This window comes from Sceloporus occidentalis, unplaced genomic scaffold, assembly GCF_023333645.1.
Source record: "Sceloporus occidentalis isolate IW3139 unplaced genomic scaffold, rSceOcc1.0.p SCAF_74, whole genome shotgun sequence".
NCBI classification, from domain to species: Eukaryota; Metazoa; Chordata; class Lepidosauria; order Squamata; family Phrynosomatidae; genus Sceloporus; species Sceloporus occidentalis.
Genome location: NW_028317054.1, coordinates 1,313,319 through 1,457,497, shown reverse-complemented (window position 1 = coordinate 1,457,497; position 144,179 = coordinate 1,313,319). Strand labels below are relative to the sequence as shown.

The following is a 144,179-nucleotide window of genomic DNA, read 5'->3' as shown; positions in this document are numbered from 1 at the left end:
GTCCCATTCAGCTAAAAGAGCATTTGTGAATAGTTATAATAGTTTAACAAATAAAGGGTGCATACAAATATTGCCCTGCACCTCCTAAAGCTTCTCAGTGCACCAGCAACAATAGAGATGATGAACACAGAGCTCCATACAGCTGAAACTAAGAAAAAGTCCTGGGACACTGAATATGGAACAATAATAATTATTTCATTACATCAAAGAAAAAGTAATGTCAACATATGTTTTGACTTAGCAAAAGAATTGGGGTCCTCAATTGAGCAGTAGAAGATAAAAGTGAAGTGTAAATACCCCAACCTCATACAAATAACCAATGTAGACCACAGAGTCCATCCACAAACACCTATTGCTCTCCGAGTCCATATTATGTGGTACATAATACTTGACAACCAATTTGATTCTGCCAGATTGCATGAAACTGGCTCAGAAATATCAGACTTTATCCATAAGATATCTATACTTCCAGTAATAAAAACTGTATTAAACTCCCCGGAACCATTTTTTCTCTGAAATTTGTCTAGTGAAGTGTGAGGGTTGAGTCCGATTAACTGGTTCAAGAAATGCAGTAAGATCAGGGAAGCTGGCGGTGCATAGAGCAAGCTCCCGAGGAAGAGCCGCAGGGTGCGTTTTACGGAGTAACTAAGCCCTTGACATATAGAGCAAGCCTAAGGACTGGGAATTTGCACCAGGAGGCTTGGAAATTGTGTGGTGACAAAAGCCAGAAGCCATAAGGGATTTAAATACGTAAAAGAAAAATATCACATCTTTACATACATTTTATTAATAGAGCGCCAGCAGATTCTGTAACACTGTTGCAACAGAGGAGGATTATAAACTACCAATTACAATAAAACTGACACTAATGCAACCATATGATAAGACATAATGGTGCAGAAGGAGAAACGGCTCCTGCTCTTGTGATTTTTGCAGTCTATCAGTTGGTGGATGGGGAACGAGACAGAAGGTGAGGGATTGCTTGGATAAGGTTGGTTTGATAGTAGTGAGGGTGATGTGTAGGCATTAAGAGTATAGATTGTATGCTTCACTGAATCGGTGAGTCTTAGTGAGTCCTTAAAGTTAGAATAAGTAGGGTAAAGCGAGGGAGGGAAAGAAAGTAATGAGAAGAGCTAATAAGACAGTAAAGAGTGAAATTGGAAATAAGAGCAGATATATATAGAGGGCTCAGTGTTGTTTAAGCTTTTATGGAGGAATTGGCACAACGGGCAACAAATGAAGAGCAATGGGGTATGAAGATTAGCTTGGGAGACGTGTTTAGGATGTATTGGAGAAGAAAAGATAGCGGGATGCCAGTCATGAGGGAAGTGCAGTGATCCTGACGGAATATCACAGGAAACTCAGGCAGTGTGGTCTGAACAGAGAGTTTATCATTTATTAACTCTCTGAACATTTTCCCCGGCCCCTGCTGGAGAAAAATGTGGCCTGTTATTAAAGTAGACTGACCCCAGAGGCCAATATTAAGAAATAAGAAACATGTGCATAAAAATAAAAACCTTTATTCTACTACCAATAGAGGACACAAACAATGTGAATCAAAACAATCATTTCTTAGAGTAGAAATGTTATTATTTTTGTAGAAGCTCATTTCATGATGAAACAGTTGTCCATTTGGGGCAATGCAGCTACCAAACCAAATGATATGTTTTGAAACCATTTTAGCTGAAATGAGCCTAAAGCAAGGTTTCCCAGACTCTGGTATATGTACCCTACACTTCTAATAGGGTCTAAAGCAGGTCCAGGGCTAGTATAGCTCCAGCAGTCACTTGTGGCCGGTAGGAAGCATTTCTTATATATTGTTGATACTGGGAACATATATTTGGTTGGCTGAAAAAAGATGTTAAGAAACATTGGTCTTTGTAACATTTACTGTACATAACATTTATTGACTGCCACACACCCCAATGTGATAATATTGAAGTGCTAACCCAATAACTTTTATATCTGATATTCAGGAACTTAATGGATCTGCATAGGTTGGAGGCTTGGGCTGGGATGTGGCAGATGAGGTTCAACACAGATAAATGTAAGGTTATGCACATGGGGAAGAAAAATCCAGGCTGGGAATATGTATTAAATGGGAAAACACTGGGGACGACTGACATGGAAAAGGACTTAGGAGTTTTAGTTAACAGTAAATTTACCTGTAGCGACCAGTGTCAGGCAGCTGCTGCTAAGGCAAATAAAATCATGGGGTGCATCAAAAGGGGCATAGATGCCCACGACAAGGAAATAATTCTACCCCTGTACAAGTCACTAGTCAGACCACACATGGAATACTGTGTACAGTACTGGGCACCAGTGTACAAGAAAGATATAGTGGAGCTGGAGAGGGTTCAAAGACGGGCAACCAGAGTAATAAGGGGAATGGGAGGACTACAGTACCCAGAAAGATTATCAGAATTGGGGTTATTTAGTTTGGAAAAAAGACGGCTTAGGGGGGACTTAATAACTATGTATAAATATATAAGGGGACAGTACAGAGATCACTCCCAGGACCTATTTATACCCAGGACTGTATCTATAACAAGGGGACATCCTCTACGGCTGGAGGAAAGAAGGTTTCTACACCAGCACAGACGGGGGTTCTTTACAGTAAGAGCGGTGAGATTATGGAACTCTCTGCCAGAGGAAGTGGTGATGGTAAACTCAATAAAAGAGTTCAAAAGGAGCCTGGACGTGTTTCTTGAAAGCAATAATATTACAAGTTATGGATATTAGATTAATAGGGACAGAACGTTGATCCAGGGATTTATTCTGATTGCCATATTTGGAGTCGGGAAGGAATTTTCCTCCTGGTATGGGGCAATTGGCATCTGCTTCATAAGGGTTTTTTGCCTTCCTCTGGATCAACACAGTAGGGACACAATATGTATATAGGTTGAACTTGATGGACTTTGGTCTTTTTTCAACCTTATGAACTATGTTACTATGTTACTATGTTACTATGATATTCAAGACCGGCCATCTGGCACACTGGATATGCCCGGCCGCACACTACTAGTGGGCTGCCATGCATGTCCGGCCATCAGCCGCTATTCATCATCAGACAGCTTCCTGCCTTTACAGTGCAGTAAAGGACTAATTACCACAAGCAAGCAAATCCCCCCTGTAGCCGAGGTACCTTTGAAAAATACATGTTGCATTTGAAAATCACTGGTATCGTATGATGTGTTTTAATACAAATTCTAGTTAAAGGGAGCACCTGGTTACTTTATAATAAGATCCACCACCAGGCTGATGAACGGCTTTCCCACTGCACGAGAAAATGCAAACAATTTAGTTGATTCCTTGCTAGACTCACGCATGCAGGGCACCGATTCACAATGCAATGCAATACAATAGGAAGAGAGGGAGTGAGAAAGACAAACGGAACAGGGAAGGAAGGATAAAAAAAGGAATAGGACATAAGAATAGGTTCTTTATTTTCATTAGTAATGATTATATACGTGACTTCCGAGATTTCCTTAAAATAGGTAAGCAATTGTCTGTATAATTGGCGCCATAACTTTTAAAACCACTGATAGTTGATCAAAACATTTTTTGTTTGATTTGGAGTAGTTTCAAATCTGTTTCTGCTTTTTGATTTTTTTTATCAGTGTTTTATCTATTATGTTCTCTAACATGTCATCACATATCCGTTTCTTTGTACATAATATATCATGTAGCACAAGAGCAATTTTCATTATTTTTTTTATATTTTTCTCTTTGTTCTTTAATCATCCTTTGTTAAAAGAAAATTCTGATTGTTTTTTTAAGGGATTTTTTCTCTGATGAAGTTAACCTCGCAGATGATAGAGGTATAATGGCTGTATGGACTAGAACATTAGCCACACATAGTTGACTTACTGTATCTTTAATTTGAAGAAGTTAATAATTATCATGAGACAGTAGGTGAACTGTACCATTACTATGTTCACTGTTTTCAAAAAAATATTTTAACACAATGTGTCACTGTGATTATTAAGCAATGATTTTTAAGGGGTAATTTCTCATTTTTTGTATTAAAGTTTAAGTGTTATAGTGTAGTAGAGTGTTTCTTTCCTTTTCCATATTTGAGATCCTTTTTACTAATTGGTGGCAGCAGTGCGATAGCCTCCTACAAAATAACAACTTTCTCTTTATTCATTATATGAATTGTCTCAGCATTACCATAGCAACAAAAGCGCCATAGTTTTAAGTTTCTATCTGTGGCTTTCAGAGATGTGGCAACTTATATCTTTGTAAATTGTGGTTTGAAGATTCAAAGTAACATTTGCTATGATATGCCAACCTCATATTATATATAGTATTTTGCATAAGTGAGTGCTCTGTTCAGCACACCCTACAGGTGCAGGATGGATTAGGAAAATAACTGTCTCGCTTACTATGCAGATAGCTGACACCACAGGCAGCAAAATAAATCAATGCAGATATACAAGCGGTGACATATTCTGGTTCAGGCCTAGGAAGACAGGATCATGGGGCAGCAGCCCCTCTGCCACATATAAGGGAGCCTGATCACAGTATTAGGCTGTCAGGCTCCCTGTAACGCCACTAATCAATGGGCCGGTTAAAATGGAGATCCATGGTTCTTCCTTAACGTCATGGAGGACTGTGCCGAGTTGTTTTTTTACCTTCCGAGTCATGCTTCTTTTAAAAACACAGCCAAGTGGAGGGGTAGCAGGCGGTGCTGCCCTTGGTTAGGCTTAGAGCAGCTCCAAAGGAAAACACACCACTGTGGCATTATAAATACATGGCAGAGCTGTCCTGTGGGGAGAACATGGCACCGATTTGTTCCTCTGTCCACACCTGATGCCACCATAACGTTCTCTCGGGGTCTCCCACACTGTGACTTCAATTTGCCAAAATATTATTTACAATCTCTAATTATATAATAAAAATTATGTGCATTTCTTCTCTGTTTTAATGATCATTAGGAATACATGTTTTTCGTACGTGTTTGTGTATTTTTTTTTTTTTTTAAAGGGTATTGTATTGTCTTTAGCTTCTGCCCAATTCTGAGACACACAGAGTTAAATATTTCTGCATTCTGCAACCACAGACTTCCTCCTTTCTGGATTTGTCTCTAGGGAGACAGGGAGGTATCATGGCTCTGATTGATATCTGATCAGCCTCCTCTACAGTATCACCTTACAAGTGAGAAAAGCCAATGATAAAAGATAAAAGCACCCCGACTGCTTACACAGTCTTTGTAGCACCATTACTGGGAAGCCTTGCCATGAAATTGTGTGTGTGGCTGTGGAAGTATATATAGTACCCAACCTTATGCCAGAAGAAAGATGAAGTTGCTGTTGCTGATTTCAGCGATGTATTTATTGTGGGTGCTGTACTAAGCTTATTGTTGGAGTACAGATATCTGTTAGCTTGCAGGCTGAATTATGGAGACCGCCTTCCACTCATCCGATTGTTCCTAGGCCTGAACATGCCAGAGATTGGCATCGAGGGAGATGGAAACGGTTGGAGCTGAGAAGACAACGCGACATGATTCATTACTATAATAATATTTGTATAGAGGCATCAGTACACATTTGAACAGAGACGGAAGCTATGGACAGCTATTTTGCTTGTTTCAGAAATTTACTTGTATCTGAGTATCAACAAACTACTGTGCAACTAGGATTCTCAAACGGCATGTCTCATTGTGAAAAAGAAACAAGGCATAGTGGACATCCAGGTCCAAGTACTTCATCTCCTTTCCTTCCTAGTAGAGGTTTCAGATTGATGGGCTCTGTCACTGTGAGATTTCCAGACATCCACCGTTCCTCCCCACCTCAGACATAGGCCAGACAAAAGAGCTGAAATATTGTCTTCACTCTGGACAGTGAGGCCATCAAAGTCTTCCCATCAGAAAAGTAATCCCATCCTTGTGTAGATATCTCCTTAAGACTTGACTCTATTGTGCCGTGTCACAAAAAACAGCACAGAAAAACATGGTGAACATGAAAGGTCAAACAAGCAGAAAAGTCTAAAAAAAAAAAAAGCCATATGTGGCATTTCGTCTGCGCTAGTATTTTTACCTTCCATCCACCCATCCAGGTCCAGGTTGATTTTGCAGTTATATAGAGGTAGTGTAACACCACCACATCACACATTTTCCTTATTGCCCAGGTCCTTTCCACATTGCATAGAGCCTGTTTTGCCATGATATGAGCTTTTTTGCATAGATGCAGGTAGACCACCAAGCCCTCAGCACATTGTTTGGGAGAACCCAACATGAATCCTAAATCATGAGATACAGTATCCATGTTTGTGGAGTTATTTCAATAATTATTATGTACAACGTGATAATACTCTTACCTTCCGGGTCTCTTTTTAACGTTGGATAAAAACCATTATCACAGGCTCACAACACTTTTGTCAATTTCACATTTAATTACATATTGCTTGGTATATTTCATCAGTTCACTTCACTCATTAACTGTGAACATCTTTGATTGTCCATGTGAGTCAGAGAGAAAATGAAATGAAAAAATAATTTCATTTAAGCAAAGGGTATCTGTGTGGTTAGTAAGTTCAACAAGGTCGTGGTCTAAAAAGCCTGATAGAAACCATCATCGTACATAATAAAATAAAAATGATCTACCATATTATTTAGAAGTGTATAAATGGTACTAAAGTGAGGTTTTTAAATGCAAATATCCTAGGCTAGGCTAACATATTGCAATCCCTTCAAAGTAGACTACCAGGTTCTAAATAGTCTACTTGCCATTTTCATGATGGGTAGTATAAACGTATTATTACCCCTTATTACATCCCTGCCCCTCACTTACAGCAGATTGTAAACTGGGGTGGGATTGTGTCCTGGACTTCTGCCTTATGTGAAAATAAATTCTGTCTGCAGTCTACATTCTCCATGTTTCCCCGGCTTAATGGGGGAATGGGGCTAGCCTAGAACATATGCACCTGCTAGTGTTATGATAATGGAATTATAAAGATCTATCCACAGAAAAGCTCTAATGACAGTTCTGCTATTTAAGGGTTTAACCCTTTCTTATTCCTTGATTCACGCACATAATATCTGAATTTCTACATCCAACCATGAATCATACTTTGGGGATATAAAAATGTAATAAATATATACATCCCTCCTTCTGAGGCTTGTTTTCTTTGTCATCTATCCGTGAAAAGGACACAACCTTCTCTCTATAAAGGTTAATGCCCACAATGTTCCCTGTGATGCAGCTCTGGGACCTGTAAAGCCGCATAGAGCTCATCTGCATTAGCCTCGTGTAAGTGTTCACACCCAGACGTGGTTGCTGGTTGCATAATGATTTAATGGGAGCACGTGCACCGACATGTGATGTCCAGAGCATGTGAACCAAAATGCATTCAGCTCAGACCTGATACAATCAGGAATCACGTGTAATGATTTGACAGCCATGCACATACACCCCAGCAGTGTGGTGTCCATTGTTGACATGGTAACCACTGCATTATCGCTAGTAGAAATTTTCTTCAAAGCATATACATTAAAAAAAATTATAAGAGAGTATTCGTAATGGCAGCAAGACTCTAAGGATCACTCTAGTAATTCGTTGTGAAGGGACCATGCATGATCAGAGGTGGACCTGAGTCTAATCCTCATCTCTGGTAGCTGGCTGACACATCTAATACCATCTCAAAACTAAGACAGGCTTCAGTGCGAGTGGTATCTTTATTCAGCTTCCATACAGGCAAAAAAACTAATAAAATATGACATTCAAGTGTACAGGATGGTAGCTTAATCATATACTGAATAGGAACTGTTTAGAAATTACTAAAGAATCAAGGAATGTTGACATCTATGAACAAAAAGGCAGTTCCAAATACTTGTATTGTGTAGAGAATATTAAAACTGGTTTGTTTGTGTTTTTTGTAGAAGGATATGTCATTCTTCTCTATGTTTTCTTCTCTATGATCTGAGAACCCTTGACACAACAAAAATAACAATGGCCACCATTTTGGAATAGTGAAAAAAACGTTTCAGCGTCTATAGTAGATAGGATTCACTTTCTCAGTTTTGTACCTTTTTGTACCAGTTTTGTTCAGCCTCTAGACTTAAGGCTGTTCACTAATATTCAACCTATTGTTAGCTAAATTGACTCTGTTCATAGTATTAAGGTGTACTTTGTATACATTTTTCTTGTTTATTGTCTGTGCCACTAATTTTTTAAACTAGGAATCTGTGCAGGTGACACAAAAAATTTCACTTATAATGTTGTATACATTTTTCTTGTTTATTGTCTGTGCCACTAATTTTTTAAACTAGGAATCTGTGCAGGTGACACAAAAAATTTCACTTATAATGTTGATCAACCAATTAATGAACATGAAATGAATATAGACCAGGTGGTGTACATTTCGTACCATTTTCTTTGGTTTCTAATGTTGTCTTACGGTGTTAAGCGTTATTTTTCCAAGGTGATTTTCTATGGTTTAAACAAGTATGTATTAATACTAGACATCTATTATGATATTGTGATACAACACACCTCTAAAACCACCATATCTCCTCCTTCTCAGACCCAAACAATCCATACTCACATTGTAACAGATAACCTGCCAGTTGGTTAACCCCTGAAATAAGAGTAACAGTCCTACAGGCATAGTCCACGTATGCAGGCAGCAAAAACATTACCATATATGCAGAAAGGAAAGAAGTGGGTCAGAGACATACAATATGTTCAAAATTCCACTGTGTTTGGGTGGAATAATAGCTTTAAAATCTGGTGAGGTTATTCTAGAAATACAAAAGAAGTTATTGATCAAAAGCATTTCATTTCTATGGAAGTAATGAATGGTTTCAGCATATGGCACATCAATAGGGAATAGCATAATCATGTGGAGTCTGGTCACACAACGAGATGAACACAGGCAGTAGAGCCAAGGTCTCAAAAGGTGCATAGAAACATAGAATTTAAAGGCAGATGAAGACCCTTTCAGTCCATATATTTATGTTTTTCCTGCTGTATGAATTTAATTGTGACCCTACATTACACCAATAATAAAAGGTTTTTGTTTCAGTAATAATTTTTCTTCCGTTACATTTTTTTCTTCTTCACTGATTTACTAATTTTCTTTATTAATTTTGACAGCCTTTCCAGGAGTGGCTCCTCCACAAAGCCACTAACACATACTGTTGCATATTCAAGGGTGAGCTCTCAAGACTTGTTAATCAAGTAGGCTTTTATTAGCATTTCTCTTTTGACCCAGAGTTTCCAGGTGAAGTCCTGCTTCCCTGGATCTCCAGGTTCGTTTCTTCTTTTCTGAGCAGTAAACTTTCATCTAGTTCCCTCCCATTAAATACTGTCTGGGGCTAACCCTTCATCTACATGTAAGTAGCCCCAGCCCTATTTCAAGCCATTCTATCTTTCATCAGTAAGCCCTTAAAGGAGGGTATGCAAGATCAATCTAAAGGAGAACAGCTGTTTAATGACCTGGCCCCGTTACTGCCTATTCAAGATACTGGTGTCCAAATCTGAAAATTCACAGATAACATTCACAAATGTTGTATTGTGATATACGTCCGTAACTCATGGATACTTCACTTTTCCCAAGAGGTTTTCTTTGGGGGGAAAAAAGTCAAAGCGCTGCAATATTTGAAAGGGTTCCTAATATATTCAGTTTATTAAGGTCTTGTGTATATATATGTATTATGCAATTGCCTACAACCTCTTTCATTCAATGGGAACTTTACTCTTACGCCACTTTGTTAACCACAATTTGCTCTCATTTGTACTTTGCACGGGATCAACGTGACCTTAATGTAAAATATCTGTATGTATAACTGCTGTCTTGGGTTCTGCCAGGAGCAATCACTCATAGCATCCGGGAGCTGAAAAACATCCAGGGCTGCTACGTCATATTCTGCAGACATGACCCTTTATAGGGATGGGAATTAGCCGGCTCTCGGTGAATGGGCTAGTTACCATACTGTGAAACAACCACTTTATCTCCTATAATACAGGTCCTTTTAGAGAAAAGTAATCAACTGTAAGGAGGAAGGGGTTTGCCAGCTCTCGGCTAATGGGGTTATTCCCATATTCACACTCTTACTCACTCTCTCTCAATGTCTCCCTACAGTTTCCACCAACCACTTCCGTGTCCCCGTTTTTGGTCTCATTTTGATCAGAATTTGCAAAAAAAAAATTGTGTCTAAGATAAAAGGAGTTGCTAACAATATGATGACTAAGGATTTTCCAAACCCCATCCATCTACAAAACTAGTAAGGATTTTCCCCAATGGTGCACCATTTATATTGTACTTCTGGTTCTGATTCACTTTTGACAAGTAATACAGCAGATCAAGTGTTAACATCCATGTCGGTAAGATTGCTCGACAACCTACTCATGTCATGCAAAACTAATTCTCTAGGTCCTTCTTCGAAAAAGAAAGAGTGTCTTCTCCATATTGTTGATGATGGTCAGAGCATTCGGGAGATTAATTGAAAAGACCTATAGAGTAAATAAAATTAGAGAGAGAGCAGAGAGATAGAGGGAAAGATAGCCAGAGAGAGAGACAGGGATGGGTAGATGGAAGGGAGAGGCAGACAAAGGCAAGAGAGACAAACAGATTAGTAGATATAACCGGCGTCAGGGATGGCACAAATGAGACAACGATAGCCAGGGATAGATATAGACAGCCATGGATTGAAAAGATAGACAGAATGAAGAATGGAGCCAGGGCTGGATGAGAGGGACACCCAGAGCCAGGGCTGGGTAGAAAAAGAGCCAGGCATGGAGAGTGAGACAGTGAAAGCAAGGGATGGAGCAAGAGAGAGAGACACAATGGTAAGGAGGGAGAGAAAGAGGGATGTGCAGACAGAGAGACAGAGATGCCCAGGGATGAACAGAGACAGAAAGGGGGTGGAAAGAGAGTGTGGCAGCTAGAGCCAAGGATGTGAAAGAGAGAGAGAGAAAGAGAGAGGAAGGAAGAGAAACAGGGATTGAGGGAGACAACCAGAGCAAGGGATAGAGAAATAGAGAGAGAAAGACACAGAGACATTAGGAGAGACAGACACAGTGAAGGCATTTTGTGCTATATATTATAAGAGATGCATATATACTGTACTCACTTTGCATTATCATATTAAGCTGGAAAGTGGCTTATTTTCCTTAAGTAAATGTAAAAGAAATGTCAAATTCTTGCTGTTTCCATTCTTTTCAATTTCCTGTTCTGTGGTGTCCGCAGCTGTTTTTTTGTATCATGTGACCACTCTAGTCACATGACCCCTGATCTCATCAGAGGTCCTTGTGCTGGATGGAAACTAGCTGCTACTCTGTGGGTGGGTTGGTGTCTGGCTGGAGCATTGATGCTGTGTGCAGCGCACCTGCTCCGTGCGCAGCATTCTCTCCCCTCCTCTCTCCTCCTCGCCCCATCCTCTATACACTGAGCTCTCACCATCCAGAAGGGACACGCCTGGCACACGGGGGACACGGAAAAAAGGGATTTCACTGGAAATCAGGAAGAGAAAGGATACTCTCCGGCACATAGCAAGAGGGAAAAGGGGGAGAAGAAGAAGAAGACAAAAGCATCACCCAGCCGTGGATTAAAATAACATCCACGTTCTGATGGACCGAAAATAGAAGAGGTTATTCCTAGATCCTGTGGGAGGTTATTGCACGACCAGAGCTAGGAGGAGAATCCTGTTTGTCTGCTCGGGTAAGTGTGAAAGGATGGATCCCTATGGCGATCTGATAACAGCAGAAAATCTCTGATAGATATCTTGTTTATTCCATATGCCCAAGCCAATTGTCTACATTGTATCACAGTACCTGATTTGACTGCTAAAGGGTTAAATTCTCAATGTCGAAGATATATATATGGATACACAATATATATATGTGTGTGTGTATAGCCTTCATATCCACATAAAAGCATATCTGTACATATATATATATATATATATATATATATATATGTGTGTGTGTGTGTGTATATATGCTATTCATGGCTGAGATGGGGCTGGGTTTGATGATAAGGTAAGGATGGTCCAGCCATTGCATGTATAGAGATGTAGTGATTATCTCGCCTTAATGAGTTAACGCATTTGGCGATGCAGGAACCAGAAATGTATTACTTGGCCAGGCAGGCCTATCCATCAGAGATAGGGGCTCATATTTGCCATTGGATTTGCATTGATTGCATGGCTTGGTCACTCCTCCCCACCCCCACTACCTTTACGCAATGTGCTGTGCTTTTTTTGCTTTCAGAATGGGTGACAGATCATTTCTGGAAACAACCAGCCTAGAGGGAAAAAAAAAAAGATGCAAAGTGATTGATTTTTTTTCCCCCAAGCGTCTCACGGCTACGTTAAACTCGTATGAATCAGATTTTGAAGGTCAGACCTTTGAATGTTTTGATCAAATATTTCTCTTTCAACACAATATGTATCAGAAATGGAAGTGTTTACATTGACCAATCGATACTTTTATTGTTATTCTTTAAAGGGTATTTGTTGTATTTTCATAATATACAAGATAAATCCTATTAACTGCACTATATCGTCCAGAAGAGATCAAACCAGAATAACAATAGACCACAGAGCTACCCTTTACCCCCCCAGGATAAACATAGGATTCGACGCTCATGCCCCGATCACTAGGATGGGATCCATTGTCTGGCTTATTGCTGATTTATAGCTAAGCCTGAGCGTCTTATTGCAAGGATCCCTGATGCTGAATCTGTACAGCACCTTTAATGAGCATTTCCAACGTACGAGATGTAGGCCTCAGATACAAAATGGTGTCAGATGATTTTTTAACCTATTCATTTCTATCTCTGTGTAACTGGAAAACAGGGGTTAAACATCTGAAACGGAAATAAATAAGATGAAAAAATACATTCCGGAGGTAGAGTGGAGTAAGGAAAATGTGTAGCCAAAATAATATGCACCCAGCAAACCAACCAGTCTTGAAGGGTGATGTAAATAACATCCCCAAAAAGTTCAGTCCAATGATATTGTGTATTTATTTATTAAATTGTTTCTTTTTATAATCATAATATAAATATAATAAGTTCCAGTGGCTGTATAGTCTGTTCTACATCACATCCATGGAATAGGTGACCTGTGGCAAAACAGTTTGATTTCTTGGGCCTCTACCCACCATGATGCTCGCCCAGGCCCTTCTCAGAATAAGCTCCATGGAGGTCAAACATCAGCCATCATAGAAGCTGTAGTCCTCAGGAGATGCGGACATTCTGTGTCCTTGCTCCCGACCAAGGTTAGATATTCCTGGCATTCTAGCTGCTTTGGACAGCTCCCCACGACCAAGAAGCTTCTTCTTTAATGGAAGTCTAGTCCAGACCAGCGGAAGATCCAGAGGTAGTAGGGTAGTTCTACTGCAGGTCAAAACTGGAAATGTTAACGCCTGGTGCTTTCTAGAAAACATACTAGGCCAAGATCTGTGTTTAAAGGACTCATTGCAAGTATCACTATTGTTCTGTGATATTCAGATTCCATAATGCTATTATTATGATAGGAAAATACAAGAGTAACAACATTAAAATGAACAATATATAACAAGAACACAGATAAGATATAGTGCTAGAGATGGAGAAGAGGGGCCTGCTCTTGCAATCTGTTAGGAGGTTGAGAGGGGGTGATACTGGAGGTAAGTAACATATTGTGGAAACATTCAAGGTCCCTAAATATAAGATGCCACTCGGGTCCCTATAATATATATGTTAAGCTTTTTTATAATATTATTTTATATGTATCTAAAAATAACAGTGAAGACAGGAACATGTTTAGGGCCCTCCTCCCCTGTGCCTCCCCTGTCCTGTTTATGCATTGTAGAGCGCTGCGGAATATGATGGCGCTATATAAAACAATAAATAATAATACTAATTTTGTGGTGTGCCCAATTGGTATCAATGGACGGGTTAAGTCATGACCTACAGCTACATGATGACGTTACTTAGAAGTTACATTCTAAAAATAACACATGAAATGCATGATCGGTTTGTAGCATCCAGAATAGAAATCCCAGCCTAGCATTCATTTGCTACGCATTTTAAAGCATGCGCTGTTGCCTTCAACAGGGCCCGAGTTGCATCTTGTTATGCCCCCGGGGCACATATTGCATTGAAATGCCAAAAAAATCCAAGATGTCTTAGTCATTATGTTTTATTTGGGCAACAAACAATGAATTGAAACAATTTTAAAATGGTAACATGCTTAAACTTTGTAGTGCCCACCTATCAATAACGTTAGACCGGTTTCTACATTCATCGCCTTATGTGGGATCTGGCCTTATTTTCTGAAGAAGATTATTAACACATCAGGTGCCGGAGGACACACCCTTTGTTGGTCCAAATATCACTGAAAATAGACAAGTGGGCTCATAATTTATTTAATCCCTTAATGTGTGTTGGTGGAGGGGTATTTAGACGTGGTCACTACTGGTGAGCCAATATGTTCCTCATCTTGGTGCCACACCTGTTCTAAAGCAGGGACTCTTTAATCTTTATTGTCTGAGAATGTTCAAATCCCTGGGTAGTAATAGGACAAATTAACGCATGCGTTTTTGTTGTTGCCGTTGTTGGGGTTTTTTTTTTAAACTAAATACACTCCAGCTGATCATTTTGTAACAATGTTTCATTCATTTCTCATTTGTTTCCCATTAGTGGGTTTTTTTTATGGATTTGAATGAATTATAACCCAGGCTTGTGGCTTGCAGATTCCCCCCCCCCCATCTTACCCCAGGGCTCCAGTGCTGTTTACATGTCATCAGAGTTAATGTGACTTTAATTGTATGTCTGTACAGAAAAAACGGGCCCTACAACCATCTCTTAGGCAAATGGGTCAGTTCTGCGTTCATACCCTTCATATTAGGTCTGTGCGGAAGAGTTAAACTGGATCTGTCATCTTGGTGAAATGATCAGTTTTCCAGGGAAATAATTCTCCACCATATTTTTTTTCCTTCTTTTATCAGATAGATCTGGGCAGAAGTATAATAAGTGAATATGGAGTATTAAAAAAAAAAAAACATCTGAAAAACAAAGTATAAGCAGTTGATATGGTTAATCTTGGCAGGTGATATACAGACTCTTTGGTTATGATTAAAGAGTAATACTGGTGCAAAGTTTTAAAAGTGTCCTACTAACCGTAGCAACCAAAAGTAGATTCCTGATGATAAGACATTTCCATTGGTTGCTATGGTGATGTGACTACTAATACTTCTGACGCTATTAAGTCTCACTGTGGGTTAAAACGGTGGATAATGATTTTTAAACATATCCATCTATGTTTTAAATCACTTTAAGATATAAACGATATGTCTAATCCCAAACTTACGACATATACACTACCATTTAAAAGTTTGGGGTCACTTAGAAATGTCCTTGGTTTTTTTTTTTGGTTTTTTTTTTTAAAGGAAAGCAGATTGTGTCCATTAAAATAAAATGAAATGGATGAGAAAACCAGCGCAGACGGTGTTAATGTTGTAAATGATTATTGTAGATGGAAACAGTTGATTTTTTATGGGATATCTTCATAGGTGTACAGAGGCCCTCTATCACTCCCATTACTCCTGTGTGGCACGTTGTGTTTGCTAATCCAAGTATAAGTTTAAAAGGATAATTGATTGTTAGAAACCCCTTTGCAATTATGGAAACAGCTAAGTGACCCCAAACTTTTGAATGGTAGTTTACACACCTCTAAGCTATGCCATTCGGTTATCATCGCATTTGGCCTGCTGCTCCAAGCCATACCAAGTTGCTGCAGCTTTCATACCTTACATTATACAGACTTATTACACACCCGCCATTCCCGTTATCATACTGCCATCTCTTTATATACTCCTAACTAGCAATTTACTATATTATATTTATTATATATTTACATATTACTCATTCATTATACACATACATGGTATGACTAGGAGTCTCTGGGTGAAGCCATGCTTTTTGGGGTCTCTGGGTCAGTTTTCTCTTTTCCTGTCAGGGGAGTGGTCTGTAATTTCCCCCTAGCCCCACCCACTAAAGGCTGCCTGCTGTTAGCCCCACCCCTACACATGGGTAGCACCACTCCTACACACAGGTAGCCACGCCCCTCCAGAAAGCCACTCCAGTCGAAGAGCTATTGAAGTCTACATTGGGAAGTTCCCAGGTATGATTATACAGTTCATGCTCTTGTTTTAGGTATGTGCCTAGCAGTGTAAATATGGTAATCTTAATATTTGAATGTAAACTCTTTAGAGACATTATTGTAAATAAGGCATTTTGAACACATTTTTGCTGTAAATATATAGATTATTGTGATTTTTAAAACATTCTGAAATCCTAGAAAAGAAAACGTAAACAACTATAAAGCTTATTTGATAATGGGTACACTGGGGGTCTTGTGTGGGAAAGGTACTTCTAGATACCTTATTTAATGAAGTATAGACGAAATACAGTATGCCTAATTCCCGTGTTCACAAGTGTAATTAAAAATTGAATAAAAAAGTGATAAAAAAGTAATAAAAATGTGATATACTTCCCAAAAGACACTCTTCCTCAGGGTGCAAATATACAGATAAGCAAATAGTTGGGGCGCCCCAACTATTTGCTTATTCAATAAAGCCCACCTAGACACGTTTAATTTGAAGGACTTTACTGCCACTGATTGACAGCATAAGCAGCTGGATAGAGTATTGATTACCTTCCTGGTCTTTTCAGTGAAGAAGGGATATCCCCTGCACAGATGTTACCTCTACATCATATACCCCGCTATTGATGAGGTTATAATAATTAATAGAGGAGTAAGAGTGCCAGGAATCTGACAGGAATCCGTTTTTTTCTGCGTATTTAGCCATAAATTCCAGCTAAACCTATTTCTTCGAACCATGGAAAATGTGATATCTATTTAGCTTTTAGTACGTATGCGCTGTACAATCAAACGCGTTACTCATCACATGCTGATGAAGATTAATATGCTTAATAAAAAGGGATGAGCGGCAGTATTTGCGTCATTGTAATTTAACACCATAAATATCAGAAAGAGCACTGTTTACATTGGCTGTTAATGTAAAATTAACTCCTTGGATGGCAGACACATAAACATCACGTTTATTATTCTAATATGTCTTCGGTGTATTATCCCTTATTGTTGCCAGGATCCTGCCTAATAGCCAAAGCTGCAGTAGGTGTATAAACACAGCATTAAGTCAATATAGATGCACCATTTTATGGCATACACTGTAATGCCCAAGGCATGCTTACTAACACCTTTACAGAACCCCTCTGTACCAGATGGAAATTATCATGGAAAGCTAAAGCAATACAAGAATATTAGGTAAATATATGTTAATTTACATACAGCTGCAGTGACATTGTTGTGCTTTTTTCAAACCAGTCTGGTAGAGATAATAGACAATATTTTGTACACGCTGCTAGATAATTTTTTGTAATGTTTGTATGTGTGTATGTATATGCGTGTGGTTATAAATAGTGTATGTGTGTGTGTGTGTGTATATATATATATATATATATATATATATATATATATAGCATTTGTTACATGTTTCAGTCCATAAAATTGGAGGAAAAAAAAGTCAGAGACAAGGTAGACAACCATGGTAATTTGATGCACTCAAGAAGTATCCAAATAAAAGAATACATGCCTCAATTTACTGAATGCAAATTGAGGCATGCATTATTTTATTTGGATACTTCTTGTATACCGCAGTATCAATTTTAGGATGGAAAGGATGGAGTGTATAAGACTTAGGAAGGTATGGAGAGCCTGGATGGACCAATTGCAACCCTTTTTCCATCTGACTTTCTTTAGAAATCTTAATGGTCCTAGCCAGGGGTGTAACTAGAAACCACACAGCCCTGCTGCGAAAATTGCCCCTCAGGCCCCCAACTTTACCAGTGCCACCTTTGCCCCAAACAGCTGTTGAGTGCCACCTTTTCCCCAAATTGCTTTTAAGTGCCTTTGCCCCAGGCAGTTTATCAGTGCAGTGCCAACCCATGAAAAGCCTGTCTGTGCTATCTTTGCCCCGGCTTGTCAGTGACCCCAAACCGCTTATGTTTGCCTTCTTTGCCCCAAACAGCTGGTCTGTGCCATCCTTGCCCTCAAGCAGCTTGTCTGTGCCCTTATTGCCCTTTGCCCACCATCTCCAACATACACTCTGGCACACATATGTAACACACAAATTACACATGCTAACACACACACACTAACACCCACGTACACATTAATTCTAACACATACTCCATCCATATTCACACACAAACACTCACACATCCATGCTCACACACAAACGCTCACACATAAACACACATCCATGCTCACACTTACACATCCATGCTCTCACACACACACTTACACATCCATGCTCACACACACACTTACACATCCATGCTCACATGCATTTATACATAGACATCCATGCTCACATGCATTTATATGTAGACATTCATGCTCATGCACACTTATACGTAGACATTCATGCTGACATACAGACAAACATACATACCCACACCTGCTTACCTCGCACCTCTCATATTTCCTGTAGCTTTCACACACTGTGCTGTAAGTCTTGGTTTCACCGCGGGGTCACGTGACGTAACCTGACCGCGATACGTTTCTGTCTCCCCATGCTGGTTCAAAATAGTTTAGAACTTTTTGAACCGGTACGAGGAGACAGGAACAAGTGTTCTCAGGGGTCACACCGGGCCCCCTAGAGACTCCTGCGACTCCTATAGTTACACCACTGGTCTTAGCAGGGATCCTCCACCCAAAGTCCTATTTTTGCAGTTTACATGAATACATTGTCTGTGTTTGCAGTTTGTATACCAACAACACAAAAAAAGACATAGTTTCATATTAATTAGGGTGAAACAGTCATGTAGTCTTTAAAGTTCAACCATCAAGTTTGAAAACCCTTAGTCCTATATAGTCATCTTGCAAATTGGCGGGTATGAAATGTCTTTACTAGAATAATTAGGCAATTCAGATTAAAAAAAAAAATAGGTTCATAGAAGAGAATGCAGAACAATGCAGTACACTTTCCTTTATGTGTTTTAGTGATCGTTTTATTCTTTAGGCAGGAACGAGTAGAGCGAAAGTACTCCTTTGCATTTCCAAAACACTCTAATGATCGATACAGATTCATTGTTGTCATTTAATTTATTAAATGTAATTAGAATTTGTCAATATTTTATGAATTTCTGTCCAAATAGCTGTTACATTAATACAATACGCAGTGAGTTGTTAGTCCAATCCACTGCTCTTATTACGTGTTCTATTTCTGTATGTTTTAATACGATTTATTTTAACGTTCTAAAGAGTCACCAAAGGCTTTTTAATGTCACAAATGTTAACTAACTTCCTGTGTCCATTAATATCTATTTATGTTAATGCCTTATTATACAGGCTGTGCATTATCTTGCATTTTATTTATTATTTTTACTTTCACTATATTAAAGGGACACTCCAGCCATCATATGCACTTTAATACCTATGATAGCTGAGTGGTCCCTTTAGGTTTACATGGTGCCCCCCTTGCAAATGCCTGGGGGATCATGTAGACTACCTCCATATGCATTTGTCCCTTGCCCCCCAAGCTGCAGCTTGCAGAGTGTTGTGAGGATCTAATAAGACCCCCTGTGCCCATGCAGCCAATCAGTGGCATGAAATGCCAGACAATGGAGAAGGCTTTGTGCTGGAGCCACAGATTCTCCCTAAGGTAAGCAGTTTTTTAAAAAAAAATTCTCCTTCAGGTTTAAATAATGCATATTAAAGTAATTACAAAGTACCTTAATATACTTTATTTAAAAGGCTGCCTGTACAATAGATTCCTTTAAGATCTCTAAGACAGCGAAGGTTATTGGTAGGCTGGATTCTGTAACAGAATGAGAAGATTTCCCCATTGAAACCCTGCCCTGATGGAGTTTTTTAAAAATATTTTTATTAAAAAGAACCCCAATTAAAGGAACCATCTGGTACCAAAAAAAAATAAATGCTACAAAGAAATCAGAAAACCATCCAAAAAGGTGGGTTCTTTCTGATGTGTGCCCGACTGAGCTTGAAGGGTTAACGCAGTTAACCACAGTAAGAGGTCATATAGTTAAATAAATATAACCTGGGGCTTTACCGAATGAAGTAAAATTTTTTTTGGGGGAAAAAATGGGCTACTTAGATTTTTTTTCTTCCCTGACATATAAGTGTTGCCAAGGAAACTACTGGTGTTCTGGGCTTATTTGTGTCTGATCACTCACCACAGCGTCATGCGTGTGCAGAGACTGCTAATTCTCTTATGGCAGTTCCCAAGTTAAAACACTGACACAGAAAAAGAGACTTGTGTGTCATGAATTAAAAAAAAATCTGATTTGTTTTAATTACTATTAATTAAACAAACCTGTGTTATTTACCAGGTGGCTGATTATTATTATTTTTTAATAAAAAAATCATGGCTATTTAAAAAAAAAAAGTAAAATAAAATGAAGCCCATCTATAAATCATTTTTCCTGTTTCCAGGAGAAACAGTACATGTATACATTTCACATGTTGCTGAACAGCCCTGCAGTCTGTGGAATGTATAAAATCATAGAGGTGAATGAGTTATACATCACTTTTCGGAGAAGAGTAGTAGCTTTTGTGATGCCCTCCCACCTTGATTATTTGAGGCTACCCCTGGCCCTATGGACAGCCAGCCTCTCCCCAAATGAGGGAGAGTTTCAAGTACCCTGAGAAGTTCCTAGGTATGAACAGGAAAACTGTAATTATTTTAAAACAGGAATATGTTTATTTAACATGTATACAATAGTGGCATATCATTGAAGGATTTAGGAAAGGGAGAAGAAAAAAAAACCATCTAGGGTAGCAGAGTATTTAAATAAAATGTAGTGACACATTTACACTTTCTGTCTGCAGCTGGACATCATTAGACTTGTGCATTCGGATTTGTACAAATTACAATTTTAACAAAATTTGTCAATTTTGTTAATTAGTACGAATGTCCGAAAACGAGGAGGGACCCCCAAAGAAGCAAACACAGACGAAGTAGAGAGCGCCGAATTTTCCTTTGCATTCCTTTATTTTTTCACCCTCGCTCACTCATCCCTACACTCTCTTATACTCTCACGCTCTCTCACACGATTTGGACCAAATTTTTAGTTTCCTTTTTGGTCCAGTCAGACATCAATTAGTTTTCCTGTCCTTTTAGTTCGGACAAAATTCGGGAGGAGCTTTTTCCATTTGGAAACAAACGTAGAAGACAGAAGAACAAGAAGAGGCAAGAGAAGAAGCCGACGCAGAAAAGAAGACAGGGATACAGAAGTAGTTGTCGAAGGAGGTAGGGAGCGATTAAGAGGGTGAGTGAGGGTGAGTGACAACAAATGTAATTTCCAAATGGAAAAAAGCCCTCTGAAATACGTTGTCTGAAGAGGAATGGACCAAAACAAAAATACAAAGTTTTGTCCAAATCGTTTTCGGTCTATTAACACAAGTCTAGACACCAGAATGAACTGACCTCCCCCTTCCTTGTTGAGTGCACTTTTGATAAATAATATTTATAAATAAGAAAACATGGAATTAGGAGGTTTAGATGAATGTCAAAAATGTCAAAAGCTCAATGAGTTTAACAGGTAGGTTAAGTACGTTCTTACAAGTATCTGGCAGTATGCTAAAAAAATGTAAAAACTCGTTTTTTTCATGCTTCCAAAGTCAGAGTACGCAGTATGTGGTCGGAAATACTTGTATTCTTGATCTGCCTGCATTATGTTTTGGAATACAGTCTTATATGTTATGTTTGGTAGTGTAAGATTCAACAAAGACTAATTACTTGCTGTCTTTCCTCGTAGTGTAATTATGCAACATGATCAAACATCTGGAATGAATAGAGCACTCTGATTGGTTAATGAAGACAGCAGCATTTGTAATTATTTCATTAAAGTAATTGTAGGGGGTCCGAACTTGTCCAATAATTATTACTTAGCAAGAAAATGTAAAACACCAAGAAGAGCCAAACTGGCAAAGCAAACCGGTGAGGGAGGATAGATCACGTAGACACGTCAACATAAAAGTGATAGGATTTTTTTATCGTGTGTTATAATACTTTTTTAGTATTTGGTTTTCACTTGATTTTTTTTCCACCTCCCCATAGTCATCTGCTGTAAATCAATTTGGGGTATTTTAGCCATAAAAAATTGAGCTTTATACTACGTTTTTTTCACTTTAGGACATTGTTGAGCATCTTGATGATGTACTACTGCTGAGAAAGTCATGCTGAATTGTTCCATTGAGTCAGTTGCTTTAAAATGCCGCTTTTATCCAAATAAAAAAATCACAGCACTTCACAATGAATTCCTCTCCAGGGTTTATTAATGGTGTTACTGATTACATTTGTCTGCTGTAGACTAAGAAAGCGTAATGGAGTAGCTAAATAAATAAATAAAAAATTCTGCACCCACAGGTTGGGTTTGTAAATAGCCAATAGAAACACGGAATGTGATGGCAAATAAGAGCTATTCCACCCAATTAGTCGGCCTAATGTAAAGAAAAAGTAAAACTTCCTTACATTACATCTAAGCCTCTGATACTCTAGTTTGACATTATGACCTCTTGTCCTAACATTTCTCCTCTTTTGAAATAAAGTTCCCTTCTGTACTTTGAAACAAATAGTAGACTGTCCCGAAGATACATTTACATATAATTTTATAATTCCGTGTTTCCAAGGGAAGCTATCACCTTCTTGGCTTTGAGCATAACTAGGTTAGTTTAGTAAAAACTACATTGGCTTGTACATGTTGTTCTTCTATTGGTAATAATTTTGGATATATTTGGTTTAATGGAATGAATAATTTACCTTAGGAAACTTGATGTCTGTAGAAAAAGCATATTAATTAGTTTCTTGTTCTGAAGTCCTACTCGTCACCTCGCCTCTATAAAGCCTCCCAGGTATAACCTAATAGGAAGGAATAATAATGAAAATTCTGAGAAGAAAACATTCAGATAGCTATTGCTAAATTCATAAGATGTATATATGTATATATATATATATATATATATATATATATATATATATAATTGTAGGGTTTGGTAAAATAACCAGATTTGTAGCGCAGGGTTATCGCGTGAATCCATCTCCATTTGGCATTCTCTATATAAAAGTGTATATAAAAGAATGACATTACTTAGTAAATAACATATTATTTGCTGAGAGAACCGACAAACTTAAAAGGGACAACCCCGGTGCATAGTGGGATGCACATAATTTACATCTCTGTTTAGGGATCACAAGGCTTCGGTTTTAGCTCATATCACATGCACGGCATTATTATTCTCCAATATGCTTTTACGACTGTGCTAATTTTGTGCTATAATCCTGTCTATTTAGGCACGGTATTCAAAGATCCCCTGCTGATCTTCTTTTTTATGATTCTTCACTCTTTAAACGACGTGGACAACAAGAGCTCCCCAAGGACTTTTTGCATAACCAAACTGCCATATTACACTTGAGAATTCTATATTGTGTTGTTGTTTTAATTAGATCTAGGTCTAATCACGTATCTTAAAGGGAAACTGTCAAATCAGAGATAAAGCCAGAACTGAACAAAGCGCTCAAAACCATCTATCACATATGAACTTATTATTTCTGTTTAATGTGCAAATTTAAGCGTATTCAGATTTATGTCTTATAACTTTTAAAACAAGTATTTTGTCCCAAGACAAATTCCCACTGAAAATATTGAATAGAGATCTGTAAGAACCACTGTCTAAGGTAAGATGAAAGCCTATTTCAGATTCAGCATATGTTTTTTCTTCAACTGGGGTTTCAGATTTATTTGTAAGGGTGTGTATATATATATATATATATATATATATATATATATATATATATATATATATATATATATATATATATTGATATATGTTGTATTTGTAATTGCTCCCCATTATGATTGACAGTGGGTTGGCTTCATAATGTAAGCACTTTTATAAGCCGGTGCTATTTCGTGCCTTATGACTCTCCAGTTCAGATGATTGTCAATTTAGACATTTCTAAAGAATAAAATATAACTTTTAAGCAGACTATGAAAAAAACTGTTTCCTCTGCAAAGTGCAAACCCTAGAAATCATGTGCTTAGTAAAACTGACTCAGTGTGGTTGGATGACTTCCAAAATCAATCTATCCTAATCACTTAATGTCTTTGCTTTCTTCAAAAGATGTCAACTTCAAATACAATTGGATTCCATCTTTTTAAAATAAAATATAGAATGGATACAATATAATAGACTTCAGCGTTTCACTAGTGGGGTTGACCCTCCAACTAGTTACTCCACAGATCACGTGATTCACCTGGTCTCAACATCTATAGCAGCCCAGAGACAGTGGGGCAAAGTCAGACAAGCGAGGTTTAGGAGTGGGGCCAAAAGTCCTTGGCTAAATGGAATACACAAAGACTTCTATAGGAATCAGATCTAGCAGAGAAAAGCACAGGGTTAGCGAATGTTGGGGAACTCCTGACCAGAAGGTCTCATGGGGCAACCAATAGGTTAAAATACAGCCAGGAGTATTACAAAGGTAAGCTGAGAAAATGTACCAGTTGGGTCCTTTTTCAATTAGAAAAGAATGGTAGTAATAAAATGTGTGCTAAATATTGCATATGGTATGTTAGTTAATTCCAATACAATATATTTTGAATGATTGTAAGCATGCAAGAGCAGGACCTTGTTCCCCTTCTGAATCAGAATGTCTTAAAGTGCGTGTTAATCGCAGAATATTATCAATTTTAAGGTTATTGTTATTTTTTACTCTTGCCCTTATTGTAATATCCGTTCTCAGGGTTAGCCCCTGAGTCTCAGGGTATTTGCCCCAATCTCAGGGTCTCAGAATGAAGGGGCATAATCTCAGGGTCACACAATATAGGGCCCACTATTTTACCTACTGTGATCATATCTAAAATCCCAATTGGTACATTTGCTTGTATGTAATGGTTGATATTACTATTTGAATAATGACAAGTCAAGTCAAAGTTTCCATGAGTACCAACATTAAAGCCATTTTATTAAAACATTTGGTGACTCAGAATCTTCACAACGGGCTTTATATAGTTTATATTTTTCAAGTGTCTGGGGGTCATTTATAATGTTCCCAGGTATGGTGAAAGCGCTCTAGAATCTGCAGATGCTCTATAAATAAATGTGTTTGGTAGGAAACTGCAGCTACAAAGTGTTTTCTGATTTCCTACTTAAGCTGAGATCAGGTTTGTTCGCCATGGATTTGAGCATTAGGGAATTAGTGAATACTCCGCTTTACCTCCTTAGCACAAACAGGGTCATACTTACATTACAGACAGCCTTCCTAGCAGAATATTTCATCCTATGCTCCTTCACATTACTAGAGAATAGAAATCCCCTTGTAACTAGTTCTGTTAACACTACAAAGATCTGTGCCAACTAGAAGTACAAAAAGGGAAGCATTTTGGGGTGCTGCTAAAATGGCCAAAAAGAGTCCTATCTAATCCCAACATGGCTGTATTGCTTACTGTGGGGCTGAATCACGGGGACTGCATTGGCAGTAATGTTTGAAAACCAAGTAGATGGAACAGCACCTTTGAGACCACCCTTGTAATTCCATTGATTCTTAGTATGGCTAAGCCATAAATAAAGCCTGGTTGGTTTATGGAAATCTTGGAATCCAGAATTATTTATTACTGTTTTCCAAAGATTTTAAGTCCATCTTTGCAAGTAAAGTTCTAGAACCACCAGGTTGGTGATACTGTGGTAAAAATAAACAAACAAACACGAAAGCAATAGTAAGTTTTATGATTGACATAATTTAGGGAGTGCTTTCTTCATCTGCTGTATTGCTATGTCCTTTAATATGATGGATGGATGGATGGATGGATGGATGGATGGATAGATAGATAGATAGATAGAAACAGACTTTGACTTCAGAACCATTCGGCCCATCTCATCTGTCCATTTCTCCTAATGTAAAGTCTTAGACCTTAATCACTCCTTGGTCTTATCTTCGATTCAATATAGTTTTATGCCTATCTCATGCATGCAGATAGATAGATAAATAGATGGATATTTCTTGAGGTATGACCCAGAAATACTAATGTTGCCTAAATGCAGCTTATGAATTAAATATTAGCCAAAAGACTAAGCACAATGTGTAATGACCCCAACATGTATGGATCTGTTTAATAGCCAGTCTCTCTGTAGTCAGTGTTTAAAATGTGTCTCCAGTAGGTTAGTATGTTTCATGTCCGCCAGCTGTGAGCTAGTTAACAATTCCCCAGGAGCAATGTCCTACTTAGATTTTTCTCCTAACAATGCACTCGCCCTCATTCTTCTCTTTCATGTAGTCTTGTCAAGAAAATAAATCATATTCTAGCGTACAGTGCCCGTTTGCAAATCAGTAAATTGGCTGCCTTAACTGTTTTAGCATCTAAAAGGAATGCGCAAAAACCTCATTTGTGGGACACTTATGGTGTTTGTTTATTGCTGGAAAGCAAACAGTTTTGAAATGTTACCAATAAAGAAGACACTAATATGCCATCGACCCACCTCCTCCATATCCGTTCTGAAAAATGCCGTTATATAGTACAGACAAGAAGTGACATAGCCTTGATGATGTCAGAGGGAAAAAAAGCAATTTAGCAAAAGCCAAGAAAAAAGTAAATGCTGTTTCTTTAACGGCTTGGAGGAACTCTAAAACATGAAGTGTTTTGCCGTTGTTCTCTTGTAATCTATACATTTTATAACTCTATGTTATTAAGCAGCGTGATTAGTCATATTGATTACTAGCAGAAAATCTTGGATAATGTGTCTGTGCATCATTCCACGATGACACATTTTTCTTTAATATAGTCCCCCTGGCATCAGCCACAAACAAAAAACAGAATTACCTTGCTTACACATTTCATTTTGCTTCAGCATTACGTGGGGCACAAGTAACATCATATATAATATATATAATATACAGGACACTCTTATATATCTTAGAAATGTAGGACTCTTATATATATAATATATATATATATATATATAATATATATATATATATATATATATATATATATATATATATATATATATATATATATATATATATATATAATGTAGTTTTGGGGGGTACTAGAAGCAGTTACTATTTTCATAAGCATTCCCTCTGAAGATGTCATATACGTTGGGCAGATTTCCCTAAGGAAATAGATAAACCATGAAACTAAATTCATTTTATGAATCATTTTAGTAGTTTTTTCCATTAGGATTTTTTTTAAAGATATTTATTGTCATGATAATATTTTAACTCACTGGGTGAAAAAAATAAGATTTTAACCCTACTATTTGTTCCAATCCACTTTAAAGGGTCGGAGCCAAGTAACGATAGGAAGGCCAGGGATATAATCATTTCCGTTAAAAGAACAGAAATTATAAAAAAGAAGGCTGGTTCTTATCTATGGGATTTAGGTCTCAATGTGAAATGACCAGCGTTATTATGTTTAATGACCTTCGCTTTAATGAAGTCTGCTCTTACAAAAATTCAGACAATAGACCTTTGAGCATCTATTCTACTTAAACTATTTGCCATGCAAATTGACATTTTATTCTGTTTTGTTAATTAGTTTGTGTAAATTTGCTCTTGTGTTGGCGGTATCCTCATCTTAACTTTCCCCTGCCCTAGGACTTTAAAAACATTTAAAAGCCTATGATTTGTGACACAGATATATGTTTAATTACGTATTTACCTTGCCATGTACGCCTTCTAATGACGGGCGACCATAGGCTTCTGAGGTCTTCTCTTGAAGTCCACTGCAGTGTAGAAACATAGAAACTCTGAATTTGACGGCAGATAAGAACCATTTGGCCCATCTTGTCTGACTTTTTCCTGCTGTAGAGGCTTGAACCTATTCCATTTATCTACCACTCTCTCTGTAGAATAAAACTCGCTTACTTCACGTCTAACGCCTTAGGTTTTAGATTATGACATTTTGTTCTGACATCCCTCCTGTATTTTGTTAAATCCATTTAATTATTTAAACGTTTCTATCACATCTACCCTCTCTTCTTTCCTTCAAGCTCCACATACTGAGCTCTCTTGGTCTTTCCCGATAATGTTGATCCTGGAAACCGTCGCACCGTTTTAGTAGCCCTTCACTGAACTCTCTCCAATATGTCGATATCGTTCTGGAGGTGAGGTCTGACCATTGATCTGTAAAGTGGCCTTTTAAAGAAACCCGATAACCTACTGCTTGAATGAGATATTTTATATCATTGTCTAGAAAATTGCTTTCATTTGTGTTTAATTAATTTAGATGGTTGAGAAATCATAACATTGCGTTTCTTCCGGCATTGTTTTCTTAATTAATTAGGAATTAGTAAAGTAGGTGAATTTAATTTTAGTGAATTTTGTAACCGGATCTCTTCAGTCTGATCTTAAATGAATCAGTGTTATGCAAAATAAATGGGTCCAGTTAAATGAAGCTAAATTGTACTGAACACAATTAGCAGTATTGTAGTAATTTTTTTATTCTAATAAAATATTCTACAATCCTGCAACCAACCAACCATGTATCATGTATTTTATAGCGATATATATCTCTATTTTAATAGTCAAAATTTGGTTGTCTTTCAAAAACAAGGACATTTCTAAGTGACCCTAAACTTTTGAATGGTAGTGTGTGTGTATATATATATATATATATATATATATATATATATATATATATATATCTTTACTGTGGGTTGGATACTAATATCTAATTATTTCAGTAATCTATGTGCTGATGATGACGCGTATCACTATCAGTACATTACATTTTGGTTTGAATATTTCTTTAAAAAATTATGTTTGATTACTGTAACCCAAATATTTAATGGCACATTTCATACGGTATTTGCTTCAAATTACGATATTACCACGTTTAGTAGAAATGTTATTTTCCTCCTTTAAAAAGACTTTTATTTCAACTCAAAAAGGTGTGGTATTCAAGAGCTTCTTCCGTACTGCATTCTGTTATTCATTATTTTACGTAACCTTTTTACATTTTCTTTGCATTTCACTAAAATTAAATCTTTAGTCCTTGACTGTAGAAAAGGCATCCTTTTTGCTATTGCATAAATTGAACTCTAATTAGTAACTATAGTGGTCTTTTGTAAAACAAAACGTACTATTATTGTTTTCAATCCTGTTTCTTTTTTCAGACGGAAGCTAATATTTCTACTAAATCCCTGTGATTTTCTGTTAGCCTCTAGTCTAACCTTTTATCAAATTGGTTGGTGAAAGTTTGGCCTTTCAATAGGCTCTTTGAACCCTTAAAGTTCTAGCACCTATAGTTAAAGATATATTGCTCCATTGTTTCTCTAAAAACAAAAAATAGAAAAAAATTAACACTTTTCAATCACAGGGAACCGGTGTGTATCTGTCCACACCTAGTTCAACCCAAGCCCATACTCAATTCCCTTACGCGTTTAATGGTGTAGCCATGATGGACATTTTTTAATCATTCTGTTACAGTATAATCTGCTGTAGATATTTTATTATGGCACAGGTAGACATAAAAACAAGGAGAGGCCATGACTCCTAGGAATGCACATTATACCAAAGGGACATTAAAAGAAAAAGTCACATCTAGGATAAAACCATAATTGAAATCAGTACTGAAAGCTACCCATCACTTGTGTTGTTGTTTTCCTTATGGTTCGACAATAAATGTAACATTATTACTATGCCACTGAAGTCTTCTGTTTCTGGTCAGATCACCTCCATGTCTATTCTACAACTGGTTATTAATGGAGAACTCTAGAACGCTGTTCTAGGATAAGACAAGAATACCTTTCGGTTCCCTCTTGCCACATAAATGCTAGAAAGTCTGTCTGCAAAAATAATGATATATATATATATCCAAAATCTGCTTAGATGACAGGTTCATGTTCAAAAGAAATTTTAAATTGTCATAAATCCTTAAAAAATGGACAATTTTGGACGATTTGTACCACAAATTATATAGCTAATCCAAGCAACATCCATATTGTGATTGCAACATATTAAGGAATATTTTCCTTTTTTAAACCTACTTATGTCACAATAGTATTTGTTTTCTTTTGATCCAATGACAGCATGGCTATGTCTCCTACTGGATGACGGAACCTGATGAGCACAGAATGCTCTGGCAACAATAAATCTGCATTCTGGATTAAAAATTAGAGTTACTGTTATAAATAAGTAATTTGCTCAGCATTGTTTTGACCCTGGCATGTGAGTTAGATGCTCCTTCTGAGATGACACCTATGGCAGTAACTATAGATAAATAGGTGGACGTGCAGAGCCTTGGTAATGGATGAAACCTGAGTGATTATATTGTGATATAGCCTGATGGTGGAAAGATTCTGGATCCATGTAATGACTTCAGACTTAGGGACAAGGGAGTAGATGTGGATATGAGAGCTTTTTGTATTGAAACAAGACAATTTTGAACAATGTCATATCAGCCAACTTCAGGCCCAGACTCGCTATTTAGCACACCAGGCCAATGTTTGATAGGCCAGTGGCCAATGGAGCTGCATACTTACTAGCTAAATACCCGTGGCTATACACTGCATGAGTATAAACGCGTAACATACAGCTGGCCTTAAAGTGCCAGGCCTGCATAGTCATCCCAGGCGCTAACTGTTAGACTTGCGCATTCGTCTTCGGGCGAACATGAAAACGAGCACGAAGAGGCCGTTTTTTTGTTCGTTCCGAAGACACGCCGAAGAGAATACAGTGCCGGCAAAACGTAGGAGAAGACGAAGACTCACAACCACGAAGAATCGAAGATTCTTCGTGATCGTCTTCGTTTTTGCCGCGCAGCCGCCAAAATTTCAAACAGGAGTGAGCTGATCTCGTCTGTCCAATCAGCTCACTCTTGTGACGTCACGCTAAGGGTCTCGTCCAATGCCTGTGCTGCTGTTTTTTGAATTCTGAAGGCGCCTTTATAAGACCAGAGCTTGCCTGAGAGATCCATTCATTTTTCGCTGTGACTGCTTTGGCAACACTGCTGTGCTGCATCCGAGCGTTACAGAGAGAGATTGTTCTGTTCTGTGTGAGACTGGTAAGCCTTAGCCTGCCATTTCTCACAGTGTACTTCATCCTCACTTCAGTGCTACTTAATATAATTAATAATAATAATTTGATTAATTTAATTTTTTTTATTTAATTTGTCATCAACTGTAGTGTAAGTGCTGTTGAGTTGACAGTGCACCCAGTGCCTCAGTGGCACTGGGGTGCCCTTGCCCTGGGCTGGCACTAGTGCCTATTGCCTGTCCTGCTTAAATAAATTAAATAGAATTTATAAATAATAATTTAATAGAATCTATAATTTAATAGTTCATTATTATATATATATATATTTGTCAGTCATATATATATATATATTCTATAGTATACTAGTGTAGAGTGTACTGTAGAAATTCATCTACTAGTGTCTAATTTAAAATCAGTAATATTAATTAATATAATTAATAATTGAATTCATTATAAAATTATATATATATTTGTCAGTTATAGTTAGTAATAGTATACTAGTGTAGAGTGTACTGTAGACATTCAAGACATCTACTAGTGTCTAATCTAAAATCAGTAATATCAATAATTCTATAATTCTTTCTTGTCTTAATAGTTAATTAAATTAGCTATAAATAAAAGTAATAATATTAAATAATTACTACTAGCGTATAGTTCAGCTAATCTTATTAGTACTGGTGCTGCAGCTCTATAGTTTGTGCTTTGTTTTAGCAACAGCAAGAGACCAAGTCAATTTTTCTTAATTAATCTTTCATTTTATTTCATTTGTTTTGCTCACCTCAGTCCATCAGTGAAGTGAACTTGTTGGGCTAGTGAGTGCAGCCGCATAAGTGCTGTGTTTTTTTTTGATCAGCAAGCAGTGACGTTAACTGTTTTGCAAAGATTTTCTCATTTATTTTACATTTTATTTCAATTTTATTAAAAGTACCCTTAGTGTTTTGCTCACCTCAGTCCATCAGTGAAGTGAACTTGTTGGGCTAGTGAGTGCAGCCAGCAGTGAAGCTAACTGTTTTGCTGTGACATTTTATTTTATTTCTAATTCTTTTCAAGAAAAATTGACTGTGACGAGCTGTACTAAGCAAAGCTTCAAGCTACTAGCTGTAGTACTAAAATAATTCTAATCTTCTTTAATCTTAATCTATAATATATTATAAATAATATATAACAATATAAATTCTAATTCATAATCTATAATATAAGTAATTCTAATTCTAAATTCTAATTCATAATCTATATTCTTCTATCTATAATACATAATATATAAGTAAATTATTTCTAATCTATTAATATTATATAACTTAATATTAATTAATAAATCATATACTGAATCTGATTTAACCTCACTTTAGCTTAGTGGGTTTGAGAGCGTCTGCCTAGAGGTAGACTTATAGTAAGGAAATATAGCTTTAGGCTAGCATAGTAGTAGGCTAAGCTCTTAGGCCCGTGTAAATTCAAATTAAAAATAAAATACTGCTAGTTATTAAATAGTTAATCTTGAGTTAATAATTTAAATAACTTTAGCACTTTGGCAGATTGCACACAGCACAGTGCAGTAGTGCATAGTTTTACTTTTTAAGCAGTAGCACTGAAGAGAACTTCCTCTAATTTTTTGTCTTTAATTCGTTTTTCCTTTTTTTTAATTTTTCTTTTTTTTTATTTTTTTTATAGTTTTTTAAACACTACACTACACTACACACACAACACAAAATTTGAAATGGATCCTCCTTTTGGGACTAAGGAGGGACAAGCTCCATCTACCACCGCCACCACCAGCACCACCACCAGCACCACCACCAGTTCTAAGATGCAGCCTTTGCGTCAGTCTAGTCGGCCAAGTAGGCCAAGCTCTCGCTTATCATTTGGGGAAGCATTGCTTGAAGGATCATCAAGTAAAGGAAAGGCACCAAAAGCAGGCAGTAGTAGTGCGGCTAGGCCCACAAGCTCTATGGTTTTTTACGGAAAGCCTAAAGCACCAGAAGCACGTTCAAAGTTAAAGGGTAGCACAAGTAGTACCAGCCCAGTGACTAAAAAGAAGTGCCTTTTGCCCCAAGCAGCATCTTCCCCATCCACCAGCAGCATGCAAGGTACCAAGCAGAGCCAAATTAGCAGCAAGACTCAGAGGGGTCCCAAACCAAAGCGATCTCATTCCTTTGTAGGGAAAACCACCACCACCCCCACCTCTACCGCCTCTACCACCACTAGTGCTGCGCCTACTGTTCCCACTGGTACCGCCACGCCATGTCCTCCTAGTACCTCTAGCAAGCCACCAAGTCCTTACAAAATTTTTGTAAAGACAGTTAGAGAGAGGGCTACACATAGTGGAACTCCACCTAGCGAGGTAGCAGAGGAGCCTGAGACTGAGAGGCCAAGTGCAGAGTCTATTCTTCCTGCTCGCACTACTACTAGTCACGAGTCTCACGACGATATCAGTCTTAGCTCCAGCCTAGCAGGAATTCCATTCGATCTGGCTAATGAAGAGCTAGACTATGAGCCAGAGGAAGTAGAGGAGATGAGTGGTCAGGAATCAGATTCCTCAGGGAGCAGTGTCCAAATGACTAGTGCACAATTTTCCCCTGAGCCTCCACCTTCTCCGCTACGATCATCACCACCACCACCACCACCAGCAGCAGCAGCAAAACCTAGCAAATCTAAAGCAATTAGCAGTCCCACTATGGCCAGTACTGTTACCACCAGTCCCACCACCACTAGTTCTGCCTCTGTTCATCCACCCCGAGCAGTAGGAGCAGCACCCAAGTCACACTCCAAGGCTATGCGCGCCCCAATTTGGGAGCACTTTGAAAATGTTGAAGAAGGGCGCTATGGAAAGTGCAAACATTGTGGGAAGCTAATAAGCAGAGGGAAAGTGTCTGGCCATTTTACCAGTGCTAGCATGAAGCATCACCTCAGCACTCAACACAACGCTGTGCTATTGGGGAAAGATGCAGAGGGAAAACTTAGTGCAGGCAGCATAGCTGGTGGCCGTGGAAAAACCCCAACAGCTTCTTCTTCTGAGCCAATAGCAGCAGCAGCAGCAGCAACTAGTGCTGGCAGCCAGAGACCAAGGCAGGTTGGAGCACTGCATGTCCAGCCCACCCTGGAACAATTTGTGGCATTCCAATCCAAAAGGTCAATGCCCAAACAGCAGGCCAATAAAGTAACGCGACTGATTGGTCAGTTCATTGCTGTTGGAGGGGCATCCTTCTCTATGATCGAAGGGGAGCCTTTCAAACAATTGATGGCGGCTGTGGCTCCACAATATACAGTTCCGTCACGTTCCACTTTCAGCAGGAACATTGTCCCCTCATTGTATCGGTCCTGTGTTGCAGCAGTGAAAGAGGAGCTTTCCAAGGCTGCTGGTCAGTCTGTTCATTTCACTACAGATTTGTGGAGTGCACCTAGCGGCCAGCATGCCTTTCTTTCTTTGACAGCACACTGGTGGCAGCCCGGTGTGTCTAAGGAAGCTTCTGCAGCAGGCTACCGATCTTTCCTTCTCCATGCAGAAGTGATGGATGAAAAGCACACTTCCCAAAACATTCTGCATGCGATGAGGAAAATGTTTAGCCTTTGGGTGGGAGCAGAGGCGGGCACCAATGTTGAAGTTGGTTTTGTGGTAACTGACGGAGGTGCCAATATGGTGAAAGCGCTGCGAGATGGTCATATTGTTGGTGTGCGCTGTGCAGCCCACATCATCCATCTTGTAGTGAAGGCAGCAATGTCAGAAGGAACTAATGTGGCAGCAGTAGTTCTGTCCCGCTGCAGAAAGATCGCTGGGCACTTTCACCATAGTGTTAAGGCTAGCCAACTTTTGAGGGAAGAGCAAGAGAGGTCAGGTCTTCCCGTACACTGCCTACGTCAGGATGTCAGTACACGGTGGAACTCCACGTTAGACATGCTCGAGAGGATTTTGGAGCAGCAGAGGGCAATCCATAATCTTGCCTCAGAGCACAATATTGGGATTACCTCTCCATTGAATAGGGAGGATTGGACAGTGATCGCCCAGCTAGTGGCAGTCCTTAAACCATTCAGGGATGCCACAGAAAATTTAAGCTCAAACACTGCCAGTCTGGCCCAGGTAATCCCAGTGTTCTCCCATCTAGGCAGCAAGATGGATGTGTTCCTTGGAAACCGTGAGGCTGTTCAAGGTGGCACTCTACATCCTGACATAGCAGCCATAGTCAGGAAGCTGAAGGATCTGCTAAAAGTACACCTTCGCAAACGAATGGAAGAGAGTCCCGAAATGATGCTAGCGTGCCTTTGCGATCCAAGAATTAAGGGAAAGCTAGCTTTGAAATTTAATGTTCTCAGTAGCTACCGGGAGCAATTGGTCAACAAGGTGCGTGACTGGCAGCGTAAAATGGGAATGCTGTCCGAGGAGGGAGAGGTGCAGGAGGAGGAAGAGATGATGTGGTCTGCTACTCCTAGCAGCAGCATCAGCAGCAGTGCCACAAGCAGCACAACACAGCTGAGTGGAGCAGCTGCGTTTTGGGAAGAGGCACTTGGGAGTATAGTTGGACCATCTGACAGAGCTAGCAGCAGAAAGGAGAGTAGTGCTGCTGAAATGGTCAAACTTTACCTCTGTGAAGTTCCTTCTGCGCCTAATGTTGATCCTCTTAGCTACTGGGATGAAAAGAAGAGTGTGTGGCCTGCACTCTCATGGGTTGCGCAGCAGCTACTATCATGTCCGCCAACCACTGTTCAAAGTGAGCGCGTGTTTTCTATGACTGGAAACATACTGAGTCCACAGCGCTCACGCATGGCACCTCATCTGATGGAGCAGATTGCCTTCCTTAAATTCAATCTGCCCAAGTTGGGTTACCCAGCTCTTAGCTTGGAAAGTTAATTTTTTTTATCTGTAATGTTTAAGGTAGTTTCTCCCCCTGGTTGCACGTGTTTGCGGTGTGGCAACGTCTGCTACCTCCGCCGGTGTAGCCAATTTACGCTAGGGCCTAGTGTCTGAGTTCTGGAAGTCCGCTCCCAAACGCCATGGACTGACAGACATTCATGCTTTGCCCTGGGGTGAAACAGGTGAGCGGGTCGTCAATTGCCCACTCATTCACCTTTTTCCTTTTCCAACGGTGCTGCTGGTGGTGGTGCCAGCATCTTTTGCCAGTTCGCTTCCTGGCTGAAATCATGCCTCAAATGTCCCTAATGGAGAGGGTAGTTTCTCCCCCTGGTTGCACTTGCTGCGGTGTGGCAATGCCTGCTACCTCCGCCGGTGTAGCCAATTTACGCTAGGGCCTAGTGTCTGAGTTCTGGAAGTCTGCTCCCAAACGCCAAGGACTGACAGTCTTTGGATGCTTTGCCCTGGGGTGAAACAGGTGAGCGGGTCGTCAATTGCCCACTCATTCGCCTTTTCCAATGCTGCTGCTGCTGGTGGTGCCAGCGTCTCTTCTCTGCCAGTTCGCTTTCTGGCTAGTGTCATGCCTTAAATGTCCCTAATGGAAAGGGTAGTTTCTCCCCCCCTGGTTGCACTTGCTGCGGTGTGGCAACGCCTGCTACCTCCGCCAATGTAGCCAGCTTACGCTATGGCCTAGTGTCTGAGCTCTGGAAGTCTGCTGCCAAACGTCTAGGACTGACAGTGTTTGGATGCGTTGCTCTGGGGTGGAACAGGTGAGCGGGTCGCCAATTGCCCACTCATTCGCCTTACCCAATTCTGCTGCTGCTGCTGGTGGTGGTGCCAGCGTCTCTTCTCTGCCAGTTCGCTTCCTGGCTAGTGTCATGCCTTAAATGTCCCTAATGGTAAGGGCAGTTTCTCCCCCCTGGCTGCGTCTGTTTGCGGTGTGGCAACGCCTGCTACCTCCGCCGGAGTGGCCAGCTTACGCTAGGGCCTAGTGTCTGAGCTCTGGAAGTCTGCTGCCAAACGTCTAGGACTGACAGTGTTTGGGTGCTTTGCCCTGGGGTGAAACAGGTGAGTGGGTCGCCAATTGCCCACTCATTCGCCTTTCCCAATTCTGCTGCTGCTGCTGCTGCTGGTGGTGGTGCCAGCGTCTCTTCGATGCCAGTTCGCTTCCTGGCTAGTGTCATGCCTCAAATGTCCCTAATGGTAAGGGCAGTTTCTCCCCCCTGGCTGCCTCTGTCTGCGGTGTGGCAACGCCTGCTACCTCCGCCGGAGTGGCCAGCTTACGCTAGGGCCTTGTGTCTGAGCTCTGGAAGTCCGCTGCCAAACGTCTAGGACTGACAGTGTTTGGGTGCTTTGCCCTGGGGTGAAACAGGTGAGTGGGTCGCCAATTGCCCACTCATTCGCCTTTCCCAATTCTGCTGCTGCTGCTGGTGGTGATGCCAGCGTCTCTTCGATGCCAGTTCGCTTCCTGGCTAGTGTCATGCCTCAAATGTCCCTAATGGTAAGGGCAGTTTCTCCCCCCTGGCTGCGTCTGTTTGCGGTGTGGCAACGCCTGCTACCTCCGCCGGAGTGGCCAGCTTACGCTAGGGCCTTGTGTCTGAGCTCTGGAAGTCCGCTGCCAAACGTCTAGGACTGACAGTGTTTGGATGCTTTGCTCTGGGGTGAAACAGGTGAGTGGGTCGCCAATTGCCCACTCATTCGCCTTTCCCATTTCCTTTTCCATTTCCATTTCATTATTTTCCTTCTGATACACAACCAACCAAACATAACACACACAATAACACAAATAACACAGTGACATAACACATAACACACATAACACATATAACACAGTGACAAGTGACAACACACATAACACACATAACACATACACGTACAATGCAAAAATCACAAGGACCTTTCCTCTTGTTATTTGTCCTGGCCTTCATTTCTACACTCACTAGCATTAACGCTATAACTCACACTTCATACTATAACATTTTTCCATCCACATACCTGCCAACAGACCCAACTTTTTCAGGGACAGTCCTGCTTTTTTCCAGTCCTGTCCCATCTAATTTAGCTAAACTAGGTATGCAAATACACGTTGGTAGTTATAGCTCGGTAGGTAGCACTAGTATAAACATTAAATAAATATAATAAAGTACTAAATAATAAATCTAACTTTAAAATACATTTAAATAAACCCCTAATTTTTTTTTAAAACCCATTAAAATTAAATTATTATTTAGACATAATACATCTTTAACCAAAGCAGTGCACTGCTACTAATCTTAAACATAACCGTACATTAACCCTAAGCTATTTTTTAGTTCTTGTCCAACATTTTTCCATCCGCATACCTGCCAACACACCCAAGATTTTGGTGGACAGTCCTGCTTTTTTCCAGTCCTGTCCAGTAAAAGTTGGGTTGTTGCAAAGTATGCCATTGTAAATAGGTAGCAAATGTTAGGCATGTATTACAAGTGGTCCAAAATCTATTTAAAAATGTAAAATAATCCCTATTCTTTTATTAAACATCTATGGATGTGTGATTGTGTATGATAAACGGAGGCCAAGTTCCTTGGAGCATTTGTCTCTAGGTCATTTTGTGTACAGTACACCTCAGTACGTGTGTGCAACTCTATTGGTCGTTTCGGCAGGGGGCTGGCCTGCCATCAACGAATGAAGTGCGTTCTGCAATTCACTAGTTGATGCCAGACCAGCCCCCTGCCGAAACGACCAATAGAGTTGCACACACGTTCCTTCACGGCAGCTGCTGCTGCTCCGATGTGTTGTTAACCCCGTATTAACCCCTGCAAGGCAACCGGGAAGGAAACGAAGATTAAACGAGCACGAAGAATGTCCGCGAATATTCGCCCGAAGAGAAGACAGGAACGGGCGAATATTCGCGGAATACGAAGGTTTTTTCCCCCCCGAAGACGAGCACGAAGACGAACACGAAGAGCCCCCTGGTGCCCAAGTCTACTAACTGTCATCGTGTCCTTGTGCCAACCAATTCCATGCGTGTGCTGAGGCCCCATAGGAATTGAAGACCATAAAGCAGTTTGCCCAGCTATGTGTGAGGTTCTCGCTGCTGAGTTCAACTTTTTGTTCACCTGCATCACCCTAATTTTTTAAATCACAAGGTTTATTGTATATATCCCATAGAGATTGTGTTACATCCCTTGACTGGGTGCAGCTGGTCACACACAGCCCGACCTGCAAAGTACTAGTCAAATGGAAATCACTCATGCTGTAATATAGCATTGGAACAGAACATGCATTTGGTTATGTTATGTCATTGTGTTTTAAATAAACTTTGTGACATTTTATTCTAAACGATTCCTAGATTTGCCCAAAAGACAGTAATTCATATGCCTTTCTGTTTTCATTACATAACAGATCAGTCAGGGAATATTCACCACTGACGAGATTATCTTTAAAGTTTTCAAAGAAATCTAGAACATGGAAGGAAAAAATAGATCTCGTTCTGTATATTTTTCTTTGTTTCCTTTACGGCAGCGATATACTGTATACAGTATAGCTACGCACAATCTTGTTTTTTTTGTATGGTGACTTTTTTCACTGCGAAATACATTGTCCTCCAATATACATAAGAAAAAAACTTTATCTGGTTTAACAACAATACATCTTGATAAACATGTAAAACATATGGGTAATGGAGGACAATAAAGACTCTTTGTTTAGGGACAGAACATTAAAAATATTCTCCGTCTTCATTGAATTTCTTGGTTGCAACTTATCGTTTCAAGCTATGGGAAGAGTACCATAGTGTGCCAGGGCACTAAATTAAAACAAATCTACTTGTATGTTTCAGGATAAGAGTAGCTGAAACATATGTGAATAATACCAAGGATATGTTTGAGTATTTATATAATGTAATATTTGTTTTTAGCATATTAATTCTCCATGGTGTTAAAGTTATGTGATCACATAACCTAGGCCTAGCTGTTGAGTGACTTTAATGGGCTTTTAATGGGTTTTTGGGTATGGTTAAGTGCCTTGCTAGGGGATGCGTCTTTAGCATTATTTGTTAGATGGCTTTGTAACCTTCTGTGCATATTATTGTGACATTTAGGGTGTAGAAGACTGTGATACATACATATCAACCAAACATCCCAAGCTTCTAGGACTAGAACTCTTATGCTGCCTCCAGAACAAGGCAAAAACCATTGAACCAGTAGTCTCCAGAGCATGCCACAATGGCAGCCAGATTCTGTAAACCACTAATCTAGGCTTAACATATGCAGAATTTTGAGGGCTTTTATCATATAGGATGGTGCCTGCTGGAATCAGATTCTAAGCCCGTGGTAATACAATGTGAACTCTCAGTGTTTATGGGCACACATATCCTTTGCCTTAATTGTTATAATAATTAATTGTAATATGACAGTAACATGATTCCAGTTAAATATCAGGTGCTAGTTGGCTATATTTTTGTCTGCTGCTTTGTTTAGACCACTACAACATCAAGATCTGATGATATAGATTGGGCTATAGGCATGTGGACATAGTAGGCTTTTTTGGATTAGTAAGAACCCTCAAAGAACGGAGATATCAGAATCCAAAGCATTTCATTTTATAATAGTAGAAAGAGCAGGCAGCAAAGGAGCTGTTAAGTGAACCATGTTTTTCAAGTATCATAACTGATCTGTCCACCTCCAGTTTATCAATCTCCTACTACCTTTCTTGGTTCGAACATTAAACATTGTGTTTGTAATGCACTCCCCTGTAATAGCAAACCGTAGTCTTCGGTAACTAATAAACCATCGCTGTTAAATTGTCATTACATGACATGTCACTATTTTATGGATCTTCTTTGAACGACACGATGAGAGTTCTGTATTATGCATTTATTACAAAGTTATTAGTCCAACATTTTTGGTTGAAGCATAGGTGTTGCTAGTCCCTTCTGTTCCATAGGCTCTTTCTTGCTGGGAGTCCACCTGAGTGTATGGCAGTGGTGAGGTAGGGTTTCTTTTTCTGTAAGGTCTGTTGGTGGCTTTATGACCACCTGTAATTTACAACTATGATGTTGTTGGTTCGTAATGTATTAGGAGACTGAGGAGGATTGAGGCTGAAATTCTTGTACAATCAGAGACGTATTTACCTTGCACGCTGCCTAGGCTTGCCACAGGGCAGTACTTCTTCCACTCCAGAATATGAATATACTATAGTGGTGCCACTGGGCAGCTGACAAGCATGGATATTATCCCATGAGATTTTTGATCAGTAAATGGGCGACTGTTGGAAACCTTTTCTAATTCCAGTAGTTTTAACAGTAATTTTAGTCTGCATTTACACCCTTACTAGATCATTTTTGTGCTCTTATTATGGTGTTTCTATGCAGTTGCTTTCGGTGAATGAGTTTTGGACTGGAATGGGTAGTGAACATTTAGTATGTTGTACTATTAATGGGTAACTTTGCTGGATGTACCCCACAGGCTTAGTGCTACCAGTCCCCTCCTGATCATGATCCATCTAACATGTCTCTAAAAAACTCCCAGGAATAAATGTAAAAAACCCCCCATTGTTTTCATTCATTTATTTATTTAGAAAAAAACATGAATGTGAAGACAAAACGGCAAAAACTATTCATGTAATGAACGCTTGTGTGCCATAACCGCTCTGTTCGGAAACAAAAATACAATAAAAACATTATTGACTTTGCAGATTCTTGCTTGTGCTGATCTAGCAGCAGGTCATGTTTGATCATATTTAGAGATGATCCACAGTTCTCATTGTTCAGTTGTCTATCTTTTTTTATTGTCATTACATGGTAGGGTGCCTTCAGAATCAGTAACACTGAGAGACGCTCTGACTCCATGTTTGTTGACAGCGAAATATATATAATTACACTCCAAAGTAATTCTAAAAATGGGAGCATTTTAATGTATTATTGGTAAGCATACCTCGCACTGTCCTGCTGTCCCGGGTAGCTGCTGCACTGTCCCACTTTGGTAGACAGTGTGGATCATGGGCCAGGTAGGGAGATGTCCCTTGACCAGCCAAAGGAGGTTAAACATCTGGCTTTACTCAGAGAGTTCCCAATAATGAGAACTAGGTTAGTATTTATTTTAAGCTTACAAAAATTATCAAAACTTTCTGGAAAACTGATGCAGTGAGCTTCTCTAGGGGCTCCAGGTTACAGTATACTAGAACACTGGAAGGTTAGTAAATCTCTGGGTTTTCAGCACTGAGTTAAACCAGACATTCAATGGTCTTTTACATTCTTATTCCTATATCTGAAACTCAACATTCAATGTGAAGAAAGCTATAATATATATATATATATATATATATATATATATATATATATATATATATATATATATATATATAAACACTGTATGGACAATGTATTGGAAGAAATGTTCAGGAATGTGTTTATAGATATAGTGACTTTGCACTAAATTCTTTTTAAATACCTCTACCTTTAAAAACTCCCAAGATAGAGACATAAATGGCCACTAAAGTAGATATATTTTTGTTGTCTATATAGGGGTTAAGTTAATTAAATAAATAATATATTACACAGATCTATCAGCCCCTAGATCAAAGCTATTATGTAATGCATCCAGGGTCTGTTAAAAGGTTTCGTCACTATCTTTCTAATGAGTGGGTGATGTTACTTTAAAAAGAAACAGCGGAGATAAAAAAAAAAAAGTGCTCTGAGTGTGTGGGATGTTTTTCTTTGTAAGTCCCAAATCAATTTAAAGCCTTCTTACATTATGGCTGAGTCATTTATTACTTAGAGCATGACTTCTTCAAGCATGTAAACTTCATAGAGCCTCAATAGTTAACTATTGCAATAAACAAAACCTACTTTTTTTTTTTTTTACTATTTGTTGTTCCTACTACTCTATGGTGGGAACCCATTATACATCATTTTAAAGTTCCCTTTCTACAGCAGGTCATCAATGAGATTTTTTTAGCTCGAGGATCAGGGATGGAATTCCCTTGTATTTTGACTCTTCATTTGTAAAAAAGAAGTCAGCCCTGCTAAGCCTGAAGGAAGAAAAGCGCTGACGATTATATATATATATATATGTAGAATCTGCTTCTTGTGACTATTACTATGGCTTATCTACACTTACCATTTCTGACAGTGTGCTGGATCTTCTTGCATCACGGAGTACTTCTTTTTTCTAAATAAGTTCATATTGGTGAATGAGGCCAAAGTCAGGAAATCTCAAGCGTGGCCTGTTTTATATGGTACATACCAAGAAACTCCATGGGACTGAGAGTTGGAATGTTCGTCAAAGTAACTATCCAAAAACAAGTTCTCATCTTCTGTAAGTCGAGTTTTCATGGGTTTTACAACTTGCTTAAAAAGTATCTTGAGGTGGAAAGACAAGACTTTAAATGGCAGAGATCCTGGACTACATCAAGTAATCTCCAGTGCCCCTATAATTAATGGTAATTGTGAAGTCACCAGGACTTATCTACTTAAGTTTCAATCATGACCAATGATTGACACCATAATAAGGATGCTTCATGTATATATTATTCTGTTTTGTACACAGATAAATATTGGCTTGTATTTACATATTTAAAGAAATCAAATCTGTTGTTTACAAAAAAAATTGGTGGATTTCTTAGATCCTCGAACACCTCCCTTAATCACACGTTTCAAAGCACCCTCATAGGACTTTTTATCTTTAATTTCTAAAATACAGTATTGTCTCTGCTAATTTTCCTAAAATATTTATGACAGTTGTTTTGAATTGTTAACACTGATGTAAAAAGCAACGTCATGTAAACCTTGCTGCCGGGGCAAATTTTTCATTATCAAAATATGTTTTTTTAACTCTATTTTAAGTAAATACATATAAAGCCAGCAAAGCATTATTTATTTGTAAGTCTCCCCTACATATAATTTCATGTAAAAACAGATTAAGAGGAAATCCTACTGCTGTAATTAGCACATGCACTATGCCAACAGAGCAAGATCAATTTAAGAATTAGTTAAGCTCGTAAAAGCCATCGTTTCGGGAAAAAAAGGTTAAAGTGAAGAACACTTTTCAATTGTAAATGGAGAGCCTAGTACTTTAAAAATAGATTCTATGTATTGGAAATATCCATATTACATTACATGGCACTGCATGACTTCAATATGCTTAAAACAGCCGCCCATTCTCCGTGTCTCTGTTATAATTGCAAATACAGCCAACCAGATATCAATTTCTCAGAATTAAATTATTTTGTTTTTCAACAAAAATGCAAAGCTTTTGCTATGTTTTATGGCTTTCAGGAAATATTACAGTGACCAAATGCATTTATTGAAATAGTGAAAACAATGTATCACAAGAGCTGTTACATTTTACAGATGAGCTTGCAAAATCGTGATGGCGTGATGAGTTAAAAAGGTTGACTAATCCCATCGTTCGGGGGGGCCATAGTAACGGTTCTAAAAACATGGGAGGATCTTGGGTGTATTTTGAGTACAGTCGCTAGTGCTCAGCTTCATTAATTTAAAGTGCTCATTGGATTTACATTCTTGCAAAGATCCCACTGGCGTAGAGCGTTAAGAGAAGACTAAGTCCGGGTGGAAATTCATGTAAAAGGTTAGCTTGTTTGCCTCCTTCCACAGTAAGTCCCTTTAAAGTAACAATGACCTTGAAAGCAGGCCCAGCCCTGCCTCTTGCCCCACCCTTTCCTGCCTCTTGCCCCAAAAAGAGGTGTCCTGCTTTGGAGACCTGAAATGTCAAGACAACACAATTTGAACAGCCTTTCTTGTAAACTAAAGCTCCATCATCTATAAACATTGTCACTCATCACTTAATATTTTTGTTTTCCAGTATTATAGGTTTTTTGCAAAATGAAATTAACAATATACCTGTAGTGGGGTTTTACCAAACACATATAAGGTAACATTCCTCCGGACATTGGCTGCTATTACACTGGTTCACATGTTTAAATTGTACTATACTTTATTCGAGTCATTATTTTAATAACCGCACAATTAAGACTCGTTTACTGAAACCTGTGGTCAGTCATCAAACTGGGAAAATGTTTGTATCAATAGCTAATAGTCTAATGGCAGGGACAAAACAGGCATTTGAGACGAGTATTTGGGCAGATTTTTTTAATGAATGGTTTCATCAAAAGAGTGTGAATTATGACAAGTTTAGCTCCTAGTCACCCTAGGGCTAGCCAAAAAAACTGCCAAAAAACTAAAGGGGCAGAAATCTCTGCTCAATGAGCTGGCTACAAGGGAGATCTCTAATGTCCCCTAGGTGGCCCATTAACACTATGAATGACTATGCTGACCAGACACAGCCTCCATAAATGCATTAAAAGGGGCTGCATGCCTTAAAGTCACAGAGCTCCAGGATATGACATTGTAGCCCAGAGCTCCACAAAAATGACACCGGCCGCGGAAGGAGCAACTGGGGGTGCGGACCTGGATACATAAACAATTAATAACATCCCAAATCAGGCTCAGAACTTTACAGTTTCCAAGTATCATGTTCACACCAGTGAAAAATATGAAGGAGAAAATACGTTGAACATATAGAAAAAGTAATCTTTCTATTCATCACTCTATAGGTTTAGGTTCCCCACTGCTCACTGATGAGCACAAGGATCGCGTGCATGCTGCTGTAGCCCAGTTATGGTCAAATCCTTCATCTGCATCCCTTGCCAGGTTGTCCTTATAAGAACCCCACTTAAATTCTGATTTTCTAAATCTTTTAAAGTATATTTTTATGACCCTAAATGCCTTTTTGTTTGTCTATTGTGTACCAAATTATTTCCATTAACATAATACAGATTTTTATTTTTCACTAATGCATTCCATATTTACCATATGAATTTAATATCTATAAAGAGAATGTGTAAAAACTGTTCTAAGGCACCTTATATGGGGATATTGCTTATACACCAATAATAACTTTGGACATAAATGACATTCGTTCTTCAACTACATTGGTTATTTATTTATTAATTTCTAAAGTGTCTTGGCCGGAATAGCCCGGGGAATGATCCGATTCATCCAAGCATGTTGCCAGAGCTGGTTTTCTATTAAATTTTTCTCTCTGCATCTTACAGCCATGCTGACAGTCATTTGCATGGGAAAATTGCATCTTTATCATTAAATCATGCAAAAACATTTACCCAAGAGTGTTCTTTAAAAAACATATAGGCTATTAGTAGGAGAATGAAAATGTATATCAGCGGGTATCAGCGGTTTAGGTTGCATGGTAAAGGCCTTGCTAGGGGTGTTTACCAGACATTTAGCGTGACTGTGGTCTATTTGTAACCAATTACAACAATTAAAAAATAAAAAAAACAGCTTTTATTTACATAAATTCAATTAGAAAACACGTTTTTCTAATTATATATATATATATATATATATATTCTCCTTTCAAATGCGTTACTCAATAATATAAATATTTATCACAAAATTGTATGAAATGCGTCACTTACATCCTGCCACATAGCAATTCCCACTAAAACAAGACTGCCCTTCTTTCCCATTTGAATCAACACAAGGGTAATGTTGAGCGTAGGAATGGGAAACAAAACATGAAAGCGTCTCTCAGAAATGTCAGCATTCAATACAAACGTATGAATTTCAGGCAGAAAATATTTGCTGTACAGATGCAAAAAACTATAACGGGCAAACTAGATGGTTGGAATGGTTCTTATCTGTAGTCAAAGTTTAAGTAGGAAGGGTGAGGCGAGAGAGGCACTCGTCTCGGGTGCAGCTGCGAGGAGACGCACAGCCGCCCGATCAGCAGCCTGCAGGGCCGATTGGGGAGATCACAATCCCCCTCTAACCATCCCAGCATTACCGGCCTCAGCTTCCGGGGCTCCCTAATCAATACGTGATGGCAAATGATCCCGAGCGCCAGGATATGACATCATCTCGCGCACTGCATCAAAAGCTGACGCAAAGTGATTAGGGAGCACTAAAGCAGAGGTCTGAAATGACAGACCTCGTGCTCCCATGACAGGATGGAAGATGGAAGATGAGAAAGGTAAGAGATGGGGAGAAAGGGGTGTAAGGGGAGTGTATGTGTATATATATATGTACAGAATATGTGTGTTTGTGAGCTTGTGTGTGTGTGTGTATGGGCAGGTGTGTATAAGAGCAGCACTTTGAGCACATTTCTATTATGTTAACACTTCAGAGCTGCAGCATGGTTCCCCGTGTAATTTTCTTTCCAGCTTTGCAGGACAATGATACACATGTAGCCAGACTCCACACAGTTCCATTCCACATCTCAGACCTTCTTTAAAAAAAGTGTATTTGTGTGTTTGTAAGCTGGTGTGTGTATGTATTTGCATATGTGTGTGTAATGGCAATGTATGTGTATATGCATGTTAATGGGCAGATGTGTGTAAGGGCAGTGTATGTGTATATGTGTGTTTATGGGCAGGTGTGTGTAAGGGCAGTGTGTATGGCCAGGTGTGTGTAAGAGGTATATGTGTGTTTTGTAAGCTGGTGTGTGTATCTGTATGTGCATATGCGTGTGTATAGGTAGCGGTGTGTAAGGGCAGTGTATGTGTGTTTATGGGCAGGTGTGTATAAAGGCAGCATGTATGGGAAACGTGTGTAAGGGCAGTGTATGTGTATATGTATGTTTGTGGGCAGGTATGTGTAAAGGCAGTGTCAATAAAATAAGCTCTGTAAAAAAAAAATAAAAAAAAGAGGTGGGGACACAATTTTCTGTTCTTGCCTCAGGTGCAAAAGGAGCTAGCCACAGCTCTGGTTCTATCCCTTGCATCAACCTTGTTTGCGAAACAGCATGTTTGAGAATCACTGTAGGTACTGGGTATACCCCACAACATCAGTACCTGTGTTCTGTGGGGTGTTTGATGGTTACATGCCAAAATTACTTGCATCCAATAATCTTCTTCAACAGCTATGAAGAACCATCTTAGAAAACGATGCCATACCTTTCCCAGTCATTATCTGTGCACCCTAGATACATATCATCCAAGGTTGTCAGGCACACTGAATAAGGACTCATGCTGGAAAACAGTGTTGATTATTTATAGTAGCAAGATGAAATTTTTAGCAGCAGCTAATATACCGGGACTAATACAATGTTTCTGGGTTATTCCTACAGTTTTAGATTATTTCCACTTCTTTCATTTAATACATTGACTAATCCTCATGACTGATGTAACAATATTCTGTTGCTGAACTGTTTACTGGGTAAACTCTCAGATCTGCCTTTTTAGTTCAGCTGGATTTAATGACCCTCGGGCTTTTTACTCTTTACTGTGGGTGATCAGTGAATCTGAAACAAAAATCTGTATTTCTAATTCTCACTGACTGTCCTTAAAAAATGGTAAGCACAAAATCTTTGATAGAGTATATCAAGCCATTCTTTTTAGGCATAGTTACCCAAACCCATAGTTGTATATTTTACCCATATAATCTGGGTCAGATTTACAGAATTGACAGGTTGCAATGTATTTTATGAGAAGTGTTCAAATCTAGGACAGAGACCCCCAGCTGCTCCTCTGCAAAGGGCTCCTCTAGTATGTATTCCTTGCATTGCCCATCCTCTTTGTGCAGAGTCATATAAATGGGACAGTTACAAGGATTGAGCTGTGGCCTACCAGGGAGCCCAATGGTCCAATAGGGTGACCTATTTCTGATAATGCATGACAGAGACTGCTGCCCCCCAACCTACCACTCAAGAGAAAATATACTACTGCTGATGACCTCATATTTTCCATAAAAGTACTCAAAGCGTGGAAAGGGCACATATAGAGAGTGAGTGTGGACTATGAAGACTATGGAAGAGTATGAGCTAGCCGCAGATGGAGCCACCATTTGTTTGTATTTCTTTTAATTTGATGTGAACGCATAATATAAGTTATTCTAGCAAAAAAAGGACTAAGCTTTGGCTTACAAGATTTGCATAATTAAGTTTTCAAATAAAGAAAGTCATACGTTGATGTTTTTGCCAACAAATAATGCACTCAATTAATAAGTAATAAGTTAAATTTTGCAGTCCATAGGCACAAAGAATCTAAGATAGAGGAACATTCAATAAATGTTAAAAAAAAGTTTTGAAAATGTAAAATGCCAGGTTTGTTGAAACAAACATCAAGAGTTTCCTTGTATTGCTTTACGTGAAAAGCGTAAACATTTAGAAATGTGTTGTTACAGGATTGTTTTGTGGGCAGTTTGTCTATGCCGCCATTGGCCCTTTTCAAGTTCCTGGTGTCTTTACTGCACAGAGATATGCTATTCAGTCATGACTTATGAAAGGGTTGCATCTCCAACACCTTCCTTTGCCAAATGGAAACTATACCAGGTGTGGACAGTGGAGGGCTCGTAATGGGGGCAATTGACCCCTGGCATCAGGGCTGGCCCGACAGTGGAGCCGAGTGGGGCAACCCCCTTTTTTTTTTTAAAGCCGAGAAGAGAGAGAGAGAGAGGGCGCCGAGTGGTTTTATCTTACCAAGTTGTCAGTACCCGCTCGGCGCCCCTCTCTCTCTCTCTCTCCTCTGCGAGTCCTCTAGCTCGGTCTCAGTGCCGGCTTGTAATTTTGACCGCCGGAAGATGACGTCATTTCCGGCGCTCAGCATTACAAGCCGGCACCAAGACCGAGCAGGGAGACTCACCTCAGAACTACTGAAAGGTAAGTACGGGGGGGGAGAGGAAGGGTAGATAATGGGGGGGCGGCAGGGATAGAGGAAGGGTAGATAATGGGGGGGGGCATTTTAAACTTCGCCCCAGGCGGCATTTTGTCTTGGGCCGGCCCTGCCTAGCATGCTCTGATTTAAACATTTGGGGATTTTACCCTACACATCTTTATATGTTTCCCTTGAGTTACACATGCAGTCACCAAGGTCTCTAGAGTAACAAGCACTTCATTTCCAACCTGTGTGTATAATTTATGTGTGTGTGTCTGGACTACATAGATATTTGGCCAAGGTCCACTACTTAATAGACACTCCTTACTTCCATTGGCCAATATTCACCTTGTGAAGTGTGAACTACCCACTCCACCTACTCATTGTATACATCAAGGCAGTTTGGAGGTATCCTTAAAAAACATGCTTTGGGATTGAAGTTCAAAAGTATGGTCAGCTTAGTCTACAGAAGTAGAAATATAGCATGATTATCTTTTGAAGTATAGCAGTATGAGCAGTATGAGCACAAGGAGAAGAAAATAATTCTCATTTATCCTGCATACAGTCAGTACTGGCCTTATGGTAAACTCTGTTTACTTTCTAGCATTGTTATAATGCAAAGGCATCTATTTGCATACATGCCCAAGTGACTTTTTAATGCTGATTATGTGCTGCAATGATTTAGAAAAAGTCCTGTAATAGCGAACAAATTCAAGCCTTGGGCCAAATGTTTATAAACTGCTACTATGCAACAGCCTGTGAAATCCCCTTTTCCTTTTGCAGAGAATTTATCGCACAAAATCATCGGGGCAGTTTGCTTTAATGTATGTAATGTACATGCAGTAAACAAATACTATTCTATTCTAATGTTAATGCAATGCTACCAACTTGTGCTGTATAGATCAGTGTTCTTCAATGTTCTCCAAGGTTCTTCAATCGATACCATTTAACATGCATGATCCATTGTTATTATTTTCCCATAATGCATAACTTAAAACCTTGGTCCAGTTTGAGAATTTTCCACAACTCTTTTCATTCCATCTTTTAGCCATATATCCTGCAAAATTATTATAGGTATATACCTAATGCATGCATGTTGCAGGGCATGCATGATATCACTACCAAGGAGTATGATTATATGCACGGCAAGGGGCAGACGTTACCAACAGTATTATATGACATGGGGACCTCGGGATGACTATTTAGAAAATAAACAAATTTACACAACTTTATCATTATCAGACAACAGTATCAGACAAATTTACACAACTCGCTGTTTATATGCACGTTGTTGTAGTTAGGGCTGTAGAACAATGTGATACACTCATACCCAGCAAATAGTCCGAGATTCCAGAAATAGAATAACGGGTGCACCACTGCTCCCATCACTGTCAGCCAGACATTTACTAGCTGATGGCGCATGGAGCCATAGCCTGGCAACAGCTGGAATTCCACAATACGCCTGAGCAATAAGGTGCATTAACATATGCATGATAGGAAGCGCTGCAGGCCCCAGCAACCTGTGAATCCGTGTAGGAGCGGTGAGCCTGCTGTATGAAGCACGCGTTCTGCTTCTCAGAGAACATTTAAGGTCTCGGTTCTAATAGAATACAATGCTGCAGAAAATGGGGCATAGATATTTATGCGAAAAGGGCTTTCATTTGTTATATATGTGCAGGCTATAATAATATACTGTAGAAAACCGATTGAAGGACATCTAAAATAATATAGATTTCTTAAGGTGATGGTATTTGAATCAGTCTCGGAAGAAAACAATAAAAGATATTTTGGCTATACAGCATTTATATGAAATCCTATAGTGTGTTCCCGTGAAATTAATGTAGTGTCCCTTTTGCAAATGCATGAAGAGATTCTTCGGAATGCCCCATATGCATTTGTTTTTTCCTGCCCCCCCCCCCCCCCATTTTCCATGTAGGAGATGCATCACAAGGGGAGGCCGTTTATAATGAGATCCTCATGTACATTCATGGAAAGCACTTCTATTGATTTAAATGGGAGTGCTTTCCTGACACTGATTGGCTGCTTCAATTAGCCAATCATTGTTGCAAATCATCAGCCGAGTCTTACTGCAGCTGTGTGGTTGAAGGATTTCATGGGGCCTCTATCCTTGATGATGAGCGATATTGTTTAAGCCTTCCTATGCGTGTTATTATGCCCATTGCAAGTTACACTCTGCTTTATTGTCTTTTGCAGGTTTCCATTATGAAAGGGCCTGAATAGTGAAATAAAAGGTGCAGGATGAAAATATGGCACAGGCACGACTTGTACCACCAGGACCTGACAGCTTCCACTATTTCACCAGGGAATCTCTTGAGGCTATTGAAAAACGGATTGCAGAGGAAAAAGCTAAGAAACCCAAACAAGAACACAGAGATGACGACGATGACAGTGGCCCGAAGCCAAGCAGTGACTTGGAAGCAGGCAAAAGTCTGCCATTTATATATGGCGACATCCCACCAGGAATGGTGTCAACACCACTGGAGGACCTAGATCCCTATTATATGAATCAGAAAGTAAGTTTCAGTAAATAACTATGCCTATTTCTAAACCAGAAGAAGACATGCAAGAAATCACACTTTGCCACAGGATTGGTTATCAAATATGGTTTAGTAATCCTTAATTTTTTGTATAACTGATTATGTGACCGCATCAACAGCACCTAGTATTGGAGGAACTTTCTCACTGCCCTCTTGTTTCACAGAGATGAGTATGTGTGTATGTGATGGCAAATACAGAAGTGTAGCAAAGAACATTGCATATTCCACCCTAGACCTAAATATTTAGGAGCTCAATGACCCCCAGGGTCTCGGAATATTTCCGGCATATATATATATATCTTGCATATATTGTTATATTACGTCAAAAAGTATCAACAACAGTAACCAATACCTAAATGAGAGCCTTAGTGTTACAACCCATCCCCTCCTTACATCAAGCATTGTAGTTTGATATCAAAGCGATCTGCTGTTAATATCAGAAGAGACGGTGAGAATTCCCTTTGAGAAACGTTGAGCTGTTTGTCTCTGCGTTGTGCAGACAGAAATTTAAATAACGTTCCCCAGGGGAATTCTCCAGAACAGTAATTATAGATTCTGCCTCTTTAAACGCTCCTTGGGGTCCCCTAGCAAAGTAGGAAATAAGCCTATACCAATTTGGACACAGGTGGTTTAATCAAATGGCTAAGTCTCTTGATGAATGAGAAATATGCCCCTTAAAATCATGTGTGGTGGAGACCCCCAAATATTAATTGGGAAAATGACTTACGTGGAGATAGAATGTACTGGTAATTTAATGAAGTAAATTACCCAAAATTACCTTCTGACAGTAGATATGCAGCTTCTCAATATAAAACCTCCTCCTGACAACACAGGGCCCCAAGTTACTTGAGGGGAGACTGGCAAAGAGGGCAGGGGGGAATTGCCACCCGACCTACACTTATTTGAAGATCTTGGGCCACTGCCTGAAGTATCTTTGTGTGGTTTACTTGTAGTTCCACATAAAGCCACTAGGGGTTTCTAGTATAATAACTACTTTGGACAGAATGTATACCCTGACTGGATACTTACTAGCATCTTTATGAGTTTTCAATTAAGTTCTTTCAGGCGAATGTGAGTTGGACTGTCCAGGGAAGTGCATATTATACTGTCACTAAATGTCTTTTAGTATTGGGGTACTTAGTAGGACTTGCCCCTGATTGTTGGCAGCCTTCCACTGGTCAGTGTGGTAAACATTGATGGTTGAAGTCCTGGACCTGCTAGGACATTGTATCCTCCATTCCCTATAACACATGTTCGTCAGTGGGATGTGGGCCCTCGCTGTGGTTAGTCGAAGAGATGGAGGAGATCTATGTTTTTGGTGGTGTAGCTCCTTCTTCTCCTGTTTGCATTTATAGACCCTCATAAAACTGCATGAGGGGGTTCTTATTTGTTATTTGCTTAAAGGACTAGCTCTGTCCATTGACTTAACAGAAATATAAAGACTGCCGTTGAGATAACAGGCAGGGAGATAACAGGCAAGTACCCATGAGGGAAATGTCAGCTGCAGTTCCTTAAACACTAGCCAAAAACTCTTAACGGCTTTATCCCTATCTGTCATTTATGTTGTTAACCCTGATTTGTATCTTCATTTAATCTTACAGAAGCGTTATTATGTTTATCTTATGTGTGTCTCCTGAGTTATATAAAGATATATTTCATTGAGAATATCTCTCCTAAATAAGCCCTAGTGCTACAATGTGATATGAGAAAGAATGACATAGATGTTTTTACACTGTAACAGTTTTTGACTTCTTGATATACCCGTCTCATAACAGGTTGGGGTGCTCCTCACACCATATGGGCAGAACCCAGTAAAACACTGAACTTATAAAATATTATTGTTCACCCCAGCAAACATATAGGGTTAATGAATACTAAATACTATAGCTAAAGGTTGCCATGTTGTGCTTTCAGTTTTGGCTTTCTGTTTCTCATTGCATGTTTTTGCTAACGATTTTCTTTTTTTTTCTTTTTCAGACTTTTATAGTATTGAATAGAGGGAAGGCAATCTTCCGTTTCAGTGCCACATCTGCCTTGTACATTTTAACTCCTTTCAATCCTCTTAGAAGAATAGCTATTAAAATTTTGGTACATTCATATCCTTTGCAAACCTGTTCAAAATATAAAGTTTGACATCTAATTTGCTTAATTTCTGGTTTCTAATATGGTTTTCTATTTGATGCATTATGATACTAATGGTCTATGTCGCTTTGACAAAATTATCTTGAGTAGCCTTAAGAGAAACGGGTCTGCAGCCTATACTGTATATGGCAGGTCTAGACAAATGCGTGTACAAGTTAGGAGCCAACTGGACAAATGTGAGAGCCAGCTTGATATTTCTCTTACGAAATAAGTACACCCGTAGAGATCAATATAAAATAGTACAAATAACTTACAAAGAACCAGCACTGTCTTAATACTACCCATTCTTAGGTACCATTGCATTTATCATTGGCATCTCATTGATTGACATATTTGATGAAGACATGAGACATCTGTAACATCAGATATGATTTTGTTATTCTCACCTAGTTAGAACATTTAATCAAAGTATGACACTGTGCTATTGAACAGTTGTAATTGTCCTTCTTCTAGAATGGGTTCTTTTTATTTCGATAACATAGCTATATACTTCTGAGTCCATGCAACCCCCCCAAAAAAGCCTTAAAGCCAGTTCATCCTGTCCTCAACACCTTGCAGGTTAGAAATGAACTGTATAATCACTAGTGTGAATTTTTGGGAGAGTTTAGCTCTATGACAGATGCAGAAGAGAAGCTGTCACAACTAGTTAAGAAGGCTCCAATTTACCCTTTTTCGTGAGACCTGCAATGCATTAAAACATGGATAGGTTTTCAAGTCCTATCAATTAGAATGGAGAAGCTTGATAGACAGTGCTTTTGACATAAACAGCCAGGGATCTCATCTGACATGCACAGGTGGTGCTATCTTACCAAGGGACCAACTTACGCCTAACTCTGCATCGGCACAAGTGACTCATTAACAATAATTAACTCATGTGTGCTCCAGTACGAATATCTTTAAATCCCACTCTGCATTGAAGATCTGACTCATGCTATCTCAAACAATCTTTTTTCAGGTCCTACTTATGGAGAATCCAAATTCTATATATTTGTATTTTCCACATAGGAGTTAGGAGTTGTTAGCATGTGACCTTCTAGCTGTTATTGAACTGCGACTACCCCTGATAATGTCCTGGCAACCACAAAAGACATAACACTCGATTCTGCAATGTCTGTTCAAAAAATATTACATTATATTAAAAAATATATATATTATTACAATATTATTTTAAATTGAGGGATCATTGCACCCCAATCAGAATGTCTGTGTTATGGCTGTACTTTGTAAATGTACTTTAATCGTACCTTACCTTTTTTATACTGTAAACTGTAATAAGGCACTAAGTATATATGTGCTAGCGCTATATATATATATATATATATATATATATATATATATATATATATATATATATATAATTTCTGTATCTACTTTTTCCTTAACAACAATATACATTATTCAGCATGCTCATTATGTTCACTATTTTGACCAACTGTGTGTTCATGACAATGAGCAGCCCTCCCGAATGGACAAAGAATGTAGAGTAAGTATGCTTTACTTTATCCTGTACATTATTTTGCATTGAAGAAGGTTGATATTCTTATCAGCATTGTCTAGTGCCTTCAGCTCTGTACATTTCTAAGTAATTGCCCCGGTTGCTTAGTGATACATGAAGAGTAGATTCCCTGGAGAATTCTAAGTGCTGTTGGCCATTTAATTTCATTGGCTCTCCGCACGTTTTCATCTTGGAGAAGAAACTGTGAAGAAAAGTGTAGGATGTGATTCAATAAAGTCCATTGCCCTTCAAAGCCACCTCAATGGCATATGCCAATTTTGTAAAAAAAAAACATAGTACATTAAGAGATTAGTTAAAGGGGTTGAGTTTTATGTCTGATGTGTTCTGCATACAGAGATTTATTGTAGAAATGGGGCTTAGGAAAAAGGCATCCCCACTGCTTTGCTGCCCTATGACACGCTTGGGGAGATCAGGGGTCTTCCTTGTCATTGGCAAAGCCTCCATAATAATCTTACTGGCACCGCGAGTCCTTAATAAGGGGCATACCAAGATATAATATCATATCCCAGTACTTAGCATAGAGGACGTATCTTCAGATGTAAGCTTTGGGGGGCTAGAGTGCTACCATTGGTAAGGCCTACGGCAATACTCTGCCAGAATACACCACTGCGAGATGTGTATTATTTTTATGGTTGATAAGCCACAGATTCCTTGGGCTATGCAGAGTGGGTTGGTGAGAAAAGCACTGCTGAGCATGTAAGGTTGAACTTTAAGGTTGAACAAAGTAGCCGATGATCGCTTGGGATGGTACTCCAAATGTTGTACACGTGCAGTATCTCTTTCCTTGCCAGTCCAGTGCAAGTGGTAATAATTTTAAAAGTTAATTAAGTTAGCAAAAGTCAAAATCACATCCAGGTACTTCTTATCGGTACTTCTTCAATCCAGTAGAATTAAAAAACAATAAATAAACTAATTCACATTTGACCATATAAAACAAGGTTGAGATTAATTTAACGAGGCTGGACAGCTGCTTAATAGCCTGTACCATGGTGCATCCCCGCTCGGAAAAATCTCCACCAACACACCAGTCTGATTCTGCCACAAGGGCAGTTCAAAACTGAAATGTACAAGAGAGCAAGGAGGTCCACATACAAAACATGTTTGAAATGAACTCACAGAGTAATAATACACAGGATGATATATGAAATGTATGTGGTTGTGATTCTCTAGCTTGGATCTAGTAGTGTGTAATATTTTTTATCATCATACATACTTAAAAGTGTCATGAAACAGTTAACATTTTAGAATAAATGTATTGAATAAAATGTATAACAAATTTAGAAATCATCAAATACACAAACCATGAAAGTCCTACTTTTTTTTATAAACAAAATTAAATATTTATATATTTGGTTGTATTGTTTAAAAATCACAAATTTCTTTTACTTCAGCTTACTTACAATAAAATAAGATGGTTGATTGTGATTTTTATAAAGCTTTTGACTAATTTAATTTAAAGCACATTTTTTAAATCTAATTTACCTTTAGACTGGTTTCAGGGAAGAACACTGTCAGACAATCGATTTTATTGAACACTACCCTTAATGAAAATGAAAGATTGTTTCTTTTTCTAAATTCTACCTTCTTCTCCATTAATATATGCGTTCAGCGACTCCCTTCAAATAATCCCATTTCTTTGGGATTCCAATTCATGATTTTTAGGCTGCCAAGCATTCCAAGTGCATTATTTTCTATTTATCGACATAAAAATAATTATATTAATCTTATTTTTGGTCTAGAATTTCCTTTACATAAGTACTCACTCAACTAAGGCTGAGTGTTTTTAAAAACAAATATGCTGCCCTTCTTTTTTCCCCAGGTACACATTCACCGGAATTTATACATTTGAATCTCTCATAAAAATTCTTGCAAGAGGCTTTTGTTTAGAAAGCTTTACCTTTCTTCGGGACCCATGGAACTGGCTCGATTTCAGTGTCATTGTTATGGCGTAAGTATCGTACTGTAATTTTTTTTATATAGATAATAAACATAATCAATTTAACTTGGCCCTCAACACCCTTTGTTTAAACCAGAGCATTTTATTTCAGTTTACTTCATTTATTTGAATGGAGTGCATGGTGTCTGTTCAGGTCATGGACTCGCATTCCTTGTCAAACTGATTTGACATTTGCATGTGGTGGATACCACTACTTTAATATTAACTCAACAATTTAACAAAGTCATTTTTCCATACCATGTTCAGTGTTAAAGTAATGTTAAGATGGTTAGGAAGGTTAGGTAGAAGGGTTGAACTTGATGGACTTAAGTCTTTTTTCAACCTTATTTTATTAGGTTTGGCTAAACTATGCAACAACCTTGTGTTCTGTGGACAGTTCTGGTCAACTGAGTCTTTGGACAACTAATAGGAACAAGGGAATGTTGAGTTAACAAATTCAAACATCATCTAGCTACATCAAATTTTAGCTTCTAAATCTTACAGCTAAACCTTAGCCCTAATGAAAGTGCCCATTATATTATACCCAGCTCTGCTGCAGTTTAAATCACAGATCACAGCCTAAGAGTCTCAACAAGGGTTCTTCATATTTACAAAGATGATGTCCAGTATGTAAATAAATCTTACCCATTTTCTGAAATTCTTCTTTACCTTTCTTTGCATGTCACGCAAGCCTGGAACACTCTAGCATTGAAGCGCTTTTATTTTAGAAATGTGTCTTTACTGTGGTTTAGGTGTCCTGAAGTGTATAACCACTTTATTTAACTATTATTGACTAAGGTTAATATTCCTTATATTCATATGAAGTTTCACTAACCATACCCTGTATGTAAAAAGAATAGGAATATGCCACAGATCATAAGATTTAAGACATATTATATAATTACTTATAATTTCCATTGTATGGGGAAAAAATTCCAGAAATTTTAGTAAAATATGTTAAATAAAGTATATGGTAGAAGCCAGAAATATCTTCAGCTTTTACTTCATATTCTATACCCTGGTGCATGTAAGGATGTATATTTATATAGCTTTATCGAAGAAGAAAAAAATCCAAGATGGCCATCTTACTTTAGTTATGCAGGCTAGAATCTACATTTATAGCTCAAAAAAAAGTTTATTAAAATACTTCATTATGTTTCCAGGAAAACACACATTGTAGAGCGAACAAACAGTGGAATTTTGATAGACCTGAAGCGTGCGAAAATTTCTACAACTATTAGTGTAACTTGGATTTAAAATAGGCCTGTCACAAGAACGCAAAGCTGATTTTCTGTTAATGGGATAAATATGCCAAGTCCTCAAAGAAAAAAAATCAGCTGGTTTTGAGAGAAATGTGATGTTTAACAATGTCAAGACAGACTGGGGGGTCGTTCATCAGATTAGTGGGTACTGCTGATTAGTGGGCACTGCTTCAGCCTCATATAATATGAGGATGAAGTAGAACATATTTGTCTGTAGTTTATGGGTTAGGCCAGTTTGAAATTATTCAGATATGACCAAAAACATGTTGGAGATTAATGGTGTGCTGTGGTTGTTGTGGACCAGGGACAGGCAACAAGCATTGTAATGAATATTGGACTAAAGGCCTTTATATCCCGTGGACTTCCACAGGCCATGTCACGGACACTTTGCCCACCATAATGGGACACAGAGTAACAGAAGTCAGTTTAGTTGTCAGCTGGTACCAGTGATCCCTGAAGTGGTTAACTAGTAATAAAGTAAAATAAATTAGATGGGTACACTAAATTAAATGGCTGTGGTCAATCGTGCTGCAAAATAGTATATTTTCTGTTGCCTTGTCTTGTTGCGCTGTTCATAGATAAGAATGAGCCACCTTTCATCCTTTTGTTGTTGTTGGACATCAGAGGTCCCGTCTGTCCCAATACTACAGGTTATATCATATAAATCAGTAGTACTGTGTACAGTATACAAGCTGTGCATTCCGGAGCTTTACAATCCTCACTGAGTAAATTGTCTTCCACTGTTTAAGATGGTGTGGTGGCTATCTTTATAGGTAGACACTTTTGATTTAAAGTCTATATGAAAGGATGAGCTTAACTGAAATGGCTTTTTTCCAACCTTGAATTATATTACATTTATTACAAATGAGGGTTGTAATAAAGTGTGCATCCTTATGGGGCATCCTGTATTTTAGTGACTTTTTTCCGTTTGGTAAGAGTGACTTTTTTTTGCTAGAACTTTTCGCACGGCTTCCTTCTACACCGTAGGGTTACATGTAAGCTAATTGATCAAAGCAAAATTGTCCGAAAAGGGTCTTTTATAGAAGACCAAACAGAGATAGAACATTCCAAAAACCTGAATAACTCTGATTTAATTCTACAGGTATGTAACAGAATTTGTAAACCTAGGCAATGTTTCAGCTCTTCGAACTTTCAGAGTATTGAGAGCTTTGAAAACTATTTCTGTAATTCCAGGTAAGAAGTAATTGATGTGAGGTGCTAGGTCCCTTGTACATCCAACTATTTCTTTGTGTCTGTCATTGTGTTTGTGTGTGAACTCCCCTATTACAGATATGTGACAGAGTTTGTGGACCTGGGCAATGTCTCAGCATTGAGAACATTCAGAGTTCTCCGAGCATTGAAAACAATATCAGTCATTCCAGGTGAGAGCCAGGTTAAACACGTAGGCTGGATTTTCTGCTCCATTGAAGTCTAATTCACATCTTTTGAGCATAAAGCCTTGTTGTTTGCCACTCATGCTGCTACAACTAAATAAAAATAGAAAAAAAAGCAGGAATCGGGAGCAGTTCATAAAGATTCCTGTCTTTTTTTAGCATTTAGCATTTTATTTACTTCGGTTTTTTTGGACTTCAAAACACTTTCTTGCATGGGTATCCGCTATTTTCAGTCTGTGTAATTTGCATTCTAAGACATGATATTTTCCACGTTAAAAAATGAATAAGGATTACCTTTATTCTTGATGTGATTAGAGTGCTCTGGTAGGCACCATGTATGGTTTTGAAATGAAAATTAATGAATTCTGTGACATTTTACACAGTGCCAATTCATTTTTCTAGATGCAAAATCAAGATACCAGACAAATGCATGGTAGCTGCATGTGATGTCTATTTGGAAATTAATTTCCTTTCCAAAATAGATACTATTTATTTATTTATTTAAGTAGAGAACTTTAACAGCATAGTTTGGGCTCCCATATCTGGATGAGTTAAAGGATAATAACGCAGACGTTGATAATTTCCTTTAGATAATGTATAATGGGGTTTTTATAATAATCTTTTTGTAATTAACTGCAATCGTTGTGCATACAAAAAAGTAAAGATGCAATGTAAATAACACTGGGTACAGACATCTTGTTTTTTAATTTACGGTTTGGCTAAAGTGTCAAGTGAGTCGAGAAACAAATATATGTTTCTGGTTTTAGGATAGCATTGCTTTTAAAGCTAAACATGTAGAGGTGTTCTAATGTTACCAGCTACCTTACTAGGGCATGCTTGAAATCATAATGGCTTCCCTCCATGGCCTAATTTCGGCATTTTTGCTAAAATAAAATAATAGATATATCAGGAAAAATGACACCTAACTGACTAATTTTGGTTCCAGAAGCTACATGTGAAACAGAAAATATCAGAAACGCTTTGGCAATCAGAAGTGTCCTTTTATGGGAGCCCAAGGTCTTGTGTGAACATATCTACACAAAGTTATTAAACCCATGTGATATGTGATAAGAGACTGCAAGGGAATTCCACAGCAGGTGGCATTGACGTGAAACCAATCTCTTCACCGCCACACGGGAGACTCGAAGGGCAGTTTGAAGGAGCTTCCCCAACCTTCTAATAGACAGCCATTTTATTAAGTGCATCACTAGTTGTGACGCACAAGAACACAGTCACAAAATTGTCCACGTCTCTTCAACTCATTTCACTGTTCTTCACCAGCTTCAGGCTGTCCATTGTGTTAATTTCTTTGTGTCAATCTTAATGTGTTTGTCTGAGCTTTTGCATGCACACAATCCATCACTGTAATTTGATGCATATAATTACTTTTTGTTTCTGCATTTTATAATGAGTTACTAACACAAATGAGAATGTGCGTATTTGTCTCATAGGCCTGAAGACCATTGTGGGAGCCCTGATACAGTCGGTTAAGAAGCTTTCAGACGTCATGATTCTCACAGTGTTCTGCCTGAGTGTATTTGCACTTATTGGGCTGCAGCTTTTCATGGGACACTTAAGAAACAAATGTCTGCTGTGGCCACCAGACCCTCGATCGTATGAAATAAATATCACTTCCTACTTCAACAGCACATTGGAAGCAAACAGCACATTTTTTAACAGGACTATCAGCACGTTTAATTGGCAGGAATATGTTGACGATGAAAGTAAGAGCTTTTCTAGCATTTTTCTATCAGAGAAACAGCAGTTATACTGTGAGACATAATTAGAGGATATGCTGATTTCTAAAGAGCTCCATAATTAGCGTTTGCCCCTTTTAGCTGCTCCTCATCTATTTTCCATGTGGTAGATGTGTGTGGTTGAAGGCATCTCCTGGCGCATTATATACTCGCAGTCAGAGAGCTCCAGAGATGGCTCAGTGAACACCATGGGGAGGAGAGACGTATGTGTGACACTTTCCTGGCCTAAGCATATTCCTCCTTTATAAGCCTTATCATTGGGGTACAGGTCTACACCTGTTACACTTGGGGAGAACCCAAGAGCTCTCCAAGGAGAGCAAACATGCACAAATAAACATGAGTTCAGCGGGAAGGAGACAGCGTCCTAGTTTCTTGCTCCACTGTGCATCTCCATGAACTTTGGATTGATTATAACATGAAATAGTTTTTGTTTTGGGCTTGTGTTACATTGTATAAGTATAAATATGTATATGTATTTTATATATATATTTTTTTTTTCACAGATCATATGTATAGACTGGAAGGTCAGAGAGATTTTTTGCTGTGTGGCAACTCTTCAGATTCTGGGTAAAGAACACTTAGTGTTTTCAAAGATTACAAATGAGAACAATTGATACAAAGTAGATAACCAAGTGATGTAATCTGATGCAACATATTGTAATTAAAGCAATGCTTTTGCCCCTAGAGTAAATTTAGCAGGCCATTATGCGTTGACCTCTTCCCAATTATTTCTGTAAGAGTGATTGCTAGAAACAGTTAGCGGCAGATTTGCAAACAGGACCATGTTTGCTGCAATGCGAGGTTCTTTGACTTTATACTATTGATATTAAAAGTATCAATTAAAATATACAGTACTGTCTTTTATTATCTTTTTTTAATTATTTTTTTTAGAATACTATGTTTTTACAATTCTCTAAATAACCATATAAGTTTCGATCAACTCAAAAGGCAGTCAATTTAAGGGTTAACTCAGCTAAAGTCACTTAAGTCACATGAACAGGTGTGCTAGGTACCTACTTTTTTTTTTTTTTTTTAATAAAGCCCCTATTTATTTAACCTCTCCATCCAACTACATAAGTGATAGAAGGGAACGTGATGTGGCCTCTGTAAATGGTTCATTTTACTTTTAACCATGCCACTGGTTAGAGGATTGGGGGCATGGGTAGGTTCCATGCCTTTTCTTAGAGCAGATTATTAGCTCCCTCTGCCGCAAACTCACCTTGAATACCAACTCGTGTTGACTCTTGTGAATAGTTGCAATAATTTACTTTTGCTAAATAGAGGCCATGTTTTCAGTTGTAGTGATTTTTAACATTATTAATATTAATTGGTTCTATATCGCCATCATATTCTGTAGCGCTGTACATAGCTCATCTTGCATGGCTGAATGTATAGACATGTAATACTTTTTTATTGGTTTTAATCAGTCAGTGTCCCGAGGGATACATGTGCGTGAAGACCGGAAAAAATCCTAACTACGGTTATACAAGTTTCGATACATTCAGCTGGGCATTCTTATCCCTGTTTCGACTTATGACCCAAGATTACTGGGAAAATTTATACCAACTGGTGAGAATTTAACATTTTACACTTTTTTATTCTCTTTTACATTTTCGCTTAAAGACGTGGGATCTCTGATGTCTGGAAGATTATCACTCTGTCATATTCACTCCCTTTCAGAGTCACACTGTGACATATACATGACATACTTTGTGTAAATAAGCCTTTTTTATTCCTGATATCAGCCAATATTGAAGGAAGTTAATGGAGTTAAAGTAAGTGGAGGTAAAGTGAAGGAAGCTGGCTGTGAAGTTTCCATTGTAGGCACACAATGGGCAGAACTATGAGTTTGACAATATTGCCTGGAGTTTAATGCATCCATCCATCCATCAAAAGATACTATAGATTTTATTATGCAGAGGCCACTTGTTTTCATGCTTGAATCATACGTGTTTTCTTGCAGACCCTACGAGCTGCCGGTAAAACCTACATGATCTTTTTCGTGTTGGTGATTTTCTTGGGCTCCTTCTACTTGGTCAACTTGATTCTGGCTGTGGTTGCCATGGCTTATGAAGAACAAAACCAGGCAACACTGGAGGAAGCTGAACAGAAGGAAGCAGAATTCCAGCAGATGCTGGAACAGTTAAAGAAACAACAGGAGGAAGCCCAGGTACATAATAACGTAAAAGGACCTTATCATGAAGACTAAACCTATTGATAGACAGACAGACAGACAGACAGATGGATAGATATAAACCCAGATTTTTTTCTTGATCATCTAGATCATCCAATATATGGATATAAGTCAAATGGCTTCTTTTTTCTCACATTTGAACTTTTTGAGCAGTTAGGTCTTATTATGACCAAATCGAGAAGTTACACAGTTGACGTACCTTATATGAGAGTGCTGTTTGGATTATTTTTGGTTACATTTCTACATCATATTCAATGTTTTGTGCATATTAATTTTTGGCAGGCGGCAGCTGCAGCAGCACTAAACTTATCAAGAGAATATAGCTGTGAAGGTGGGTTTGGCCTACTTTCAGAAAGTTCTTCGGAGGCTTCAAAACTGAGTTCAAAAAGCGCCAAAGACAGAAGGAACAGGAAAAAGAAAAGGAAACAAAAAGAGCTGGGAGAAGGGGATGAAAAGGGAGACGATGAGAAATTCCCTAAATCTGAATCAGAAACAAGTATAAAAAGGAAAGGATTCCGTTTCTCCATAGAAGGAAACAGACTGACCTATGAAAACAAGTTCTCTTCCCCACACCAGGTAATGTGTAGACTACAATAACATTCAATAAGCGTTGTGTTAAATCTGGGTTGGATAATCAGTGGTTCTCAAGCTGTTGCTGGATTTCATTTCATCACCCACAGACAATACAGCAGATGGTGATGGAACCTGCTGAACATGTTACCACCTTACAGTCAGCATCTTCTAAATGGATACAATCATCCTTCTCACCCTCTCAAATAAATAATCCCTCAATCGTATATCTAATTATCTTTCCGTATCTCTTTTCCATCACAAACTATCTGCCTTTTCATTATCACTGAAAATCATTTTCCATCTAAGTATACCAAGTATTTTCTTAGTGACCATATGATTTTGTTTCCCCAAAAAGCATAATTTCCTCCAAATTCAAGCTCCGTTACAGAACATAACTTTCACTTATACACTTGAAAGCCAATTGGCTAGTACCATGTGTAGGTGAAACTTGATCCCCTACAATGTGAAGTGTGTACTATAAGCATCTGCGATATGAAATATGTTCATGCCTATCTCATTAAAGTCCATAATTTACAGAGAGATGACCATACATAGTTTGCTTATATGTATTTACTTGCCCTGTGTTGTGTAATTAGTAAATGTCTAATAGGAAGAGAAACTATTGTGACCGTTCTTTCTTTTGCTTTCAGTCTTTGCTGAGCATTCGCGGATCTCTGTTTTCTCCGAGGCGCAATAGTAGAGCCAGCCTATTTAGTTTCAGAAACCGCGCAAAAGACGTGGGATCGGAGAATGACTTTGCAGACGATGAACACAGCACGTTTGAGGAAAACGAAAGCAGAAGGGGTTCCTTGTTTGTACCACACAGACATGTTGAACGGAGGAACAGTAATATTAGTCAAGCCAGTAAAGCGTCAAAGACCCAACTTCCGGCAAATGGGAAGATGCACAGCACGGTGGATTGCAATGGAGTGGTCTCCCTGCTTGGTGGTCCATCTGGTCCGACTTCGCCTACTGGACTACTTCTGCCAGAGGTGATAATAGATAAACCAGCTTCTGATGACAATGTAAGGAAGTTTCAAACAGTCTAGACATGGTGGTGCCTCATCACCACGCCATATCTTCTTTCTTCAGAACTGGATTCAGACATCATGTGACCTGCTGGTCTACATATCAACATTCTCAGATATTTAGGAGACATTTCCCACCTTCTTTAAAATGTGACATATTCCTAAAGTAATAATGACATATAGGTTTGAATTAGTAAATCTGAATTAGCATTATTTAAAAAGTGTATTAGCAACTAACTTAATAGCAGTCCTTAATCTGATGCCTTAGATCTCAGGATAGAACATGCACTTTATTTAATTGCCTTGAAATACATTATAGATTTGCTTAATGAACTGTTACCTTTAGATCTTTTGCTTGGAGATCATTGCTAACAGCTACATTAACATTCATTGTATAGAGCGCTGTCATTATACTCTCCAGCATTACGTACCTTATACCATTTTGTCTATTTCTGCATCTATTTATGCTTCTTTTAGTATGTTTTTTTTAAATTAACTATACATAACATGCATGCGAAAGTGAACAGACCATGTAAAAACTGGTGCGCTTTTTAATCATAATGAAACAAACTGATTTGGTGTAACATATATATATATATATATATATATATATATATATATATATATAATATCCATGTGTCTTATATTCTTCATGTATATGTTCATGTACAAATGCAAACATAGAATAATATAATATCAGCCACAATGTCTTTTTTTGTCTTTATTTTGCTGCATGATGCATGTATGTGATTTTTAGTGTACCTTGTATCATAAATCATGCCGATTGCTTATACTACTCATTTTGCGCTTTTGCTCAGCGCAGCCATATACCATAAGAGGTACAATCTGCACAAATTACATCAGCATTTTATTAATCTGTAGGGTACTACTACTGAGACCGAGGTGAGAAAAAGACGCTCCAGCTGTTACCAGATGTCTATGGATCTTCTGGAAGATCCAACAGTTACAAGACAGAGAGCTCTAAGCGTTGCCAGCATCTTGACAAACACGATGGAAGGTACGCTACTCCCAATGTTCCGACATATTGACCAATGATGTTTCATTGACTGCTTTTTAAATATCATTAACCAAAGTAATTGTAAGAATACTTAGTTTTTTCTTCTATTGATTTTCAGAACTCGAGGAATCCAGGCAGAAATGTCCACCTTGTTGGTACAAATTTGCAAACACCTTTCTTATTTGGGACTGTTGTGAGAACTGGTTAAGAATAAAACATGTTGTGAAATTGATCGTGATGGATCCATTTGTAGATCTCGCCATTACCATCTGCATTGTATTAAACACCTTGTTCATGGCCATGGAACACTACCCAATGACTAATGAGTTTGCCTATGTCCTCTCTGTTGGAAACCTGGTAAGTTGAAATTCCTTTCAATAAAATATGCCATGTTGTTTCTATGTAAAGAATTATGTATAGTGATTTTTCCATTGTAATGTTGCAGTAACAATGTGGTTGTGCTACATACATGGAACTCAAAATATGTTATTAATTAGCACCATAGATATATATGAAAATCTGAAATAATATTTTATTAACAAAAAGCAAAAAAATATATTTTCTATGGCTGTGCCAAAATATGCGTACCATGTTCTCAGTACAGATGTTATTGTTCTTATCTATAAATCATTTAAAAAGAATATTTATCTCTCTGCCGAGATGCTTAGGGTGGGGAGACTGCAAATGCAGAAAGAGGTTCCTGAGGAGTCCTTACACCCATTTGTAAAGGGAAAATGTTAATTTAATGGGGACAATTAGCTAGTATATGCATTACAGTGCCTATGATGTCTCTAAAGTGCCTTTAATAATAATAATAATATTATATATATATATATATATATATATATATATATATATATATATATATATATATATATATATATATATATAAAACTACAGCTACATGGGGCAGGGACCTCCTTTTCTGATGTTCGTATATTGTACCCCATCCCAGTGTATTTTTGAGTTCTGTACTTCTTATCTGACTCACTTATTGTACCTCTTTTTATTTGATGGTAGCACTATATATTTAAAATACATACATCTACATAGAATTTTGGCTTAAACTGAAAGCTACAAAATAAGATATTGCAATGAACTAGAACCATTGAGACCAGTTCAGATTTTGAATGCACAAGGGGTTATTCATCTGATGGGTACCGGATTGCAGAGTAGAAGTGGAAATTATTAGGCAGAAATCAAGTTAACGAGATATATATTCCTTTCTTACTACAGGTTTTTACTGGAATCTTCACAGCAGAAATGGTGTTTAAGCTGATTGCGCTGGATCCATACTATTATTTTCAAGAAGGCTGGAATATTTTTGATGGCATCATTGTTAGTCTGAGTTTGATGGAATTGGGGCTGGCTAATGTAGAAGGTTTATCAGTTCTAAGGTCTTTCAGATTGGTAAGAACATTTTGTACATTGTATTATGACTCAAACATAGCTATACTCCAAAAGCCATTGTAATATGTCATATATTGCTTGATCATAAAGGTCTCATTGGTTTGGAAGTATCCCCTCCAACTCATAATCAGCTTGATGTCTTTACTCTTATTGTCAAAATTGAGTTAGTTATATCTATTCCATAAATAAAATTCCATAAAACATAAAATTTGGCTGTATTGTTAGGCATGTTAAATAAATAGAACATTCAGTAGCTTTTCATTGAATCCCAATCTTCTATAAGTACTACATTGATAATGTTCTATTAGTTGTGTACATTTCAACTTAATTTCCATAAATACATTTTGTTTAACATCTTTTTCCAGCTCCGTGTATTCAAGTTGGCCAAATCCTGGCCTACTTTGAACATGCTGATCAAGATCATCGGTAACTCCGTGGGAGCTTTGGGAAACTTGACCTTAGTGTTGGCAATCATTGTTTTTATTTTTGCCGTGGTCGGGATGCAGCTGTTCGGTAAAAGCTACAAGGAATGTGTCTGTAAAATAGCAGATGATTGTAAACTTCCACGCTGGCACATGAATGACTTCTTCCACTCCTTCCTCATTGTGTTCCGGGTGCTATGCGGAGAATGGATCGAGACCATGTGGGACTGCATGGAGGTTGCAGGACAATCTATGTGCCTCCTCGTCTTCATGCTAGTGATGGTCATTGGAAACTTAGTGGTAAGTGCAGAGCAACAGGTTTATAAATGTATCTGTAAAGTTCCTTTTATCCCATAGATGTAAATTTTAAAACTGGCGATAGATACACAACCAAGATCCTCAAGACCCTCTCTTGGGTTGTATTGTAATAATGCTTTTGCGACTCAACAAAACATAAACCAAATGTTGTTAAGCAAATAATAATAAGCAGATCTTTCACTGTATTATTCTTACAAGCATTATTAATACATCAAACATTACAGTAGTTTGGTGTGTTATATGGCTGTAATTAAGCAGCCCCTGAGAAAAGGTCAATAGGACAAAGCATGTCAAAAATCCTCACGGGGGTATCATTAATTTATGGCCTGAAAAGTTTGAGGGTTAATGAGGGTCTATGTTAATTATGCAACCCTTCTCCTAGCTATTTATAATACTGTACAAACAACTGATCAGTTAAAGTACATTTAGCCCTAGATTAGAAAAAACATTCTACTGTGTATTGAGAGACTTCTGATCATGTGCTTGGCATAATAAGGTCAGTTTTCATACATACCCCGATGAAGACCCCCCCTCCATGTATCTCTGTAATTAATTAGAGTGTTCTGAATTAAGTTCATTATTGGATGTAGGATCATCTTTTTGGCATGGATTCTGTGATTCCAATAGGAATGTTTCCCTTATAAAGAAGATAAATATTACCTGTCTTGGTTCAGAAGAACATGTATAATAAAGTGTAAATAACTCGTGTTTTTATCTATTTAGGTTTTGAATCTGTTCCTGGCTTTGTTACTCAGCTCATTCAGTTCGGACAACCTCACGGCTACAGATGACGACAATGAAATGAACAATCTTCAGATTGCAGTGGGAAGAATACAGAGGGGAATAGATTTTGTTAAAAAAACAGTGCGTGAATGCATCCAAAAAGCCTTTGTTAAAAAGCAAAAGGCTCTAGATGAAATCAAACCGCTCGAGGACCTGCATAACAGAAAAGAAAGCTGTCTATTTAATCATAATGCAGTGGAAATACATAGAGACCTCGATTATCACAAAGGTGGGAATGGAACAACTAGTGGTGTAGGCAGCAGCATGGAAAAATACATTATGGATGAGCATGACTATATGTCCTTTATACATAACCCAAGCCTCACTGTAACGGTACCTATTGCTGTCGGGGAATCTGATTTTGAAAATCTAAACACTGAAGATTTTAGCAGTGAGTCCGATCTGGAAGAATGTAAAGAGGTAAGTTTTAATTAACTTTATCTCTATTGTTGTTGATATATGTGTATATGTATGTGTGTGTATATATATATATGTATACATATATATATATATATATATATATATATATATGTGTGTTTATATATATATATATAATTATTCATTTTCTTAAGTTTACAGAAAATATAAACCATAAGTAATGTTGTTCTGAACCTTATGATTTGTCAGAAATTAAACACTTGATAATTTTCTTTCCTTGGTTTGGGTAACATTTTGGTTCCACCTGTCATAACCTATTCAGTTGATTTGTGGATTTGAACTTCATACGAACTTCAATTTTAACAAAATGTGAGAATTTCTTTAATTTGTACGAATCTCCAAAAACAAGGAGGAACCCCCAACAAAACAAATGAAAAGAAAAGGAATCATTTGGATTTTGTTTTTAACATCATTCATGTTCTCTCACACTCTCATTCATTCGCCATCACTCTCTGTCCCTGTCCCCTTGAAGCACAGTACTTCTTCCCTTGCATCTTCTGGTTCTCTTGTCTCATGTCTTCTTTCTTTGTCCGCTTCTCTGTGGACAAATGGACATGGTCTCCCCTGAACTTCCGCAATAGAGCGGAGTCTGCGGGCACACACTCTCCCCCGACTGACGGAGAGAGGGAGAGGCTGTTCGAGTGGCTCCGTCCTTTTGCAGAAGTTCACAGAGAGGCCAGAATAATGCAGGTAGATTCGCAGAGAAAGAGAGGTGCAAAAACACTTCTCTTTCCCAGCAAGCCCTTTAAAGTTAATTTATTCAAGAAGCTTCAAAATTTTATGTTTGCAAAATCATTTTTTAAGATAATATAATGACATCCAACACCTGATTCTCATTCTACAAGACAAAAAATATTAATAGTTTATGATGTACATAAGATACCCTGTATATTCCACATAACTATACTGTAGTAATGTTTGAAGAACTTTATTCATCCAGTATTTTGAGTTCTAGTTTAGTGTACACAATAAAACATATTTCAAGGATATTTATTTATGATACATGTCTTATACAAGAAACAAAACCCATCAAAACTAAACAGTATACGCAATGCCAGGTATCACCTATTGATTGATATTATTGTGACTAGGAATGCGTACATCATTGGGTAGGTATTTTGCGCTTTTATATTATGACACATGGGGTTGTTGTTTTTTTAAATATGATAATTATTTTAGATTTGATGGTTCTTCCGTAGACACAGGATGCGCGTGCTGCTAATTAGCTTCAGTACTGGCCAAAGTACACTTTCCTTGTGTTATCATGTAATTCATGCAGCTGAATCCCTCTCCCCATAATAATTAACTCCCAAGGATAGCGCTTTCATCCCTAACGAAGCAGTTGTGACCTGCAGCGATGCTTCATGAGAGCATCAAAACATCCAACTTAGTAAATTAGCTAATGTATTGTTTTTCTTTTTTCACTGCTTTTTTTTTAAACTATGCACCGTCCCATTTAAGCACACAGCTCACTGGAACCATGACAAATACAGTTGTTATGGATATTATATTTAACATTACTATCTACTAAGGATGCACCGAAATGAAAATTCTAGACCGAAAGCGAAAATTCAGGATTCGCTTGGCTGAAACCGAACCGAAAATGACCCTCCACCTTTAAAAATAAAATAACCACACTTTTAATAAAGTAAGTAACACACCAAAATTGTAAAAAAAAATCTAATAACAATATTTTTTTTGTCCAATTTGGATGTGTTACTTGCTTTTGATAAAAAATTAAACAACAATATATTGATTGTTAACAGCAATCACACTCCTATCATGCCCAGGCATACCCAGGTTCCAGCATGTACTGGCTGACTTAGCATGATAGGAGTGTTCATGGCAATTAATGCCCAGGCAACTAGTACATGCTGGAACCTGGCTAGCTGCCCCCCTTGTGTATTGATGCTGCCAGCAGTATGGGGTCTGCACATCCCTTACAGCCTCCCTGTGCCATGCCTCAACCATATAACCCTCCCCCACCCCCTTCCCTGAACTGCAGATCTCTCACTCGCAGACTTCCGCAGGGGCCCTGCTGCTTCCCTCTGCGTTGCTCGCTCTCTGTGCGAACAACTCCCCACCCAGGGGGGGCAGGTTCCTGCTTCCCCTGGCCGGTACACGAGATGCTGCTCACACACTGCATTAAAGCACTAAAATGGACATTATACATAGATAACTTTAAATTCTTGTTTCCCTGTTCCCCTCATTCTTCCCTTTTTACCCCTCTTTTCTGAGGGATCGGAATGTTTTTTGAGTATCAGTGTTTTACGTTGTTCTATAGCCGAAAAGTTTTCATAATGTATGAAGACACAACATTGAGATTGTGTATTGATTTTGCCGGGTGTCCAAATAATATATCTGCAATGAAGAGATAAACCCCAGTCTTACAATGCCAGGACAGATAAATGTCTGGTGAAAAACCATGAAATAATTATCATAATTAGCCTTTGTCTGTTCCAATAAAACCACATCCCTCTCTGTGTTATAGAGATTGCATTGTACCTCCTTTACCCTCCGCTATTCTGCTTATCTCCATCACACTGTGTGGCTTTCCCAAGTGGACGCGTCACGTAAAACTCTTTCAGTTGACCCAATAGGCCCAGTTGTGTTACCAGTAAACTGGAAACATGTCTCCTCTGAACATATTTACACTTGGTGCCTTCTTCCTGATTGGTTTCCAATTGTATAACTTCTGAAAACTCTGCACGTTGTGTTATAACATAATTGGGAGCTTAGTAGTTTTTATGTTACTACTGAATTTTCAAACCCTTCCTAGAAATAATTTGCAGGGAACACATAATTGTCATGTGGCATAAAGCAGGCTTTGTATCCAATGGGAATAAACCTTTAATTAAAATTACAGATTTGCTAAGGTTTTATTATATTTTCTTAACAGAAAGAGCAGTTAATGTTTATTCCAAAAAGAGAAACCACATTATTACAAACTGTTATTTCTTGCATTTTGACTTCCCCCTATGGAAGTCAAAAGGGGACTCTAAAAACCCTCCACATGTGAAACTCCAGGCAGAAATACATGGACATATATACGTGGCAGTCTTGTGTACAGCAATGCTAAATTTTATTTTAATGTTAAACAAAAAAATACTTATTTATTCATAGTACATCCCCTTTAAGTCAGATAAGATCAGAGTTGGTGATCGCTATATAAAATATTACGTAAAATATGTAAACCCATTAGGCAGATGGAGTGATAAAGAAGTAGATCCCAATAAAACAAAAACATTCAAAGGCTGAAAATATATATAAAAAAAAGAAAAAACAAAAATAGTGGAATCTTTTAAGAAAATCATATTGGCAATTACAAATTTTTTTTCTTAAATATTTGATTCCCACAGTTTTGTTTTTTTTTAAATGACCCATCTGACTCGAGGTTAGTGCAGCAGTTACGTGGCCATCAATTTATATAATTATAAAGAAGCAGAGTAATGTCTGGAAATTATAAGGATGCAATATGTGTGTGTATATATATATATATATAATGGAAGGATGGGTCATACATTTCTCCAATCAAGTTTGAAGAAAGCCTGTATAACATCAATATATCAAGTATATAATATCATTATTTCATTGGAGGTTAAGTGGCATTACATCATGAAATATATTGTGTACTCATTATATGCATTATGGGAAAATTGATCTTAACTTTCTTTTTTCACGACTATCTTTCCCCATTTAACTGATTGCTCCTGTAAGTTGTTGATTGTGGTTGATTGGTTCGAACAGTCTGTTTAAGGATAGTCTATTTAAGGGTGATAACGTTAGCATATTAAATAACTCAGATGTTGCTCTGCCAAACTACAGGTTTTTTTCAGTAAATTATTTGAAGTTACATATAGTTTGTCGCAGGATGTAATTATTATAATTTTTATATTAAAGACACATCACACTGGTCGCTGGGCTCACAGTGAAATGCCATTGGTGGGTCACATTAATGACCATAGTCATGTAGGAATTCCCTGGCGTGGGGTGACAACTTGGGGTTCTATAAGTAATCGCTCATAAAATATACTTTTATGGTGAAATACATTGCTGGTTTCTCTAGTGCTTAAACTATTGCCATTACATATTAGTAGTGTTTAGGAATAGATTGTACCAAATGCACAATTCAAAGTTAAGAGAAATATCTTATCATATTCGCACATAAAGCTAAAAGGAAGGTTCAGAGTGGCTCAATAAGTGTTTTGTTGATCAAATTGTGTCCATGTTGATGTAACACTTGTCCTATTAGAACCACATATATTTGGAGACCTGTACGTGTTGATGAAACATGTCTGTGGATATGTGTATATTGTTTACTGTCCAGAAGCGGACAAACTTGAACCTTGCAATGGCCAGGTTACCTGGACCACAAGGGTCGGTGTGGATACAAGGCACCATGTGATTATGTCCTGTATTCTTATGAGTTAAGTACATGTTTGAGAATCTGTGTTTTTTGTGATCAATCTCAAATCAGAGCATTAGGGATATTGTTAATTTGATCTTTTTTTTTTTTGCTTGCCCTTTTTTTTTTACTTCTCACAGGGGTAAAATCAAGCAGGAGCAATCAAGAAAGCAGCTGTGGTGCTTTTAAACAAAGCACAGCAACGTTTCACCCGATTTCTTAAGGTTAACCAAAATAATCTGATTATAGTAATTTTTTTGATTGGCTTGCATGCACCTAAGCTGTGTCCCCTGCTTGTCCATTGCAATCCAGTACAAAACATCCACAGCCATTAGGCTTAGGCTGAGTCGTAGGACTCGCATCACAGCATGGTCTTTACGAGATTGGCAATGGCAACTCTAACAAAGTTTGGTTTTTGTGACCCAGATTAATATTATACTTTGATATGTATATGTTTTCTTTTTTTGTATCTTCCTTGGCATTTAATGCATGCTCTAACCCTCTGCTTAAATGGCCACACTATAAAGAAAGATGCAGAAGAGCATGTATCATTTTGACTGTAAATGAAAGCATATGTTTTAAAGATTTACAGTTGGGTTATCATGTAATATGATTTTTTTTATTCTTTATTTCAGAACGCTGTGTTTAGGTTCCTACTTACTTATGTCTGTTATCTCTATGTTAGTTTTGTTAAAGGTTTTGTTAAGGCATTTTTGTGAAATGTATTCCATATTGAAAGGATGATATATTCATTTTTGGGCTTCAATTCAGGTAAAGGTCTTCAAAGAGCATATTCTGTATGAGGAATTTCCAAAGTACCTATGGTGCCAGGGTTTGTGATCATAATGCTGGGTCAAATAAGTGCCTATAGGAGGCCAATCAATTCAGATTCCAAAACTATAAACATGAATGATATGTAGATGAATGATGAACTGTGAAAAGATTTCTCTGCCATTTGGGGTAAAAAGCATCCTATACTTTCTACAGGGAATTTTATTATAAAAAAAGAAGCAGTTTAGGGTTTATATATTTTGTTCATGCCTCAAAGTATTTTATTTAAATGTCAGTTTTTAAGCAATGCTTTGCACAGCCATCTGGCACTCAGGTGGTTAACCGTAACCCCATGCAAATCTGTTGGAGAAGCTTTTTTTTATTTTTCTTTATTTTTTTCTCACGTGAAAAGTATGTTAATAATATGTTAACCTGTTAAAGGTACAATAATGGCTCGAGTTTAGATTTTATAGAATTTACAAGCCATATAAGGAGATGGATTTTGCATATCAATACTTTTTGGTTTTATTTTAAACATAAATACATATAAATGCTAGTATTATTCCGCAGGTGTGATATTCGGCATTGCTTCCGATATGCATTTCTGCTACACTTTCAAAGTCTTTTATGGGAACTTCCACCAGTTTGCTACTTTTCATGGAATCAATCTAGAATTTGTACTCCGCTCTTTAAATCCAAAGGACACAAACTGTTAGCAATGTCAGTGATTTGGGATTTAGGTTGTTTTTGTCTGTAGCCACGCGGTGACCCAGTAACCAAAAATACTAAAGCCACTGGAGAAAAGATTAAACACCAAAACTGGTCAATACTTTTTAATATGAAGTATAGGGAGCTGACTTGTAGTCGTTGGTTCTGCCAAAAGGTTGTCCAGCAGTGGATGCCTTTTGTGGCTTCACAAGCCTGGTGATTCCTAATACCTCCATCTCTGTCTACAGAAACAACTCAGTGTAACATTTATCATAGGAGGAATTGGCTATGCATTGCTTATCCCACGTGTTCTTAGTCCGGAAGGCTTTTGATAATGGGGCACTATCCAATAAACTGATTCATGTATCCCACATTAAAAATTATGTTAGTGTTCCTTTGACTGTTAGGATTTGTTAAATGAGCGTTAAAAGATTTTTGGCCTGAGACAATAAGATCCTACTTTTTCAAATTAAAGGATAAACGATATGGGATGTACATGTCCAAGAGCTTTTAAAATCAGTATTTGCTGGAATTCTAGGTGAAATAGATAAATAAATAAAGGTAATAATAATACCCAAATGTAAAGCAGCAGCCAAACAACACTCTTCCTTCAAGTGTTCAAACAAATAGGCGATAGATCATGGCGCGCATAAACATATGGGAGAAAGAAAACAAAACAACAATAGTGTAATATGTACACCCAAAATGACTTGAAATATAGTAGCGTATCAACTCACAAACGAACTGAATAAGCCAGGCCCATCAAAGAATCAGTAGAAAAGGATCTTTAATATCTTCTAAAAGTCTTCTAAAATTCACTAAAATATAAATAGACCGGCAATAGTGCAGTATATCCGTAATGTAGATGGTTCAGATAGGCAAAAGAATGCACTCACAATTTGATGGGGCACTGCTAAACCAATAGAGTGCATACAAATGTCAAGGTGGTAGAACAGGATCAGCCTTTATTCCGGTATAACGTTCTGCTGCCACTTCTCAACGCGTTTCGCCGATGGTACGTCGGCTTCCTCAGGAGAAAGAAATCACTTTGGTAGCAGAAAAGTAAAGGTTTAGCAGTGCCCCATCAAATTGTGAGTGCATTCTTTTGCCTATCTGAACCATCTACATTACGGATATACTGCACTATTGCCGGTCTATTTATATTTTAGTGAATTTTAGAAGACTTTTAGAAGATATTAAAGATCCTTTTCTACTGACTCTTTGATGGGCCTGGCTTATTCAGTTCGTTTGTGAGTTGATACGCTACTATATTTCAAGTCATTTTGGGTGTACATATTACACTATTGTTGTTTTGCATATCTGCACAATGGCAGATATAATTATGGGTAATAGCTATTTATGTGTGAAAATATCAGGTCTTCCTTAACCGTACCTATGCAGTCCATCAAACACAAGTTCTCTACCAATTCTTTGTGCCCTTATTCTTGTGTGATAGGATCTGTGCCCTTTCATGGATCCCAGGAATGACTGAAATACAGCTGCCACCTGGGGAGATACTGGCGACCTGGCTGGTTGGGATAAATGAGACTGAATTAGGGGGTTCCAATGGCGTGTTCTTCCTATGGCTGAAGTGGTGGCAGCGTGTGAAATAATTTAGCAGGAACATAGAATTCTTATTAGTCCTTGTCCCTCTTTCCTTCCTTATTGTGTCTTTCTTCTTTGAGCTCAGAATGTTTGGTTCATACATGTTTATGGCAGTGAGTCTCAGTAACGTTTACAAAAAAGCAAGACAAAGCCGAAAATGTGTCGGTAAACTCAACTGTATAAATACACAGTAACTGTATTAAAACATAATGCTATCAAAATTATAAATGGTCGGGGTAGGGCAAAAAGTATTCTTGCCTGGGGTGCCATTTGGTCTAGGGACAGCCTTGAACTGGGCCATAATGAAAGTTGCAGGGCCCTACACAGCCTTCTGTGGGTTACTATATTAATCATTAATGTCAACCTGTGTGTTTTATAATTGTAATATATTTTTTGTATCCCCTAATACTTTGTTTCCTATTTATTTAGGACCATGGAGTAACGTTCCCTTTATTTTTTATTTTTGCCTTTGATATTTTGTTTTTTTTATAAAACTTGCTATTGCTGAAGCATTTTGCTACAATTTGTAATCATATGGCTATGATGGAAGTATCTACTGTGTAGCAGATAACAGGACTTGCGCTAAAATATACATTTTATATCATTTAAATATGATATTATTTTACTCCAAAATGTAGTTAAGGTCAGGGAGGTGAACTTAGACTTAGTTTGCTTTGGGATCAGTTAAATGGGATGGATTTTCATAGATTTCAGGAGACGCGGTCTCCGTGCAAGAACACTGGTGTTTGTGGCAAAAGTCGGTGAAACCCAGAATTTGATGGCAGATAAGATGTAAAAACTCAAACCTTAATCAGTCCTTGGTCTCGTGTTGGAATCGGGAAAGCCTTATGTTTATCCCTTGCATGTTTAAATTCCCTTGCTGTCTTAGCTACCACCCTCTCGGTAAAATAAAGTTATTGGTACATAAAGTACAATTTGGTGAAATATCTGCCACAAAGACTATTGCGGACTCAGGAAAATACTATTATAGGATTGTAAATTACATAAGTGAAGGATTTGGGACGGGAATGTCCTTTTCCCGACATGGTGTCGTTTTATAATCCTTATATGCTTCCATCATTTCCTATGTACATTTGCTGTTTCTCAGTGCAACCATTGATGATGTAATACATTACACAATAATAACATTACGCCCGATCAGAGAATGCGGACTGTGAATGCAAAACGGGAAAACTACTGCAATGTAGATTGATACTCATACTTCTTCCACAATAAGCCATTCTTACGAGCAGTTGGAAACATCAATCGAAATTTGTATCTGTACAAAAAAAATTATTACAAACAATACAAAAAGCTCCTAGTTACAAAATGCTGTTGCATCCATGTGAAGGAGTATGAGTAGCAGAACAACAAGTAGTTTGGAAATGCACAGAAACACTCTGGGGTGCATTGAAAAAGACGAATGCAATTGCTTGAAAAAAAGTGATAAACTGCATTTTCTGTATGATATCAAAGTAGCAAAAATTCACTTTTTTAACTCCCGTATGTGTACTGAAGAATAGGGCATGTTTTTTTTACTGGTACAGATGGATTATGACATGGTTGACAACTTGGGCTTTTAAATATCGCGATCAATTGTTTCTTTTGGCTCTTTGTGCCGCCTGACATTGGAGGATCCCTTACCTTCGCAAGCTGGAGTACATTAAATATTAATAAAGTAGTATGTTAAAGTTGTATTTTAGTTGCTGGAGTCTAAGAAAAGTAACTGTTTAAGTGCAAGAGGTAGGTAGCACATTATTTTTCCAATGTGTTACCCTTCTTATCTTGCAAAAAAAATAATAATAAGGATTGCAGATTTTTTTTTAACTTAAAACTTACATATCGATCCAGACAGAGGCATAATTTCTTAATAAAATGCTTATTTAATTTTGGGGTTTATTTTCAGAAGCTTAATATGACAAGCTCGTCGGAAGGGAGTACCGTGGACATCAGGCCCCCCGGAGTGGTAGTAGAAGGAGATGGAGACATTGTAGAAGTGGACCCTAGCGAGGAAGCTCTGGAACCAGATGCTTGTTTTACAGAAGGTGAGTGGGAGAGAAAACTGCTCATTAGAGCCTTTGTACTTGCCTCTCGTTTGGCAGCAATCCCATAGAACAGGATTATGTAATACTATGAACTTTAAATGTCCCTGTTAATCATAAAAGCACACATGTTGTGCAAGGATTGTATTGGCTTTACAAAATTGCAGGGAAAGACCACTGATTTTTTTCTTCCATTTTTTCAGTTATTTTTATAAACTATAATGGTTGCAATCTGTATCACCCTCCAGGTATATTTTCTTGTTTTAGCTATATTTATATATACTCATAAAATGTAAAATGGATTGCTTTCCTTGATGCTCAAAGGGTATGCTGTGATCTTTATAACATTCTTGTTCATCAGCACGTTTTTTAAAGAATAAAGAAATGAAGCTGTAAATATGTTTTGTGATTGAATATAGATTTTTTTTTTAACTATTTATGCATATAATATTATATTTGGTATCCATAACATTATAAAGAGGCCAAAAAAGAGAAATTGTAAGGTTTTTCAAATTGTCCATAAATCAAGGTTCTTGATAAAATTTAAAAGGCTCTTCATTAAATTAAAGGAGTTAAAGGAGTCATTAAAAGGACATCAAAGAAAAAGGAATGCAAACCAAATGCCCATGGGTGAAAGGGAAGTCCGACGATTTAAAATTAACAAAGTTATGTTTTGCAGGCTGTGTGAAGACCTGCCCTCTTTGCTATGTGAATATTGATGAAAACAAAGGAAAGGTGTGGTGGACATTTAGGAAGACCTGCTACACTATCGTGGAACACAACTGGTTTGAAACGTTCATTATCTTTATGATTCTCCTTAGCAGTGGTGCTCTGGTAAGTGCATAAGGAATGAGCTTTTGAGGAAACCATGTTTTGTTGCGTGCTTGGTATGGGACAGGAATGTTCTTTAGCAGTTCTTGAGCCGTTCTTGATGCCCAGGCAGGACCTGGGAGCCATCAGAAGCTTTACTGTGGTTTTACCTGCATACAAAGACACAGTATGATTAAATTAGAGTACCAAAGAAGGATGCACCATTTGTTTTAATCAACACTATTCGCTCCACTAGCACAATTCTGCCACTGATCCAGGGGCCCTAAAGAATAGTTTAGGATGACTTGTTTTCCATGTCTGCAATGTGTACAAAGGCTATCAGGATTTCAGAAGAACAATATGACAAAGCAATGTTTTGGGACTCCCAGTAGCCCTAAGATTCCATTTTATTGTCTTGTTTTTGAAACTTATTACATTACAATTACATAGTGCTGTTACCAAAAGGAAGTGACAACTAACAACAACTTTACAATTGACGGTATGAAATGCTTAATAGCATTAAGACACTTGTATTATACTAGTGTCTCATTTATTAGCACCTACTATAGACTGCTTTTAGGTATGAGCTGGGCATAGAAAATTCTTTTGTTAGTGGGGAGAGAAGTGGTGTATTTAATAGGAGTGCTGTCCAAAGCCTGACTCTAAGCCGTGACCTCAGCTGTTGGACCTCATGCTCTTCTTCCCCATGCTGCTTGTCCTATTCACTGTAGTGTAAATGCGCTGGTTGAAAGAAAGATTGAAGATCTTCCCAACTGTCCCTTTTAAGCTGTGGCGCACCAGTAGGACAATCTGATAACGCATCATGCGGCCTGAGGTTCGGATGACCGCCCCTCACCCAAAAAAATAACCACAGCTTCCTAAACACACTGTTTAGATGGATAAAACCTGTTTTACAATCTCTTTGCCTCACAGGCGTTTGAAGACATTTACATTGAGCAACGTAAAACCATAAAGACCATGTTGGAATATGCCGATAAAGTCTTCACGTATATCTTCATTCTGGAAATGCTTCTGAAATGGGTGGCTTATGGATTTGTGAAATACTTCACCAATGCCTGGTGCTGGCTGGACTTCCTAATTGTAGATGTAGGTATTTTACTTTTATCCTGCATGCAGAACCTTACTAAGAACATTAAGCTATATAATATACGTATAACCCAGGTTAAAGTAAAGATAAACTAAAAACAGCACGAAATATCTAGCAGGGGTTTTAAGAGGTAAAAATCATTGTTTTATCATTTAAACTAGCATGTTCTTATTCAGGGATTTAATAATCTTAAACTGTGTAGATCGGACTTTTAAACAAGTTTGTCTACCAAGTGCATTACCTAGTTATGTGTGTGGTTATGTGGTGCTGGGAATCCTGTTTTATATTTATTCTTTTAGCCTACAAAGATTCTTGGAGAATGTAAACTTTGATGTATATAATGTGAAAATGAATAATATTCGTTAAGACATTTAAAAATCCAAATAAGTTTATTGTTGCGGTAAATGTACTTAGGATTCTAGTGCATTTGCAGCCAAAAAAAAAAGGTAAAATATAAGAAAAAAAATGCATATGAAGGCTAAAGCGTACCTCGAAATAAGTAAAAGCTTCAAATGCCTGTTATCTTCTTCAGCGTGTTTTTGTAAAATATCTTTAATTCTATGGACTATTGGTAAGACTGTTTTTCCTTTTTCATCTCTGTGGCATTCTTAAACGTGACTATTTGATATGTGATTGGATGAGTTTTGGCCAATCAAATTATAATGCTTTGTACAGGTGAATTCCCAGTAACCTCTGTGTAAAAGGAAGCTTCCGATGGTAAAGTAAACTCCGCTAGAAACACATTTAATTACAAACTCACCTCCTTCATCAATATTAACACTAATTCCACTAATGGATATTAACGTTAACACTGTTAACTAAATAAGAATTATCTAACTGGTATAACTCATTAAAACAAATATTATAACAAAAACCAAGAAAAAAAACATTAAAATATACATAATTTCCAAATTAATTATGTATTACTAGACCATTATGTGAGAGGTAATTATCCTCCTGAACTATACTAAGAATAATTTCTCATTTTCATAAACAATTTATTATATTTCAAAGTATTCTGGTTTTTCCTTGAACTTCATCTTTTTCGTCATACATTATTTGTATATAGTATATATTATTTACATTATTATAGTTTTTGGTATGTTTTCTTCCCTTTTAATATGTTTAATATGTAGTTTGTGGATTTCTTGATCGTCCCATAGTAAAATGTATGTTTGACTTTCTAGGTTTCTGCTACAATGTAGAAGTATCTTGATTTGTTTTTTTGTATGGAACCATTGTGTGGTTCTGGAATATGTCCAATCTATTTTACATCGGATTAGTACTAAATAGAATGAAGTCTTCATGACTTTGATGCTGTTATCTTCACATATAAGGATATAAGTAATGAAGTCATTGTGAAAGACAAGAAACGGAAAAAAACGTAATTAAATCAGTATCCAGTAATGGTGGTTTATAGATACACAAGAACACAGTATGTATATAAATTTCAACATAGAATATATATAATTTTTTAAACCGCTCTGAAGTTTGCATTCAGAGTTAAAGTAACTAAAACATTAATATGTATCGAACCAATATAAAAAAAACAGTAGTATATAAAAATATTAAAATAAAAAGGAAAAATAAATGGTAAGTTAAATACTGAATATGTATGTGTATATATATATATATATATATTGCCTTAACTAAATTAAGAAAGGCAATGCAAAGAGTCTTGTTGATGTTTTGACTTTTATTTCTGCCTTCTTATGTACTTAGCTTGGTCATAGCGCCTTGTCAGTAGACTTAAAACAAAAGACAAGGTTAGTTCAATCAAGGACATACAGCGCCCTATGATAAAACCCACATTTTAGCTCCTAGACCTGGAAGCTCGTAACTATTTTCCTGGCCTCAATTTCGTTTAAGTTATGGTTAATGTATGAGCGGATATAGATATATATATATATACCACCTCCGTTTCTGCATAGGAAATTACAAGTTTAAAGGTGAGTTAATAATATGAAAGAAAAAAAAAATGGGTGGGTAAAATGTAACTTTTTACTTGAAGGCAAATAAGATGTATATGTCTTGAAATTCAATTACATTTTTTAGAAAAGATAAAGGCTGTTCTATCCTGCACATAATTTATAAAAACAAACAAGAAAACCAAAGACCATTAGCACTGCATCCAGTTTTTGAATTATCCATTAAACATACTATTGGTTCTAAACAGATTTCAATCATATCCCTTTTGGCGGTGGCTCTGGGGTATGACCAGCTAGTTGCTATTAAATCTCTAAGGACCTTGAGAGCACTGAGACCTCTACGAGCATTATCAAGATTTGAAGGAATAAGGGTAAGATTTAGACAACAGGGTGTTACACAGCACAGCACCTGGTTTTTTTTTTGTTATTTTAGGTTCATTTTTATCATCAGGCTTAGTTTTTCTCTTTTAATCCAACTGGACCCTTAAGAAAATAAGAGAGCCGGTAAGACCACTTCAATGTCTCACAGGCAATGTTCCATCTAATTTTTCTTAGGTGGCGTGCGCAGAAAATTTCTCTTGTGCAGAGCCAAAATTTTGTGCGCACAATATCCGCGCCACATAAAGTATCAAAAAAAATATATATATATATTTTTTATTGGGAAAAACTGTTGTGCGCACAATTTTTGGACGTGTGCGCTCTCTAAAAATGCTATGTGCGCGCGCACAAGCGCACAGCTTAGAGGGAACACTGCTCACAGGTCTCAATAATCAGGTGGATTTATTATGCTTTTTTTCCCCAGGCTTAACACAATTTGATTTTACTGTGATACAAGGAAGGAACGGCTTCAGCTTCCCTATAACCAAAGGAGTCCTTAATTTATGTACAGTGTCAAGTTGAAGACCAATTATTGTTTTTGTGTTTTTGTATAGGTGTCTCTTGTTAGCTTAGTAGCTAATGCCTTGGGATACTCTGAATTAGGGGCTATTAAGTCCCTTAGGACACTAAGGGCATTGAGACCACTGAGAGCCCTCTCACGGTTTGAAGGAATGAGGGTAAGAAATCACATAGGAGTCACTCTTAATGCATGTGTAGATACATGCATGCCATAAGGAATGATGAAGCATTGCTGAAAGATTGTCTGACGTATGTATCACCACGGACTGAGAACAAAATCACTGAACACTTTCACCCAAATCCTGCAATTCAGTTTACCTTGACTTTTGGTTTACATTAATTGAAAATAGGGGATATAGATTCTATTCATAGATCCTTGATTCTCTATCACTAAATTACATTTCTAGTGTGTTCGTTTATCGAAGTTTATGAGATTAAGCATTAATGGCTTTCGTTTGTGATAACCATACCAAAGATGTGATAGCTGACCAGCAAAGATAAACTACATGACATATTGTAAAGTTCCTGGTGTACCATACTGATATCAGTAGAGGGTCAGCAGCTCCCCCTGGACTGGTGTGAGTTTGAAGGTTTGGGGTCACAACCAGAATGGTCTTATTTGTGGGTTTCAAAACAGCCACTGTGGTTGTCTACAGTAACAGGAAACATTTATCATCTGGCTGAATACTTTCTTTACCTAATCTATGCAGTCCTTGGTGAGTTTATATTAATCTGGGATGGGTATTGAATGAGTTTGGCCCACTGTATTAGAGTTATTCGGCTTGCCACCATAAAGTTGCCAGCCTTCTCCTGATCAATAGGAATTTATTACACCAAACCTTTCCTACGCATTTTTATAACATTTTGTGACATCCTCATTTTTGAAATGTAACAAAATTCAGAAACGTGCAGAGATTATGGTCATAGTTTCTCTTTGTATACAGTATACACATCTTTGGTAACATAACTTATCATAATTAACCACAGAGGAAGCCAAGTTTATAGTCCCTGCTGGTACATGGTCATGTATATCAGCAGGTCACTCTGCATTAACATATAGAATGATCGTTGAAGGCGCAGCGTGTATTTATAGGGGAAAAAACAATATTCCATCAATGGAGGTAACTTGGCTTCATCTGACTTATGAACGTTGCTTTAAAATCCATCTTCTCAACAAGACTGGTCCCATTAGAATGGAAAGGATCTTGGGGGACATATAAAAATATTTGCTCTATTAACTATTAGTATTTGCTACTTGTATGCATATATTGGTTTGATGATTAGCATTTAAAGTTACTTATTGACTTGTGATGCTTGTACTGCAGATTAGAAAATGAATTAAACATACATAAAATTATTACACAATAAACTAAAATATTGTTAGTTTTTTTCTGTTAATAAATTGATAATTGGAGATGTTAGCTTTAATGCTAATTTACTGACTTTTCGTCAACTTTTATTAGCTGAGGCGGGGTTAGTTTTTATGGTTCCACTTCATCAATCCATTGTACCTTTAGAACCAATAATGAGAGTGTAACAAATTCTTCCCACATACCTTTAGTGTGTGGCCACATGGTGTAAGCGTGTATCATGTGGCTGTACGTGTATGATTTATCAGCTGCTCGCCTTGAACTGTCAGGGTGGATTTTACCATTCCAATCTTCTCATACTGTATTCCGCTATCCCTACGCTATATTACACTATATTACACATAAATCCTCCCACTTCCTTTTTGTGTCACCGACAGCAAGACGCATCATTCCGACTGAGCTGCTGTTGCATTAGATAAACTAGCTTTTCAATAAAATTCACATATCGAGCACTATGGTAACCAAGCTAGTGCACATCCGATCCTCTGCTGTACTGCTGCAGAGCCCAGAAATAAGGATGTTTTTCCCCAGCAACCAAAGTAAAAAATAAATCTTTGAACTGTAACAATCTAAATACTAAGAAAAATACTTATTGTATATATTTGGGGGCTTTTCTTATATCGCTATTAAAAAGTATAGGTCCGGCACTGATCCCTGAGGCATCCCATTAGTATCAAGACCTTTACCATTAACTACAACCTTCTGCCTCCTGTCACCCCACCATTGCATTATCCAAGATCAATAATGGTACCCATTGAACAACGTCATCACACAAAAAGTATCAATCACTAGACTTAGTAGGCATGAGAGGCAGGTTTAGTAATAAAAAAAGCATAGCATAAATTTTTATTTTATGTCTAGGAAAAAACTTTTCTATTTTCTATTATTTTAATAATAAAAATGTAATTTTGTTACAAAAGGGCAATTAATGTGTTACAAGCATCATAAGTTAACTTTGTTTTTTTTTTTTATTATTCCAAACTCAATAAATGCAAGTTATAACATGCCTGTTGATACTTACGTGACATGCGGTTACTGGAGGTGCTAAGGGTGGGAAGACTTCTACAGCGCATGCTTTATATTTCTTTCCAGCTCATTGGTAATTCTCATTCTAATTCAACCTTCTCAGCGCCAAATCAAGAGTATGCAGTAAATTTTAATAAAATAATGGTGCGGAGGAGGAGTTGAAATAATTTTTTTAAGGAATCCTTGGATTATTATTTGTTTTAATTCCACTTTAGTCCAAGAGGTGCCTTTTTTGCAGAACTAGTGGATTGAAACAATTATATAAATCGTGTGAAAATCATGCAATGCTGGGTGACTGATATCAATAATCACGCCATCTTCTCATTAAGTCAGGAGCATTGTGTTCATTAGTTTTAATACGTGTTTTGGATATAAAGATACAGTATATATCTATATTTATATATAGATATATTTATAATGTAATAGAAGCATCTCTAGTAAAGTGGAATCTAGATTATTATTTTAGATGACGTTTGCAATGGCTTTGAAAAATAGTATTTTGCTATGCTACAAATTAGTTTCTTAATTAAAGGGTCAAAAAGGGTCAGTATGTTTTATCATGAGAAGGAACTACTTTTTTATTATTATTATTATTTTACAAATTATTTTCCTAATCTAGAATTTTAGATTTTACACTGTTCTTTAATTCATGTTTTCACTGTTAATTATTTGGAATTTTGGTAAAAAATATAAATATTTAGAAAAAAAAAAGAAAATCTAGAACTTCCTTCTCTGATAAACATTACAACGCTATGGTGTCCCTTTAATTTACAAAGCACACTTCCAAGTATAAGGATAAGTCTATTTTTCAGATGGTGTAAAGCATGTTCATCATCTTACTTGGGCAATGCAAAAATACTCATGGCTTTTTGCATACAGCATGTGCTATTACAATACTGTGCATGAAATGAAATGGAAACAGTACTACTCCTTAAAATAATGTATTTTTCATTTGCAATGGTAAATTTTTATCATTATTATATTATTTTCTACCCTTTATAGTTTCAATCATCAGCCATTTTATGATTTTCTCTTTTTTTTTTTGAATGACATTGTCTATATTATTTAATTTAACTTTTATCTCTCTTTTTTTATTTCTGCAGTTCACATTTCTGTGACTCCATATTTCAGCTATCAGGTCTTTATTTTTTTAATGTTGATTTTTTTTTACCTACCCTGTGTGAATTTTCATCCCACACGATCCTATCGTATTAGTTTTTGTACGTGTTTCACACTAAACTGGTTACATGACAGTAAATGCCAAACCTAACATGTTCGTTTTTTGTTTTTTTTTGTTCCCTGATTATCATATTAGGTGGTCGTGAATGCTCTAATTGGAGCAATTCCATCCATCATGAACGTGCTTCTAGTTTGCCTTATTTTCTGGCTAATATTCAGTATAATGGGGGTAAATCTTTTTGCTGGCAAATATTACCACTGTGTTAACACTACGACCGGGGAAATGTTGCCTGTTACCCAAGTTAACAATATATCAGATTGCAAAAGGCTGATGAGTGCTAATGAAACCGCCAGATGGAAAAACGTCAAAGTGAATTTCGATAATGTCGGAGCTGGGTATCTCGCATTGCTCCAAGTGGTAAGTACTGTGTTTGCTCCTACCATTTCCAATGTCAGTTTTTTACACTAATCACTTGTGTATATGACATCCCAACATTGAGGCCAAGAGGACTCAAGTCACTTCACTGATGTAGAGCTGAAATGATCAGCTGACATTTGAAAATCAATGAGACTCATAGTTTTACTACCTTTGTCACATTAATTCCTTGCAATTATTCTGACTCAAAAAGAATTAACCAAAAACATAATGAATTGATTTGACTGCTTCGTTTTTTACAGTATTCTATTTGGTTTATCCCTTTGCCGCCACGACCGACACCCTGAGGTCTATTCACTTAAGGGAGAGTTGTCAGGAGAGATTGCAGGACAGTTGTGTTTTAGCTCATTGACTTCACTATACATTATGAAGGTCTAGACCCCAGTGCAGGACCTACAAGAAGAACTAGGCTGGACCTGGATGATGTATAGTTAAATCATTGAGATTTCTTAACCCTTTTAACCTATATTATACAGGGCCAGTTCAGCACTAGAAACTTGCCAGTGTTGACCCTTCACAGTCCTGACGTCTCCCTTTAGTAAAAAAACAAAAAACCTTGACCTGGTGTTGCTCCTCTACATGCATCTTATATTGCGGTGTCCCTAAACCTGCTTGATCCATCACGTACACAATTTTTAGAGGACCACTAGATGGTGTCTGCAGTTATGCATTTAAGATGTTGTATAGCGTGATTGCATGAGCTAGACCCAGACAGAGTGCTTTTTAAAGAAAAGAGTCTCTTACCCTTTCATCAAGTCCACTAATAAAGGTGAGCTGAGTGGTGCTGCATGAAACAGTGATTACAACACAAATTATTTGGACTGTGGTCAACAATGAACAAAGAATTATCAGGTACATGTAGTCTCTAAAAGGGTGTAATAATTTTATTCCATATAGTCCATATATGTCTATATAGTGTATATGCAGTGGTATATGCTGGCCAACTAGACATAAGCCTTGGATGCTAAATAAGGGAGGTGAAACCCCTGGGCCACTTCATTAATGTGCCACAGCTCTCAATGGGGGCGGTTGGGGAAAATGGAAGATCTCTCTTGAAACTGGGATGATTGAACTACAGAGGTTTGTGTAGATCTCCGTAGTATCATTTCCATATGAACTACGATGTCATATAAGGGGAAGAAGGCCTACAGCTGTAGAGGAGGTCCTCCTTAGCTTGGTAGGGGGTTGCTGGGGAAGCCTAAGACAGTAACCCCCATAAATAAGACACTGCATATACAGAATGCTGCCTTTGTGACTGGGGTATTGTTTCTAATTAAAGTACATGTAAACATCTTTCTCCTATAGGCAACATTTAAAGGCTGGATGGACATTATGTATGCTGCAGTTGATTCACGTAAGGTTAGTATGCGTGTGATGATTTCTATCTTCTAGTGTTATGGCAAAATACTTGTGTTATGAGAGGCTCTACTGACCATTGAGCAATGGCACCACAGGGAGTCTGAAACAGGCCCCTGCACCCCCAATATTCTAAAGTAGCTTTTTATTGTTTTATGCAGGTAGAAGAACAACCTATCTATGAAGACAACCTGTACATGTACCTGTACTTTGTTATCTTTATCATCTTTGGTTCCTTCTTCACCTTGAACCTCTTCATTGGTGTTATTATTGATAATTTCAACCAGCAAAAAAAGAAGATAAGTATTTTATTATTATATGATTATTTATTAAATTCCCATCCAAATTAGTAATACAGTAGGGTTACAAAGAAGTGGTTATATATTGAATGGAGTTGAGGAAGGCGTCAGAAAGTTTAACATGCCACAAAACCTTAAAAATATTTTTAGCTTCCCTTAAGCAGCGTCTTATACTACTATACTATAGTACTATAGACCGGCCCTACTCAATTTGACCTTCAATCCATTGAGGGGATCATTACTGATTTTGGTAAAAACAAGTATTTCTTAATGCAGGAAGAGTAAAACTGACTTATGGTGCTACTTATTTTCAAAATAATTTTGCTAAGTAGGGATTTCCTTGAATAGAAAGAGCATGACATACATATAGGAGAACGGAGTGGCAGAAACTATTTTATTAGCTGCTCATAGAAATCTAATCTTAAACAAATGTAGCTAAATTAAGAACATCCCCCCCCCCCAACACATTGCATTAACCAAAAATGCTAAAATTATGGTAGATATTATCTAGCTTGGTTTTGATCTGTTTTCTTTTCAATCCTTTACTTTGGAGGTCAAGACATATTCATGACAGAGGAACAAAAGAAATATTATAACGCAATGAAAAAGCTTGGGTCAAAAAAACCTCAAAAACCCATTCCAAGACCACCAGTAAGTATTATTATCATCTTTGAAGAAAATTGTGTATTGTAGCATGAATGATTAAGTGCAGATTGTCTTATGTCAGTGAACACAGAGCCTCGTACCCTCGCCATTTTGGTTTGAGTGGCTGCCCTATTATTATAACCACCATTGGAATTATCCAATAAGGCAGGAATATTGCATTGGTTGCTATGGTGATGTGAATAGTTTTACTGATAACCTTCAACAAGTCTAGCTTGTGAGGAATTCCTTAAGAAGATTGCTGAAACAGTTACATAACCAAACCCATTATTAGAGGTAACATTTATGTTCATGAAGTTTAATGCTCTCAGCCCTAACACGAAATGAATGTGAAGGAGAGGGTCAACTTGCACAATTAGCACTTTAAGGCTAATTTTTGATAGCTGCTTGGTCAATTTACCAAATGCATGTGGGTGGCTCTTTCCACAATCCAAGCTAAACGCCCAGCAGTAACAGACCTCCCTCCTCCTGATATATTCACCTCCAGTCAACTCTAGCTCTGGTGAACCATGTGTCCAGGGTCTGTTCAGAACGTAGTGCGCATGTGTGGAAAGTGCTACCATTGATTTCAATGTGAACACTTTCCTGCCACTTATTGACTGCTCCAAGCTGTCAATCAATGGTAAGAACAGTCAAACCATGGAGGAGTAGGGCTGCTGCAGGCCAACCTCTTCTTTGTCAGGTAAGAGCCTTAATAGCTCTAATAAGTCTGGAGATTCCATGCCATGATCACTAGCTGGTAAGTGGAATGGAATTCAATTTTGACCTTCTAATCAAAGGTTTCAGAACAAGAAGAAGAACCGTGTAATGAGTTATCGTAATTTAGGACTAAAGTTAATTTCCAAAGGAACAATGTTAAGAACGTTTGGTTTTTATTTTTCTTTGCAATAATTGCTGATATAAAACTTTTTTTTTCTCCCTAGAATAAATACCAAGGTTATGTTTTTGATTTTGTCACAAGACAAGCTTTCGACATCACAATCATGATCCTTATCTGCCTGAACATGGTAACCATGATGATTGAAACAGATGAGCAAAGCGATGAAATGGAAAAGAACTTGTACTGGATCAATTTGGTATTCATTATTCTGTTCACTGGTGAATTTCTTTTAAAACTGATCTCGCTGCGCCATTACTACTTCACCATTGGCTGGAACATATTTGATTTTGTCGTTGTAATTCTTTCTGTTGTGGGTAAGTACTGTTTAAGATTCTGAATAAATATGATCTCTGTTGTTTAATTAATAAACAGTTTAAGTGTCCTGACGCATAGATAGGGGCTTCTGAGTGGAAACAAGCCTTCCTGCTTTTTCTTCTCTTGCTATGGAACCAGGATCTCCAGCCTCTAACATCATTATCTGTTACTTATTGATAAGTAAGAGTCAATATGATGTGTTCCGTGGGCATTAATAGGTAACATCACATACTGTATATTGGCCAGAAGTGCATTTCCTAATTCATCTAGGAAATTGCCCTGAGTCTATAATTTCCAAGTTGATCCATGTAAAAGTGCATTAAACATGTGTATTTAGAAATACTGTTTTAATACACAAAATTTTACTAAATGTTCCCTGTTGGGGTCTATTCACTAATTGTGCTATCCATGACAGTATACCATATACCTCTGAAATTTCCCCTGGCCTTTCGGAATCATACCCCATAGATACAGTAACATGGTCTTCCAATACACCCTACATTATGTGAAATGATCGCCTTTATGAAGGAAGGGAAAAAGATGGACTTAATGAAAGAATATTAAGAATGTCAAGCATTATACATCAATGTGAAAAGAAATACTGCTCCTTGTTTGTTTAATCATTGTTGGTATTTTTGTTTCAAAACATCAAAGTCAGAGGTAGAATATTTTTTCAAACATTTATGAATTTTGCGGTCCTTGCTCTGTTTATTAACTTTTTTTCTTGTAATTATTACAGGTATGTTTCTAGCTGACATCATTGAAAAGTATTTTGTTTCACCAACCTTGTTCAGAGTTATCAGGTTGGCTAGGATTGGAAGAATCTTGCGTCTCATTAAAGGAGCAAAGGGAATTCGTACGCTGCTTTTTGCATTGATGATGTCACTCCCTGCTTTATTCAATATTGGTCTCCTGCTCTTCTTGGTGATGTTCATTTACGCCATTTTCGGAATGTCCAACTTTGCCTACGTTAAGAAAGAAGCTGGAATCGATGATATGTTCAACTTTGAAACTTTTGGCAACAGTATGATCTGTTTGTTCCAAATTACAACATCTGCTGGGTGGGATGGGTTGTTGGCTCCAATTCTCAATAGCGGAGCGCCAGACTGTGACCCATACGTCGAACACCCGGGAAGCTCTGTTAGAGGAGATTGTGGAAATCCATCAGTCGGGATCTTCTTTTTTGTCAGTTATATCATCATATCTTTCTTGGTCGTGGTAAACATGTATATTGCTGTTATTCTGGAAAACTTTAGTGTTGCTACGGAAGAAAGCGCAGAACCGCTGGGAGAGGATGACTTTGAAATGTTCTATGAGGTTTGGGAAAAGTTTGACCCGGATGCGACCCAATTTATAGAGTACAGTAAATTATCTGAATTTGCAGATGCCCTCGATCCACCCCTTCGTATACCGAAACCCAACAAAGTCCAGCTCGTTGCAATGGATCTCCCAATGGTAAGCGGTGACAGAATTCACTGCCTTGATATCCTGTTTGCATTTACTAAGCGTGTGTTGGGTGAAGGCGATGAGATGGATGCTCTTCGGCAGCCAATGGAAGAGCGCTTTATGGCATCCAACCCTTCCAAAGTCTCCTATGAGCCAATCACATCTACTTTACGGCGGAAGCAAGAAGAATTATCTGCCCTAATTATTCAACGTTGTTTCAGAAAATACCTTTTAATAAAAACAATTAAAAAAGCTTCATATTTATACAGAAAAGATAAATTAAAAGAGGTAAATAGCTTGCCTATAAAAGAAGACATGGTTATTGACAAGCTTAATGGAAACTCAACCACAGAGAAGACAGACATGACTCCTTCGACAACTTCACCTCCATCTTACGACAGCGTAACAAAGCCCGAAAAAGAGAAACATGAAAAAGACAAAGCAGAGAAAGAGGACAAAAGCAAAGACACCAGGGAGAACAAAAAATAAAACTGCACATTTTCATTTGTGTGTTAAATTGTTTACAGCCTGTGAAGATGACCTGTTTGTGTCAACAGGACTCCTCCCGGAGATCTATGCCAAACTGACAGTTCTTGCATATATGTACTCAAGGTCCGTGCCTATAAAACAAGACAGTGACCTCTTGTCAAGTGACGGTATAACAACCTTGACTGGCAGTTACTGTTTTCATAACAGTTGACACTTCTTAACCCGAGAGCCATAAAGGCCTCTCAAACTTTTGGGACCAGTCGAGAAAATGCACACCTCAGCCGTCTGTGTGTTTCACATAAAACACCGTAGTACAATAATCGTGTCCACTGTTTGCATTTCAACTGCCATATGTTTACAAAAAATGTGTTAGTGGGTTAACCATTTTTATTTCGTTTGTAGGTTGTTTATTTTATATATATGTGACTATTTTTGTACATGGGTTTTACAGTATGTTGGGGATGTAGTACTAATTTTGAGGAAATATACGTCTATGAAATACAGAGACGACCATACACTGTATATTGGAAGACATAAGTTTAATTGGCTGATACCACACCATGGGGAAAAAAAGAGCCGCATTCAACCTAATTTAAAGTTCGAAATGCCATTGTGTGGATGGTGGCGAAAATGTCTCTGCATCAACCATCATTCCCTTCTACAACCCATCAATGTAAGTCACTGTAGCATGTTGGCACACATGACGTCCCACTAATAGCAAGAGGTTGGAGGACATTGTTCTATCAGTAACATGTTGTTACTCAGAGAGTAGTAGATCACCTATGTTTGTCGAGTACACAAAGCTAAGCCACAACTAATGAATTAAGGTCAAATGGTAATTAAATCAGAATAATAGTTATTGTAAAATAGTAAAAGGCAATAGTACAGATGAAATATTCATGGAGTGCATATATATATATAAATATATATATAAAGATGAGATCACAATAAAGATATAAAGGAATGTGAAGGATACTGTGTGAATGAATTTATGATAAATCATTTACCCAAATAATATAGGTTCTTGTATTTTCTATATGTGTACTTATTGGCACTGTTGTTGGTCCAGTGAATAAGGAATGACGCTATATTACTAAAAATCATTATAACATGGAAACTATGTGGAAGTATTGGATTATGAATGTGCACTACATTAAATAAATGATCATAATCAAAAGGAAAAAGTCATAAAGAAGGAGCAAGAACTTGAATTTGGGGACAAAAATGTTTCATGAAAATGCTGCTGATGGAGTCGGGTACCCTTTTCTTGGTGATATAAAAATGTGAAATGGGTGGTCCACGGGATAACTGTAGTTTTTAATATATCAGTCACTGTACAGCAACACAACATTTTTTAACATAGCTTTTTTTATGTTAAAAACAAACGGAAATTGCTTGATTGTGTAATCAGCTGAGATACACATTTGAACAGATATATTATTTATTAAAATCACCAATGAAACAAAAAATCTTACAAATAAATTGGCGTCTTCCCCCAAATGATTGTAATTATTCGGACATCTGAAACTGCAAAATAGACTGTTGTTTTGTGAATAGAAACTAATAACTGTGTTTCGCTGTTGCCAAAAGCAGTTGTGTAATGTTGTAACATTTCTGTGTGATAAAAGGAGTGGGTACAGTCTTACAATTATCAATGTAGAATTATGTCTTAACTGGCGGTGTTTCTTTTTTAAATACTAGAGCAAAATGCCTCGAATGTAAATTGTAGCTGCAAAAGTAATTGTATTTAGTTCATTATTTGGCAATCTTAACATAATCTCTGCAACATTTACTATAAAAGGTTTTTTTTATGGTCCACTGACCCCCCCAAATGTACAGTGTGTTATCATGGTAACTTGTGGCAACTTATATGAGTATCTTCAGTTTTCATATTTTACATTTTTTGTTAGAATTCACCTAAAATTAAGGTAACCGGAGGCCTCAAATGGAATGAATAGAAAGCAGCTGATAAATGACATGCGTGCTGCCACCTTCTGGATAAATACAATATTGCACCCTTGTATCAAGTATGCATTAGATCGCTGGACATTAAGGATTGAAACAACATTCGGCACTAATGGAGATGTGTTAGGTGCTGCCGGGTCTGGACTTCAAAATGTTACCCATGAGTATGATCAAGTGGGTATTTCACATAGCGGTACTGAACATTCTGATGAATATCGGCACACTCAGAACTTTCTCAGGCCAGCTCAGCTATAAGTTAATCAAGGTCTTTATATCTGTTATGGAATTTAATACCTTGTTCGGAAACCATATTACAATGTGAAGTTGATTATACATTTTAATAACTCTCACTCAAGCTGGTTCATACATCTCTAACTCTGTATTCCAATATCTCTTTGGAACAAGAATGTCTAGCTACACACATTCCAGTAGGCCAATGTTATTAACACAATTGGTGCCAAGAGCTTGGCCATGCAATAGTTAATATTTCATATTTTCATTAAACAATTGATTATTCTAGGGATTCAGCCAGGTCCTCATAAGTTCCAGGCAAGTGTTAATGAACGGATATTACAAAAAGTATTTCATAACTGAAGCACTGGCCAATGTAATCAGAACTGTCTGCAACAATAGACAGCATCCTGATTTCAAACTCATTGACATATATGCTATATTTTCATTTGTATGCTAGTTGTATGATAATTGTATATCATATTCAAGATCAAAGTAACCTTTGCCATTACTACCAAAAAGTGACTGCGCTAAAATTGGGTTGAAGGACTGTATCTGAGGTCCGATTTTCTTTGTCGGACAAAGGGCATGGGTATCATCAGTTAACTTCCCAGTTTACCTGCCGTCTAATTAAAAATTTGGAATTAGTGTGAGAATCTTGCCCTGGTGTACATGACAGAATCGCTGCATAGACTAGATATTGCATTAAAATGGTTAGAGAATAGGGTAGCTTTAAAACATATTTGCATTTTACTTTCCGATGTGTTTCTCATGAATTTTTCAAAATGTGCTTTGTCTTAAAGGAAATAGATACATTGAATGTTTCTTGTAGAATCTAAAATGTTGCATAATCTCTTGGACATTGATGAATACCACACCAATGTGCGTAGAAAGTATTTGTCTTCCGGTAGTTAGTGTGTTTATTTATGCCAGCACAGAGGAGAGGAGAGTAGAGCTTTTCTGAGCAACATATAGAGGACAAATAAAAGCTTATCATCATCCTTTGGCTCCCACATCTCCGTGAAGACTTCAGTGGTTTGCCTCTTTGGAGAGGAACCAAGAAAATCGGTCTCTCCCTTGGTTTTACTAGGGTGGGAAGGAAGGGGCTACATACCCCTTCGAGGAGTGTGTCCCAGCAGAAGAAGAAGACTGTAGACGCGGTGTTCCTCTGTGCTCTAACAGCGGCACAACCACCTTCGGCTATCTTCACTGATGCGGTTAGACCACAACACCTTGGGCTTTTAACTTAAGTCACTTTTTTAATAACCACTTTTTTATTTTTTCTACTTCACGCACATATGGATCCTGTGAATATTTGTATTTAAACTATTGTTATTACTAATAATATAAAGTATGGTGGACCTTAAGGCCAGCGGCTACCTGATGAAGTAAGTGTGGCTAATGGTTGGATATGCGTGGCTGCCGAGCATATCCTGCCACTGATCACACGCTGCAGCACCCCATCTGCCGTACTCTCCCTGAGGATGGGGCGCTGTTGGCCATTTGCTGCTGTGCGGGATGGCCAAATCTGGGCCTGATTTCAGCCAATGTAAATCTGTTTATTTATATAAGCCTTTTTGAGTAATTTGCAAAGAGATCTGGTTAAGTAAAATATTTTTTTAGTTAAACCACCACCGACTGAATCTGTGTTACAACAGGCTGCACAGTATTTACCTCTAATGTTAAGATTTCTTTTTTTTAAATTATCAAAATATTTCATTTTATTGCAGCTGAAAATGGGGAGTTCCAAACTGGAACTTATTATTTTCAGTAAATATAAAGTAATAAAGGTCAACTAATTAAAAAAAACAACCACATTTCAGCAAATATATAATAACTGCGTAGATAAGGTCTGAAGCAACCTTGCTAATTTTTTTGTTTAAGAATTTCTTTTTTTGTTATACGTTTTATAATACACGCAAAGAACATATATTTTTTTCCTTTTTTACAAAACAAAATGTTTGTAATTATTTTATAAAATGTGCATGCTTCAATGATAGATAATGCATGATGATCATTTGGCTAAACTAACGAGCTCAGTATTCGGGGTGGTGCTAATAATTTATTTTGTTGCTTGCGCCTTGTTATCCAAAAAGCCTTATGTTATTTACATGGCAGATCCGACGGAGAAAAGCTGCTGAACTTGTCTTGCAGTTCATCCTTTGTGGTTTCTGTTTATTAATTCAAAGTAAGAATTGTCCGATCAAGAGATGATATATGACAGACTGAATAATCTGAGTTGTGAGTTTCTTAATTCAGTTTTGGGGACTCCATGGAATTGTCTTAGAATGCAGAAAAAAACCAAATTTCAATAAAATCATAAACCAATGTATTTTGTCATTCAACACTGTCTAGACCTATAATCGTAATCTGGTCATTACTAAAAAATATTTCATCAACATACAAATATTTTAGCTTTTCATGGATATATTATTCCTTCAGAAGATGATAATTTTGTAAAACAAGCCCGTTACATTATTTCTTTGTTGAATTTTAATAACCCTTGTCAAAAATGCCATTTTGTCCTTTCTGCTATGTCTTGGACCATACATGATTGTTGGTCAGTGGTAACACCACCAATATTCCGACAGACATCAGGACTGTTCAGTACCTAATGTCAGGGGCCACAAAGAGAAACCTAAGTTGAGTTACTATGTCATGTTTTTGGTCACAAGTCATTTAGAGAAATCCTAAACCTCAGTTAGAATGGCAGTCATTTATACCTGATTTAGACCTTGACAGGTCATAAGGATCCTTCAAACCATTAGGAACCACAAGGATTAATCCCACTGGTATTCAAAGGGTTTTTTTCTTTTTTTTTTTATTAGTCTCTGGTACTCTGGTCTCTGGTACAGCCTAAATTAGGTGATCCTATTATCATATGGTTATTCTATGTAATTAATCATTATATGGTCAAATGTTTGTAAGAAAAAGAGATCAAAACATATAAATATTGTAAAAAAAATATTTTTTAACATTTTTGTATATAATCATAGCCCGCTTTATGTTATTATATTTCTTCCATAACAGTTGTGGACTTACATTTTTCTTTATACAATATACAATTCTAATCTGAACATAATTGTGAAATTATAACACAACTCCACTACTAAATATTGTTATACACTGTAATGTATTTTGACCAAAAATGTCATTCGAACAAGTCTGGTCTTTTCTGATGATGTTTCGATCGTTTTTTTCTGGATAAATCATGCTGCACTAAAACTGTTTAAAATCTGGGTCCACATTTTCCCCCCAAAACATAAATAAGCAAATTTAAATATTTAATCACTTTGGGTCATCTTGTTTTAATTGAGAAAAAATATATAAGTGTAAAATGCCTCCGTTTACTCAAATTCTTGACTTATAGTGTATTAGTGAACTGCATGCCGGAAAATGCTATTTCCAGGAAAATGGTGAAATTCATTACAAGTGAGCCAAAAGAATAAAGATAACATGTTTTTATTTCCTTGGTCTCAGTTTGTCTTTAATAGAAACCTGATTTCTATACAAATAGCATTCTGATTAGTGATATCGGTATATTACGTGTGCGATGGAAGGCCTAGAAATTTATCACAATATCATTAAAAGTTTTGAGGAAATCTATGAAAGTAAACAAAATGAATTCAAAATGTTTCCTTTATGATTTTTCTATATAGCTCTCTGATATTTTAGTTTACAGAAAACCATTTAGAATACTGAAAGTGGGAAATGTCGAAAACTATGATTACTTTATATACTTATGCATACTGCATATGACTGCATTGATTTGGTCAGCACCGTGGATAGTGTCGTTCATTTCACATAAGGTTGCTGCTTCTTTCTGGATTCACTGACTTTCACTAGTAACACATTCTAGATATCTTACTATGTTTCATTTTCTATAATTTATGAGATTAAATAATTGTGTAAAATACTAAAAGTAGCCTTATTAGGTTGTGAAGGACATCGGTGTCATCTGCAGGCCAGGGATATACTGTCAGATCTTCAAGAACAAAATTCCATGGGGTTACACTTAAATGTTAAAAATCTTAAATGGAAACACTGTGAATGTTGAAGTTCATTTTAATGGATGGCTTGACACCAGAAGATTGCTTCAGCAACACAGCAAGGAGTAGTCCTCTTCCCAATGACCAGGAAAAATGTCCAAGCTAGATGGGCCCAATGGTTTTTATCTGCTGACAGATTCTGTGTTAAAAGCTTCCAGTATGTATATGTGTTTTAAAATCTTAATATAATATATAATCAAAAGTCTGATTCCAAACAGCGATATTACTTGGCTTTATATATCATGGAGGCGTAAGACTCGCAAAAATGTTAAACCGCAAATAAACCTATGTTGATCATTTTAGAAATAGCTGTTGCCGCATTTAACCACAACCAGATCTTCTGTCTGCCATCTTAGAACTATTTCTGTAAGCTCCTTTTGGCAGTTATTGGAGGTGTTCTCAAAATGTAATGATTTTTTCCAGTTCCTTTACAGATTTATGACACTCATGTTGATGGCTCTGTCAATAAAAACCCCATGATATTGCGGTGATACATTGTTAGCAAATAGTAAACCATGATTACATTTTGAAGGAACTTTGAGAAGATATACATTCATAGAGTTATGGGTCCCATCATTTTAATGCCCAACATTCAATAAACTAAAAGAGTCTGTGGTTCAGTGGATTTAAACTTCTTCTTGGAGAGGAGGATATCATTAGTGGCTGCACCAGAGGATGAAAAGTGAGGCCCTAGACATCCACATATCTTTTGCATTGTCATTTGTGTTATGGGCTCCATGATAGAACTAAATGTTACGCATCTACCGTGTTGCCTTCAGTGCTTGGACTGCTATCTAGAACACCAAGATTTAACATTCATAGGTTTCATGCTGCTATACATAAAATAATGAGTTGGCAAGAAACAAGTTGACAGAACCCACACTAAAAGACAAAGCAAGTGACACACACACACACACACACCACAGAGACAAAAATGTACAAACTTATATGGACACAGACTCAAAATACATGCAGATACAACTCAGTGCAGTTGGACTCTCTTGTGTACTCCCTGTTAAAACGTGCTGGGTTAGGATTAATTGCACCTTCCATTTTAACCCTTATGACAGATAACTCAGTCGGGTAAAAAGCATGTAATTATTATTTTTACCAGTTTCTCCTAAAAAAAAATCTTTTGGTCAGTGACCAGCTGGCTGAGAGTTCACAGGTCTCTCTTCTTTACAAGACCAGAGGACGGGATGTTTCCTACTCGGTTAATTGGGAACACCTTGGACATCCCTAAATTAAAGGTTTATTGGTTCAATTTGTGTTATTGAGGAACAAAACAACTGGAATACTTTATTACATTGTCATGTTTTCTCTCCCTTAAGTTCCCTTGCCACTTAATCACAATAATATTTTTTTAAAAAAATAGTTCTAAAATATTATTTTTATTATTAATTCATATAGTACCTGTCACAGTGCCTAAATCCAAAGGTATGAAAAAACTAGAATTGACAGAAAAACCAGTACATTTGGTAAAGAGTCCTGCTCACAATCTAAATTAATTTGAACCTTCATGCTTTCGGGGTCATTGTTTAAGCAAAGTAAAAATGTGAAGCCATTAAGTGACAACGTGGAGTAAACTTAGGACAAGTCCTTGTTCATAAATCATTTAATACAGAATAATTCCTGGGCCGTGCAGGTTAAAAGCTCCAACTATAAACTGCCATTTTTTATTTGTTTTTACTAGACGGTTTTTAGATCTTTAAATCCCTTAGTGCCACTAAAATGTAATTACATCACCGATAACTTATTGTGTCTGTCTAGCCGCAGCTTGTAAATTGAAGTCTGGCAGCAGGAATAAATATTGATCTAGTGGAGGAAAGTATATCAAACCATGTTAAGAGATCCTAAAAAAGAAAATAAGATATTGGGAAGAACATTTTTATACTCATATTTGTTTTGGAAAGAAAATAATTATAATTTTTATTGCAAAGAGAGATCAATCACTGTGCTTTTAATTCTTGAAAATGGTTGTAACCGGCTACACAATGATCCACTTAGATGTTAGAAACTAGACATTACTTGAAATAATAACTACTGAATAAGCTGTTAAATTTCACATAGAACATTAACTTCCAATCTTAGTTGCACCGAGTTGATATTTCTATATCTGTATATACTTTTGAGATAACATTAACACAGATACATACAGAATGTGAGCTATTCCGTCCATCTATGCTGCCCATTCTTTGATTCCCTCACTGTATTGGCCTCTACCACTTCTGATGGGAGGCCGTTCCACTTATAGAAACATAGAATTTGACTACAGATAAGACAATTCAGCAAAATACTTTGTATTTAAATGTTTCTATTACATCTCCCCTCTCACTTTTTTTTGCCTCCAAGCTACACATATTAGTCTGTATGAAAAATGCAGTCAAAGTATTGAACCAAAGCATTTTGCCGTCGTTACATTTGTTGTGTGGCTTCCATAAATCGACCTTGAATAATCGGCACATCTTTTCTATAGTTAAAAAAAGGCTTTGAGATGGAGTTGAGATTTTCTTTGTTTCATTTTGCAGCCTGTTTTTGAACTTTTTCCAGCATTGGTTCCTTTTGCAGCTACACCTGGACGTCTAATGATTTCAGTGCCTTTGCCGTCCCAAAGTACCCAACATCCTAACTTAAAAACCTAACATCATTTGGCTTGGGTAAGATTTTGAATAGATGTGTTCCCACGGAGTGAAGGTTGTTGGTTATATTATTCTATCTAGAGCGATGATAAGGTCCCTCAGCTCATTGGGATTCAAAAAATGATTATATCACTAGTTTCCCGAAGGAACTTCACAGCTTCCTCCATGATTTCCCATTACAAACTGCAGTTAGGATAGTTCTGGAAATATGTGACCTCAGGGGGCTCAGGACAGAGTCATGAACTATGAATTCTGTTATTGTATATTTTGTAGTATTTAAATATGTGTTAAAATGCTTTAGACGGCAATTTCATTGGATATTATTATCCCTTGCTATTATAGGAGGGACAAATCGAATTTGAATCATCAATGAAGATTTGTTTTCAGTTCACCTTAAACAGAACAATTTGAATGGTTTTCAATAGGCAGTAAGAAAACGAGGCTATACTAGTGATGCACAATTAAGAGATGGTGAGGAGGAGGTGCTGAGAAAGGGAGCTGAGGAGGAGGTGGTGAGTATGAGTGGTACTTAGAGGAAGTCAGGTAGTTCGAAGCATATTTGTTACGCATGTATGTATATTCAGAGGAAATGTTGGGTCAAGAAGTCCTCATATCTGATTGATGTATTGATTAAGTGGGTGAGGGCTTTTGGTCAGAAGATTAAAAGAAGCCCAGACAAGTATATTTTCATAATTGTATCCAACCTATTATTTTCAGCTTGTGTTTTCATGAAGAGCTCACATGCTTTGGTTGTTAATACAGATGGGATTTTCAGACATATGAAATGACTGGCTGAGCTACTTCACCTTGAAGGGGAATTGTCATTTGTGATAATATCTGCACGGTTGTAAAGAATATCTAGGTCAGAGACCTCGAGGTGCGGCCCGCGTAAGATCGGCAGCCAGGGCAACCGATCTTACGCGGGCCGCACCTCGAGCCCTGCTACAACAAGAGCCCTGCTACTTACCTGTGGGAGGATCTTTTGTACTGCATAGAGGAAGCAGAACCCAGCAGAGTTCACGTGACATCACATGACTCTGCTCCAGCCCTGCTTCCTTCCTGGTGCAGTACCAGAGAACGCAGAGGGAGGCCGCGCCCCCTGCTGAAGTCTGTGAGCGGCATCGAGGAGCAGCAGTGCAGGTAAGGGGGTGGGGAGGGTGTTTGAATGAGTATGCGTGATTGAGGGAATGAATCTGTGAATGAATGAGTATATGAATGAATGTGTGTGTGCATGGATGTGTAAGTGCTGTAACCTAGGCATGAGGGAACTGTGATTGTTGTTAGCAATCACACTCCTATCATGCCAAGTCAGTCAGTACATGCTGAAACCTAGCTAGCTGCCCCCGTTGTGTATTGATGCTGCCAGCAGTATGGGGTCTGCACATCACTTACAGCCACCCTGTACCAGCATGTACTGGCTGACTTGGCATGATAGGAGTGTGATTGCTAACAGCAATCACAGTCCCATCATGCCTAGGTTCCAGCATTTACTGTTTGGATGTGTAAGTGCTGAAACCTAAGCATGATGGGACTGTGATTGCTATTAGCAATCACACTCCTATCATGCCAAGTCAGCCAGTACATGCTCAAACCTAGCTAGCTGCCCCCCTTGTGTATTGATGCTGCCACCAATATGGGGTCTGCACATCACTTACAGCCACCCTGTACCAGCATGCACTGGCTGACTTGGCATGATAGGAGTGTGATTGCTAACAGCAAGCACAGTCCCATCATGCCTAGGTACCAGCATTTACTGGTTGCCTGGGTATGATAGGAGTGTGATTGCTGTTAGCAATCCTATCATGCCAAGTCATATTGCTAATTTTTTTTGTCCAATTGTGGTGCGTTACCTACTTTTATTAAAAATGTGAGTTTTTATTATTATTTTTAAAGGTGGGGGGTCATTTTCGGTTTTGGCTAAGTGAACCGTGAATGTTTTGGTCCAGAATTTTTATTTTGGTGCATCCCTAGAATAAATAGAACTATTTCATTTTTAATTATCCTGAATTTGTAGTCACACAACTTTCTAGGTCCAGAAATCAGTGAGAGGAAAAGTAAAGGTTTTGTGTCATTTACTTTATTTTAATCTGCATATTTTATTAAAGGCCATATTTTCTCACAGTGAAAAATGAGTGCGGCCCTCGCACGTATACAATTCTGGTGAAGTGGCCCACTGCAGAAAAAACTTGGACACCACTGCTCTAGGTCATGGCTTATCTTCCGTCTGGCAAACCAATGGAGGTACAATTCCAAAAGCGTGTTACACCTTCTACTTGGCTGCGGTAACGAAACACTCATGCAATCTTCACTGAAGGATCACAGGAATTACAGCAAAATATGCTGGCTATGCTTTTGGTAGAAACACAAATGTGCTGTGAGAGATAGAAAATCTAGATAATTTAAATAAACTAAAATTGAACACTAGATAATATACATAATATTTGTTTTCAATTCCTGAGCCTTCAAACTCCAGTGATCCTCGGGTGTGTATTAAACTTCTCATTATTCTAGAACCGCAGCTATGTTCATTAACCTTGTGCAAGGGCACCGGTATCTCATTTAGCCTCCGCGTCTAATGGATAAGAAGCCATCCTCACAGAATGCAAGATCTTTGCCCTTTCCCACTTACCTATAATTATGTGCTTAACAGAAGACCTTAATTGGGAAGCAATATCTTAGAAAATATTTATAAGATTTGTTTTGAGCTGGCATTGACTTCTATATAAATATATGAGGGGGCACCAGAGCACTAAATGTTCTCCAACATAAGTTGTACTCATTTTCCTGGTTGGATTTGCCGCTTGTTAGTGAGGAACCAAAAAATGAAATATTAAGCACTCAAATAAATTGAAAACATGAATTAGATATGTTTTGATACTAGATATGATACTTTATCTTTGTGAGCTTGGCTTTAAAGATGTAGGTACAGCTTCGAGACACTTCAGCTACCATAGACGTCACCTTCCGTGAACCTGGCCCAGCATGCAGCCCATGTTCTGTATCATTACATTCGTTTGTGATGTAAATATACATTTGTTTTGGTCAGACTTTAGGGAACACATGGGTGGGTGCAGCTGAGTGGGTGGGCTATGTAAGGAGGTCCATCTGGGGAAACATTAAACAGACGAGATGCACTAGCTGTATGAATGGACACATAGGGAAACACAAATGGCTCCACTTCACCAGCTCCCACCTCTCTGGACAAATTGGGAGAAGATGATCAAAGGCAGGTTCTTTTTCTACATGTGAACTGATAATGGAAACCAACACCAAACTGTAGTAATGGTGGATAAAATACGGCTAAGGAAGCTCAGAGTGCCGTCGAGAAACTGGAAAGTCTACCTCTGAACCCGAAGGCAAGAAGTTGCACCTAAAACCTCAACAAGAATCATCGAGAAAAAGTCAGGTTTCTGGGGAATTTGTGCTATAACGAAAACTGCAAAAAAAACTTGGATGACGAGAACCAAGCCGGCCAGGTCTTCCTTAACTCTGTTTATTAAACAATCAATACATGAGAAGTCTAGAGCGACTGCATAGCCCAACGCGGCTCGAGCGTTCCATCTTACTGATTTATTTCGTTTATTACACCTCGAGCTGCACAGAGGAACGAGGGAACAGCGGCAGGAGGAGTTCAAACAAAGCCACGCAGTCATTATCCTACAACCTCATCACCTCACAACCTTATGCTAGGTGACGTCTCCTACCTCCCTCACACCCGCACCATGCCCTCCTAACCCCACACCCAGACCACACCCCCAACACCACATCCTCTCAGCACCACATCCAGACCACACACCCCCAACACCACACCCAGACCACACACCCAACACCACATCCTCTCAACACACACCCCCAACACCACACCCTCTCTATGTCACACCCAGACCACACCCTCTCCCGCACCACACCCACTTTAAAATAAATGAGGCGCCTCTCTTCATCCCCTGCATGTTGAGAGCGTCCAGGTCCCCAGCTGGTAAGGATTCATTTCCTGCTTTAATGACATTTCTTAAAAACCAGCCCATCCTCCCCAGAGAGGGGAGAAATTATCTCTTTACTAAAGATGGGGGCGGGGCTTTGTGTTCTAAACGGGGTGGTCTCTGTAACCTGAGACATTATGAAGGAATGACATTCATTCCAACCCATTGGCTTGTATTCATTTTTCATTCTCATTCTATGAATGTTCACTCCATTCCACTTCATTGCATTCCCTTATTCCACCCCAGCATTTCCCTGCCGTACAGTGACAGGTAAGAGTCTTGTCAAGCGGAGCAGCGCGATGACGTCACTTCGCTCCTCCCTCACGCCTGCGAAGCCCAACGTACGCATGCGCAGCCTGAGTAAAGATGGCTGCCGCTCAGTTTCATGTATTGTCTCCCGATTCCTGGCGGTAACGGGAGGTAGTCGCAGCGGTCCTCTCTGCTGTTTGGGAGGTGGTAGGTCGCCGGGCCACCCTGAGCATCCTCCGCCGCCTGCAGAGCGACCAGCTGGACAGTGCGGCATCAATCATGTCTGCTGACCCGGCGCTTGCCGGTGTCCAGGTGGGAGCTCACAGTCCATGTCTATGCCGCTGACCCCGTTACACCGTATTATCTCTGTCTGTGCCAAAGCGGGTAATGCGTAATAAACGGTGTGATGTGTGCCTCGGGTGATCCTTGTCTGTGATTCCTCTAGTATATATTCCGCTATATCTACCTAATATGATAACGGATATTGTGTCTGAAATAGTGGTAGATTAGTGGAACAGCTTCTCAGCGGAAGTGGTAGACGTTAAAACAATAAGGGAATATAAACATGCATGGGACAGCCGTAAAGATATCCTAATTTTAAGGCAAGATCAACCACTGACAGACGGGCCGGGCCATCAAATTCTAGCTTCCATCAGATTCTATAAATCCAAATTGTTATGAGATGATCTGGTTCCGTCCCGTTTATCCCTTTGTACTGCGCTGCGGTGTATTATAGCGCTGTGAGAATAATAATAATGAGGACTACATCCTCAGGCCGCTGGAATAAAGCGGTTATGGTTTCTCCTGTTAGAGCAGCGATGCCAAATACTAAAGTACATCATGCAATACGTTTTGGGTCTAGATGAGTAACTATGCAAACTCTAAACACCCTCAGCCTACAAACGATAAAACAGCAGTTTTAGTGGCACTTCAGGGCTACGTGCCGGCCGCCTGTCTGCACGGAATAAACTCACGTGTAGCGCTGAACATGTTAATACGTGCGGTTACCCCCAAAGTGCATTTGACCTCGGGGGGTCACTATTAAGCGTTGCACCGATGGTGACTGAACTGTTCATTAAATGCAGTTTTTCAAAATGTTAAACTTTTTGGGGAGGAATACAACGAAATACACCATTTGAAATACAATGGTGCCGTACAAATCAATAATTAAGGTGCGCTCGGTGTAAACGTGACAATGGCTGTTTCTCCGTTACAAACTTATATATATATATATATATATATATATATATATATATATACACACAGTCTATGGATAGTTACCAGCACTCTAGGTCTTCTTCCAATAAATACAGATTCCTCTTTTGCAGGTCAACGTTTCAGTCTTTATTTAACTGGCGTCCTGATGAAAGTCAAATAAAGACTGAAACGTTGACCTGCAAAAGAGTAATCTGTATTTATTGGAAGAAGACCTAGAGTGCTGGTAACGATCCAGAGACTCTGTGTATTACTTTGCCTTCTTACCTAGCACCAGGCTACTACAGAATTGGTTTGGAGTGCAATAGCATATTATTGGTATTTATATATATATATATATATATATATATATATATATATATATATATATATATATATATATATATATATATATATATACATACACACACCCCTTCAAAAGTTTTCCCTGTTTTTTAAAGAGAACAAACGGCAGCAGGTATACGGGTTGGACGCCGTCTGTTACTTCAGCCGTGGAATATGATGCATTGATTGACAGCAGGCTGCCTCCTCCACTCGCACCAATGGACTCCTGATGATCAATAACTTCTTTCATGCTCAGCAAGCGCTTTATTTATGATCATTATAGGCGATCCCTAATTCAATATATTTTGACCGAAAACGATTTGCCTACAAACTGAAGATTTTTCGTGCCTTCCCTAATGAATACTCTCCTTTCACAAGACTAGAAGCCACCTAATTCCAACATGGCGGCTCCAATCTTATTTTCTCTGAAATGAGGTTCTGCTCTCGCGAAACCCCACAATATGATTACATTCTACTCTATTTAACCCATTCACCGCTGTCATTCAACCAGCTTTCATTATTATTGATATAATAGTACAGCACACGACCCAACAGGTAGACGGGGGCCAGCTTATGACGCGTAAACATGAAAGGCTTTATTTGTTGTAGAGATCGATAAGGTGCTAATATACTAAATGCAAATGATCATAATTAAATAATTTCCTGAAAGAACTTACTGTAGTCATTGTTTCCTCTTTTTAGGCAGAAATCCATTACTACTGCCAGGAGAAGTACTTCCATCATGTTGAAACGGCTGCTAATGAAGCTCTCAAGGAGTACGGTAACGATCCGGTCTTTCTCTTTTTCCGGGCCTTCGGGAAGTTAATGGAAGGTAATTGCTTTTAGGTGAATTTGTCCATTAAGTATAATATTTTGAGAAAAACAAATTGACTCCAACGCTAATATTTTTGTAGATCAGGTGCAGGAGTCCATCCGTGAACTGGAAGTGATTAAGGACTTGCCAGAGGTCTCGTTATGCTCTTACTTGGCACTGATTTATGCCCACAAGAAATCTTCTCATCCAGGTATAATTCATTTTTTTCAAATGGATTTAAGGATTATTTTCCGTTAGGCAAAGGTAGCAAAAGTCTCGATGTTCCCAGAGTGTCATCTGGTACTGTTGTATTTTGTAGAAATGATGTTGGCGACACCAGTTTGGTTTTCTAGTGGGTTTATCATTTCATTTTTTTCAGACAACAAATTCAATTTTTTACATTCAGAATTTGTCGTTATTCATCCTCATTCGCTGACTCATGCTCTTTCACACTCAAACTTTCATTCACTCTCTCTCATGCTCTCTCGGAATGTCTCCTTACCTTTTCGCCGACCAATTCTGTGTCCCTTTCTCCTTGCCGTGCAGCTCTGCTTCTTCTCCTGCATCTTCCTGATCTTCTTGATCGTCTATCTTCCTTCTTCGTCTGCTTCTCCGTGGACATGACCTCCCGTGAATGTTCACAAAATGGCTTCCAGTACACTCTCTCCCTCGAATAGAGGAACAGGGGAGAAGGTGTGCCCAGAGGGTCTACCCTTTAGCCCAATGTAACCAAAGGATGATGCTCTGCAAAATGGCGAAGCTCCCAGGGACATCCTTTTCCCCCATTTCTCCAAATTGGTGGAGAGAGTGTGCCCAGAAGCTCCGCCATTTGCGTAAGGTCATTGGGAGGTCTTGTCCCATGGTCCATGGAGCAGCGGACAAATAAAGAAGATGGAAGATAAGAAGCAAAACTGCGCGGCACGAAGACAATGACAGGGAAGCGGTCGGCGGACCAAGAGAGCGTGAATGAGAGAGTGGATGAGTAGGTGTGAATGAGAGAGTGGATGAGTAGGTGTGGATGAGTAGGTGTGAGTGAGAGTGAAGGAAACAAGAAAATTCATATGAAAATTTAGAGCTCTTTGCTTGGTTTTCATGTTTTTTTTGTGCCGTCCATGATTTACCTTGTTGCTATTTGATGTTGTGGGGAGCCAATAGGGCATGTACGTTTGGAGAAAATGAAATCACAAATTTATCCTCATTTTATAGACAGAGAAGCTGTTCAAGAGTTGGATATGAAGATGAAGGAACATCGGAAGGTGGCAGGCCATAAAGCATTGTACTACGCTGGTCTGTTCCTGTGGCACATTGGACGTCATGATAAAGCCAGGGAATACATTGACAGGATGATAAAAATATCGAGTGGAAGTCGAGACGTAAGTAGCATAAAGTACGAGCATAAAGTATGAGCAGGAACCACCATGCAACTTTCCATGAAAAGCGGTGGATGTTTCTTGCATTTAAGGAAATCAGCCCAAAATGTATTTGTTAACATGCTGTGCCGGTAATAACTTGATATATAGTAGAAATATCTCCATGTGCGTTTATTGAGGAACCTCGTATAAAGTATCATTTTAGTTTGCAGTTAAGTGGTAGTCTGGTTCCTTATACTGTCTCATTTCATGCAAATTATTCTGTTTTCTCTCTCTGCTCAGCTTTGATATGTGTTTGGGAAGATACTGTAAGAGATTCAGCCTCGGTGGACTAGGTCATCCTTTTAAAATACATTGTAAAGTCAGTGAGATAACCTGAAAGCCATCTCCGTTATCAAACTATGCAGTTAGCAGGTCTGAGCCCAACTTGGAGGAGAACATCACCCAAAGTGACACTTAACTGTATATGTATAAAGGCAGAGAAATTACAACTTGTTCAGTGACTTTTGAGAGAAAACGTCATTTTTATTGAAAGCATCTGCTTTTTAGAGAAAAAAATATTTTCAGTTGTCATATTGAGTAGAAACATAGAATTTGACGGCGGAGAAAAAACCGTTCGGTTCATCTAATCTGGTCATCATTGACGTATGTTTGTCTTTCTGTGACATTGAGTCCAGGTCGTGCATTACAACACTAAGGTCTTTTTACTGTTTAATGAGAAGAAAGTACATTTTAATATCTTTACAGGGATTGGTTTTAAAAGCATGGATAGATCTGACCTGCGGGAGAGAAGCTTATGCTAAGAAGGCCCTGAAGTATTTAGAGGAAGGACTCCACGACGGAATGGACATTTTTGCAATGATGGGACAGGTATATGTTTTATCATTAGGGGCTTCAGAGCGGCACCGTCCCCTGAAAGCATGGATGCATATTAAACTACTTCCTTAAGTATTTTAGCATGTGTTTATGGTCGGTTGAAGCTGTTTGGGGCAATAAATTGCCCCTTTAAGAAACATGTTACTGTTTGTGACCCACATCATAATTTCAGTCTTTCAGTACATTAGGAAAAAGTTTCTGGGACCAACCAGTCCGGAGCATTTTAGGTTACTTTTTAATGTAATACATATTTAATGAAATTTACCAGATTGAGATGATTTATTGCTATAAAATATTTATTAATACAGACACCATGAATATATACATGAGCTTGTTATTAGCTGTCGGATACCGGAAGGGGGTGACTATCTCGGAATACTCCCATGGATACGCTATAAAGAATTATGGTAACCTAACGTTGTTTTTGTGTATGGATTTACAAGAAATCAAGCTACGATACCCTCTATGTTAATGTTGCGCTTATCTGTTTTATTGCCAAATGGGTGGACTCCGTGTCACCTAAATTGTACATTTTTTGTAAATAGAAAGTTGGGCAGTTTTCACAATTAACCCTTTTTTCTTTTCGTTTTAGGCTTACTATTTTGAGTTACGACAAAATCTTTCTGGTTCTTTGGAATCCGTGAACAAAATCATAGTGAGCTATCCAAACTTCGTTCCGGCCCTTGTAAAGAAAATGAAGCTTCAGTTGGCTCTGCAGGACTGGGAACAGACCGTGGAGACGGCACTAAGGTCCGGTATACGGCTTGTCAAGGGAGGGATTTCCCCGATAGTTCGGGGTGTTGAGAAATGTGTGGGCTCGTGGTGTTTCATTTACATAGTGAAAAACCAATTATGGAATTAAGTCATTGAAGCTGAGAACGCTATGCCTTTGGAGATCTTTGGACCGTTGGATGAATTATTTGGGGAAAGCCCGGGGTGTGTGTTTATAGCACTAATTTGTATCCAATAATTTGTACTTATGCTATAGTGTAAGTATAGTGGTTATTAATATTAACCTATTTAGTAGGAGTGTGTGTGTGTGTGTGGAAATAATGTGGAAACCTAATAACTTCAGCTTAATCCCTATGTGCCTTCATTGAAATATAAATTGCGTCTACTTGATGATTGTATGAAAGCATATCATTCTTCTTATGAGTTGATCCCATATTTATGATCTTATATTTTATATTGCATTTTAATTCTGAATCCATTATTATTATATTTCATAATAAAAGTATCATTCAGCAAAGAACAAGAATAAAAAAATCCTTGTTCCTGCTTAATTCTAAACGTAGAGAATAGACCCAGTAGTGCTTGTAATATTAATGTTTTATATTCGCTTTAATAGTCCAACCCCCCTCAATTTTCGTTCCACACATAGGTTGTTGCAGAAGGACAGCCATAATCTAGAAGCTTTGAGGATCCTGGCCCTTCATTATTTGTGCCGGGAGGGAAATGTCCACGAGGTATTATTTTGGTATATATACATTTTTAAATGTTATTTTTGTCCGCTGCAGATCATATGTATAGTTGCATTAATGCTGTTGATGGTGGTCCCGCAGTGCTGCCCTCAGTCGTATTTCCCCTGTTTTTCACCCAAAGAATAACAGATCATGGCAAGCGTGTTTTCACAGAGCAGTGGGTAAATGATCGATATTTTCTCACAATCATCCATAAAACAAAATATATATAAAAACAATACATTTTGATTATAAAAAAAAACTATATAGAAGCTTTGAAGAACATTTCATCCTGGTCCAGCGCACGTAGATTAGAAGTTTAATGTGTTATCCGCGGTGAATGTAATCACCGCTGGGGGACATATTAACGTGAGTTTTGTGTGAATTTTAGGAATCACCTCGCTACCTCATTATAATTCTTCAAGTAAGAGAGGGTCTTTTTTAAATTAATGTTCTGCTGTGTTTGCTGCTATCAGAGCCTGAAGAATTGTTTCCATTGTAGGCGACAAGTAAATTGGGAGATTTGATAAATGCTTTGGATCGGCTTGAACCACGCAATGCTCTGCTATATTATAGCATGTCGGTGGCTTTCAGCAGAATGGTAAGTGTATAACCCTTACAGGTCCGTATGGATGCCATTAGCATGCTTGTGGTTCAGTACCCTCCTCAGTATAAACCCAGACATCATGATGTGTTACAGGCTAATAACCTTCAGACCCGTTGGTCATCATACCTATTCTTTCTTTCCAGTGCGAACGAAATCCACTTATTCTTCAACAAGCTCAAACCTTAGTGGAACGTGCCTTTAGCTTGGCTCCCCACGATGCCACAATAGCCACCGAGCTAGGCTATCTGTGTATTTTGCAAGGAAATGTGAAGGGTGCTTTAAAGCGGTACAAGACAGCAATGACTCTTGATGAGAGCAGCGTTTCTGCTCTTACAGGTAAGAACTGTGATTGTAGAGAGACCTTTAGTGAAGCAGCTTGGACCTCAGTCCATGGATCTTACACTGGCATACGTCACCTAAGCCCCAGGTATCCAAAAAGAGATTACCTCCCTTAATATGCAGCAGACAGGGTGCTTTGGTTGAGTTGTGGAAGGCAGATTAACATTGATCACATAGAAAACGTTGAGCAGTAAAGCATGTTAATTAACCTATATTTTGTGATATTGTGTGTTTCTCTACAAGTATCTCCTGCATGAACTCCTGGCCCCCACATAATGTGTAGTCAGTGATGTGACTGGCGAGCAATCTCACCGATTTAACTACATACTATACTGGACCATTTGAGATCTTCTTAAAGCAGATCAATAAACCCTGCACTTTCTGGATCTACTCCTTGTAGATGTTCTGAATGTGATGGTGAGAAGAAGCATTTATAGCAAAGTTATTCCCAGCTACAGCAAAGAACAAAACATTCCACAAATGGTATATTTTGTTATCCTTACATGGAAACGTTTGGGAATTTGGCGGAAAAGTCAAATTATTGAAATACATAAGAAACCTATTGACAGGCATCACAGTGAGTGATCCAATAAACTATAGACTAAAGTATGGCAAAGATTGAACTCTTGTGCCCCAATGCCTCCACAATGGAGGCTTTATTAGAGATGAACTTTCAAACCCTTACCCGCATCAGTTTGATGTTATTATGTCATAATTTCCCACTGGCACAACAGACGTATAATTTCACTTTGTGGTTGTTTGTAGGTATCATTCGATGCCAGCTCCTAGAAGGGCAGTTACAAGATGCTGATCAACAACTAGAATTCCTGATGGAAATTCAGCAATCCATCGGGAAGTCTGCCGTGAGTTTGGCCACTTTTCAGTTGGCATTTTTTCTCCAGACATTTCATTTGGGGTCATGGAAAGAGTTAACTAGATATTAATTTATAAGATATATATTTTGGAAAATGTGGCTTGCATTTCTAGTATTTGATTTGTAGATATCATATGGCATGTGGAGCTTGTATGTTCGGAACACTCCGAAAGTAGTCAGGCATGGCAAGTAAACAATTTATAATCAAAAAATCCTTCTCGCAAAAACAATTTTAGGTAAATGAAAAAAACAAACACATATTCGTCCACATAGGCATCTATTTACTCTGTGGTTAATAATAATTTCCTTTTTTTTGTGTTTCTTATTTCTTTTCCCAATGAAGGAGTTGCTGTATTTGCGTGCCGTTCTGGCTATGAAGAAGCACAAAAAGCAAGAAGAAGTCATTAATTTGCTTAATGATGTGCTGGACACCCACTTCTCATCTCTGCAAGGGCTGCCGCTCAGCGTCCAGTATTTCCAAAGGCTAAATCCAGATTTCCTTCTGGAAATTATTAGGGAATATCTGAATTTTTGTCCAACTCAGGTGCGTTTAATGCATTTTCTGTACTACCAAATGTTATCGCCATAATCAATATGTAAATGTACATTGTTCAATAAGTTCGAAGCCTAACCTCCAGTTACATTTTAACGTTTTAAATGCTGGGGTTTATGCAATGCCTCAAACGCGCGCAGCAGGGTAGGTGATATGGTCAGACCAACCAGTCAGGATACTGTGAAAGAACCTGATACTTCTACTTCTGTGAATGTATTTATTTATTTTTTAATTACTTTTATTATTTTTTACAAATAAATAAATACTGTGATTTTAATTCCCACGTCGGATCCCCATGGAGCTGAAGATCTGTGTCTACTGGCACGGGGTCCCTCCTGTACTACTTCTTTGTCTTATGTCATATACGACTGCTATAAGACGGTCTATACCAGGAGGCACATGGTGCATGGACCCTTACCATAAAAAACTACCCCCCTATCCTTTATGACAGTATAGTGTTAACTACATGGGAAAAATCTTCTGTGGGACTCTAATTCTTAACTTTATCCTTTATTCTAAAAATATTTTGTACATAATGATCAGCCTCTTCTTGGAATTACAGAGATGGCTTTCTTAAATACTGTAGTGAACTCGAGCTGTCCTGTAATTTTGTTGTTGAATGAATGTGATTGTTAGCGTTTGTATGTCATCGTGTTTACAGCCTCCTGCGCCTGGACAGCCCATGTCCCCATTACTACGGCATTGCACCTCTGTTCTGGAAACCATAGTGAAGGCGGCCCCGGGGCTACAGCAGGCTGTGTATCTGATCGCAAAGGTGAAATATCTGGCAGGTAATTAAACATTCGAGTTCTTTGAACCTTTTGGAAATGACAGTATAGCTGGGACTATAATGAAATAACGAACATACTTTTTCTGGGTAAATAGCTGAATATTCAATATCCTTTTAATGTCAGAAGATTACATTTATTTTGGTGGCCAAAATGGAGCAAGAATACAAAAATCCTGAGCAATCAGAAGTCATTTTTCTCCAGTAGTAGCCAATAGTAGCTATAGTTGAGAAGATTTACTAGGATATATTGGCAGTTCGGGAGGTAAACTTAGCAGCAACATCCAGACAATCCAGATCTGCAAATACAGAAGTCAATGATCCACAAGATCCACATCTGATATAAACCTTTTAGATTTACTTTTCTAGCAAAACAGTAGCAAATGTACATGTGGTTACATCGCATTCACCTGTCAGGGAATCTGTGGGCGCCTTCAGCTGCTGTCCATTGTTATATTTTATTGTTACTTTTTTCTTTATTATTAGGTGAACTTGAATCTGCTCAAAGCAGTCTTCAACATTTCCTTGAGCAGAACCCATCGTATGCCGACGCTCATCTTCTAATGGCTCAGGTTTACCTGTCACAGGACAATTTAAAACTTTGTTCTCAGTCTTTGGAACTCGCTTTGAGTTATAGTTTTGAGGTGAGTAAATCTTTAATTGTTTAAAGAGACATGTGGCGGTTTCTGCCTTGGTTGGATGTTAGACTAATAGGAAGCCACACGCCTGCCATGAAGCTCTTTTGGACCATTTGTCTTCTGAAAAGGCACGGTTGTGATATCTTGCTTCGTCAAAGTGGATATTGTAAAAATAGATCAACACATTACATAATCTTAAATGAATATCTAATCTGGTTTAGTTAAAGAGTTGCTATATAATGAATAGCAGTCCGTTGAACCCTTGATCGTTGGCAATCGCTTACTGGGGTTGAAAACCTAATTATGCAACATGAAAAAAGTATTCATGAATACACTTTTCCAGCGTTCTCCCTAACTGCACCCTTACATTTCACGTAAATTAGTGAGTTACTGGTAAAAATACCAGTACAGGAGAGAATATGCTGGTTGGAATTTGCAAATCTTACTCTTCCATGTGCAGGTAAAGTGTGGACATGAAGAGTAGACATGCCTCCTACAGCCTTGGTTTGGTTTCTGTTCTTGGAATCTCTGCATATTTTAGTTTCTACTTTTCACCGTTGCAGATCCGGGAATATCCATTGTATAATCTAATAAAAGCTCAGACACAGAAAAGGATGGGAGACATACGAGAAGCTATTAAGACACTGCAGATAGCCATGAGCTTGCCAGGAATGAGAACTGCTAGCAACTCCAAGTCAAAAGGAAAGACGTTGGAAGTCAGTGCCAGCGATCGTGTCTCCATATTTCTTGAGCTTGTGGACGCTCATCGCATGAATGGAGAACAGGTAGATTTGTAGATTATTATTGTTATTATTATCATTTTAATAACGTGCAGTAGAACCGGACATTTACTATAAGGTAAGAGAGGAAATGCTACTTCAAGATTCTCAATTCAAAGAGTCTTCAAAGTGGGACTTCACGAAAAATAAGAGAAACTTGGCGGAGTTACAAGCTGCAAAATGTAAATCTGAATTACCTAGATCAGCACTGGAGTTCGTATGACTATTTTATAATGGTGATGAATAATAAATATATTGGGTATTTTAATTCTTTTCTTTTTTTAAAATTTAAAACAGCAGAAATAATAATAAAAAAAATAGAAAACTTTTCTTATCATTTAGAATATAATGCTTCCGAATCACTGTATTCTCTTAATATTTTACCATGTAATTTATATATATATGTATATATATATATATATATATATATATATGTATATATATATATAACTAACATTATAAAGTTTGTATTTTAACAGCATGAGGCTACAAAGGTTCTGCAGGATGCTATCAATGAATTTTCAGGGACACCAGAAGGGCTGCGTCTAATGATTGCCAACGCTGATCTCGCATTAACCCACGGTGATGTTGAGCATTCTTTATCCATGCTCAGAGACGTCTCTCCAGAACAGCCATACTTCCTGCAAGCTAAAGAGAAAATGGCCGACATTTACCTTCACTACCGGAAAGATAAGAAACTCTATGCCAGCTGCTACAGGTCACTACGAGCAAAATGATCAGCGATAGCTTTATGTATTTTCTAATGCTTTTCTCCATAATTCCCAGCATGCACCTGGTTTCCTTTCCTTTGTCGGTTTCCACAAATTACGAATAGTGACTTAGGAGCTGAATGATTGCAACATATTAAACGAAGAATTCTCTTGCAACCCTTCTCAGTCATTTCATCTGGCGTGAAACTGCCTGGCTGAGGATAGTTGGAAGTGTTTCCCGCCTGCGCCTCTGTGATGTAGAAGATTTACAGCGGGTTTGTTTAGGGATGGTGTTTTCGCTCAGCACCAAGATGTAAAGCGGGACGCATCTTGAATGTTAGATCTTAATAATCATTTAACAACCATATTTGCAGAGATTTGGTGGAGAAACTTCCCAGCTCACACTCCTACCTTCTTCTCGGCGATGCGTACATGAACATACAAGAGGTGAGTTATATTGGCGCAACCAAATATTTTGTTGAGGCTTGCGGTGGACGTGCAAGAAAGTTGGACCAGCCCTAAAGTTTTAAGTGCCCTGGGCAACCTACATCTCCAACGTTTATGCCAACACTTTTGCCTGTATGTAGATAATTCCACCCTGTAGAATACATGTTATTGTGAGCAAGCAATATGTCTTTCTCGGGGTCATTGTTCTTCTGCATGAATCACACTGGGTTGTTTTTTTTAATTTATACCAAAACACTTTTTTTTTTCCGCAAAATCCTGCTGCAAAGCCAGGGGCAGAAAGTTCTACAGTGTTAATGGTTCGTTAGACAAAGCATTCATCTAATTAGAAACCTTACCATGTGGACTGTCCCTCTGGCTTATGTACGCAACATTACTATGTGCTTAAATGAACTGCGATTAAGGCAAGGTTTAAATTGCATCCACTTTGCCAATCATTTACAGCAGTTGATTCTTTAAGTACATTGCTGGCTGAAGGCACATATTATAAACTAAACATCTCATCGTAACGCAGCGCGGCTCTGTCCAGCCGGTGACCTCTTGGCACGATGTGGTCCACAGTCTGTGACTTTTATTTTACTATTTTACTAATTATGTTATGCAATTGTAATAATATGTCTGCCTATACTGCATGTCCCGGGCGTCTGAGCTAAACCCCGATTATAGGCTCCAGCCCCACTTTAAAAACCTAAATTAGGGGAAAATACGGCATATATTATACACAACGTTAAATATTTTAGTGTGTAATAATTTGTGTATGTATTTTTCTACATACGCGATTCAACATGGCGGCACAGAATTTCATTTTTTATAGTTTTGGCTTCACATTGATTCTAAATTTCCTCTTTCGCAGCCTGAAAAAGCAATTGACGTTTACGAGCAAGCATTAAAAAAGAACCCCAAAGACGCAACGTTAGCAAGCAAAATCGGAAAAGCTTTAATTAAGACGCACAATTACGCAAAGGTATTTGGTGTCCCTTTTGTTGCATCTTGCCCAAAGCCATGTGCTACTAGCTCGCGTTCGGACAATCTATGTTTTATTGGGTTTTTTTGTATAGGCTATTAGCTACTATGAAGCGGCTCTGAAAAGCGGTCAACAGAACTTCCTCCGTTATGACTTGGCTGAGCTGTTGCTGAAGCTGAAGCAGTATGAAAAGGCAGAGAAAGTGCTGAAACAGGCATTAGATCATGAGACAGGTATGGGGAGAAACAGAGCGAGGAAAATAAATGATTTAGTATTTAGGAAAAAAAATCAAAACAGGCGACTTTTATGTGTTCTAATGAAGAGCTAAAAGGAGAGTCAGCCGTGTATTCCACAATTGTGGAGATATTACCATTAACATCATGTTTTTCTTGATTTTGATCTATTTTGGTATATTATAGTACATTATGAATTATAATATTATATTACAATAGTATGAAACATAGTGATCTGCTCTGGCGATTGATGGATTATTTTTCATGCTTTGGTCTCAGTGGCCTAAATAATGACCGATGACTTCACTTCAGTTAATATACTGTGAGTTTACAACGAAAAGCAAAGATTTTGTTAGCAAGATAGGACATTTTTTGGTGTTTTCAAATACAAATGTTCTATTTCTCATTGTAGTAACAGCTTTTTTAAGGGAACAAGGAGCGATATGTCCTTATTCAATATGAAAGTATAGGAAGAGGGCAACACAGACCCACATAAAGCAGATCCAAACATGATGGACGCTACTCGGGAACCTGCTCTGGAACCCTGTAATCTCACTTCATGCTATTAGCACATGTTATTGTTGCATTTTGGTTTTTTTTTTACCACAGCCAAGTGTTCTAGTGTTATCTTTGTGATGTTGTTTTTTCTTTTCAGGAAATGATCTATCTTTTCTTATGGATGACAGTCGTTATCATGTGCTACTAGCAAAAATCTACAGTAAAAGGGAAAAGACAGAAGACACCATCATGTCATTACAGAGGGTAATTTCGATCTACATTATATAATTCCATTATTAAAGGGGAACACTAGCTATCCGATACAATGTAATGTATATGATAGCTGGATCTGTGGTTCTGCAGTATCCCTTAAATGAAATTGCCCCTTTTCCCATATAAATGCCCTGCCGGAGGCGGGTTCTACTGAATAATTCTCCCTGCGCGTGATGTGCTCCTCTCCAGTCAGATCCATCAGGAACAATGGGCAACCTAGACGGGCCAAATTCTTATGTGCCATCAAATTCCAAACCCCAAGCATTTTCTTTCTTGCTTAAGATTAGACTGTAGGAAAGAAGGCAGTAAAAGCATTGTCGCTGGTCTGCATAAATAACACTTTTATGGTTTACTTCAAATAGGAAGAGTTTATCTTTGATCTGCAAGCAAACAGATGGCGATTTATTGCCAAGCTGTTTGAGGTTCCTTTTCACCACATTTTATTTCTATGTTCCCTTAACGAAACACTAAACCGTAACATACCTAGTTGGTAAGAGTAATTTATAGGAAATGTTTGCAAGCAATAAATGCCCCATTATTCCCAGATTAAATAAAAATAACTAACATCTATTTCATTTGGGATTTGCCAGAGTGCAAATATCGTCAGTGTATTAATCGTTTGGCATGTGTACTTCGAGGTACTTCTAATGAGCCCAAATAATACTTTAACCCCTTAATGACAATTGCCGGTTCTGGCACGGCACGCAAAAACAAGTCGATTATGACAAATGACGTGTCAGAACCGGCACGCCTTTAAACGGGTGCAGAAAGCGATCTACGTTCGCTTTCTGCACCCAAACGGCGTTGCTGTAATGCCTCGACCATGTCTGGCCCCTCCCCGGGGCGTCAACAACCGCCATACATTGTATGGCGGCGGACGCCCGTTTTAAAAGCGTTTAGGAGGCGATCAACGATCACCTCCTAAACTTAAATGGTGTCGCTGGAATGCCTCGACCGGAGAGCGGTCACAGCCGCAGCTGCCGGTGATCTTCGCCATCTGCAAGATGGCGGCGGCCCGGGAAAAAAAACAATAAAGGTGAAAAAGTTCGCTAGACGGTCTCCTGACCCTCTAGAGAACTCTGGCTCCACTTGCAGGTTGAATACAGGTACTGCATTCAACCATGCAAGTCAATGGAGCCCAGCTTTCTAATCACAGTGTGATTAGTAAAAATAAATTAAAAAATAAAATAAAATTAATAATAATTAGAAAAAAAATAGTAAAAAAAACAGTAAAATGTAAAAATAATTTCCCACTGATGTCACTATCAGGGGAACCTTCAAGTTGAAAAAAAAATTTACATTTACATTAAATATATATATAAAAAATATATTTTTGTGAGCAAGTCCTAAAATTAGCACATTAGCTTAAAACAATTCTCGCATGGAAAGAGTTAAAATACTGGCATATTAAATGCCCATGGGGTGTCTACTTTAAAAAAAATGTATGATTTGATGGGGTTAATTGAATTGGCCGGGTTCAACAATGTCCCAAATAACAGGGGGGGAAGGATGGCCACACATCTAATTTCCAATTAGAAAAATGCACACGTACCAAATCACTGCGCTCAGGAGATGTTGCTGAACACATATTGGGGTGTCATGTGACAGCGGCATAAACCAGGAGCTGTAAATTCATACATAAAGTAGGTGTGTGGGGGAAAAATACACACAAAAAAATACTACTACAAACTTTGAAAAAATTCTGGTGGTAAAATGTGTGCATGCAAAGAGTTAAAATACCAGCATTTAAAATACCCTGGGGTTTCTAGTTTTCAAAAATATATGGCTTTATTGGCCACACTGAAATGGCCCGGCTCAAAGATGTACCAAATTAGGGCATGGGCAGTGGATCCCCAAATGCCAAAGTTCAACATTCAAAAATGTGCATGTCCCAAATGTGGCCCTTTTGCCCCCAAACAGCCAGGCAAAATCATTCATGTGAGGTATCGCTGTACTCAGGAGATGTTGCTGAACACATATTGGGGTGTTTTGTGATAGTGACAAATACCAGAACCTTTTAATTCATACCTAAAGTAAAATGTGTGTGGAAAAACAAATGCAAAAAAATGACTACCACAAAGTTTGACAAAGGCTGGTGGTAGATATGGTGCATGGAAAGAGTTAAAATACTAGCATTTGAAATACCCTGGGGTGTCTAGTTTTCAACAATATATGACTTGATGGGGTAAATTGCATTGGCCGGCTTCAAAGATACCCGAAATGGCACATGGGGGGAAGAATTACCAGATTTGGAAAAAATGGCTTTGAAATAGCAAAACGCTACCTGTACTTTTTGCCCGATAATGTGTAGAAAAAAGCAAAAAAACATAAAAACATTGGGTATTTCTAAACTCAGGACAAATAGTAGAATCTATTTAGCAGGTTTTTTCATTACCTTTTATAGATGAGTAAAAGATTTTTCAACTAAAAGTTAGAAACAGTCATTTTTTTCAAAATTTTTCACCATATTTTATACTTTTTTTAATAGTAAATAATATGATACAATCAAAACAATGTCATCTAGAAAGCCCTTCTTGTCCTGAAAAAAAAAAATATATAATGTGTGTGGGTTCAGTAAACGGGAAAGAAGAAAATTACAGCTAAACACGAGCAGCGCAGAAATGTTAAAACGGCCATTGTCACGAAGGGTACAAAAAGTAGAATCAGCCTTTGTCACGAAGGGGTTAAATGGTTTTAATATTATGAGTAATAGTTTTTGAGAAATCAGGTTCCAGGAGTAAACGTTGGATCGTGTGACACAGCATTTATAACTTAAAAAAATGAGACTTAAAAAAGACATTAATTGGTGGATCTTAAAAACCACCTATATTTTAAAACTAAATAATCAGGCAATAAGAAATATAAATTATTCATATATATTAATATTGTGCCATTCGGAGAATTCTTTAACCCTCATGTCTCCTCTTTGTAATGCCGATCCAGTTCTAACTGTAACCAATCAGGACGGGTACGGCTGGTGCGTTTTGGGTTATTTTCTCAGCAAGTGGCAGATAAGATAAAGTTAGGCCATAACATGTACAGTGGATTCTCGTTACTAGTTTCCATCGTTTTACAAATGTCCCTTTTGTGTTCTCCTGTACATATCTGTCCGCAGTTCACTGTTTTGTCTTTTTTTGCAGGCCAGGGAGCTGCAGGCCAGAGTACTGAAGAGAGCTCAGATGGAGCAGCCGGATGCCGTCCCGGCACAGAAGACCCTGGCGGCTGAAATCTGCGCAGAAATCGCAAGACATTCCGCAGCCCAGAGAGACTACGAGAAAGCGATCAGATTTTACAAAGAAGCACTGGTTTACTGCGAAACAGACGATAAGGTGATTCGTGTAATAATAACGTAACTCTAAATTAGCGGCCAGTGATGGTATGAGGAACATAAGTTGCGAGATGACGTCAGCGCCGGATAATGTTTTAACTGCATTCTGTCACCAAACACAAACCTCTTAGTCAACAGAGAAGAAAACACTACCCATCGCAGGGCAGTTTTTAAGATATTTGCAACAAACTATTCAACCTATTTTGTATAATTTCCTGATTTCTGCACCGGATGGGGAAAATGTTACCAAACATCTGGAACAGGAGGGGAACTGCATGCTGGAATACATCATCGTTTCAGCAAAACCGCCAAATTGTCTGTACAGTGTTTTGCTGTAGATACATCTGTAGGTCATATTAAATAAATAAAAAATAATAATAATAATGACACAGGCAAGAGATGGTTTTCAGGGCCACGACTCAGGAGTATCAGTTTCTCTTTAATGTAAAGTGTTCCAAAGAGAGCCCTCTTCTATAGAACATGATATTACACACTTCTCCCAGGTATCTTTTACCGTGGCCAGTTTTGTGTATTTATTATTTATGGGACTCTCCTTGTAGCGGCTCTCCGGGATCTGCCGGTGTTTTCTAATTACAGTCTAATATCTGTATTCTGTAGGTAATATTGGAACTAGCGCACCTTTATCTAGCACAAGATGACATCGATTCCTGCCAACAGCAGTGCGCACTGCTCTTAAAAAATGATCAAGACAACGAAGCAGCTACGATGGTGAGTGGGGATTAAAGGTATTCAAACAGCAAATTAATATTTCTATTAATATTTTACTCCTCAATGTCCTCTGTGAGACCAAAAGGCATAACATATGTTAAAAATATGATGTCATTTGCCTTTGTGACTGCGAGGTGTCACCTGCACTTTGTAGCGTCATACTCACAAGTTTGCGCTTAAAGATACAAATATAATGTGCATTTTGGTTCTCGACGTCTCTTATGGGTGGGAGGAATATGCTGAAGGATTTTTTTTTTCTCTCGGGGATTCACTGTAAAGTGAGCTTTTTAACCACTGAGAATAAATAAATGTACTTTCAGAATTTGCCCATGCCACATACACATACCATGTGATTTCTGTAGGTAGGTGGTGACAGTAAATGGGTGTTCCATTTGTATCTATTGTTTTTTGTTATGCTGAAGATGATGGCTGATCTCATGTTTCGAAAGCAAGACTACGAGCAGGCGGTGTTCCATTTCCAACAACTCTTGGAGCGCAAGCCAGGTACTGAACTAAACTGCACTAATACTTAATGCGCATACCCGAGAACTCGACTACGGGTGAAGCGCCGCTCCTCACGGCCACCATTCCCTGTCGTGGGAGTGGTGATTAGACACGCCTACTTCCTGCCCTATTCCCCTGCCGATTTAAGCAATCTGGGGTAGCCCCGCCCCTTGCTAAGTCACTCCCCCAAAGAGTGAGGGCTCTGCATAGCCTGAACTGACATGACATCATAGCTTAGTGCTAGTCATTTGCTTGAGTATAGCGCACATGCATACCAGTAAGCACCAGTAAGTGCACAGGCATACCAATAAGTACGAGATGTGTTTGGCTTAACCTGCAAGCGAGTGAGCCGGGGGAGGGCGAATGAAGCGCATGCATAGGAAGGATTCTGATGAATCCCTTCATTTATTTTCAAGGGGAAAATAAACATTAAGGGAACACGGCTTTCATATGCTTTAAGAAGAGGGTACTAGACAAGAGGGTATCTTTAAAACATGTCTGTTGATGAGTAGATGCCAGGAGAGGTGTCGGTGGGATCCTTAATATGCTTTTTGATATAAAGCAGTGTTTATGAAGAGACATTGAAGTCCCCAAGTCTCCTGTTCACCCTGAAGAACTGTATTTGCATTATGTATTTTTTGCTCATGCATGCGCTAGTCATGCAAAATGATGTGCTAATGAATGAATTATGCATATACCTTGCATTTATAGATAATTATGCAACACTTTCACGCTTGATTGACCTTTTGAGGAGGGCTGGAAAACTTGAAGAAATACCAAAGTTCCTGGAAATGGCAGAAATGCATTCTCCGAGAGCAAAGCTAGACCCGGGGTTTCATTATTGCAAAGGATTGTACCTCTGGTAAGTATCAGTAACAAAAAGGTCAGAATATAGCGTTATTATATTGTCATATCTCAACCCAATGTAGACGCTGTGCATTTATACAATGTCACTAACACAATAAAATCAGATTTGACAGGCGATGCGATTTAAACGGTCACTGTTATTATGTTTGTATTTTCCTCTGAGCCATAGGGTATTGAGTTACAGGCATTAAGGGCCACTATAGCCCAGCTTGCGTATGTACAGATCAACCAGAATGGCTGAAATAAAATTTAAAAAGTCCCTGGTCAGCCCACGCTGTAATGCTTTTAACATATTCGCATTACTCAATATTTTCAGGGTCAAATAAATGTAAATTTGTATAAAATTGTATGTTCTTTGCATGTTTCGTTTGTAAGTGGGTAAAACCTGCCACCCCTTTTGTTCTGCATGATTCTCGTTCTCTCTCTCTCTTTTTTTTTTTTTAACACAAAAAAATTGTAGTTCTATTTTTTTCCCTATTCAAAGGAACACCGGAGATCCCAACGATGCCCTTCGGCATTTCAATAAAGCCCGGAAAGACAGTGACTGGGGGCAAAACGCTGTTTATAACATGATTGAAATCTGTTTGAATCCAGATAATGAAACAGTAGGGGGAGAAGTATTTGACCATCTTGATGGGGACATGGGGTAAGTGTGTCGGTAAAGTTCCAAAATATCAGATACGAGTATAGTAAGTACACCTCCCGCTAATACGCTCATCAAAATGTTCCATCTGAAAACCCCCCAAAACATCATCTTGTTAGATTTTGGGTGGTTTTTCTGCCCATTACTTTTCTTTCTTCACTTTTTACAATTACTGCAAAATCGTAGTACAGATGACCTAAGCTGGTGCTTTTCTTATCATTTTTACTTTTTCCCCCCTAAAACAGCTTTAATAAAGATTTTGCCGATATTACTAGAAATGTATTTCACACCATCACAACAGTAAATATAACAAATGTCATGGACCCCTAGATATTTATTGAGATATTAAACACAAAGTAAATCCCACTTTTGTCCATTGCCAAAGGTTGTTGCAACTCTGAGCATCATGGGACTATTAAAAAAGCATCGTATGAGTCCAGTTAAAAAAAGAGCATCTGGAGCCTAAGTGTTTATAAATGAGTCTCTGAAATGTAACTTTTGTATCAGAAACTATATGGATTTGAAAATATTTGACAAGTTGTATTATAAATACTTTAGTGTACAAAAAAAACCAATTCAGTCTTTGGAAAATAATTCAAGTTCTGGAAACCAGAATATTTGGGCACAGGACATATTGTAAATAATTTTTTGTTGTTGTTTGTTTTTTAAGGAATTCAACCGAAAAGCAAGAGTCCGTTAAGCTTGCTGTACGAACAGCAGAGAAACTTCTTAAAGAACTGAAGCCACAGACTCTTCAAGGTCACATCCAGCTACGTATCATGGAGAACTATTGTTTAATGGCAACAAAACAAAAAGCCAGTGTAGAGCGTGCCCTTAATACATTTACAGAGGTGGCGGCGGCAGAAGTGAGTTCTCTTTCCATGTAATATAATCATGCAATGTCATTTGTGATTCGTCTTAAATTAAATCAAAGATGTCTCCAGACACAATGGGCCGTGTTTTATAAAGAACGATTAGGGTGGAAACCACTGAAAGTTTCTATTGGCTTCTGTGGTGAGAATTTTTCTTTATAAATATCGCCCAATGTTGTCTGCCTGGTTTATTAAATGCATTTTTTTTTAAGAAGAGAAACAAAACACCAACCAGTAATGAGTACCAAGTGATGAGTACCAGTTGTCATATCTTGCAACTTCCCAGCATAAGCTCTTCATAGCTCTTCCTGGGTGTGGTCTTGTGAAGGGGTGGGGCTAGCCCCTGACAGCATTGATTGGATGGAGAGTGGAAGGGAGAATGGGCGTGGCCAAACACTGCTTCCTTGCTCTCAGAAAGAGGACCAAACCCAGAGACATCCCATGAATGCCATCTGGTCAGCGCACAAATACAGACATATAATACAGACATATATCATGACGGTGGTCAACGTAGCTTAGTTGCACAACTATGCAAATTTCAGACAGATCTGTTAAATATATTAAAGGTTGTCCATTTTCCATCAGCCTTTTATTTACTGAAAGAAAACATCACCTGTTTCAAGTAAACAATTAACATCTTTTTTTACTTTGAATGACCACAGAAAGACCACGTCCCTGCACTTCTGGGTATGGCTACTGCCTATATGATCTTAAAACAGACCCCAAAGGCAAGAAACCAGTTGAAACGAATCTCGAAAATGAATTGGAATCCGATAGATGCGGAGGAGTTTGAAAAGAGTTGGCTGCTTCTAGCGGATATTTACATACAGTCTGGAAAATACGACATGGCGGGCGAACTCCTTAAGCGCTGCCTTAAGCACAACAGGGTGAGTGTCTGATTCAGGCCGTTGTTGCTTTTTTAATTTCCTTCAGAGCTGAGCTTTTTATACAAGGTACTAATTATTCGGCACATTTGATTCTTAATCCTATTTGTTAATCTGTCCCCGTTTTGTGTAATTGAAAACTTTCCAACGAAAGTGTGTTAGAACAAACCTAATGTTCTTTGTGATATCCGATAGAGTTAGACTTTTCTATAATTGATTCGGGGTAAAAATGATTATTTCTTATATTTTCGAAACAAGGCATTTTATCAAGGAAGAGCACTCCGGGGCTGATGATGCGTCATTTGCAGAAGCAATTAAACAGACAGCACAAAGTGTTTTTATTAAGTGACTTATTTCTAACTGGCATCCAAATTTAGATCCAGAAATCTAATTGAAGTAGTTATTTTTCTAGCGCTGTTCACCCTTTATCTGTTATTAACAAAAAGTGTAGGTTTTTTTTATTCCAGGCAGTTAATGCCAAACAGTGAACCCATATTCATTTCTGCTTAAAGATAAAGTATAGATTGGAAAGAATCAATTTCCCCAATGACTGTTCCCTGTCACCCAATAGCATATATCTCTGTACATATTATTATTATTATTTTTTTTTTATAAAGCGCATTCCCTGGCGCTGTACAATGTATAATTTGACTTACAGAAACAACAGGTGATGAGGGCCCTGCTCAAAAGAGCTTACAATCTAACTCCCATCACTGCGGGAATTGTCTGTTATGCTGGACAGGGCTTGAATCCAAGGTCCAATAACTCACTGATTTCGAGGGACATTGTAATGTGCCTGACACCACCATTAGAGAAGAACGCCTATCAAAGTACGGTGTGGGTACCGCAGCATTCACGGAGCCAGCACTAGAGGTAAGTATTTCCCGACAAGCATTCGTCCGAACGCATCCCCTGCACGGACCGTTACTGATTGATGGGAAAAGCGCCAAATACATATATGGGGGATTCTGCATTTCCAAAAGCAACACCGTGAGAATTTAAAGGGCCCGCAACAGCTATCACATATGCATTAGTGCAGCAGGCTTCGTTGGATTACCTTTTTGTCTTAATACGTCTCTTTCTGTTACCAAAATCCGTGGCCCTGTTTTACCGGCTATCATGACGGACCGTAGACATTGTTCCTCTTAGTTTCAGAAGTAGCTCCTGATCATGGCCGAGGAGCATTATGATTATAGTAAAGCAAAAATGTGCTTTGCTCAGAATGGATTATGATCAGGGCAGTTAACCTAAGTGATCAGTCTCCCTGAGGATCCGCCTTAATAAACTCCGCTGAAATATTTACGACGTTTTGTGTTGGCGTCTGACCCGGTTTTGATGCATTCTGTATATCTTTGTTATAATCTGGCTTTCTGATTCAAGCAGACAACTTGCAGCAATGGGATCTCACCGACTAGATTGTCAGCTCACAAGAGCAGGGCCCTCTTCTCCTTTTGTACCAGTTTGCTATTGTGCGTGACTTTAAAATTACCCCACTGATTGTAACAGCGCTACGGAATCTGCTGGCGCTATATCAATAAATGCAATGTAATTATTTCTCAATGTAGCGATTTCACTTTTGACGAAGGGAAGAAAGCAGCCTTCTTTAATAACATGGAAACAGTTAGGCCTGCTTATTATTTTAACAGCAGGGTTGCCTTTTTGGTATTTGTTCCATTTTGCCATTATTTCTATTTTTTCCCATTTATTTCTTTACTGAATGAGCAATTCCATTACTCTAATTGCTGCAGAAAAGTCTAAAACGCAAATGCCATATACAGCATCTATAAGAAAGAGGACTAGATGATTGTGAGCCACGTCTATTTTGTTATATTAAAAAAGTTTAGCTTGTGGGACTAAAAAACAACTCCAAAAACATATAAAACTAGTACACCATTAGAAAAGAGAAGCTTCAGCTCCACAGCTGCAGCTAAATGCCTCCACTATGGTCTCGTTTTCTCATTGAAATAACATTCTGCACATGTGCACACGGGGTCCGTTTTACTCTGCAACGCTCATTGATCCAGCTTCGGTACAGACGGGCAGCGAGCACGTCATGTGGCAGGAGACGGTTTCGGCCAAACACGTCTCCTTTGAGCCAAATACCCGGGAGGCGGGGAAAGAGGTAAACGTGTATGGTGGGATTAATCTATACATTTCCAAGGGGCATCACGCAGGAATGTAAATGGGGTCACTCATCTATCATATGCATTACAGGAACAGGTGGGTCTGTAGAAAGAATGTGGGACCTGTACCCACCTGTTCCTGTAAGCTGGGACCTGTACCCACCTGTTCCTGTAAGCTGGGACCTGTACCCACCTGTTCCTGTAAGCTGGGACCTGTACCCACCTGTTCCTGTAAGCTGGGACCTGTACCCACCTGTTTGCATATCTGTTCCTTGTGACCGTCGGTTAGATATTAGATGTTAGCGTTGTTTTCATGCGACATGCTGCGTAATAATCCCATATTACTCTTTGCCTGTTTTTTTCCTTTAAATGAGTCCAGTTTTGCATCCGTATAAAACATATCATTTTCCTTTCCCAGTCTTGCTGCAAAGCGTACGAATACACCGGCTACATCATGGAAAAGGAGCAAGCTTATAAAGACGCAGCGAGCAACTACGAACTGGCCTGGAAGTACGGGAACCAAAGCAATCCAGCCATGGGTAAGAGCAGAGCAATGGCGTCACGGACTGGGGTTACAAATAACCTGGACTCGTCACTTTGGTGACATGGATGGTCCGATGTAAGTGACACGGACAAGGCATTCACTGTGAAATCGGGGGGTCCGATGTAATCACTAAGCCCCTTTTACTCGTGTGGAATATGTTGAAATTGTGTCATTTTTGAAGTATTGTTTTTCTGTGTTTAGGATATAAGCTGGCTTTTAATTATCTGAAGGCAAAGAGATTCGTTGATGCAATTGATGTTTGTCACAAGGTAAGCGTATCAATCCAATATATTTATTACGGGTCCATAGGGGGCATTGCAGTTACCAACAATATTATAGAACAGGGGCGTCCAACCTGCGGCCCTCCAGCTGCTGCAGGACTACATCTCCCATCCTCCTCAGCCAGCCCTTTAGCTGAAAGAACATTATGGGAGATGTAGTCCTGCAGCAGCTGGAGGGCCGCAGGTTGGACACCTTTGTTATTTTATGTACAGATCAACACTGATCTCTACAAGGAGCTCTTTGCCCCTCGCATTTTGCTTTAACTCTTTGAGTCTCAAAGGGAATGTACGAGTGCTGCTTTAGTATAGGTGGGTTTATTATACGTGTTTCGGATTGATTAACTCTTCTCTGCCAGGGTAAGTTTCCTAGAACGACCTTTTATATACCTTAAGGGCTTATTGATCTTTCGCAACTAATGCATAAAATACAGAGGGACAGATAAAAAAAAAAGCAAATCTTTTAGACACTGTTTCTTGTAAAAAGGAGGCGTTTATGATTAAAGAGGCTCGTATTGGTGGCTATCGCCGCTCAATACATTTTGGGAAATGAAGCATTGGTGGGAAGGCTTTAGGGTGGAGAAGCTCATGCGCCACATCCAATTTCACTCCATGACTAATCTCGCTCCGTTTTTCTCCCGGTGACGATACTTGAAATAATTTCGGGAACATAGCGGCTGAGCTAAAACACTATAATACGCTGAACTTTACAGCAATTATGACTCATATGTTCTATTTGATTTGTCAGAAATACCATTCTTTAGATAATTTTGTGGAACATTTTCCATTAAAAAAACTCCATAAGTGTTATGCTTAGGTCTGAACATAATGTATTGCATTGCAGGGCTGGTCTTATTAATAAAATCAACTAATAATGTATGTATTATGGGCTTTATGGCTCACAGTATGTATTTTTGGACTGCCAAGTGGATCAGTCGATGTACAAAAATGCCTCAATTGTGCCCATCATTTCAAACATATATTTTTTCCAATCATGAGGAGCGATGGAAATGTTTTAGCAGCGTGCATCGCCTTTAAAGGAACAGTGAGCCCTGCTTTAAGATTACATACCTACAGATTAAAAGAACCCAAACCTAGGTTTATTTACCATAAAGTAATGTTTAGATGATGTAAAATGTTGCACCCATACAGTTCATTGCTTCTTGATTAAAGCCTGCTGTGTTTAAATGGTAAGCTGTTTGTCACAAATCTCCGTAGCCCTTGTACCCTTACCACTTAGGGGAAAGAACACTCAATCGTTGCTTACAATAGTAACCATAGTGTATCTCGACGAGCGTATGAAGGAACCCTGTGTGTTCGCGCAAGTTGTTCAATGACATCCTAGCACCCTAAGAATCTTTGAACTATTCTCTACAGCCATGCTTTCCTGATCACACCATGATGATCGCCACTTTACTTTTATTATATATCTAATGAAAAAGTGAGGATGTGCGCTAAAAATATGCTCAAACCCTTATGTTCAGTAAAAACATTGTAAATAAAATAGACACAGAAACCTTGTGTATCAAAATCAGTTCTCCTTTACAGAGGGTCAGAACCTCACAACAGAAAAAAAACAGTAAAGTGCGTAGTCTGTGTATGTATTTATAGATATTAGACTTGTGCATTTAATTTTAACAAATTAGCTTATTTTGGTAATTTCCTCGTATGTCCAAAATTGAGGAGAGACCCCAATTAAACAAAGGGGAAAACGCCAAATTTTTTGTTTGAATTTTTTTTTTTCTCATGCTCTCTCTCACACCTACTGTCAAGTTCTCTCTGTGTCTCCCTATCTGTGTCTTTTTCTTCCGGCTCTCGCTGCATCATCCTGGCCTCTTCGGAGTGGTTCCGCAACAGGGCGGAGTCTCTGTACACACCCTCTACCCTGATTGGAGGAATGGGGAGGGATTGTCTCTGTGGTATGTGCGGAGGCTCCGCCCTGATGCAGAAATACTCCAAAGAGTGCGCAGAGAAAGAGAAGTTCAGAAACCCCATGATAAAGCAGGGGAGAGCCGGGAGAAAAAAGCAGACGGACAGGAATAGGAGTTGCAGAGAAAGAGATGGAGAAGCGAAGACACCAAAGCAGTTGTCACAGAAGGTAGGGAGACATTGAGAGTGAACAAGAGTGAGTCATAACAAATTTCATCTCAAAATAAAAAAAAACCCAATGTTTGTTGTCCGTAAACGAATAGACCATAAACAAAAAAATGATCTGATTCTTTTTTTGACCGTATAATTTGCCTATTAACAATGTTCATTTGCTTCTTTCTACAGGTTTTAGAACTCCACCCGAATTATCCAAAAATAAGAAAAGATATACTTGACAAATCGAGGGCTGCGTTAAGGACATAGGAAGTTGTGAATGGAATCGGGGAGCGCTGTACAGTAATTTATTTTGGGAGCGGCGGGGGTTGGGGGATATGTCTATCTTCTCAACATAGTTTTAGCTATTTTAGCATTTGTTTGTTAATTATTTAACTCAATTTAATAAACGTAATTTTGTATTTCAGTATAAAGTGCTAAATGCACATATACAGCGAGACAATCATGTATTAAATGTGGAACTTGAGTAGATGTCAGCAATATCTCCAAATTTAAAGTGTTTTGTCTTATTTTCTTACTAGTAAATAAACAGCCGCATAATTTTCCTGTACTTACTTTCCTTATGGGTTTTCCTGCTATGCTTGAGCTGCCAATTTGGATTTGACGTTAAAATACCTCCTCCGTTTCCAGCTCTGTATGGGAAGCTCAGGATTGTGTACAACCGGAGGACTGGATGTATGTACAATACCCCTCAAAAGTTTGGGGTCACTTGGAAATGTCTGGTCTTAAAAGAAAAGCACATTTCCCCCATTGAAATAAGATCTAATGGATCAGGAATATACGGTGTTGACCTTGTTAATGATGATTTTTAATGGAGTATCTTCGTAGGCATACAGAGGCTCATTATCAGCAAGCATCGCTCCGGTGTTCCAATGGCACGTTGTGTTTGCTAATCTAAGGTTAAGGTTAAAAGGATAATTGATCATTATAAAACCCTTTGGCTGCAATAATAAATTTACAGCTAGAAATGTCTGAGTGACCCCAAACTTTTGATCAGTAGTGTATGTATGTATTATATCAGAGAGAGTGTATTGTGCAGGTAGCGGTATAAGTCTTACCAGCACAATCTGACACTGCAGAAGGTGACATTGTAACTGTGGCTTAAATCAGTTAAAGGGACACTAACCATTATATGCACTTTAATGCATATAGCTGAGAAATCCCTTTACATTTCCATGATGTCCCCCCCCCCCCCATGTGGAATGGCTCCCTTGCCCACTCCTCAGCTATGTTCTATACAGGATAGGTGTTCAGCGGAACACATCTGGTACGTGAGATAATCACCGCCAGTCAACTCCATTGATGGCTCAGTTGCAAGAAGATGGTTTAACGTGACCCCTCCACGTGCATACATGAAATGCACTTGGATTGGTTTCAGTGCTGCAAGTAGCCGCTCAGTGGTGAGAATTGTCAGACCACGGAGAGGGCAGGGAGCTGTAGCTTCTCCTTAAGGTCGGTGCATTTTTTTTTTTGCATATGATTAATATCATATAAGAGACACGTTATACAGATTTCTGCTGAAATGGGTATTTTGTAATTATTGTAATTTTCCTTTTAAACATACTTGAAAATTGGTTATACCATAAAGCGTGCTCTTTATAATTTTATATGCTTCATTCACAGACTGACTGGCATCAATAAATTGAGAAGGGACATAGCTGGTTCATAGCATTGCCCTAAATGATTATCTAATATTACATAAAATTCACATGGAATCTCATAACACTAATGCTTTGTCAACTTATATCTATAATACTGTACATTGAGTATATGTAAGGAACTTATTGTCCAGTAGAGGGCGCCGCTGTATGTATAATATCATATGGATTAACTGCCTATTAGCTGTACTGTGAGCCAGGTCCTTAATACCTAATCTTAATTAGTGACATATGTTTATGAACAATAAGCCTCATGGATTTAGATCACCTTTTGAAAAAACATAATTAATAGCAAAACTATCATTTGTATCTGGTGTCCATGTAATACTTTTTAATTTATAATGCATGAGAAATATTATATACAATAAAAAAAGTTATAAAGGATTTGTGTATGGAATAATAACTATTTTTGCGTGTCATGAAATTCCCTGGCTTGTTTGAAATTTTAGGTTTTTCCTTTTGTCAAGGAAATAGCAGGCACACGTACTTTGTGTAGTTGATTGGGTTAATACTTTGCTCTCCAGTTCACATGGTTACACAAGAGAAATATAATGTTATGCAGCTTACTCAGTATGTTCCCTCCTGATAGCTGCGGTCCTTGGGCCCCTCCACAGAAGGCTATGTGACCTGACTACAAATACAGACCTGTGAACATTTGAGTATTGATAAGGACACAGCCACGGAATATAAACAGACTATTTTATAATATCCAATATAGTATATAATATAAATTTTTTCTCTATTGATTAATAAAAGGATTGTTGGTCAGCTCTAACTACACCCAGGCTTTTGAATTAAAATGACATCATTTCACTAAGACATTACAGAATAAAGTGCTATTTTGTGAGTGATATATTACTCCACAAGTCTGTCATATGTGAGTCGGGAGCAAGCATAACATGCACATGATAAGATCACTGAATCTTAGTGATTAAAACAGGTAACCTGTTTAAAGAATGGTAGTCAATCATCGAAGTGGTATGTGAAGACACCTCTAAGAACACAATATTCTATTCTATTCTACTATTATCAAAAATGTGTTTGGTTGAGTTATGAACTTGCAATGGGACAGGCAAAGGTTTAGATGCCTTGAGGCTGTTACAGTAAAGATAGACGGCACACGGCAGCTGTAATGTAGTAGTATTTTTCTCTCAGAAAAGTTGTCATAGGCTGATTTATACACCAACCTTCATTCCCAGTGACTGTTGGCCAAATTGTATTTGGTATGGGCAAATCGAGTACTGCCAGGGTCCGGGCAGGAGAACTGTGCTAACAAATGGGTCTCTGCTCCACCTTCTTAAATGCTGGGGTTAGCATATATATATATATATATATATATATATATATATATATATACACCTTGTCTACTCCTCGGAATCCACCACCATAACTTTCACATCTGTATCTCAAAACTATCTCTAAAAGGCACAATTTAAACCCACCGCATCATAACGTGTCACTATTAGAATTAGTGGAATACTAGACTTTTGGCCTCTTCTGAGCATTCTTCTCTGAGCCTATTGGCATATATTCTGTATGTGCAGATTTCTTCTAATACCATCTCTGCATGCCTAAAAATGATTTTGTGTTATACTCCTTCAGCGTGCGCTGATATATGTGCATAGGACATGTATGCCGGGACTAGAAGGTGTGAAACAAGGTGGTGAAAGGTTAACAAATCTATGTTGATAACAGATGGAGAGTAAACAGCTGGCCACCTCCATAGTTAGCTTCCTCCACAACCTTTATAATATGAGAGAAGTAAAAAAATGTGTATTTTACATCCACTTAATTTATGAGGCAATAAGCTGTTTTTGGTATAATATTAATCTGCATTATGTGTTGCCATGGTGGCACGGGGAAACTTCGTCCGATGAGTTTTAATAAATATAACAACTGAGTTTTAATTTGGACCAACATTTATTTTTTTTCTTTAGCAACCTTAATTATGTACGGATATTCATCATCCTACCAGCATGACATCATACAGTAAAAATTAAAATCAAATGCCTGACATAAGCTACATAAACGGAAACGCTCACCAATTGTTTCTACCAGTATCAAAAATATTGTGGGTTTTTTTTAGTTAGAATGTTTTCAGGCAGTTGTATATTATCCACTTGTATGTGTTCTCGCTTTGTTATCTTAACCCAATCTAGTAGACAAACACTCCTTATCATACGGACCGTGGTAAACGATAGAATGGCTCTTTGTTAATCACCCTGCCAGCCATTCTGACTAATGAAAGCCTATGGAGGAACGGACTTAATTGAATTGGCATAAAGATAAAAGGAATTTATTGGAACAAAATGAGATAAAACAGGTTTTGGTCAATGACCTACATTACAGTATACAGCGCGGTGTATTATACTCGAGGAGAAATCTATTTTTTCCTTGAGACTTTCCTCCTAATATTCCGATTGCCTTGGCGTCAAGAAGGATTTTTTTTCTCTTTGAGATGACATTACTAGTCTGTGGGTTTTTTTTGTCTTCTTCTGGATCAACTAGTATGGGTTTGTGGAATGGTTGAACTTGATGGACTATGTGTCTTTTTCTCAACCTAATTAACTATATAACTCTAACTTTCCTTTTCCTCTGCCTCTTCATCACTCTTACCCCCTTCCAGAGTCGTCGGCAGCAACCCCTCCCTGATAGAGCACCCATACAGGGTTAATCCATAGTGTGTTGTGTTGCGTTCATTGACAATTCAATCTTCTGTTAAAGTAAATTGTAAAACGGATCAATAATTGAAACACTGGGGTGCCATAGTTGTGTTTTGCCCAATCTATATGCCCAGTTGTTGCTAGCAAGGAAATAGAAGGGGCAGTCAAACCATTGTAATCCAATAATGCATACCATTACAATCAATCTCAAGTCAGTTGTGGCGAAAAAATATGTGTAATATGATCGTGCTATAAAAAACAACAAATAATTTAAAAAAATATATACAAAAGTCATGTAACCATTTTTATTCATTGTATTTTTAACAGCCCCCTTCACCACTTCATTCCTATTGAAATCAGTATCCAGTTTTTTTTTGGGGGGGTTGTAGAATATTGTTAATGTTAAATGTTTCTTTGTATTGTATGCTCATCTCTTCAGGCTGCCTTAATATAGATTGTTGGAAAGCTAAATGCTGGCATCTTAATATTGAGGGGGACGCACATTCATAGATAGATTATTGACCTCTTCTGTCTTATAAAAGAAAACAAAATGTGCAAACAGTTTTGTGAATAAATGCTGTAAATGCATTTTATGTTGTTTCTTCCCATTACTAAGTCCAGCGTTATTCCTTCCTCTGTAGAAGTCACGTCATCGGACACCATTACTCTGCATACGGGCATTTTAAATACCACTCCGTGTGAAGTAAAATCTATTATTTGCATAGCAGGCACCTCTTAATAAAAATGTAATCCATCCATTATTGTTAAGACCGCATTATAATTTATAGACAGTTCTTTTGTTTTGTGTTCTCCTGTTCTATAATTATTTTTCCATTTCCTTTCTGCTTTTTTTTTTTTATTTTCAGTCTACCCTATTTTTTATCTTGTTTTGTTCATAATGCTGCAGCTTTTCCCACTGACCTCTGAATAAAAGATCTTCAAAAGAGGGGACTTCTAAATTGCGAGTGAGTCAGCTTTGTTCATTTCAAAGACTTCTGGTCTTTAGTACACTGTTGCTTAGCAACCCACCTCCCCATCTCTCCATTTACTGGGCTTGGAGGGGGGGGGGTGGCGGAGTGAAACGCATTCCGCTTCCCTGTTCATTCATTTATTAAGACTGGAAGGAGAAGCCCACATGTGGCGTTTCTATAGCAACACAATCCAGGTGTGGTGCTCCCAACCCATTGTGTACAGTATGTTCGTGATACCGCTTATCTGTGCACGCTCTGGTTCTTGTCTTACTAAGGAGATTACACACAACCAACGTATGACTCAACAGCAGTACCTGCTTGAAATTATACTTGCCCTTAAACGTGTCTAAAATACTTATTTTTTTAAATAGATTTATTTTTAATTCAGAGGGTACATTTACTGAATGGTAACAATGAAAAGAGTTAAAAGGAAAGAAAATATTGTTATCCTCTGAGCCAGTTTGGAAACAGGACTGCCTGTTCATCTATTATTTGTTCTTTTTATGTCTTAGTAAATCTACAAACACGTTTTCATGTATCTCACCGAATATTCCAATAATTTCTTTGTGCAAAAATACAATTACAAAACTGGTTGTAGTTTCCAATTGAGACCTGCTCATTCTTTATACAGTTCACAGGAATGTTTCACAGAAGGTTGGGAGATTTACACACATCTACCTCCCTCCATGTGGAACACCCTACATGGTAGACACTTTGAAATCACTATACAATCATGATTCCTGAAAGAAGTTACATGTAAAGTGTAAGATCTTGTTAACAAAAGTTAGCATCCTAACCTGACCCTTACAAGTTCCTCTTTAGTGTCACAACTTGACAATTTGGTAGTAGTACCAGGTCATAGAGTTTGATGGAATGCCGACATAGCTGGCCCTAATTTAAAAGGCTGTAGAAGTTGCACATGTGGAACCATCTCACAAGTGACCTCACTACTATTAGAGTTTAGGTGACTCCAGTCCTCAAAAAAATGTGGATACCAGATGAAGTAAAAGAAGATCCCTGCGGTAACAGTTGAGTGGACTCATCAAGACCAGTGAGTACACAACAGTCAAGGTTTAACACAATAAACACATAAGATACCAATTGTACTTCTACAAGAAAGTTTGAATTGTATAAAGAAACTGCACAACCTAATGCATAACCGATGTCATCTATCAAGGAAGGCAACTTATCTTTTAGACTGTAAGTGCTGCAACATTTTGTTTCTTGATTCAAAATGAATAATGTATTGATGTATTGTGTGTGCACCTGAAACCTCCTGTGTTCTCAAAAGGATTTGTGGCCTTGACTCTAGAACTAGGTGGGTAGCAGCAGAATAGGAAGGACATTCGAAAACAGACTGGGTATGAGTGATTACAGTGGTCACTGAATTATGTCTTCTAAAGCTCGTGTATACTAGAGGAACTCAAAGCACGCACCTGGAATGCCTAACGGATACGTCTTTAAGTGTGGTAGCCTTTCCCATAAAGTACACCGGGCCCAGAAAGCTACATACTTATGTAGTAAGAGGCAATCGGTGTAGTTAAATGTTAATGTCCATCAATGCCCTACTCATTCTGGCCTATAGCCCACATAATATCGTGCATATTACCTTCTCTGTTTGCTTCGGGAATAGGCACCTTTATTAATTTTCCAAAGTACCTACGAATAAATGTCCTGATTTTCATAATTTCTATGCTTGGTCATGTCAGGAACCACTTTTTCACTGCCTGAACCATCGCTTTTTCATACCTGTTGTACAGAACTCTGCTACCACTAGTGGCCACCCTCCGCCCTCTGGAGCACTCAGAACTCAATTACTGGGATCAGGTGTGCCTTGTTACCGGGGTTGAGCCCTAGTCAATACATGCAGCTGGGCCTTGTTACCTGGATTACCCTGCCTTTATGAACCTGCCCTTCCCATCAGTCAGGGCCTTTGTATTGAAGTCTATGGACCTTCCTGCTGTGGCTCTGCACCTGTACTGTTCCTGGTTCCCTGCTTTGTGTCCTGATCAAGTGGATTCCCTGCTTTGTGTCCTGATCAAGTGGATTCCCTGCTTTGTGTCCTTCCAAGTGGACTCCCTGCTTTGTGTCCTTCCAAGCAGGCTGTGTGCCTTTAGTACCCTTCCAAGCGGGCTGTGTGCTTTTCGTACCCTTCCAAGGGGGCTGTGTGCCTTTCGTGCCCTTCCAAGCGGGCTCCCTGCCAAAAGACTTATTACCGGTATTTATTTTGCCATACGTCCGGTTTCTTGCTTTGACTATATTACCCTTATTTGCTGGTCCTGTTATTTACATAAAATACACTGCATTACCTGGATTTCTGTTTGTGGTGTCTTTGTTTGCATAATCATGCACCGTGGATTACATACTGAACCCCAAGTATCTCCTGCGCATGGCCTCCTACCCGACCTGATCACCTGTGTCCTGACAGGTCACATGTTGGTCACCTCTTGCTTCCCGATTCCCTATCATCACTGATGTCAGCCCACCCTTATAAGAAGACCATCTTTGGGATCTTAAATGAGCTGACCCTAAGACCCTTTAAGTATAGCATTTTATTTATACGGTGCCAGTAGATTCCAAGGGACGTGAAACAAACCTTACAATTGACATTATACAAAATGGACAATAACATTAACACATGATATCTAGTAATCCTTTAATAGTCAACTGCTAAAAACCTATTGACTCAATAATAACAACCAAATAGTTTTACTATTTATGAAAAACATTATTTGTCAGAATAACCATCTGCATTCAAGCAGGGATTTCAGCTGTGGAATACCAGTGAGAAAAGAACAAATTGGGGTCATCAGATTTCATTTAATCTGAGTATAATACATGCATGAGTTCCCACGTATGTACATGACAGTATAAAAATAATATGCTCTACTGGTGACATTGTTGGTCTCCAGTTGCTGATCATTTTTATAGAAGGTCCTCTCTGAATGAAACATTTTTGGTATGTACTCCCTTTTGTATTATTCTAAAACCAATTGATAAATCACAAAGTGAAATATGTAGCTTCCATTTTCCTGCAAGCCACACACTTACTTGGGACTGGTCTGCGGGGTGTCTTGGTGATAATGAGTTTTTCTAAGCTCTCTGAAAGCCACTGAATCTTCCCGCTAGTTCTTCACAATGTTCCTTGTGCCTTGCTTTCAGCGGCAGAACGGTAGCAGTCCTGAAGCCATTTGTGCCTGTTTATGTGTCTGTGTTTCCCCGCGGTGAGATTGAATAATGTCTGGAATTCTAGTGGTTTTTCCCTTTCAATTTAATCGCTGAGCAGCTTACAAGTATTGCTTTTGCCCTCTCTGTGTGGTTTACACAAGACTGACTTTCACACTTTATTGTCATCAGGACTAGCTGAACTTTGGATTGATACAAATCAAACAAGTGATTAGCTGGGGAACAATAAGGACTTTAAATATTACTTTTAAAATAGATTTACAAAACAGACGCAGGCTGTCAGCGGTTTAGTTTAGGTACAAATGTTCATTTCTGGACCAGTTCCCAGTCCATTGGTATTACCAGCGTTCATCATATATAAGACAGAGGTTTATTACCTTCAAATTTAGACACTATCTTTGGCTCCATCATTAACCTAGATCCAGGACATGGTATTACTCATGCGATTTAAGCCTCTGATCAAATATAAAGCAACTCTTAGAACCGAAGAAAGTGTTCTGGATATAGGTATTAGAGAATGGGTCGGACTCATTGCCAAAGGTAGCTCTATCACAAGTAATTAAATAGCAATCCTAGCATAAAGCAATTAAGAGATGAGATAAAAACAGAGATATAGTGGGTGAGATTCATTTACGGGGGTAAAAAATATTACACTTGTTCATCATGTACCCAGGTCTCTTCCAGGACTGGATTTGCATTCTTGGTGGGCAAACAGTACTTATACGGCCCTCAGTGCTCTACAAATCAAACGAAAAGAAGTTTTAGACGTATGAAATTAGCAAAAAAATGAGCAATGACCAGGAGAGTAATTGGCTTAAGCACTGACACACAAACATAAGCCTCAGCCTGGGTGCCACCTGGCACTGGGATATGATGTGGATATTTTGCCTCCTTCCCCTGAAATAATCCTCGGACACTGATGGAGATATCTTGGCGCCCTTAAACAGAAGGAGGTGTGTGACTTGGGGGAGAAAGTGAAAAGTCTGTAATGGCGGCTGCACTAATCTCAACTGGACTGTGTTGGCTTTTGAGAGGCCGAAAGGACAGCTGCCGTGGGCACCTGAAGGAAGCCTGGGCCCAGTGTTAAAGACAGCCTTGACTACATGGTCGTTGCAAGATTACAACTGTATAGTTACTCCAACTACAAAGCCCTAACATAAAATTCAACATTTTTAAAATAAACAATGGGTGCATCCCACCTGGCATCCATACTTTTTAGATTGTACACCTGTACTAAATAATTGAAAAATAGATTAACTGGGATTTTAGGAAGGTTAGGTAGAAAGGTTAAGCTTCATGGGCTTAGGTCTTTTTTTCAACCTAAATTAAGTATTTCCTGAAATGCACATTTTCCCTATCAGGGGTTGGCACCAAGATTGCTCATGGCGGACATTTACTGAGGCCTGTGGTGGACAAACCTTGCTTTCGGACACTTCGCCTACCCATGTCCCCTACCGCCTAAGCAAATGTTTTATTGCTGCATAAAAGGAGCACAATTTATTTAAAAGTACATAGTTTCTCCATAGAGTCATCTCTTACAGTTTTAGGTATCATATGAAATATTTTCTTACTCATTGTGCTACCTTTTGAAAATTATTTTCGGATGTATGTCTCTGTAAAGAAAGTACACTGTAATCTTACAGCTGTGGTTAAATTTTTAATATGCACACAGCCTTTAGCAAACAAGTACGTAATTGCAACTTGGCAATAACTCACTTTAATTGTAATGTTTTTCGATGGTAACGCAGAACACAACTTCATTTTACATGGGATTTTACATATCATACAAAAATTATTTTAGTGTTTTGCTTTTGCTCATAAATCCGTAATCATGGGGCTAAACAGCACTTTTATAGTTTGAGATAAGGCATTCATACTATATGACATGAGATCTGTATTCGACACAAAATGAATAGTCTAGTCCACATATATGCATTATATATATATTTTATTATGTTATTCTGTTTTACCGCATATAAATTGTA

The 144,179-nt window shown here is 38.2% G+C and overlaps 2 protein-coding genes across 15 annotated transcripts; both read left to right on the top strand.

Annotated features, from left to right (window-relative positions):
* Positions 1–51,734: 51,734 nt before the first annotated feature.
* Positions 51,735–93,949, top strand: LOC149285922 (sodium channel protein type 2 subunit alpha-like). 14 transcript variants are annotated; one of them, XM_089494625.1, is made up of 27 exons: positions 51,735–52,001; positions 54,003–54,121; positions 55,561–55,650; positions 57,503–57,631; positions 59,984–60,075; positions 61,727–61,999; positions 62,536–62,599; positions 63,460–63,601; positions 63,996–64,202; positions 64,509–64,682; positions 65,468–65,824; positions 66,710–66,845; positions 66,964–67,202; positions 68,082–68,255; positions 68,621–68,977; positions 69,719–70,030; positions 70,067–70,198; positions 79,612–79,750; positions 80,427–80,581; positions 81,491–81,664; positions 84,526–84,648; positions 88,202–88,483; positions 89,807–89,860; positions 90,019–90,160; positions 90,707–90,807; positions 91,743–92,013; positions 92,754–93,949. In XM_089494625.1, exons 1-27 carry the CDS (start codon positions 51,735–51,737, stop codon positions 93,947–93,949), a joined length of 5,901 nt encoding a protein of 1,966 aa, XP_089350751.1. The 14 variants fall into 14 exon arrangements, with proteins under 14 accessions (XP_089350751.1, XP_089350748.1, XP_089350750.1 ...); XM_089494622.1 differs by lacking the exon at positions 59,984–60,075 and adding an exon at positions 60,172–60,263 and having other exon boundaries at positions 61,727–61,882; positions 62,497–62,599; positions 63,996–64,214; ... (3 more) ...; positions 90,019–90,156; positions 90,703–90,807; XM_089494624.1 differs by lacking the exon at positions 59,984–60,075 and adding an exon at positions 60,172–60,263 and having other exon boundaries at positions 64,509–64,802; positions 65,450–65,659; positions 69,719–70,198; ... (1 more) ...; positions 90,023–90,156; positions 90,703–90,807.
* Positions 93,950–102,867: 8,918 nt separating this feature from the next.
* Positions 102,868–133,965, top strand: LOC149285921 (tetratricopeptide repeat protein 21B-like). The gene is made up of 29 exons (XM_089494697.1): positions 102,868–102,888; positions 109,304–109,433; positions 109,516–109,626; positions 110,622–110,788; positions 111,533–111,655; positions 112,254–112,411; positions 113,043–113,127; positions 113,624–113,722; positions 113,872–114,064; positions 114,833–114,930; positions 115,285–115,485; positions 116,156–116,285; positions 116,768–116,925; positions 117,483–117,704; positions 118,178–118,416; positions 118,783–118,855; positions 119,727–119,837; positions 119,932–120,070; positions 120,726–120,832; positions 123,982–124,170; positions 124,788–124,898; positions 125,321–125,402; positions 126,114–126,264; positions 126,754–126,915; positions 127,583–127,778; positions 128,447–128,671; positions 131,210–131,330; positions 131,537–131,604; positions 133,888–133,965. The coding sequence occupies exons 1-29, from the start codon at positions 102,868–102,870 to the stop codon at positions 133,963–133,965; spliced, it is 3,948 nt and encodes a 1,315-aa protein (XP_089350823.1).
* Positions 133,966–144,179: the final 10,214 nt, after the last annotated feature.

Coding starts and splice junctions, on each gene's coding strand:
- LOC149285922 (XM_089494613.1), top strand. CDS start 51,735: ATGGCACAGGCACGACTTGTACCACCAGGACCTGACAGCTTCCACTAT. Junction 70,199..79,611: donor ATCTGGAAGAATGTAAAGAG/GTAAGTTTTAAT, acceptor GTTTATTTTCAG/AAGCTTAATATGACAAGCTC. Junction 89,861..90,018: donor CTGCAGTTGATTCACGTAAG/GTTAGTATGCGT, acceptor TGTTTTATGCAG/GTAGAAGAACAACCTATCTA.
- LOC149285921 (XM_089494697.1), top strand. CDS start 102,868: ATGTGTTCCCACGGAGTGAAG. Junction 113,723..113,871: donor CGGTGGCTTTCAGCAGAATG/GTAAGTGTATAA, acceptor CTTTCTTTCCAG/TGCGAACGAAATCCACTTAT. Junction 114,931..115,284: donor AATCCATCGGGAAGTCTGCC/GTGAGTTTGGCC, acceptor TTCCCAATGAAG/GAGTTGCTGTATTTGCGTGC.